The sequence below is a fragment of the Onychomys torridus genome, chromosome 2 (assembly GCF_903995425.1).
Source record: "Onychomys torridus chromosome 2, mOncTor1.1, whole genome shotgun sequence".
NCBI lineage: Eukaryota > Metazoa > Chordata > Mammalia > Rodentia > Cricetidae > Onychomys > Onychomys torridus.
This window is the reverse complement of record NC_050444.1, coordinates 163,609,870-163,749,485: the sequence shown is the minus strand read 5'-3', so window position 1 is coordinate 163,749,485 and position 139,616 is coordinate 163,609,870. Positions and strand designations below refer to the sequence as shown.

The 139,616-nt window shown below is 52.3% G+C and overlaps 5 protein-coding genes and 1 non-coding gene across 13 annotated transcripts in view; 2 read left to right on the top strand and 4 right to left on the bottom strand.

The window, feature by feature from the left end:
• The window catches only part of Acot7 (acyl-CoA thioesterase 7), an 84,408-nt gene extending 55,487 nt beyond the window's left edge, over positions 1-28,921 (bottom strand). Inside the window, exons 1-2 of the mRNA XM_036178643.1 lie at positions 28,457-28,921; positions 1-62 (exon numbers count right to left, since the gene is read on the bottom strand). The exon at positions 1-62 is cut by the window's left edge and continues 56 nt beyond it. Of these exons, the coding sequence (XP_036034536.1) occupies positions 1-62; positions 28,457-28,590 (196 nt within the window). The 5' untranslated portion in view covers positions 28,591-28,921. The remainder of the gene's footprint in view (positions 63-28,456) is intronic.
• Positions 14,497-14,626, top strand: LOC118578992. Its single transcript, XR_004944367.1, has one exon. It is a non-coding gene; the product is annotated as a small nucleolar RNA SNORA71 (small nucleolar RNA).
• Positions 28,922-49,982: 21,061 nt separating the features above from the next.
• Hes2 (hes family bHLH transcription factor 2) lies at positions 49,983-50,843 on the bottom strand. The gene is made up of 4 exons (XM_036177528.1): positions 50,799-50,843; positions 50,629-50,724; positions 50,303-50,402; positions 49,983-50,215 (listed from the first exon to the last, which is right to left on the bottom strand). Exons 1-4 carry the CDS (start codon positions 50,841-50,843, stop codon positions 49,983-49,985), a joined length of 474 nt encoding a protein of 157 aa, XP_036033421.1.
• Positions 50,844-56,656: 5,813 nt separating this feature from the next.
• Positions 56,657-87,941, top strand: Espn (espin). Its single transcript, XM_036178941.1, has 16 exons — positions 56,657-57,097; positions 59,888-60,081; positions 70,190-70,376; positions 70,470-70,652; positions 70,832-70,963; positions 73,732-73,933; positions 74,712-74,980; positions 76,105-76,152; positions 77,819-78,115; positions 78,206-78,398; positions 79,481-79,507; positions 80,547-80,692; positions 80,768-81,055; positions 85,409-85,488; positions 85,577-85,588; positions 87,549-87,941. The coding sequence occupies exons 1-16, from the start codon at positions 56,804-56,806 to the stop codon at positions 87,691-87,693; spliced, it is 2,697 nt and encodes an 898-aa protein (XP_036034834.1). The 5' UTR covers positions 56,657-56,803; the 3' UTR covers positions 87,694-87,941.
• Positions 87,942-88,694: 753 nt separating this feature from the next.
• Positions 88,695-93,405, bottom strand: Tnfrsf25 (TNF receptor superfamily member 25). 3 transcript variants are annotated; one of them, XM_036178344.1, is made up of 8 exons: positions 92,119-93,405; positions 91,788-91,922; positions 91,320-91,475; positions 90,478-90,540; positions 90,282-90,380; positions 90,055-90,092; positions 89,491-89,674; positions 88,695-89,301 (listed from the first exon to the last, which is right to left on the bottom strand). In XM_036178344.1, exons 1-8 carry the CDS (start codon positions 92,345-92,347, stop codon positions 88,970-88,972), a joined length of 1,236 nt encoding a protein of 411 aa, XP_036034237.1. In that variant the 5' UTR covers positions 92,348-93,405; the 3' UTR covers positions 88,695-88,969. The 3 variants fall into 3 exon arrangements, with proteins under 3 accessions (XP_036034237.1, XP_036034239.1, XP_036034238.1); XM_036178346.1 differs by having other exon boundaries at positions 88,695-89,259; XM_036178345.1 differs by having other exon boundaries at positions 90,055-90,089.
• Positions 93,406-93,470: 65 nt separating this feature from the next.
• Positions 93,471-121,214, bottom strand: Plekhg5 (pleckstrin homology and RhoGEF domain containing G5). Of its 6 annotated transcripts, none has more exons than XM_036178340.1 (22): positions 121,118-121,214; positions 120,333-120,409; positions 103,758-103,887; positions 102,679-102,781; positions 102,310-102,370; positions 101,877-101,968; positions 101,341-101,477; positions 100,912-101,060; positions 99,732-99,941; positions 99,467-99,658; positions 99,129-99,224; positions 98,510-98,560; positions 98,251-98,400; positions 97,854-97,964; positions 97,607-97,756; positions 97,384-97,521; positions 97,136-97,255; positions 96,059-96,191; positions 95,858-95,973; positions 95,592-95,773; positions 94,157-94,936; positions 93,471-93,886 (listed from the first exon to the last, which is right to left on the bottom strand). In XM_036178340.1, exons 1-22 carry the CDS (start codon positions 121,119-121,121, stop codon positions 93,877-93,879), a joined length of 3,192 nt encoding a protein of 1,063 aa, XP_036034233.1. In that variant the 5' UTR covers positions 121,122-121,214; the 3' UTR covers positions 93,471-93,876. The 6 variants fall into 6 exon arrangements, with proteins under 6 accessions (XP_036034233.1, XP_036034234.1, XP_036034231.1 ...); XM_036178341.1 differs by having other exon boundaries at positions 120,333-120,406; XM_036178338.1 differs by lacking the exons at positions 120,333-120,409; positions 121,118-121,214 and adding an exon at positions 109,916-110,058.
• Between the last annotated feature and the right edge of the window lie 18,402 nt (positions 121,215-139,616).

The window sequence follows — 139,616 nt, the reverse complement described above, 5'->3', positions numbered from 1 at the left end:
TCTTCAAAATGGTCCCTCCATGAACATTGCCAGCCACGTTGGCATCATCTGGCCGCATAATCCTACAGCAGGTAAGAGAAATGAGATAAGCCTCTTCAAGAGGACACTACGACAGTAACCCCTGGGGAGAGAAGCAAGTGCACCAGAGGGCTGGCTGGCTCCCACAGGAAGGACAAGAATTTCCCACACATCTTGGCTCTCTCTCAATATAGTGTGTCCATCAAGGCTAATCTGACAGGCATGGAAGGGCTTCACCGTCCTCTCTCTAGAAGACAGAAGACAAGCAGAGGACTTTTCCTTCCTGAGGCCACAGGTGCCTGTAGGGAGAGAAGCCCACCTGTCCTCAGAGGACTGAGGGCAGCAGTTTTCCCAGGACCACTAGGCAGGGAGGTGGCTGAGCTGCTGCAGTCCCTCAGAGCCTATGTGCCAGGCTCACCCCGGGGCAGAGCTCCGATTACAGCTGAGTGAGCCCCAGGAGCAAATCCCAGAACAGAACTTACCAGGAGGCCCAGAGCACAGAGCAGCTGCAGATGTTGTGAAAATGAGGCATAGGCCACATCTTCAAGATCTCTAGACTAAATACTCACAAGCCCACTGGTTTTCTCGCTTGCCCACAAGTGGGGAGATCCTCACGAGATGCAAGGTAGTACCAAAGACCCCAGGTTGGGATCTGGGAGCTGAGAGCTCTCAGGGCCAGAATAGAAACACTAGCTCATTCTTCCAGAAGAGCGACTTTGTACTTCCTGTGGGCAGCTAGCCACTCAGACTGTACAAAATCCCAGGGCTCTCAACAAGCCAGTTTGGTACTGTCACAAGCTGCCCTGGGAGCACTGGCAACATCCCAGATGTCCATGCAACTAATAACATGTACCTTCTCAGGTGACACGTAATGGGTGCTTGCCTATGTGTCTAACACTGTCTGTGGCTCACTCCTAGTGAGTAAGGTCCCAGACCAGCATGCTCAGGCCGAGAGCTGCAAAGCCTTTTACAGCAGCTGGCAGTCTGAACAAGTCAAGACTCTCAAAAGAGATCAGGCCTGGCCCCAGCTCTGAGCTCTGGGTATCTAGGACAAGTTGCCAATCAATGACTTAACTGGATTAATCATTCCTTCGACTCTTCACCTGTAAAATGGACAGATGTCACAGCAGTGATACCTCAGCTGACTACAGGGAGACAAAGAGCCTGGAAACATGCCAGGACTATGCTGCCCAGCCAGGTGACTGTGCACAGCTGGCACCCAGCAAATGCTAAGCAGTATGTCTCCCTACATTATACACTTAGCCAGCCTGGCTGGAAGCTTCAAGAAAGAGCCAGAAGCAAATGCAAACAACCTTGATGCCACCCGCCTTCAAAGTCACTCCTTCACCAGGTAAAAGGGTATAGAGCAGCCAATCCTGCCTGACACCAGGGTGAGAAGCTACCAGAGTGGCTACACACCGTAATGGTGATATGAGGTTTAGCTGTGCACAAAACATGCACACAGAGTCCTAGACTATGAAGGTAGCTTCTAGAACCTTCACTTGAGTGCTTTAAGAATTTGAGTTTTGGGTTGGGGATTTAGCTCAGTGGTAGAGCACTTGCCTAGCAAGTGCAAGGCCCCGGGTTCAATCCTCAGCTTAAAAAAAAAAAAAAAAAAAAGAATTTGAGTTTTTCTCAGAAGCTCCTAAATAACCAAAGTACGAAAAATTAGTGTCTGGCCAAAATTAACCAAAATTGGGACAGCTGCATCATAGCCCCTCTCCCAAATGCTCAGGGACGTCATAGAAGAGGCGATGGAAAGGCTGTGAGACCCAGAGGTTGAGGAAGACTGGACAAAGCAATGTCTTCCGGGCATGCTGGGACTCACAGCAGCTACAGGTGCCTGCCAGCCTCCATCACAAGATCAAGCCAGTCAGCACCGAAGCCCATGGGAGACCTGGGCAGGGGGTGATGATCCCCTAGCTGAAGGGGGTGGTGGCAGTTGATGGCTGCTAAGCAAGGGAGTCAGCCTTAGCAAGTTTCCCTACAAATGACTACATACACATATGATATACATAGCTATATTTATGCATGGATGTGTGTGCGCACACAATAATTTAAGGATTTATTTGTACTTATGTGTCTGGATGAGTGTATGCCACATGCGTATAGGTACCTCTGAAGGCCAGAAGTGAGTGTCAGATCCCCTAGAGCTATTACAGATGGTTGTGAGCCACCCAATGTGGGTGCTGTTACATCGTCTCTCCAGCCCTACAACAATAATTTTTAAAAAGAATGATGGGTACAAAGCCAGACACAGTGGCTCACATCTGTAATCCCAGCACTCAGGAAGCTGAGGCAGGAGAATTAACATTAGCTCAAGGCTAGCCTGGGCAACACAGCAAGGCCTTGTCTCAGAAAGAATGAATAACAACAATGGGACAATCTGAGTTGGAAGCATACTGGAGAGTGACCAACCAGGAGCTTGGTTGCCCCAAGGAGGGAATGTCAACTGGACCGGGATTTGGTTTCAGTTAGAAATCACATCAGCCTAACAAATAATCTCCTGGCATCCTTGGCCATTTCCTCCTCACTTGTGAACTGGCCAGGGCCCAGGCATTCCTGGAGCATTCTACAGATGTATTCTCAGGGTGCAGCCTACCTTCCCTGCAGTCCAGGGGCAGGAGAATGCTGTTCTAAAGCAAAAAGCAGGCATCAGAATAAGTAAGAGGGTCCAAGGTCGGGGGGAGCCATTCTTGTTTGTTTTTGTTTTTGTTTTTTCGAGACAGGGTTTCTCTGTGTAGCTTTGCGCCTTTCCTGGAACTCGCTTTGGAGACCAGGCTGGCCTCGAACTTAACGAGATCTGGCTGGCTCTGTCTCACGAGTGCTGGGATTAAAGGCGTGTGCCACCACCGCCGGGGGGGGGGGGGGGGGGCATTCTTTTTTGTTGTTTTTGTTTTTGTTTTTCTGTTTTCCAAGACAGGGTTTCTCTTGTAACCCTGGCTGTCCTGAAACTCACTCTGTAGACCAGGCTGGCCTTGAACTCAAGAGATCCATCTGCCTCTGCCTCCAGAGTGCTGGGATAAAGGAATGTGCTACCACCCCAGGGGAAGGGAGAGCCATTCTTTTTTTTAACTTTTTTTTAAAGATTATTTATTATGTACACAGTGTTCTGTCTGCATGTATGACTGCAGGCCAGAAGAGGGCGCCAGATCTCACTACAGACGGTTATGAGTCACCATGTGGTTGCTGGGAAATGAACTCAGGACCTCTGAAAGAGCAGCCAGTGCTCTTAACCTCTGAGCCATCTCTCCACCCACCCCCCTTTTAAGATTTTTAAAGAAATTACTTATTCTTATTTTATGTGCATTGGTGTTTTGCCTGTGTGTATGTCTGTGTGAGGGTGTCAGATCCCCCGGAACTGGAGTTATATACAGGTGTGAGCTGCCAAGTAGGTGCTAGGAATTGAACCCAGGTCCTCTGGAAGAACAGCCAGTGCTCCTAACTACTGAGCCATCTCTCCAGTCAAGGAGGAGCCATTCTTATCCATAGCCTCACAGCAGGCATTCTGGCCACACCTGTCCTGACCACACCTGGTCACAAACTCCTTGGAATCTTTCTAAGGTAGACCCCAGCCCAGAGCCCTGCATGGAACCTATAACCTGCAGTGAACCTAGTTTACTTCTATGCCCAAGCCCCACCTAGTAATTAGGAAAGTGGCTGTCTTTGAAATTAGACCTTCCAAGGTGTTAATTAACCCATACTGCTTGTGGCCAGACTTTGTGAGAAATACCTGAACCAATTTAAAAACAGGGTAGATGTATTTCAGCCTATAGTTCCAGAGGTTTGAGTCCAGGGGCAGCAGGAGCCATGGCTTAGAGGCCGAGTTGTGGCAGAGCACCATGTGGGTGAAGCAGCCAGCAGAGGTTGCTCACCGATCACAGTGGGGAGGAAATATCCTCAATAGGCCCATGCTTTGGACACCTGCTCCCTCCCCAGCTGAGAGCACTAGCTTGGGAGATTCCGAGCATGGGGTATGGAGCCTTGGCAGAAGCAGGGGTAGGCCTGGTTCCTGCCTCTCTGTGCTTCCTGGGCCACCACAACATGAACAACCTCCTTTGCATGCTCCCTCCCACCACTAAGAAGTGCTTTGCTCTCCCCCCAACATGGACTGAAGGAAACCAGGCTCCAGACCCAATCTTCCTTCCCGTGTGTCAAGAGCTGTGGCCTGCAAAGTGGAGAGAAGACAGGAAGGTGTGGGGGAAAGACAGACCCTTCAAAGTCACACAGCCAGTGACCTGCTGCTCTAGATGCTCCCCCTCATGCTCGCACGCACGCACGCACACACTTCTATTCCAGTTCTATATCCATCAATGAACTCACTCACTGATGAGGACAGAGCCCTCAGGGCCAGTCACTTCCCCAAATCCCCACCTCTTGCATCAGGGACCAGGCTTTCAATACATGAGGTTTTTGGAGCTCATATCCAAAATGGGCTCTAATGCCCTTACAGGAACAGAGAATTCTAAGACACAGAGAAAAGCCACTGCAGACAGAATAAGAGACTAGAGTGCCTCGACCACAACCAGGAAACACCAGAGGTCCCCGGAAGCCAGTAGAAACTACAGGCGGAAAAGCTCCTCCCACAGCCTGTGACTCCAGGATTGAGACCTGTCACCTCCGCCGTTCTAAGCAGCAGTGCCACACCCCCATCCATGCTGTCCGACCTTTAGACACCCTTCCTTCATCCACTGAGGCAACAGTGTGGCGCTAGCGAGCCATTCAGAATGGCAGTGGCCCCACCAGCCATTCTAGCAGCAGCTTGGGAAGGGGGATGACCACTGGCTCCTCCTCCTGCAGCCCACCAAGGCTGTGGCCAGTATCTATAAATCTACCTTGAAAATGTCAGCGCTAAAATTAAAACACTGCTTTGTGGAAACCATGGCAATTGGGGAGGGGTGTGCCTGACTCCCTCCACTTCACAGAGAAAACGGAAAGGACTAAAACAGAGGTGGACCCCACCAAGCTCCAAGAACAGCACAGATGGGCCAGAAGCCCCCTGGGTCTCAGCAGGTACCCGGAGAACAAGTAGAGGATGTGTGTGTTCCCAGCCACAGCCAGAGACAATACTACACACCCATAAGAGGGCAGGGATAGGAGAAACATCTAGACCAAGAAAAAGTTTTAGGGGCGTTCTAGACCCCAGAGCAGAGGGGAAAGGAACCAATAATCCCCTCCCAAACTCCCAACCTCACACATGCTTCGGGAAGAGAAATGACCAGACTCCATGGGTGGCCCAAGGACCAGCACCCACAACATCAGCAACAGAGTCCAACACAGGCAGGTGGGAAATGCAACAGCCTCCAGCAATCAAACCAGGAATAAGGGTTCCCACTCCAGTGGGTGTGAGAAAGAGAGGGAGCAGGGGTAAGGCTGGACTAAAGACCCATCTACATCCCCAAAGCTCCAAATGGGGAACATTCTGACCCCTGTCCAGAGCCAGGTCATTGGGGTTGGACTCCGGAAGTGCTCCAGTAGGCCAGAACAAGGCAAATGCAGGCCCAAACACTGCAAACATGTCCCTGACAGGTTTGCCCTTCTCCCCATTCCCTCTGCCTTGCTAAAGCCAGCCACCAAGGTCTAGTCCCTTATTTGGCCACGTCCTCCCCCTGAGGCTGGCTACCAAGGTCCAGCTATCAGAGTATTGAAGTCCAGCAATCAAGAGCCCCCTTGTGACTACCCTAATTAACATATCCAATCGAAATCAACCACCTCATCCTAACACAGGGTTTCCCTTTTTACCTTTATAAACTCACTTGCCTATGGGTCATGTCTGTCTCCTCTCTATCCAGAGGCAGGCCTTTGTCCCTTTGAGGCAAACACCCCTTGTCCCTTGTTTATTTCCCTTCTCCCTCATCCTCTATCTCCTGTCTTTGTCTCTATTCCCTGCTTTTGTCCCTCTGAAGCAAATAAATCTCCTTTGTGCTGAGAACTTGGTCTTGGAGTGTCTTGTGCTGACTTCTGGTCCTCTCGTTTCCTGTCTTAGCTTTGAGTCCCTGATGTCCAGGGTAAGTAGACACAGGACCAGGGTACTCCTGATAGCCTCCCTGGCTACACGAAGCTAGTCAGGCTGCCAGGCACAGGAGCCACATCCAAGTGTCTCTCAGATATTCAATCTGGCACTGGATAGAGAAATGTGCTGGGCAAGGAAGCCATGAAACCAGGACTCCCCAGACTGGGATTCAAGAAAGCCCCCATGGCAAAAGATACCTTTAGTCCCAGCATTCAGGAGGCAAAAACAGGCAGATCTCTGTGAGCTCAAGACCATCTACATAGTGAGTTCCAATCCAGCCAGAGCTATAAAGTGAGACTCTGTCTCAAAAAAAAAAAAAAAAAAAGGATATGAAGGCAATCTGGCTATGACATCTGTCCCCCACTCCATCACCAGGGTTGATGAGGCTGATCTGGTTGGCTAGGCAGGTATCCTCTTTCTCCTCTTCACTGCCTCATGTGCATCTGCCCCAATGCCGGGCACTCCGTGCTCTTGATGGAAGAGAACGACCTTCCCTGAATAGAGGAGGGCCTGTCTTCAGTCAAGGGTGTATGCGTAGCCACACCCCCGCTACAACCTCCAAACAAGCTCAGAGACGAAGAAAAATAACCAGGCTGCGGCGGCGGCGCACGCCTTTGACCCCACCCAGCACTCGGGAGGCAGAGGCAGGCGGATCTTTATGAGTTCAAGGCCAGCCTGGGCTACAGAGAAAGTTCCAGGACAGCCAAGGGTTACACGGAAAACCTTGTCTCAAAAAAAGGAGGAGGAAAGAAGAGAAAACAGGAAAAGAGGAAACAGGATAACGGTAGCCAGAATTTCCCAACCTGTCAAGCCCAGCCTGTCCCAGCCCCATCTCACCAAACCACTGACCAGACCAGGCTTCAGGGGACCACCTGCTGACTTCCTGAACTGCTTAATCTAAACAGGAAGAGGCTGTAGCAACCAAAGCCAGCTGTCATAGAAACTGTGTTACAGATCATTCCAACAGATGCAACTCTATGAGCCCTTTCTGGCAACTATACCAGGGGAGCGGGAAGCAAAGGTGTCACCACTGAGCAGTATTCAGGGCGACATCTGAAGGCTCTGCCCTTCCCCAGCCTTGCTCAGACAAAATGAGTCGCAGCCAGAACCTATTGCCAGTCATCGAGATCTCCTGAAAGGCTGAGGAAGGCTGAGGCAGAGCGGAGCCTTCTTGGGCAGAGCCTGCAACCCACTGAAACGAAGTTCTGTCACTAGCACCAGGGCCTAAGGGACAGCTGGAAGGGACAGATGTCTAGGGCCCCTCACCTGCCAGAGATCATGGTAACTGTCTGGGCCTCACAATCTCCTCCTGCCACTCCTCAGACATGAAGCTCTAGAGCTACCAGCTACCTCAAGTCCCCCAGTGCCCCCACCATGACCATACTTCTCCCACCTTACCTCTCCCGGGTGGTGAAGTCAAAAGCCACAACAGCCAGAGACAAGTGCAATGCTGGTCCCTGGGGAGGTGACCAGACCTCACATGACTTCCAAACCATCCTCAGCAGCACTGCTTCCCCACAAATCTGCAACCAGACCTGAAATGCAAACTCCAGCTACACCGCCACCAGGCCATGCAGGCGAGGCTGTGCCACGACTAACAGACACGGCAACTGTAGGCTACTCAGTGCCTCCCAGAATGAGCATCTTGACTTGGCCCTGGGCCTCGAGTCTGTTGTCACAGGAACTGAGGTCAGAGAGCAAAGAGCGGCAGCCAGTCCTGCACCGGCAGACAGCCCCTATCAAAGGACCTGCTTCCAACTTCCACTCCTGACAGACCCAGCCCTGGAGGACTTCCTAATTTAGGAGCTATCTGATAAAAGCAGCCAAGGTAAATTATTACAGGTGCCACTGTGAGGCAACCTCCCTGAAGGAGGACACAAAAGCATCCCAGGACCCCATGGCTGGATACCACAATTCTAACCACCCAGGTATCAAAGTAAGTCTCAACATACTTCTACCACTTGGGGACCCGCAGATCCTCCCAGTTCCTAACTCACTGTTTGACCTTCTCTCTGAGGTAGGCCTTGGTGACTCCCTTTCTGCAGACCTGGAGAGACAAGGCTCGCTGCAGGGGGAACATGTTCTGTGTCTCTGCTCCCTCCAGAAGCCGAAGCCAAAAGCAAGTGAGGGAACAGCCTGGCACCCAATGCTACGCCCTTTGGACTTGCCCCCTCACTCCAGGTAGGCATTGCTCCCTCCCTAAGCAACCCCAGCTTCTCCCATGCCTGGCCCCAGCACCAGCTATCTCAGACACACTACCCACCCCAAGAGGTAAGGCACCTCCACAGTAATGGTGGCTGAGCCGTGACAGAGGATGACTGGCCCATGGTTTAGCCACATGAGTGACTAATTCCAAAAATGAACAGTCAGAGCTGATGCTCTCCCTACTCAGTTAACCATAAGTCACCTAGTGACAAAACCAGATGTCTGGAAGCATTCACAGCAGCAGCACTCACAAACCAAAAAGTGGAAACCACCCTTATGTCCATCACTCTTGCTAAGTCCATAAATGAAACATCATTTGACCATGAAGAGGATTGGCGGGGAGATGGAGAGATGACTCGGAGGACTTGAGTTTGTATTCTTAGCACCCACATAAAAAGCCAGGCTCAGTGGTGTTGTAATCCCAGAGCTGGCAGGTACAGGCAGGAGGACCACAAGACATTTGCAGAGCAAGCCAGTCTAGCCAAGTCAGGAACTTCTGGTTGAGTGTGGACAATGTCCAATAAAACAACAACAAACCGGTCGAAAGTTGTTGTGGGATGTTCTGTATGCGTTGCTCTGATTGACAAGTGAGCTGTAAGGTACCAGTAAGCCACGAGCCATGTGGCAACTTATAGACTAATAGAAATGGGTTCATTTAAGATAGAACAACAGCTAGCAAGAAGCCAGCCACAGCCATACAGTTTGTAAGCAATATAAGTCTCTGTATGTTTGCTTGGGTCTGAGTGGCTGCAGGACTGGCGGGTAGAGAGGTTTGTCTCGACCGTGGGCCAGACAGAGCCAGGAAAACTCCAGCTACAGAGAGTTATGGAGGAAAACACCTAACAGGGACTCTGGGCTCCACACACAAACACAGGTACAAACACTTGCATATACATGTACACACACATGCATATACCACATATATGCACCAACAGTAATAAATAAACAAACAAATTTTTTAAAGGACTGAGGAAACTATGCACATGTGGATGAACATGCCAAAGGTATCAGAAGCAGCTGGGAGTGGTGAGCCAGCCTGTGCACTCATAAAACTGAGGCAGAAATAGTGTGACTCTAAGGCTAATGGCTACACTGTGAGAGTCTTTCTCAGAGAAACAAAGGGTATGAGATGGCTTAGCGGTTAAGAGCACTGGCTGCTCTTCCAGAGGTCCTGAGGTCAATTCCCAGCAACCATAGGGTGGCTCACAACCATCCATAATGAGATCTGGTGCCCTCTTCTGGCCTGCAGGCATACATGCAGGCAGAACATTGTACATAATAAATAAATAAATCTTAAAAAAAAAAAAGGAGGAGGAGGAGAAGAAGAATCAGAAGAAGAAGAAGGAGGAGGAGGAGGAGGAGGAGGAGGAGGAGGAGGAGGAGAAGCCGCCAAGGGCTGCATAACTCAGTACTAAGCACTCATCCTGCATCCATAGGCCCTGGGTTATATCACCCAAACCCACAAAAAAGAATAGAGTAAAAGAAACCAGATAGTGCTAGGTGGTGACGTATGCCCTTAGTTCCAGCACTTGGGAGACAGAGGTAGGTGGATCTCAGTGAGTTCAAGGCCAGCCTGGTCCACAATGTGAGTTCTAGAACAGCCAGGACTGTTACAGAGAAACACTATAGCACGAATCTTAAATGGTCTTATTAATAAAAACAAACCTGGAGCCAGATATTGGGGTGAATGCTGGAAGATCAGAGAAGCAGAACAAGCCACAGCTACCACACCTTGCCAGTTCCTCAGCTGATCCTGTTTCCTCAAACTGGAAGCCTCTGAGTCCTCATCCAAATAAATCTCAGCTGAACTGCTGCTCCAAAGCCTAAAAGCTTAAAACCAGCCAAATGCTTCTAGTTCCTGGTCTTCAGGCCTTATACATCTTTCTGCTTTCTGTCATCACTCCCTGGGATTAAAGGCTCACTTTTTGGGATTAAAGGCGAGTGTCACCATGCCTGACTGTTTCCAATGTGGCCTTGAACTCACAGAGATCCAGACAGATTTCTGCCTCTGGAATGCTAGGATTAAAGGTGTGAGTGCCACCATTTTCTAGCCTCTGTATCTAGTGGCTGTTCTGTCCTCTGACTCCAGATAAGTTTATTAGGGTGCACAATATTTTGGGGAACACAATACCACCACAAAACCCTGTCTCGAAAAACCAAAAAAAAAAAAAAAAAAAAAAAAAAAGAGGAGGAGGAGGAGGAAGCAGCAGCCAGACAGTAGATTGATGGCTACCAGGGCCTGGGCAGGGGGATGGAGGAAACTGTATGGAGCACAGGTACGTTTCTGTGGATGATAAAGTGCCCAGAGAATGGAGGTTGCACAATATTTGGGTTTACTAAATATCTAGGGACTGTACTTATACCCTGAAGGGCAAACTTTGTGGTTTATAAGTCTTCTCAAAGAAGTCATAAGCAGCTGGGTGGTGGTGGCACACACCTTTAACAGGTGGGATCTTTGTGAGTTCAAGGCCAGCCTGGTCCAGAGTGAGTTCCAGGACAGCCAGGGCTATTACACAGAGAAACCCTGTCTCAAAAAACTTTTAAAGTCATAAACAGCAAAATGGATATGTGAAGCCACATGGACATAAGTTGGCCTCCCCATTCCAGAGCTGGCTGTGTGAGCAGTGCTCTGAGAGAACCCCTAAAAAAAGCACCCTTGACTCAGAAAGGCACTCCCAAAACTTAGCAAAAATGAACAGCTGCCAGGCATGATGGCATATGACTGCTATCCTAGCACTCAGGAGGCAGAGGCAGGCAGATCTCTGTGAATTCAAGGCCAGCCTGGTCTACATAGCAAGTTTCAAGAGACCCTGTCTCAAAAGAGAGACAGACAGACCCACCCAGCTAGCTGGTGTTGCTGGCCCTACACTAACATACAAAAGAGAACCAGCTAGGGGCCCTAGGAACAGACCAAACCCACACCTCACTTTGTGTTTGGTGTTTTTCCAGGGAATATAGACCACTGCCTTCCGCAGCTTTCAACAGCACGGGAAAGCATTCTTCCCAAAAAGTCAGAGACTTCACCAAGCACCAAGGTCTAGAGTCACAGAGAAGTGGGTACTGAGCCAGCTAGGCACTGTAACTCAAAAAGAACAATAGGCTAGCTTACAGAGGGGCCTCCGCAGACTTTCAGGACATGACACATCCACATCCCCTAGACAGGCCATGTTCCCTCCCTCTACAGCTCATCCCCTCATGCCAGAGGAAGCTTGATCCAGACCCCATAAAGATACCTCAAAAAATGTGTGTGTGTGTGTGTGTGTGTGTGTGTGTGTGTGTGTGTGTGTGAAGGCCAAAAGAGGGCAGTGGCTCCCCTGGAGCTGGAGTTTCAGGTGGTTGCCAGGTGTCCCATGTGGGTTGTCGGAACCAAGCCTGGATCCTCTGCAAAAGCAGTGAGGGTCTTGTCTTAGCTGTTTTTTGAGACAGTTCTCACAGGGGGGTATGGGCTAGTTTTGGATTTGTGACCAAACTCATTTTTATAAAATTCTAGAAAATCAAAACCACAACACAGAAAACCAGCCAGCAGATGCCTGAGGGTGGAGGGCTAGAGGGTGGTGTCTTAGTCAGACGTCATGGCGTCTCTTCACAGCAACTCTTAGAAAAGAAAGGATTTAATTGGAGCTTGCTTCACAGTTTCAGAGACTCAGCCCACTATTGTCATGGCAGGAAGCATGGCAGCACTCAGGCAGAGTGCTGGAGAAGCCGAGGGTTCTACATCTGCATCTGAGGGCAGCAGGAAGAGAGAGGTGAGCCAACACTTCCGCCAACAAGGCCACACCTAATCACTCTCACCTAGCACGACTCCCTCAGGACCGTGCATTCAAATACATGAGCCTATGAGGGTTGCTCCTATTAAACCACCACAGGTGCTGAGGCATAAAATGCAACCGGAGGAAACTCCCAAGGGTGATGGCCTGTTCCTCATCTTGACAATGGCCTGGCCTTGCAGGCATGTACGTATATGGGTCAAAGTTGGACAAATACATTAAGTGGGTGCAACTATACAAATTACACACTTCAATAAAGTAATTTAAACAAGTGCCAACTCCACTCCCACTGTCCAATTACAGAATCCTATGTTCTTGGCAGGTACCTCTGGCCTTGGATTAACACGCTAACCCTGGGTGTGCTCCCAGAATCCAGCCTATTTCAGTAAGTGTAATTATGTCACAGGGACTGAGACTGGGTACCTGGGCTGGGGGCAGAGTGTTCCAAGCCCTCTGGGCCCATGACTGAGAACAATGCAGCTTTGCACTAACAGACACCTCGCTGGTACATGGCCCCCAGAAAACTGGACACAGTGGTACATACCTGCAATCCTAGCAGCTGAGAAGCAAAGGCAGGACCATCAAAGCCAAACTGGTCTACAAAGCAAATTGCAGGCAAGCAAAGGCTACTTAGGGAGATCTGTCCCAGGCCGGGGATATTTATACTTTATACCTACAACGATGTGGACAGGCAGGGATGGCCCATGGGCAAAGCAGCAGACTGGAGTGTATCCCCAGAACAATCTCAAGTATGAGGTCACCCCATCTCACTCTGAGTGTCAAGGGACACACAGAGAAGTGGCCTGTGGAGAGAGATTAACATGCACAAACAGGCACCTCCATGAGAGGCAAGGAGAAAATTCCAAGAGCAAAGGGGTCCAGCAGCCCCGCCAGTGCTCCAGTGGTGACGAGACCACACCCTACGTCATCACTAACCCCTAGGGCCAAAGTGTCTTCGCCTGTAAGAGGTGATGGCAGAGCTGATGGTCCCTGGAGGATGAACCCAACACTGTGCCAGGTTCCTCCCACCATGGAAGCACCAGCATGAGTTCCAAAGTCACCATCTGCTGAGGACAAGGTTGCAGAGTCAAGGTTCAAAAGGAGAAACTGAGTCTGGCTGTGGTGGTTTGAAAAAAAAATGGCCCCCAAAGGGAGTGGCACTATTAGGAGGTGTGGCCAGCACACACACACACACACACACACACACACACACACACACACACACACACATTCGCACACACCCCAACATACACACACACACACAATCTATCACAAAGGCACCAAAAACACTGTAGGGGCAAAGAACAGCCTTAAGCAGTAATGAGAGAGTATGCAAAGAATAAAGCTGTCCCTTACCTACAGAGCATACAAAAAGTAATTCAGAACAGACCTCAGGCCAAAATCTAAGAGCCCTGAGGAGAAAATGTAAGGCCACTTCCTGACACAGGGCTTGTATATGAGAAAGTAGGTAAATTAGACTCACAAAATATAAATATTTTCTACATTAATAGTATCAACAGAATCTAAAGCCAGGACACGAAAAGGGGAAGCTATCTGTAAATCATGTGCCCAGTAAAGAGCTAGAGAGCAGCTTTTTTTTTTTTTTTTTTTGGTTTTTAGAGACAGGGTTACAGGGTTACAGGGTTTCTCTGTGTAGCTTTGGTGCCTGTCCTGGAACTCACTCTGTAGCCCAGGCTGGCCTCGAACTCACAGAGATCCACCTGCCTCTGCCCCCCAAGTGCTGGGATTACAGGCGTGCGCCACCACCACCCGGCTTGGAGCCCTGGCTGTCCTGGAGCTCACTATGTAGACCAGACTGGTCTTGAACACAGATCTAACTGTGACCAACAAGCACACTATGGAAGGGCTAAGTGTGCAGCACAGCAGTACAAAGTGCATCGGGTGTGCACAAGGCCCTGGTGCTACAGCTGCTGAATAATGTGTCATTTTTTTTAATACAATAGAACACACACTAATGGAAAGACAAATCAAAAGTACAAGAGCCCAGGACAATAGTGCACACCTATAATCCCAGCTCTCTGGAGGCTGAGGCAAGAGAATAAAGAATTCCAAGCTACACAATAAATGGGAGGCCAGCTAGATTTAAGGAAGGAAGGAAGGGAAGGGAAGGGAAGGGAAGGGAAGGGAAGGGAAGGGAAGGGAAGGGAAGGGAAGGGAAGGAGGAAGAGAGAGAGGAAGGGAAGGAAGGAAGGAAGGAAGGAAGGAAGGAAGGAAGGAAGGAAGGAAGGAAGGGAGAGAAAGGAAAGGAAAGGAAAGGAAAGGAAAGGAAAGGAAAGGAAAGGAAAGGAAAGGAAAGGAGGGAGAGAGAGGAAGGGAAGGAAGGAAGGAAAAAAGGAAGGGAAGGGAAGGGAACAAAAGGGAAAGGAAAGGAGGGAGAGAGAGAGGAAGGGAAGGAAGGAAGAAAAAAATATAGGGGGGGGACAAAACATGAGATATTATTGCACAACCCCATTTGGATGTGAAATAAGCCATGCCTGCATTCAAAAGTGGTTGCAGGCTGCCTGTGCCCCATCACTCATGCTGCAGGGAGAGGATGCCAAAAGCCTTTCCCCATGTTTTGAAGGTCCACCCTGTACTGGCCAGCTCCTGGTGCTTTCTAACATCTTCCTTCTCACGGCTGCTATCAGCAGGCTCCCTGAGTGCCCTCCACCAGCACTGGGCAGTGTCCTCAGAGGTTTATGGAAGGGAGGCAGAAACAAAGCTCTGCCTTGAGGGGTTTATTCTGGCCTAGCTTTTCAAGCATCCCATGAGCCTCAGTCATGTCTTGTGGCACATCCTTTCCTGCCTTCCGTGGCTGCTGGAGAAGAGAGAACCCAGAAGCCTGTGTGGTGATAGGCTACCTGACCCCTCTTCCTTGCCTCCCAGGTGTTCGTGGACACCGGAGGGCCAGAGAGTGAACAGCAGGACCACTACACCAAGTGAAACTGAAGACACTGTCCACTCAGAACATCACTGAACAGCTATTTCGCTCTGCTTAGTCACTGGCTCAGGCATGGGAGACTCCAGCATATAAAGTCTTGACACCAGCACCACGGAAGGCCATCATGCCCTGTCCATCCACTACTGCCTGGAATGTTGACAGTGACAAGGAATTTGTTGTTAACTTTGCTACCTCCCCAAAAAGCGGTGCAATAAACCTTACAGATAAAAAAAATAAATAAAAATAGTGAGTAAGCAACTCAGGCATGGGGCACTTTTTGTTGCTGTTGTTTTTCGTTTTTCGAGACAGGGTTTCTCTGTGTAGCTTTGCACCTTTCCTGGATCTTGCTTGGTAGACCAGGCTGGCCTCGAACTCACAAAGATCCCGTCTGCCTCTGCCTCCTGAGTGCTGGGATTACAGGCATGTGCCACCACCACCCGGCTGCATGGGGCACTTTTAAAGCCAACATTCACAGAGCAGGAGCCTGTGCAGTGTATGGTCTGAAGACACAATGAGACGATGCCTCAAGAGGAAAGAAAGAGGGGGATCTGTGGGTGGTATGAGAAGTGAGTAGAAATTCTCTTTTTTTAAAAGATTTATTTATTTATTATGTATACAGGAGAGGGTGCCAGATCTCATTACAAATGGTTGTCAGCCACCATGTGGTTGCTGGGAATTGAACTCAGGACCTCTGGAAGAGCAGTCAGTGCTCTTAACCTCTGAGCCATCTCTCCAGCCCTGAAAATTTCTTAATAAAGAAAAAAATGAAAAAAAAAAAAAATACAAACCAGCCCCCAAAAAATTTGTCTTTGATATTTTTTTATGTATAGACTGTCCACATGAAACTATGGTTTGTTGTTCACATCATGTCTTTAATAACAAAATGATCATAAAAAAAAGAGGAAAGAAAGAAACAGGAGCTAGAGGACCAGCTCGGTGACACAGCATGACCAAAGTATGCCCCCCTAAAAACAACAGAAAATGAGTATGCTGTTGTGGGGGCTGGGACTTTCGCACTGCTCAGAGGCTTGATAAATGGTGTGCTCCTTAAAATATCAGAAATATAACTAATGACTTTATTATCTGGTGAACCATGTCTGGGTGTACATCCAGCTGGAACAGTCACACAAGACTATTCCAATGGGGCATGCTCATGGCAGCATTATGTCACAGTCAGCCCATCACCAGGCAAGTAGAAAGAAAGTATCCTAGCCTCATGAGGAACATTACCCTGCCTTTAAAAGAGGAAGAAAGAAGCCCGGCAGTGGTGGAGCACACCTTTAATCCCAGCACTTGGAAGGAAGAACCAGGAGGATCTCTGTGAGTTCCAGGCCAGCCTGGTCTACAGAGTGAGTTCTAGGACAGGCTCCAAAGCTACACAGAGAAACCCTGTCTCAAAAGAGGAAAGAAAGAGGCTGAGGACACAGTGCAATGGCAGAGTGCTTGCCTGTTTGAACACGGTCCAGGAATGAAGGAACAAGGCCCTGTACTGATGAACACACTATCACAAGACACTGTACAACCGCCTGAGGCCTCAGAGCAGTCAGATTCACAGTTCAGCCTTCTACCATAGAAGGGGCTGCCAGAGACTGAGGAAGGTGGATGGGGACAGTCTGATAGGCCAGACTAGCGTTTCCTTCTGGAGACAACGTGGTATGTGATGTTACCTGTATTTTAACACATTTTTGGAAGCTGGAAAAAAATGTCTAAGAAGGAAAATTGTATCTAGAATGTATAAAAAACTTTCATGACTCAACTAATAAAAAACAAGCCTACCAGAAAGCAGGCTAAGATCAAGCAAGTGTGGTGGTGTACATCTACAGCCCCAGCACTCAGGAAGTGGAGGCAGAAAGATCGGGAGTTCAAGGCCAGCTTCCACAACATAGTGAGTTTGAGGCTAGACTGTGATATCAGACCCTATCTCAAGAAAGCCAAAAGAGCCAGGCGGTGGTGGCACATGTCTTTAGTCCCAGCACAGGCAGAGCAGAGGGAGCTCTGTGATTTCAAGACCAGCCTGGTCTACACAGCTAGCTAATTCCAGGACAACCCAGGCTATATAGTGAGATATCTCAAAAGGTAAGAAGTCAGGGGAAGTGTGATAAAGAGCTGGCTCATTGGTTAAAAATGCTTGCTGCTCTACCAGAGGACCCAAGTTCAGTTCCCAGCAACCACATGGCAGTCTCAACCTCATATAACGCCAGCTCCGAGAGACCCAACAGCTCTTCTGGCCTCTGTGGTCACCTACACACATGACCTACTCACATGACCCCACACACACACACATATATACATAAATTAAAAACAATAAATCTTTAAAAAGAAAAAGAAGCCAAGTGTGGCAGCACACACCTTTAATCCCAGCACTCGAGAGGCAGAGACAGCCAGATCTCTGGGAATTCAAAGCCAGCCTGGTCTACAGAGCTAGTTCCAGGACTGCCAAGGCTACACAGAGAAACCTGTCATGAAAAACAAAGTCAAAGAAACAAACAAACAAACAAAGCAAGTTTTAGGCCAGGACTGTCACACAGAGGGAACCCTGTCTCAGAAAAAGAAAGAAGGGAAGTCTGAGTCCTCAAGGGAGTGCCAATCACACCCACCAACAAGCAAGTGCTGGCCAGGGTGTGGGACACTGAACCCTCCTACACGCTGGGAGGGCTTATTACAAACGGGTCCTGTGGAAGCCAACCTGCATGCTCCCAAGGTTGACTGGGAGTTACCAGGGGATTCTAAGTCTGCTCCCAAATAAGCTGTTTCCATGCACACCACCTCTGTTGACAAACATCAGGTGATGTTTCCACTTCTTCAGCTCAGGTCCTACAACTCAGTGCCTGTCTGCCACCAATCCCAAAGGCCAAAAGGGCTTGGTCGGTCCCCAAAGACCACCCGCTTCAGACACCAGATACAAGTCCCATTCGACACAGTCATCCAAATCAGTGTTCCCACAAGCCCCTCCTCCAATCTACTAACTGGGGTAGGGGGTGGGGGGTAGGGGAGACATGTCGACTTACTACAGGCTCATTACCAAGGCCAGGACTGCAGGCACTGGGCACTCTGCTGGGATCCTGGAGACAGGTGCAGAAAATAGAGAGTTTGGAGACAGCCTGGGGTACACAGAAAGGCTCTATCTCAAAAAAAAAAAAAAGCTTCTTTTTTAAATGAAGGGCACAACCAGGATCAGCCAAACTGATGTAGTGAATGAGAAGCTCGAAAATAAATGCTACCTCATCATCAAGAGCTTTTAGGGGGATTTCATGATTGATCAAGTCATTGGTCACGGGTGATTAACTCAAACCAAGAACCTCTCCCACCCCCCACCCCCGGAAGTAACATGTAATGGGATGAAGCCAAAAGTCCAGGCAGTCTTTCAAGAGGCCAGCCCCCATCACCTCATCAGCTTACAAAGACATTCCTGTCACCACCACCTCTATTCCAAGAGTTTTAAGAGCCAGGAGAACAAACACCCTTTACTGTTGCTTGCAAAACTGGGCAATTTAGCTGGGTGGCCTTGGCGCACGCCTTTAATCCAGCACTCAGGAGGCAGAGCCAGAAAGATCTCTGAGTTCGAGGCCAGCCTGGTCTACAGAGTGAGATCGAGGACAGGCACCAAAACTACAGAGAGAAACCCTGTGTGTGTGTGTGGGGGGGGGGGGGGGGGACACGGGACATGAGGAAACTCATGGTGACACAGCTCAGGGAAGATACTAACGCCACCAGGTTGTGAACTTGAATGGATAAAATGTATGCATGCGAATTACATCCCAACTAAGTTTCTGCAAAGCTCAGGGAAAATAAAAGCCCATTCATTCGGAAGCAGACAGAAGCTGCAGGTCTCTCAGCCAACTGGAAGAGCAGCTTGGGAGACAGCCTGGGCCCACACAGCTGCTAGTTCATAGCAGTGGTGACCTCCAACCACACTCAAACGCATTTATGACTAGGAAGGGCTCAGCTTCCAAGTCTGGAACCCGGGAGCCTCCATGGTCCCCAAAAGAACAGCATGACAAACCTCAACTGAAACTACCTATTGACAAGAGGCAGCACACCCAACCCCCATTCCTAAGGATTTACAGCACATCCTCTGTTTCCTTGAGGCAAAGTCCCGGGGGAACAGATATCATTGCCAGTCGTCCTACCTTCCTGTGGCGATGATGCAATGTCCAGACTTTTGGCGATCTGCTCTGGTTCTGAGAGCCCTCATGGAAGGCCAGCATCTCCCTTCCCTGAGCCCTAAACACCCCTGGCCTGTCACCAGGCTCCAGGAGGCTACTTGCCTCCCCACCTCCCAGAGGCGCAGGGTGCTAGCAGCAAGCAGTTTCATCCTGTGGAGTAGGACAAACCCGTTTATCCTCCCTCTCAGCAAGAGGCTTAGAGCTGCTGTGTCTACCAGCCAGTACCCAGCTTAGCAAAGGGGCCTCCTCAAGGGGACCCAGCTAGCTCCTCTTCCCACCACCAGTGAGTAGGCAAATGATTGATGAGCAAGCAGGCAAGCTGCTGGGTCTGTTCCTGCAGCCCAGTGATGCAAGCAGCTCAGGAGGACCTGTGAAGTCACTCAGCCTTGCCTTACTTCTCTGAGGGAGGAAACGGGGAGGAGAGAGAAAGGCACCGCCTATCTTCAGGGTTGACAGCTCCCTCTAGGACCCCCTTCTCCGAGAACTTGAAGCCAAGCTTCACCCTGCTTGGCTTATGCCAAGCTGAAGCACAGGTCCCCGTTTCGGCGCCTGGGCCAAAAGATCCTCAGCAAGGCTGGGCTGCCGAGTAGGGCAGAGGTCCCGGCTCGGCATGAAGGCAGCGGAAGTTCTTCCGGAGGACAACAAAGTGTTCGCAGTGGAGCAGCACCACAGAGGCAAACACGCGGCTGGACTCCGCCCTCCCATTCTGAAGGGGGAGGAGACTCCAGAGCTGGTGTTCTCTACCCTCCATTGTGGAAAGAACCAAAGGCTCAGATTAGTCATCTGTCTCCACCCTTTGGCTCCAAAACAAAAAGTCAATTCACCTGCCTCCTAGCCACCTCTGGTGTTCTCTTTGCTCCAAGCATTCTCCAATGCCAGGTTATCTTGCAGCAAATACCAGACAACATGGCTTGGCATCCATAAACATTTCAGCATCCTCTCTAAAACCCAGGCTCCTTCTCAAATCCACCACAGGCTAGGTGGCGTTTGCCCTCTCATTTGCTAGGGAGCTTAGGAAGCAGAGCAGAGACCCTCCTGAGCACAGAATTTCAGGATAGCCTGGGCCACACAGTGAAGTCTCACACATGGTTTGGTTTGGTTTTTAAAGACAGGGTCTTACTATGTCACCCTAGCTCACCTGGAACTCACCGATGTAAGCCAGGCTGGCCCCACATTCACAGAGATCCCCCAGGCTTCTTCTGCCTTCCCAAGTGCTGGGATTACAGCCATGCACTACTAGGCCTGGCTTCCATTTTTAAATAAGTAAATAAGTAAGTAAGTAAATAAATAAATAAATAAATAAATCTAGAACATATAATAAAAATCCCTCCACCTCATCAAACATCAAGTGGCTGTTCCCATGCCCTAGATTACATCCCAATGCCTGTGAAATCACATTTGTACAGTACATTCACTACTGTTAAAATCCCAAATACTCACTGACTGCAGAGATGAGCCAGCTGGGATGTGCAGGGAAAGTCCAGCACCTACCCAGGTGAGGCTCACAGGCACTACGTAAGTATGATGTCCTCCCCAGGCAATCGGAGAACAAAACACCATGAAAGAAAGCCGCTGATCAGCTTCTGGGTGTCAATAGTTAAGGAAGGAAGTAACTGCCCTGTGGTGATGTTGTGTGGCCTAATAAACTTGCCTGAGGATCAGAGGAAGAGCCAGCCACTAGATTAGACACAAAGGACAGGCAGTTGTGGCACACACCTTTAATCCCAGCACTTGAGATCTCATGTCTTTGCTTGGGAAGCACACATACCTTTAATCCCAGGAAGTGATGTCTGGGCAGAGGAAGGTATATAAATTGTGAGGAAAGAAGAACTCACTCTCTTTAGGCTGAGGGTTTCATAGAAGTAAGGACTAGTGCCTGGCTGCTCTGCTTCTCTGATCTTTCAGCTTTCACCCTGATATCTGGCTCCGGGGTTTTTTTTTATTAAAAGACCATCTAAGATTCGAATAACAGCCCCTCCCTATCAGATGTGATGAAGATATTCTGTTTCATAGTCAGATGGTCAAACACAGGCACCCACACAACTGTCAAAACACAATGAAATAAACGTGCACATCTGTAATCCCAAAACTTGGGAGATGGAAGCAGGAGGATCAGGAGTTCAAGGCTATCTATCCTCCACACATGGCAAATTTGAAACTAGCCTGGGCTACATGAGACTGCCTCAAAACAAAACAAAACAAACTTCAGTGAAATGTACATTTAACACAGACACATTTTATACAGAATGGTTTTATGGAGTGTGTGCCTTTTTAATTGTATCTATATACAAACAAGGTTTTTACAAAAGCAAAGCTCAAGCTAGAACTGAAGCTTGTGGGAAAGCACTCAGCTGCCATGCACAGGCCCTGAGTGCTTGATTCCCTGCAGAAAGACAACTATTTTATAAATATTTAAAATAAATATTTTTTACTTTTTTTTTTTTTTTGAGCTGAAGATCGAACCCAGGGCCTAGCAAGCGCTCTACCACTGAGCTAAATCCCCAACCCAAAATAAATATTTTTTAACAGCAAAGAACAATATAATGACAACTGAGAAGGCTAGAGAGATGGCTCAGTGGTTAAGAGCACTTGCTCTTGCAGAAGATCTGGGTCCAGTTACTAGAACCCAAATAGCAGCTGACAACCATCTGTAACTCCTGTCCCAGAGGATCTGACGCCCTCTTCTGATCTCCACAGGCACTGCATTGCACATGGTACAAAAGCATACATGCAGGCAAAAACACCTAATACACATTAAATAAAAATAAACTTTTGTGTGTGTGAAAAATCAGTAAATAGAGACAACCAGCAAGCTGTGATTCAGTGGCAGTGTTAACCTATATACATAAGGCCCTGGGTTTAACCTCTGGGCGGAGCATGGGGTGGGAGAGCAATTTTCTTCCACGCATTTATTTACAGAAGAGGTAGGCTCACCACCGCCTGGACATCACAGGAGAGTGGAAGTAAGAGGACAATTGACCAGAGTGGGCTCTTTCCTCGTTCCAAGGACCAAACTAAAATCACTCGGGTTTAGCAGGCAAGCACCTTCTTCAGCTGAACCACCTCACTGGTCTTACCTAGCATTTAAAATATTAATTATACTTTAAAAGAAAAGGGAAAGAAAGAAAGTCTCATCACACAGTCCAATGGCCTGCCACATACTGGAATGACAGGTGTGCACCACCTCACACTAAGATTTTTTTCTTTTTTTCTTTTTTTTTTTTTTGGTTTTTCGAGACAGGGTTTCTCTGTGTAGCTTTTCACCTTTCCTGGAACTCACTTGGTAGCCCAGGCTGGCCTCCAACTCACAGAGATCTGCCTGGCTCTGCCTCCCGAGTGCTGGAATTAAAGGCATGCGACACCACCGCCCAGCTTAAGATTTTTTTCTAATTTACTTTAATATTTTTTATGTGTATATGTGGGGGTTGCATGTGAGTGTAGGTGCCTGAGGAGGCCAGAGGCATTGGCTTTTCTCAAGGTTAGGGTTGGGGTTAGAGATGGTTGTGAACTGACATGGCTGCTGGAAAATGAACTAGCGATGGGTAGAAAAACAGCAAGCTTTTTTATTTTTTATTTTTTGGGTTTTTTTCTTTCTCTGTATAGTTTTGGTGCCTGTCCTGGCACTCACTCTGTAGACCAGGCTGGCCTTGAACTCACAGAGATCTGCCTGGCTCTGCTTCCCAAGTGCTGGGATTAAAGGCGTGTGTCACCACCGCCCGGCTCAGCAAGCATTCTTAACCACTAAGCTCTCTCCCCAAGAAATTTTTTTCTTTCTTTCTTTTCTAAGATGCTCTCCGGAGGCACCCAGGCAGGGGGATCAGGATCTGTCTCTGGTCTATGGGCAGGCTTTTGGGAATCCAGTGCCTATGGTATGACGCCTTGCGCAGCCTTGGTGCAGTGGAAAGGGGCTTGGACCTGCCTAGGCTCAGTGTGCCAGGCTCCCCATGGGAGACCTGAATTTGGGGGGGGATGCCTCGGGAGAGAGGGCTGGGGGGGGGGGGGGGGGGGATCTGTGGATGGTATGTAGAATGAGTAAAAAAATTTCTTAATAAAGAAAAATGAAAAAAAAAAAAAAAAAAAGGATTCTCTCCAGTCTAAGAGGGTGTTTGAGCCAGGCGGTGGTGGCGCACGCCTATAATCCTAGCACTCCGGAGGTAGAGTCAGGCGGATCTCTGTGAGTTCAAGGCCATCCTGGTCTCCACAGCAAGTTCCAGGAAAGGCGCAAAGCTACACTACACAGAGAAACCCTGTCTCAAAAAACCAAAAAAAAAAAAAAAAAAAAAAAAGAGAGAGAGAGAGAGTGTGTGTGTTTGTTTGTTTTGGGGACAGTCTGCCTATTGTCTAGATGAACCTGGAATTACTATGTACTGGCCATGAATTCAATCCTCCTACCTCATCTTCAATTGAGGGAATGGCTATGTCTATGGGATTAAAGGCTACACTGCCCAGATTTCAATGAACTATCCCTAAATATTTAAAATCTGTATTCTGTGGACTCTACTGAGATGTTATTTTCAAGTGCTGCTGTCTGCCTAGCGATTTTCGAACAGGTAGCTGGTGAGGAGGGCCACATAATAACCCCTTCCCAGGAGGCCTCCAAGAGTGAAAAAGAACATCAAGGCACCTGCGTCGTCAGCCCTCACAAGAACCCACTTGAACAGGGCCAACCCTTCACATGGGCACAGGGTCCTCTTCAGAAGAAGGCACCTGGGCTGGAGAAATTGCTCACTGGTTAAGAGCACTGGCTGCTCTTCCAGAAGACCTGAATTTGGATCCCAGAACCACATGGAAATTCACAACTGTCTGTAACTCCAGTCCCAGGGGATCCGATGCCTTCTTCTGGCACTAGGCACACACAGTATAAAGACATATATGTGCAGGCAAACATCCATATTCATAATAAGAAGTAAATAAAATGTAAATAAATAAGAGAAGGCACCTTCTGGCCTGAATGATACCAGGGTGCTGGCTACAGAGACAGCAGGCCACCTTGAACACTTAACAGACAATGGTAGACTTAAGCACCCTCCATCACAGGCTACTGAACTACAAAGAGGCCTCTTCATCAGGGTCCACACACATCCTCCCAGAACAGAACCAGCACTGTGTTTTATGGAATGTGCCAGAATAGATTCTATGTTTTCATCAATTCCACCTTCAAGCCAAAGACCAAGCTACAAGGGGAGAAAATTCCCATCCACTGAACTAATATTGGCTGGAGCCTTGCAGACTCCAGAGAACACTGCAGGTGTTCACTGTCCTCATGGTACAAAGCATCCCAGCTCCCAGGAAAATGCTTGGTAGATCAGTATCTGAAAGCAGGACAAGCAAAGTGAGACAGACCTGCAGACGTCACATTCTTAACCCCAAACAGATTCCAAAGCCATGAAATCCCAACACTCATGAGGCTGGGGCAGAATGCCAAGGACAAGCCTAGCATGGGTTACAAAGTAAAACTCTGCCTCAAAAAAGGAAATAAATAAATAAATGAAATAAGGGTGCCAGGCAGTGGTGGTGCACGTCTTTAATCCCAGCAAAGATAGGTGGATCTCTGAGTTTGAGGTCATCCTGGTCTACAGTGAGTTCCAGGAGAGGAAGAGCTACACAGAGAAACCCTGCCTTGAAAAAACAAAAACAAAACAAAACCAAAAAGACCACTGAAAGATAGACTTCATGTCAGGCAGTGGTGGTGCACACCTGTAATCCCAGCACTCAGGAGGCAGAGGCAGGTGGATCTCTGTGAGTTTGAGGCCAGCCTGGTCTCCAAAGCAAGTTCCAGGTAAGGCACAAAGCTACACAGAGAAACCCTGTCTCAAAAAACCAAAAGACCAAAAAAAAAAAAAAAAAAAAACCATAGATTTCATAAATACAAAAATGTAAGAAATAAGCCAGGTGGTGGTGGCACATGCCTTTAATCCCAGCACTCGGGAAGCAGAAGCAGGCAGGCAGGCAGGCGGATCTTTGTGAGTTCAAGGCCAGCTTAGTCTATAGAGCAAGATCCAGGAAAGGCGCAAAGCTACACAGAGAAACCCTTTCTCAAAAAAAAAAAAAAGTAAGAAATAAATAGGATGGAGGGTAATTCAGAAAGACACCCAATATGGATGTCTTTGCTTCCACATACATAAGCATGTGTACCCACATGAACATACGCAGAAGGTTCCAAGCTTATGGGTCTGCTAAGCCATCTTGCACCAAGATCCCCTCCACCAGTACACTGCTTGAAAGTTGACTATATTTGCAGCAGATCAAAGGACACGGGATGACAGTGACCCTCTGTGGCCTGAGTAAGCACCCAAAGAGCTGGTTCTCAAAGGGTTCCCTTTGTAAGATCATGTTTATACTATCAGGAAATGGGACAAAGGTATCAGTCCTCACAGTGACCCGAAGATAGGCATTGTACTATCTCCAATTTACAGATAAAGAAAATCAAGGTGCTGTGATTAGGGAAATGATGTAAACTGCACAAGCAACCTGCAAGAGACAGACATGGGAGTGGAGCCGGGGCTGGCAGCCTCCTGAGCTGGTGTCCCACTTTCCACATAAAGAACACACACTGACTGAGGTGCTAGCCATCCAGGTCTGGCTATACTTTTCCTTTCTCTTCTTTCTTCCTTTCTTTCTTTGATTTTCTGAGACAGGGTTTCTCTGTGTAGCTCTGGCTGTACTGGAACTCTGTAGACCAGGCTGGCCTTGAACTCAGGATCTTTCTGTCTGTCTCTACTTCCAAATGATGGGATTAAAGGTATGCAGCACCATGCCTGGCTTGACTCTAATCCAATACTCAGACCCATAAGAGAACAGGGACACAGGAAAGTTAAGCAGTGGCTTCCAGGTCACTCAAGAGCAGAGGCCACATTCATCCCAGACCTATAGCCACATCCCACACTTACTTTCATCTTTTCAGAGTATGAAAAGCCATAGCATTAGTACAGAGGTCAGAGAATCACCTCAGGCATCAGTCCTCACACATCACCTGGACTGAGACAGGGTCTCCCTGCAGTATCGGCGTCTCTACAATATCTATTGAGTTAGCTGGCACCTGAGCTTGCAGGAATTTTCTTGTCCCCACTTCCCATCTTGCTGTAGGAGCACTGGAGTTACAGGCACACACTATCTTGTCTGGTTTTACATGGGTTCTGAACTCGGGTCCCATCTCCCCAGCCCCTGTCTTTAAAGCTTCTTTCCTTCAACAGCTTCGGAACTGAAAGCAGACGGTCACTCTACTAGCCTAGGATGATGGGTGCCCATCTATACGACACTGTGTCTCTCCTAAGACAAAAGGACAAAACTTTCCACTGCTCAGTGCCCTTCCCAGTGTGAGCTCCTTGTAGGTTTCTGGTGAAGTCTTGTTAAATTCATGGCTTGGATGTGCCAGGCCAGAAGTCTCCTCTTTCAATGTGTTAGCTCACATGTCCTTAAAGGGCTCTCCGCTCTGCTAGGTCCACTCTCCAAACCCAAATGACCACAGTCTACTTCACAGCCCCACCTCCACATCTCAGCCAGGCGTCCTGGCCACAAACCCCTTTTGTCACTTAGGAAAAATATGCAATTGTGACTCTGACAGCTAGAGATGGCCCTGTGGGTACTATCAGAAAAGCGACACACAAGACATTTATAAACATATGAATGTATGTATCCAAGCTACATAAAAATCCATTAGATGTTAGAAGCTAGTGGAAAAAAAAAAGAGCCTAGTCACCAACCACGCTGATGATGTTAAGAGCCATGCTGGTTTAAGCAGACCTAAGGTGGAGCTGACTCTGAAGATCCTGGGGCTGGACGGCTTTATTGAGTTACTCAGAGCCCGGCTGTGGTGGCGCACCCAGCACTCGGGAGGCAGAGGCAGACAGATCTCTGTGAGTTCGAGGCCAGCCTGGGCTACCAAGTGAGTCCCAGGAAAGGCGCAAAGCTACACAGAGAAACCCTGTCTCGAAAAACAAAAACAAAAACAAACAAACAAACAAAGAGTTACTCAGTTCTCTCCTCCACACAGCAGGATGAAGGATACTACCATCCAGCCTTCCAGGAAAGGTAAGATAGGACAGGAACAGGTTCTTTTCTGTTCAACCAGGCCCAAGAGCCCCAACAGCCAGCATGTCTCAAAGACTCCTATTATCTCCAGATATCAGTAACATGCACTCATGGTCCCCAGAGAGTTCAAGTGGAAGGCCCAGTGCAGCAGCCACATAGCCAATAAGGAAGCAAGAGAAGCAGGGCTCCCCTAAACACACGCTCTCTAGGAGGTCAAAACTGACCTTGGGGTCAGAAAACGGCCTCTGTCAGGCCAGAACTTGAGGTTGAGAGCAAAGAGCTCCAGTTATCCAGCAGCAACATCCTCAAGAAAGGAGCCTGCCTCTGTTCACTATGGCTGGGGCACAAGGTCAGTGTGATACCCAACGTCCAAGCTCTCACTCTTGGCAGCCTGTCAGACAGAGCAGATGCCCAGCGGGCACAGTGCCCCCCATCCCCGCCCCTTACTGAGCCGGTGTATAAAAGCCAGCTTGCCTCTACTTCCTCTTCTGTGAACGAACCCGCAGGGTAACCTTGAGGCTGCCCTCTCTGCCTTCTCGGGAAACGAGCTTGCTCATCAGCTCCAGCTTCCCCGGGGACCCGCTTCTAAGCAGCACCCTAGTGGAGCAAGCCTGGGGAGGGTGCGTGGATTAGAACAACCCTTTGCCCCTATTGTGTGAGCTGGCCCACTCACCCCCTTTCCTGGACAATAAAGCGTTTAAAGGGATGAGTTTTCCTTCTAACACCTGCTCTCTCCTCACAGTTGAGGCAGGGCTCTGAGGGAACAGCGGGTCTGGGCCTGCTCTCCCCGAGGCACCCACCCGCATATGCTCCCACTGCTCTGGGCATCTTCCCCAGCGCCTGAGTTAGCCTTGCCGAACCCCGCAGGGGGCTGGCTCAGACCAAAGGCGCCGAGCCCGGGGTGGGGCAGGCCCTGTAGCTCGCACACGAGGCCGGCGATAGACCCTTGGCCAGTCTGACGTCCCAGGTCCCCGCCCGGCTTCCTAAACCGAGCCTCCTCAGGACTGCGGCCGCCGCCCTTGGGACGCAGCCAGAGGCCGGTGGGAGGAGCCGGCGAGGCGGCCGGATTCTGCAGCATGGCGGGGAGCATCCCTGAAGAGGGTACGCGGGTGTCCGGGGGAAGGGATCCAGGGCGGGGTCCGGGGAGAGAGTTCTGGGCCTTGGTCCAGAGCCAGGGCGGGTTCCAGGGCCCAAGTCCCGGGAGCGTGGAGCCGGGCAGGGCCGCCCAGGAGGAGGGCGGCATCCTGGCGAGCCTAAGCACTAGCTAGCATCGCCTCAGCCGGCTCCGGTAAGAGCGAGCAGGGAAGAGTCTTACCGGCAGATCTGGATGGCGGACGGTGTGTCCGTGGCGGAGCCTGACATCTTATCTGCGACGGTGGACGGCAGCGGGAGCTGAGAACAGGTGTCTAGCAGGCCCGGCGCTGAATGAATGAGCCTGGGAGGCGCCATGGAGGGGGAGGAAGGGGGCGGGGCCAGGGCGCCGGAGAGGCGGGGCCTGCGCGGAGGCGGCGAATCACACCGGGCCGCCCCCCGGAGGCCCCGCCCACGCTCGGGCCCCTCCCCCCTCCCGTGCCCAGAGGCCTCCAGGGCCGTAGGCGCTGGCGGGGGCCGCGAGCTCGATCGGCAGCGGGGGCGGCTGTGGGACTCCGGTTCCAGAAAGTTCGGTGGCGGTTGGGGGGCGCGCGGGCGCGCGCGCGCGTACACCGCACGCGCCGGCGCGGAGCAGGCCGGCGGCCCGCGGCCCACACCACGCAGGACGGAGGCCGAGTAGCGGAGCGTCCCCGAAGCGCGTGCGTGGCCTTGGCGGCGGCCCGGTGTCTGCGGGGCGTTCCTGGGCGCCCGCGCGGCGATTCGCTGCCCGCCGGGCCGGCCACCCGATGAGGTCACCGGGGGAGGCCCGACCTCACGGGAACGGCGCCCGCGAGCCGCCCGCCGACCCCTGCCGGCCGCGGACCGTGCCCCACCCCGGGAACCGCAAGCGCAGGCTCGGGTGCACCTGCCGCCCCAAGCTGCCCACGATGCCTGGAAATGGAATCCATCCAGGTTGCAGGCCACAGGAGCCACCGAAGAAGGCAGGTTCGGACACCCTCCGTACTGTCGGTGCAGACAGCTCCTGCCACCGTCGGTTCCTTGACATTAACCCCGACCATCAGCGGAACTGCGACCCATTGACCTACAGCCCCGGCCCGGAAAGGGCTGTCATCCCGGAGCTTAGTGATACAGGCTTGCCTGGCAGCCATGTTTACACACCCCAGCCTTCCCTGGGATTTCACAGTTATCATTCGAAGAATTCCGTTTTTAGGGCTGGAGGTGGAGGGTTAGTGTGGAGGCTTCCCCCGTGTGCTCTCCTCCCAGCATTCCATTAAAACTGAGCAAGCTCTCCAGGGTTTATGTACTGTGACCTGAGAGGAAGCTGTAGCTAGACATAGAACTTGCTTTTTTTACCAACTGGGTCTGACAACACCTTCCCTCAAACCTCGGGGTCTGGCTGGATAGTACAGTGAGTGGGGTTTTCTGGGCTAGATAGAGGCCTTAGAACTTCACTGCTGTTCTTGTAACGGACCTAGATTCAGTTCCCAGTGCCCACGTAATGGTTCATCTGCAACGCCAGATCCAGGGGACCCAATGCCTCTTTTGAGCTTTTCTGGCTCCTGCACATACATATGCTAACATATACAAACATTTTATAAAATGTAAATACATTAGGGTTTTGCAATTACACAGTACAAAATAGCGTAGTGCCATTTATTAAGGTTCTAAAAGTTGTAAGCTATGGTGGAAACAGAACCATGTTTGCCAGGGGAGAAGAAAAGACTGGAAAGAGGTGTGAGGGCATCCCTGGACTGATGATAATAGTCCATGACTTTCTGGGGTGTATTAGTCAGGGTTCTCTAGAGTAATAGAACTTATACAATGAAGCCCTCTCTGTATATAGAAAGGGAATTTGGGGCTGGAGAGATGGCTCAACAGTTAAGAGCACTGGCTCTTCTTCCAGAGGACCCAAGTTCAATTCCCAGCACCCACATGGCAGCTCACAACTGCCTGTAGTTCTACCTCCAGGGTGTCCAACAGACATACGTGTAGGCAATACACCAATGTACATAAAATAAGAATAAATAAAATGTTTTAAGGGCTGGAGAGATGGCTCAGAGGTTAAGCGCACCGACTGCTCTTCCAGAGGTCCTGAGTTCAATTCCCAGCAACCATATGATGGCTCACAACCATCTGTAATGAGATCTGGTGCTCTCTTCTGGCCTGCAGGCAAAACATGCTGTATACAGAATAAATAAACCTTAAAAAAAAATAGAAAGGGGATTTACTAGAATTATTTACAGGCTGTAGTCCAACTAATCCAACAATGGCTGCCCACGAACTGAAATTCAAGAATTCAGTAGTTGTTCGCTCTATGAGGCTGAATGTCTCAACTGGCCTTCAGTGTATACCCGAATCCCAAAGAAGTAGGTGTAATGCCAGTGAAGGAATGGACTTGATAGCGAGGCAAGAGCAAGCAGGCAAAGCAAAAGTTGCCTCCTTCAATGTCCATATTTATAAGCTACCAGCAGAAGGCATGGTCTGGATCAGAGGTAGGTCTTCCCATCTCAAAAGATCTGAACTGAAGGCATGTCTTTCTACCTCAGAGATCCAGATTAGAAGTGGATCTTCCCACTGCAAATGAGGCAAAATCCCTCACAGATGTGCCTTCCATTTTTGAGTTTTAGTAAATTCCAGATGTAGTTGACAACCAAGAGTAGCCATCACATAGGGTTTTAAGTTTTTCAAAGCTCACAGAATATAGATCCAAGGAATATACATACATCCATATACACACACACACACACACACACACATATATATAATTAGAACTGTGTATAAACTTTTCAAAAAGATTGTCACATTGCCGGCACACAAAAGTATTGTGAGCAGATATGAATTCTAGCACAGCTACACCCTGGAATACTGTTCTTGCAGCTTAAACCCACTTTGAGTGCACCAAAGAAATAAGAAAGGATTCCAGGGTGGGTATAGAGATGGCATGCTAGTTAAATTTTGTCAACTTGACAAACTAGAGTCACCTGGGAAGAGGGGGCTCAGCTGAGGCATGGTCTCCATCACAGTGGTCTGTGGACATGTCTGTGGGGGTGAGGACAGCTGGAGGGGATCCATCCTTGGGCCAAAACGCCCTCTGCTGGTGCTACAGTGCTGGTGGGTGTGCTCTGGTCTTTGTGGCCTCACTTTCCCCTTGAGATGGTTTTCCGTTTTCTTCTCAAACTCCTACACCCTTTCTCTCCTCAGTGTCAGCAGAACGTCTCAGAAATGCTGCTTGCAGTCCCTGCCCTCCTCTCCTCCCAGTCTCCACTGGGATTACTCTAGATTTGCTCTTTACCAGAACGCTTCCTCAATTCCTTCCCATTCGATAACCCTGAAATTCCTTGTAAAAAGCCAGCTTCCTGACTCAGCAGAACTGAGCCCTGATCTCTGCTCTGGGAGCGCTTCTGTCTCTTCCAGGTTCTCCCTCCACACCCCCACACCTGTATTCATCCCCCACCATGGCCAAATTCTTCCTTCTGCTCTGTTATTCCTGCTCCCTCTCCACCCTCCCACCCCCAAAACAGCCTTCTGCTTCCTCCCTGGCTCATGATTTAGCTCTCCTCTACATGGCACATAGCTCCATCCAGCCCACCTGTCCCCACCAAATTCCAGATCCATGCGACTAGATTAGGAAAGGTGTTTCATTCCATTTTTGTTGTGGGATATTTGTACACTATGTGTAGATGTACTGCTGTGATTGGTGTAATAAAAAGCTGAATGGCCAAAGCTAGGAGGAGAGAATAGGCAGGAATTCTGGGAAGAAGAAAGAAGGAGTCACCAGCCAGACTCTGAGGAAGCAGGATGAGCAGTACAGAGATGAGGTAACATGCCTTGTGGAAAAATGTAGACTAAAAAAAAAAAAAAAAAAGGGTTAATTTAAGTTATAAGAACTAGTTAGTGGCCAGGCGGTGGTGGTGCACGCCTGTAATCCCAGCACTCGGGAGGCAGAGGCAGGTGGATCTCTGTGGGTTCGAGGCCAGCCTGGGCTACAGAGCTAGTCCAGGACAGGCTCCAAAGCTACTGTCTCGAAGAAAGAAAAAAAAAAGAAAGAAAAAAAGAAAGAAAACTAGTTAGGAACCAGCCTAAGCTAAGGCCAAGCTTTTATAATTAATAATAAGTCTACATGTCATTATTTGTGGGCTGTTGGTGCCAAGAAAAAAAGTACTACTATACATTTTTATGCCTTTTTAAGCATTGAAACAGTATCAATATGTAATCCAGGCCAGCATCAAACTCTCCGTCCCCTGTATCAGTTTTCCAAATGCTGAGACCCAGGCCCACACCACGTTATTAGGCCTGGAGAAAGAGCTCAGCTGCAATCAGCATTTACTGCTCTTTCCAAAGTTCCCAGCCCCCATGGCGTGGCTCACAACCATCTCTAATTCCAGTGCCAGGGGATCCAGTTCCCTCTCCTGGGCTCCTTATGTATCGCACTCACTTAGTGGGCTTACTGACATGCCCAAAAGACACCCATACACTCAATAATGTGTAAAGAGATTTGTTGGGTTTGATCTCGTGATGGGAGTTGCCTGGATGGTCCATCAATGGCTGTCTGCATGCTAGAGGAGCAGAGAGCCCGGGAGCTGCTCAGTCCGTGAAACTGCGTGCCTCAGCAGTCCCAATTCAAAGCTGCCAGCCTTTGGTCCACTTTGGAAGGTTAAGAAAGCTGGAGCCCGATGGCACTGGAGCCCGATGGCACTGGAGCCCGATGTCGTCACTGGAGCCCAATGGCACTGGAGGGTGGCAGCAGCAGAAACATACCCTCCTCTCCCAGGAAAAAGTGTAAATAGTCAAGCAACATCAATTTTTCCCTTGGACCGTCTGGGCTGCCCTGCTGTAGTGCCCTCAAAGACACAACTCAGAGGTGTGTGTCTCGGGTCGATTCTGAATCTCATCAAGTTGACAGCTAACACATACTTAACTACATTAGGCAGAATGTGCGTGTGCATGCTCTGGAATGTGTTCAAACCCACTGTGTCAAGAGTGTGTAAGATAGCCTACTACCACCAAACTATACTTGTAACCAGTAAATACTATAGGCCAAAGATTTAGTCCTTGTAGAAGGTTGAACTCATAATGTTTCTGTCACAGAAACACCAACCGAGCATGTGTCCTGGGAACAGTCAGTGTGACGATGTGGCCTGTCCATCTGATCCACTCTTGACCTGAATGGCAGCCAAGCTCCAGGACCCAAGAAGGGATTCCAGGGATGTGTGCAGATCCTCCCATTCAGCTTGTTTCCATCTTTGCCTGGAGTGCAGGACCTCTGAGAGCCTAAAGGAGCATCCAGTCAGCCCCTGTGTGAGAGTCTCATTAAGGCCCCCTGGGGAGCCAAACAGTTGGAGAGCCCAAAGACCTTCTGGGACCAAGATCACACCAGGGACAGGGTAACACAGTACAGAACTAAGAGAAAATGAGCCCCACATATGTACATGTAGCCTTAAGAGAGCTCTCAGCCATTTGCCCCTCAGTTCCCTTAGTGTGTGGAGAGCCCAGAGGACCTGTCCATTGGGTTGTGCTAAGGAGTAATTGGATAGACATTTTTAGGTGCTTGGAAAGGACCTGGTACAGAGAAACCACGGGGCTATGTGAGCCTGCTGGTAAGCCTGGCTGTGCTAAAGTCTGGAGCCACAGGGATATGTTGATAAAGGATGTGATTCAAAGAGCCTATGGCAGGAAGAAGACCCTGATGCTGCCTGATTCAAGCTGAGATTCAGAAGGGAGAAGGATGCTGCAGGCTCCCAGGACTGCCATGTCCTGCGTGTCAGAGGAGGCAGCCAGGAGAGGGCCCTGGCCTTCCTGCCCACCCGCTTATCTGTCTTATTCAGTGTAAGTTGTATTCTTCAGTTATAGGTTTGTTTTTTCTCTCATATCAGCAGTTATGTGTTGGGATGAGGTGGAGAACGAGGAGGAAATGGAGACACTCAGGAAGAAACATTTATTGAAACACTATTTCCCACACTTGTTTGAAGCCCCCTTGCTCAAGCTCTGGTGTTCGAATTTGAGATAAGAGTTCCGGCACTGAGGAACTTCAGAAAGCAATCCTCCCACTTGCACACTCTCAGATGTTCAGCTGCTTGTGTAAACACCGCAAAGAGCTTCCTGGGCATGCCAGATTAGGATCTGTGCAGCTTCTATGATGTCTGTTTATTCTCGTCCTCGGATCATTCTCCTGAGAACCTGCTGAGTGTCTTGAGGCTGAGACAATGAGCTGGCCAGCACCACTTTCACCTTCCAGAGCACCAGGTCTTCAACCTAGCTGTGCAGCTCAACAGCTCACCCTCAGGCAGCGGCCTGACTGCAGAACACAGCCCCGCTGTTGGCTTCACAACCAAATTAGCCTGAACTCTGGGAGTATGAGTGACTCAAAGGGAGCTGGACCCCAGAAAGACCCCTGCTGTGCCTTTTCTATTTGGAGGAAATGACACTTCCAGATTGTGCCTCCTGTTCATAGTACTTAATGGGCAAGCAAGCCCCTGAGTATGCTGCCAGCAGGAAATCTATGTAACCATTGGAGGACTTCCACACACACACTGCTGGGAGGGAGGACCCCGACCTCATGTCATCCAGCTCCTAATTTAATCTTTAGAGTCACATCCTGTGCCCCAAGCACAAACCACCCTGAGAAACTTAAGATTAATAAAGGACTCTTCAAAATAAGACTTGTTGCCAAGAGGAGAAGAATAAAGAGGAAAAACAGCCATGAATCTGGAATAGGAGCATATTCATTTCCCGAAGGAAGTCTTTAAACATCACTTCTTAGGACTGGAAATTTGAGTCAGCAGTTAAGAGCACTGGCTGCCCTTCCAGAGAACCTGAGTTCAGTGCCCAGAACCCACATGGCTGCTTGGCTCGCAACCATCTGTAACTCCATTTCCAGGAGACCTGGCGCCCTCTTCTAGCCTCTGTAGGTTTGCATGCATTTGTTATACCTACATTAATGTAAACAAAACATCCATACGCATAAAGTAAAATAAAATAGAAACAAGACTTTAAATCTGGAGTTATTGCCATTTCTGGTGCCTGAAAATTGACAGAGGAGACAGCTTCAAGGTCCATTTCCCTTGACATCCTTGGTTTAGATTCTCAAAGCAGCAGGGCTCTGGGTTTGTGGCCTTGTGGCGCCACCTAGAGGCAGAGTAAATTTCCACACCATCTGGCAGCAGGCAGAGGCCAGATCCCACCTGTGGATGGCGTAGCAAGCAGAAGAAACATTTCATCAGTAAATAAATAAATAAAACTTTTGTAGGGCAGCGGGGATGGCTCCGCGGTTAAAAGCAGTTGTTGCTCCTGCAGAGGACCCAGGTTCAATTCTCAGCACCCCATCTCTAACGCCCTCTGAGGGCACTGCGCCCAAGTGGAGGACATTCCTGTATGCAGGCAAAACACTGCTATACGTTTTTAAAAAGTGAACAGAGGCGGGCTGGAGAGATAGCTCAGAGGTTAAGAGTGCCGACTGTTCTTCCAAAGGTCCTGAGTTCAGTTCCCAGCAACCACATGGTGGCTCACAACCGTCTGTAGTGAGATCTGGCGCCCTCTTCTGTGAACATAATAAGTAAATAAATAAAAAAAATATTTTTTTAAAAAGTGAACAGTGACTGAGGAATGAGGCTGACTTCTGGCCTGCACCCACAAAAAGAGAGGCCTAGGAAGGGAGGGTAATAGGCTTGGGGAGATGGAGTGGGTGAAGCACTTGCTGTATGAGCATGAGTGTAGATCATCAGCACCATGTCAGATGTGCGTCTGTGGACAGTGTGGAGGATGGAGGTGGGTGGGTAGATTACTGACCAGCCACTCTAGTTGGCATAGTGAGCCCCAGGCTCAAGAGAGACCTTATCTCAAAATATGAGATGGAGTGACTACAGGTTTGGAAAGATGGCTCATTTGTTCTTGCAGAGGATATAATTGTGTCCACCCAGCTCCTGTAGCCGCTCAGGCCCAATTAAACACACAGAGAGTTATATTACTTATAAACTGTATGGCCATGGCAGGCTTCTTGCTATCTGTTCTTATATCTTAAATTAACCCATTTCTATTAATCTATACATTGCCACGTGGCTTGTGGCTTACTGGTATCTTACATCATGCTTCTCCTCGTGCTGGCTGGCAGTGTCTCCCTACCTCAGCCTTCCACTTCCCAGAATTCTCCTCTCAACTTGTTCTGCCTATACTTCCTGCCTGGCTACTGGCCAATCAGCATTTTATTTATTGATCAATCATCCACAGCACTTCCCCTTTTCTTTTTTTTCAAAAGGAAGGTTTTAACTTTAACATAATAAAATTGCATATAACAAAACAATTATCAAGCAAGAATTACAGTTATAATATCTAGTCTATAATATCTAGGCTATTTGTATGTGGCAAAATTAAAGATGTCCAATCTATCATATATTTGTGAGTCTAAGGTTTCATATCTAACTTATCTTTTATCATTTTATCATATCTAAGGAAATTATAACTATCTAGTCTTCAACCACATCAAAGACCTCAGAAGGATATACTATTACCTGAGAACCGGGAGAAGGATGTAAGCAACTTTCGGGAGTCTTGCAAGAGTAGACAGAAACAGCTGGCAGCCTGGACAGTCACCTAATGTTCCTCTGTAAAGTTGGGGCATCTGTCTTCAGCCCACAGGTCTAGAGTCTCTCAGTTACTTTTCTCTGTGTCCTGTAGAATGTCTGGCAGTTTCCTCTGCAAAGCAGGAACCTGAAGGACCATTTTGCCAAGCAAAGTTCAGTGGTCACCTTTCTATGGGTCCTGCATGTCTAGTCGATCAAGCAGTCCAGGCAAGAACAGTTTCTTCCCAAAATGGCTATTTTTGCCAAGAAGATAAACTCCATATAGAGTGTCTTGGATGCCCATCCTCCTCTCTGAGGTAAATCAGTGTTGCCAGGAGCATACATGTCTCACTGTCCAGAAAGTCTTAATTTTTAAAGCATTTTAAATGCCATATTCTGTAGGTCTTTGAAGTGTTTAAAGATTACTTATCTAATTGAATTATATCTATGTATACCTAGAAAACATAACTAACATGACTACAAGCGTGAGTATCATAAATTACTAATTATAATCTACTTCTTAATTATCCATTACAATTTCAAATGAGTTACATAAACATAATACCTCAAACGAGAGTAGAAATATATATACAGTATAATAAAATTAATTTTAGGCTTGTATCAATAAATTAAAATCTATAGCAATGTAAAACATTTTAAACAAGTTGTTCTTTAAAAGTAGATTCAATAACCTACCCTTTCATCCTATCATATCTATATTATATATTTCCATATCAGAGGACCGGGGGTTTTGGGGGGGATGGTGTTGCTTGAAATCTAAATAGTCTTATAATAAAAACCTGGAGCCAGATACTGGGGTAAATGCTGAAAGATCAGAGAGACAAAGGAACAAGCCACTAGAGAAGTTTCTTACCACTGCCAAATCCTCAGGCTTTCTCCACAAATCCTCTGACTGAAAGCCTCTGAGTCCTTGGCCAAAAAGGCCTCTAGTTCCTGTCTCCTGGTGCCTTGTGTGTCTTTCTCTGCCCAGCCCTTTCACTTTCTTCCCAGTGCTGGGATTAAAGGCATCTGACTTCCCAAATACTGGTAGCAAAGGCATGAGATCTCAAGGGCCAGGAGTAAAAGCGTGTGACTCCCAAGGACTAGGATTAAAGGTGTGTGCCACCATTGCCTGGCCTCTAGGTTTAATCTAGTGGTTGGCTCTGTCCCCTGATCCTCAGGCAAGCTTTATTTGATCCACAGTATATCACCACAGGTGGGGTGGGATGTTTTTTATTTGTTTGGTTTTTTTGTTTATTTTTGAGATGGGGTCTCTCTATATAGCTGTGGCTATCCTGAAACTCACTATGTAGACCAGGCTGACCTTGAACTCACAAAGATCCCCCAGCCTCTGCCTCTCAAGTGCTGGGATTAAAGGGATGCACCACCACACACCCAGCTAAAGTAAATTTGTTTTTTAAAAATGCTTGTGCCCAAGGCAGGCGGTGGTGGCACATGCCTTTAATCCCAGCACTTGGGAGGCAGAGGCAGGGAGATCTTTGTGAGTTCAAGGCCAGCCTTGACTACAGAGTGAGTTCCAAGAAAAGGCTCAAAGCTACACAGAGAAACCCTGTCTTGAAAAAGCAAACCAAAGCAAAACAAAAATGCTTATGCCCCATAATTTTGTTCAGTTTGGGGCTAATGTTGGGGGTTTTCTTTGTTTATTTGTTTGTTTGTTTGTTTATAGCACATTTAACATGGTCTGGACTAAGTTCAAATGCTTAGTATGAATATTCAGTACATTTTTGACTTGCTGGTTTCTCAAATTATTATGGATCTACCAGGTTATAACCTCCCCCCCCCCAAGCTGAGTGATATCTGGGTCAGATAAAAGTATTAGAAGACGTCTCTGAAGGGTCCCAGGACAGTCAGACAACTAACTATAGCTGGAAGACAGGAGAAAGGAGGGACCCGAGCTGTGGCTGAGCAGGGATCTGCATCCTACCTCTCCTTTCTGTAAGAGGCTGGCAGGGATGCGCTGGGCTGTCAGGCTCCCAATAGGGTGAAGCTGGAGGTCAGCCAGGAAGTGAAGCTAAGTTCAGTTACTCTGGGATTAAGCAGAGCCTGCCACCAGGCTGTGAAGATGTCACTCCAACACTGTTGACCAAATAGAGCTAAACAAGGAAGCTCACTTCTGTGTCTGAGTCCAACACCTTCCTCCCTGCACACTGTCGTAATTCCTTTGCTCCGCGCTGCTGGTCCCTCCAGGGTAAGAACGGATCATTATGAGGACTGAGATGTCCCTTCTGTCATTACTCAAGTCCCCCGGGCCTGTGTACACAGTGTACACAGGGATAATTTAATTTGTGGAGACCTTGGAGATTTGCTCACTTTAGCTGATGCATTTCTCTTTTTTAAAGACAGTCTTGTGGAACCCAGGCTGGGCCTTACACTATTTAGCCAAGGAAGACCGAGAGCTTTGGACCCTCCTGCCTCCACTTTTGAGTGCTGGAATAACAGGTCTGCACTGCCACTGTTTATTCGGTGCTAGAGATGAAACCAGGGCTTCATGCATCTTGGCAAGTACTCCCAACTGAGCTACAACCCTAGGCTGCCTGGATTCAATTTATGATTGACTGTGGCCATTGTAGAGAACTGTTGCATGTCAGCCAACTAGCCGGGCTGCTTACCTGGGGGGACCAGCCCCCACACTTATTTACCCCAGGAACTCTTGAGGAATGAGGGATAAGAGACTTAGAAATAGAGAGGAGAGGGAAAACAGAGAGACACAGGGTAGACTGAGGGGGGGGGGGCGCTGGATCCTTAGCCACCGGCCCAGAACTTTATTCCAAAGGTCTATTTATAACAGTGTCAAGGGGTGGGACAAAAGACCTCCCCCTTGCTAGGTACAGTCACCTGGTACCCAGGCCCATGGTTCAGTCAACCTCTTATGCAGTCCTGCTGGGACTAGGAAACCTTACACTTACCACCACCACCCTCTCTTTTTGATGTATTTATTTATCATGTACAGTGTTCTGCCTGCATGTATGCCTGCAGGCCAGAAGAGGGCACCAGATCTTATTTCGGATGGTTGTGAGCTACCACATGGTTGCTGGGAATTGAACTCAGGACCTCTGGAAGAGCCAGTGCTCATAACTGCTGAGCCATCTCTCCAGCCCAGCTGCTTACCTCTTAATGGTCCTTAAGAGCCTTCCTGTTGAGTCTGATGGGTTTTCTTTTCTCCCTCCCTCCCTCCCTCCCTCCCCCCTCTTCCCTCCCTCTCTCCTTTCCTTCTCTCCTAAATCAGGATCTGGCTGTGTAACCCTGGTTGACCTGAGACTCAATATATAGATCTGAGCTGACCCTAAGCTCAGAGAGATCTGCCTGTCCTGCATCCCAAGCTCTGGGACCAAGAGCGTGCACCACCATACTCTGCCCTTCTGTTGGCTTTTCTGGTGGGTCACTAGCTACAGATAGCTAGGATCACTTCTACATGCTCTCCATAATCTTCGTTTCCTTGGAACAGCACTGGAGTAAGTGGTACCTGTGCCCCACCAGCCTTTCTGTCCGTGATCAGACAGGGAACATGTGTGTCTTTGGTGAAGTCTCTTTCCCAGAGGACTCAGATACGTAACTTTCCAAAGGGACTGCTAAATGCCTTTCACCCAGATATGTTGACTTATCTATCACTATCTGGTGATCATTTTTTCCAACCTTTGGCTTTATAATAATGCTGTCGTGACCACTCACATCAAGACTTTGTGTAAATACATTTCTTTTCCCTTGAGTGTATATCTTGGAGTAGAATTGTTAGGTCATAGCTGGATCTGGTGATGTCTGTAATCCTTGACTCAGGATGCTGGGGCAGGAATATCTTAAGGCCAACCAGATTATATATCAACATCCATACACCAACTCCATCCCATCTGATAATCTCAAGATTACTTCTCAGGCTTCAGGGTTTTTTGTTTGTTTGCTTGTTTGTTGTTTTTTTGTGGGAGTTGGGAGAGCAGGGATTGAAACAGGGTTCCTCTGTGTTGCCCTGGCTGTCCTAGAACTCACTTGATAGACCAGGCTGGCCTCGAACTCAAAGACCCACTTTCCTCTGCTTCCCGAGTACTGGGATTAAAGGCATGTGCCACCATATCTGGCTCAGGATTCAGATTTTTTAAAGATTTATTTTGCTTTATGTGTATGAGTGTTTTGCCTGTGTGCATGTACATAAAATATGTGTATGCCGGAAGAGGTCAAAAGAGGATGTTGAAAGGCTGGAGATATGGCTCAGCAGTTAAGAGCACTGAGTGTTCTTCTAGAGGTCTTGAGTTCAATTCCCAGCAACCACACAGTGGCTCATAACCATCTATAATGAGATCTGGCGCCCTCTTTTGGCCTGCAGGCATACATGCAGACAGAATGCTGTATACAAATAAATAAAATGTTTAAAAAAAAAAAAAAAAAAAAAAAAAGGACGCTGAAACCCCTGGAACCTGAGTTGCAGATGGTTGTGAGCCACCATGTGGGTGCCGAGAACAGGACTGGTGCCTCTTCACCAGATGACTGGAGGACCGCCTCTCCAGCTCCCAGATCTACTCCTTTTGCCTGCTTAACCCATCTACATAAAAGTCTGCGAGGAAAATCCTGCTTGTCTCCACAGCCCAGCACCTGCAGCACCAGCTTATTGCCCTTCTCACCTGAGACACGCAGCCCTCAAGTACCTCAGCCCTGCTCAGCCTCAGGTCTCAAGTACCTCAGCCCTGCTCAGCCTCAGGTCTCAAGTACCTCAGCCCTGCTCAGCCTCAGGTCTCAAGTACCTCAGCCCTGCTCAGCCTTAGGTCTCAAGTACCTCACCCCTGCTCAGTCTCAGGTCTCAAGTACCTCACCCCTGCTCAGCCTCAGGTCTCAAGTACCTCAGCCCTGCTCAGCCTTAGGTCTCAAAAGTCTTTAATGCCCCAGCATCCATGTCCTCTCTGGCTGCCCGCATCCCTCTGTTGTTGATTTTTAATTGAATTCTGTTGTGGTTGAAGGACTCTGTGTAATTTCATTTCCTTTAGATTTACAGAGCCTTATCTCACACCCCAGCAGATGGTCTCCTTGACAACAATTCTATGGCCTCTTGAGATGGTGTCTATTTTGCTGATGGCTGCAAAGGACCAATTGGTTTAAGTTTATTGATAACCTTCCAGTCTTCTACACCCTTACTGATTTTCTGTGGGTGTTTATCAATCACTTAGAGAGAAAGGTTTACATCTTCAACTATAATTATGCATTTAACTGTTTTTTTTTTCAATTAAATATTTTCTGTACTGGATAAAAGGAGTACTGAAGATTTATGCTAGGGCATAAAGACTTTTGAGACCTGAGGCTGAGCAAGGGTGAGGTACTTGAGGCCTGAGGCTGAGTACATGCTAGGCACATGCTCTACCCCAGAGCTACAGCCTCAGTCCGCAGTTGTGTTTTTGCACCTTGCATTTTGAAGCCCAGGTACTAAGCACCTACTGAGTACTTACTCAATACCTACTGAGTACCTACTGAGCACCTGCTAAGTACCTACACGTTTGTAATTTTTATTTGTCCTCTGGTAATGTTATCACTCCTAGTGCCCTATTCACCACTAAGAGTCTATAGCATCTGCAGTTTGTTCTTTCATTGCCTGGCTGGCTGGCTGGCTGGTTTTTGTTTAATCTGATAAATGTGGTTACTCTAGGGGATGGGGACACATCTCAGCAGCTAACAACAGCTCCTTTTTGGAGAACTTGTATTAGTTCCCAGCTCACCTAGGGCAACTCACACCGACCTGCACTGACATGCCCATTCTCTCTCTCCCTCTCTCTCTCTCTCTCTCTCTCTCTCTCTCTCTCTCACACACACACGCACACGCACACGCACACGCACACGCACATGCGCACGTACACACACAAATAAAATCTTAAAAAGAAAAAATTTGGAGGGGGGGGCTGGAGAGATAGCTCAGAGGTTAAGAGCACTGACTGCTCTTCCAGAGGTCCTGAGTTCAATTCCCAGCATCCACATGGTGGCTCACAACCATCTATAATGAGACCTGGTGCCCTCTTCTGGTGTGCAGACATACATACAAACAGAATACTGTATACATAATAAATAAATAAATCTTTAAAAGAAAAAAATTGGGGACAGGAACCCCAAAAGAAAAGAAAGAAAGAGAGAGAGAGAGAGAGAGAAAGAAAGAAAGAAAGAAAGAAAGAAAGAAAGAAAGAAAAGGGGCACATTTCTAGTGGGTCGACATACAGTAATAGTGTCTTGCCACACCGTTTAACATGTGCCTTGTAACTGCCGCAGACGGGCCATGTATACCTGACGAAACTCCAATATGCTTGGGTTTAAATATCATTGCTGTTCAGTCTGTTTTCCTGTTTGTTCTCTCTGCTCTCTTCTCCTTTTCCTTGTCTGCTGTCTTTTGGCTTATGAGTGTGGTGTTTATATTTGTTTTGTTTTTGAGTCAGGGTCTTGTCCTGTAACCCAAGCTGGCCCATAACTCTATATATAATCCAGACTGGCCTTGAACTCACAACAATCTTCCTGCCCTGGCTTCCCAAGTGCTAGGCTTATAGAAGTAAGTCAGAATGCCTGGGTTTAGATTGTGTATTTCTAAATATCTATTTACTTATTTTGGTTTTTTGAGACAGGGTTTCTCTGTGCAGCAGCTCTGGCTGTCATAGAACTCTTTTTGTAGACCAGGCTGGCCCCGAACTCACAGAGGTCTGCTTGCATCTCTGCCTCCTGTAGCTGTTTTCTCCAGTCCTGCCTGGCCCACGGTCAGGACAAATCTCTCTCACCCGCCAGTCCTGCAGCTGCTCAGACCCAACCAAGTAAACGCACAGAGACTTATATTACTTACAAACTGTATGGCCACAGCAGGCTTCTTGTTATCTAGTTCTTACATCTTAAATTAACCCATTTCTATTAGTCTATAAGTTGCCACATGGCTCGTGGCTTACCGGTACCTCACACCTCGCTTTTCATGGTAGCAGCTGGCAGTGTCTCTCTGACTCAGCCTTCCACTTCCTAGAATTCTCCTCTCAACTTGTCCTGCCTATACTTCCTGTCTGGCTACTGGCCAATCAGTGTTTTATTTATTAACCAATCAGAGCAACAAATTTAACATACAGAACATCCCACAGCAGCCTCCCAAGTGCTGGGATTAAAGGTGTGCCTACCACTCTACTAACTACTTATTTTTAAATTACTTTTGTAAGTGTGTGTGTGTGTGTGTGTGTGTGTGTGTGTGCAAGCGTGCGTGGGGATGCACATGTGCATGCAGGCCACAATAAGGCATCAGAGCCCATGGAGCTGGAGTTACAGGCTGTTGTGAGCCAAGTAATGGGGGTGCTGGGAACCAAACTGGGGACCTCTGGAAAGGCAACAGGTGCTCTTAACTGCTGAGCCATGTCTCAGCTGATGGATTCTGTATTTATTTTGGCTTTGTATTGTTCACATTTAAGCAGTTCCAAGTTTTCTCTATGGATCTTAGAAGTACCAAGACTCTTTCTCAGTCTGTGAGAAATGGTTTCACCATGATATTAAACATGGTTTGCAGTTTCCATTCTCTCATGAGTGCACAGTGGTTGCAGCAGCCTCCTGTCCGGTGGTGGAACTGTATAGAGGCACAACAGCAGTGGGGAGGGTCATCGTCATCAGGTTTTATGAGCTAGTCTTTTCCAGACAGTCAATAAGGGATTATGCACAGATAAAATATCCACTCAAAATGCAAGGAGTGGGGCTGGAGAGATGCTCACCAGTTAAGAACAGTTCCCAGCATCCATGTTGGGCAGCTCATAACCCACCACCACCACCTGTAACTCCAGCATCCTCTCGACTCTGAGGGCACACACACACACACACACACACACACACACACACACACACACTTTAACTAATGTAAAAACTATCTTAAGACCCCAAGAAGGGGGCTGGAGAGATGGCTCAGTGGTTAAGAGCATTGGCTGTTCTTCCAGGGGACCCAGGTTCAATTCCCAGCAACCATGTGGCAGCTCACAACTGCCTGTAACTCTAGTTCCAGAGGATCTGACACCTGCACACAGACATACATGCAGGCAAAACACCAGTGCACATAAAATAGAAATAAATAATTTTTTATAAAAAGAACTCAAGGAGATAGGGTTCTGGGCAATCCACCTACAGCAGAAGCATCAGCAGGCACCCACTCAGCTTGTCGTCTTCTGCCTTCACCTGCTCACTCCTAGGCCGCAAAACCTGCTGCAAAACTAGGCCCTAGGCCTCTGCTCCTTGCTGCCCCCTAGTGGATGTTCCACAACAAGCTGCCCTTAGCGTGGGGTGTGTCCCCCCCAGCACCTTTCTCACGCTCCTAAAATTATTATTCATGCTTTATTGGACCTGCTTTCAATGCTGGAGGCTTTGCCTGGGCTCTGAAAACTCCAAGTGAAACTAGTTACTCACTGGGAAGCCTCGGTAGGTGGCTGCCTTCTCCCAGATATCACGTGCCCAGACAGCTCTCAAAGAGGTAGGCGCAGCTCAGAGATGTGCAGGCAGAGAATGCCACACGTGTTGGCTGCCCACATCAGAATTGAGGCTTGGAGGAAAAAGGCCATAGGCTGGGCCAGCTGTTTTCTGCAACAATTCAAACCATCTGACATGCTCTGAAAAGTAAATATGAAAAAGGTTAAAAAAATCGGAATCGGGATAGTCTAGAAGTTTAAGTGTGTGCTTGGGCAAAATTGCCCTGGAGAGGAGAGTAAGGCCACCCCAACCAGCCTGCCTGAGACTTTACCTCCCAGGGCAGAAATTGTCAACAGACACCCCTTGGCTCTCCAGCTATTGAACAATAGACCCAGTGAGTTAGAATTTCCCCAGGCATCTCATGCTGAGCCTGGAAAGCAGAAAGGTGCCAGCCAGATGATTCCACACAGTTCTGACAACACCAGACCACCTTACTGGAGAGACAGGAGCTGAGACTATGATGGGGTGGGCCCACTCCTAGGTCCCTGTCCTGGATCTCACAGAGATCCACCTGGCTCTTCCTCCTGAGTGCTGGGATTAAAGGCGTGTGCCACCACTGCCTGGCATTTCACACACTTGTCTTCCCTCATGTTATGACCTGGAAGATGGACTGTTGGAAGTCACTGGTTTGCTTTGCTTCTCCCAGTGTGTCCACACTGTTCCTCTCTCTCCCTCCCTCCCTCCCTCCCTCCTTCCTTCTCCTCTCTCTCTCTCTCTCTCTCTCTCTCTCTCTCTCTCTCTCTCTCTGAGATAGGATCTCTCTGTGTAGTCCTAGCTGTCCTGAAATTCACTTTGTAGACCAGGCTGGCCTCGAACTCACAGAGATCCGCCTGCCTCTGCCTCCCAAGTGCTGAGATTAAAGATGTGCACTATTTGTCTATTTTAATGTTATTACCATTGTTGTGGTGGTTATTATTAATTATTATGTGGAGGGTGCAGGTATCCATGGACTGCAGAGGACAACTTTGTGGAGTTGGTTCTCTCTGTTCACCTTTACATGGGATCTGAGGATCGAACTCAGGTTACCAATCTTGAATGCAAAAGCCTTTACTTAGTGAGCTGGTTGTCTCTTTATTCGGCTTGAGGACAAGCGGTCAACCTGGCTCTTTAGGGTTGCCTGGGTACTGGGTCGGACCTCAATAGCCTCCATTGCAAGCACATTTACCCCACAGCACAGAGAGGGCTTAGCGGGATTCTACAGAGCCACAGATTCTTCCAGTTTTTCTGCAAATTCTGTTCATTCTGCTCATCCCAAGCAGACCAGTGGTGTCTCCCTGGAGAGGCATCAATTCACTGCAGAGCAGTTCAAATGCTGCAGGAGAAGCTTCACCCACAGCAAACAGCCCTTTCCCTCATGCTTGCAGAAGGCAGATACCACCTCTTCTCTCCACCTGGTGCCAGAGGGGCAAGTGAGGCTCTGTGCAAAGCCTGGGTCTCCTCAAAAGTGTGCACCTCAGCAAAAGTGGGTTCCCAGGCAGCTCAGTACCCTGGCACCCTGGAGTCATACTCTTCTCTGCCACTGGACTTACGAGAGACATTAGGGACCTTTTCTCCTGCTGGCAAGATGTCCAGTCAGATTCAACATGCAGCCACCTCAGAACAGGCAACTGAAAAGCTCTTGGTCAGTTATGGACTTGTTTAGGATCAGAAATGTCTGCTTGGCTGTGATCCATAGCAGGCACTTATAACCACAGCCAGATGGAAGAGAGTGTGGATTCCTGGCAGCTGGCTAGTCTAACCCATTTGGAAACCTTCCAATAAGAGACCTTATCTCAGCAAAAGGTAAAGGCACCTGAGGAATGACCCTCGACCTCACACGTGCACATTCACACAAGTAAAGGTTGTTCTGAAGCAACCTTTTTACACTGAAAGAGCCACTGCCCTGTTCATCTTGGACCACCACAGACAGGTCTCTGGGTACAGTGAAGGAGCTGCCAGGAAGAGGAGTCACAGCACCTTCTGGAGGAGGAGGAGGAGGAGGAGGAGGAGGAGGAGGAGGAGGAGGAGAGTATCCGGTTTCCCCAGCCCAGCTGAGAACACCAGCCTAAACCTTCCAGGTCTTCCAGCACATTCCACTAAGAAACTGACTTCTTGCCTCAGGCTGAGGACCTCACCCACCTGGGCATGCCAGGGCCCGGGTTCTCCAGAGCACCTGACCCTATGAGTCACCAGTTATCTGTACACACACTACTCCATAGCTGCTTGCCTAATAACTTGAGGCCAGGTCAATACATGTCATAGAAAGCAAGATGGACACTCAGACGCAGGAAGTAGAGGTTAAAAGGTTATGGTTAAAAGGATGCCTCTGGGCCGGCTGGTAGTGGCGGCAGCGGTGGTGATCTCTGTGAGGTCGAGGCCAGCCTGGTCTCCAAAGTGAGTTCCAGGGAAGGTGCAAAGCTACACAGAGAAACCCTGTCTTGAAAAACAAAAACAAAAACAAAAAAAAAAAAAAAAAAGGAGGCCTCTGGTCCGTCAGTTCCTGTAGAGTTTAAACCCATGTGGAGGACCAGGAGGGGTGGCACACACCTTTAATCCCAGCACTCTAGAGAGGCAGAGGCAGGGGGGTCTCTATGAGTTACAGGCCAGGACTATATAGTGAGATCATCTTTCAAAAAATAAAAATGGGGGTCTGTAAAGATGGCCCAGCAGTTAGGAGCACCTGTTGCTCTTACAGGGGCTGGAATTTGATTCACAACCACTTGTATCGAGTCCCAGGGAATCTGAAGCCTTCTTCTGACTTCCTCAGATACCAGGCACCCATGTGGGGCAAGCAAAACACCCATACACATAAAATGAATAAATCAACAAAAATAAATTTAAACTGGGGTGGTGGCGCACACCTTTAATCCCAGCACTCAGGAAGTAGAGGCAGGCAGATAACTGTGAATCTCAATAAAATAAAGCATCAGTGTTGAGAGCGTTTTGTTTTCTTTTTCAAGGTGGGTCATGCTGTGATAGCCCTGGCTAGCCTTGAACTAGATACTGAATTTCCTCCCAGTGTTGGATTATGGGTGTGTACCATTGTGCCTGCTGATTTTGAGGTTTTTAGGGACTTTTTTTTGTTTTGTTTCCTGCTGCTGCCCTTGGTTTTGGATTTTTGAGACAGAGCCTCACTCCACGGGGAAAGATGGAGTGGGACTCTGTATAAACCAGTATTGAGAGTTCTTAAGATGGAGGCAGAAGGCTGTTCCTTTAGATCAAGGAGAAGCCTGGAGCCTATCCGATGAGCTTGGGCCAGGGTTGCCTTCTCCTCTGCCTCTACCTGCTACACTAAGAACAAGAAAACAGACTGCGCATGAGCCCTGGTGGGACAAACATCTGGGTGCACCTAGGACAGCAGTTCTCAACCTGTGGGTCACGACCCCTTTATGAGTTGAATGACCCTTTCACAGGGGTCACCTAAGACCACCAGAAAACACAGATCTTTACATTACAGTTCATAGTAGTAGCCAAATTACACTTATGAAGTAGACAAAAATAATGTTACAGTTGGGGGGTCACCACAACATGGGGAACTGTATTAAAGGATGGCTGAGAACCCCTGTGGTAGGAACGTGGAGTGGTGATCAGAGCAAAAGCCAGCTGTCCAAAGTTTGTCGCAGTGTAGGCCGGTCACATCAAACCCTTTATTGAGCACCATCGAGTGCCCAGTGTCTCACAGACACACAGGTGTCCTCTGTCCAGCCTGCTTCCCTGAATTACAGGCAGATCCGTGACTGCCCCTTCCCTGGTCAGCGGTCTTCTTGGCTCTAGTGTCCTTGTCCCCAGCACAGGCAGAGGGAGAAGCAAGCTCGCTGCAGCACTCAGCAAATCCCCATGGACTTGAATGACCATGGCTCACAATTCTCCTGCTTTCTCTGGAGCACTCACTCCTGAGATCTGCAGCCTCTTCCCTGAGTCTTCATAGGCTTCCCGCTTCCATTTGGGAGAAATGCACAAGTTGCTTCTAGTAGCCCAACTGCCTGGGCTTAGGGAGTGATTTAACAAACAAAGCCGGCAAGGTGCTTCATGTCCCTTCACCTGCTGCTGCCGCCTCCCGGGTCCCTGCTTGAGCTCTGCAGTCTGGGCTGAGTTCGGTTCCTCCAAAGCCACAGGGAAGCCTCACTTCTGAAGACCGCCGGGCCTGCTGTGTGAGAGAAATAATGCTTGGGGGGTTCAATTAGAAAGTCCTCACCACCTGCAGTAGGGATCACTGGGAGGAGAAGCCTAGGATGGAGGAGGTGACTGCCAAGCCCTAGGTGTCCCTTTTCCCTGCTCAGTGCTCTGCAGAGCCTCCAGAGTGCTCAAAGTCCCCCAGGTCATTGTTTTGCTTATGGAGAGGTTCACAAGCCCAGCTGAGCTGGAAGTGTATCCAGGCGTGGCTGGGACTGCAGGGACCCATCAGAGCAGGTGGCCCAGGTGAGCTCTAAGGCCAGAGCTTGGTCTACTGCCCACACTAGGGCAGGTGTGTCCCTGCTGAGGCAGCTTTGCCTGGCCCAGTGCCAGAACCATTGAGTCCAAGCCTGGGCTTCTTCCTCACCCTGCAGACATTTATTTGTTCTTTCTCTCCCTGCCCAGAAACTCTCTTTTCCCTCCGGCTGAGCTCTTGAGGTCTTCATCACGCAGATAGGTCACAAGCATCGGATTCTTGCTAGGGTGCTGACGCTAGACTGTTCTCAAAGTGAAGGAGATGCCGTCACCACCGAAAACTTCCTTAGTCAGCTAGCCCATCCAGGCCCCTGACCTGGAACACCCAGGAGCCTACCAGGGCCGCCATAGGCCAGGACTACCGGGAGGAGGCACCTGCGGAGAGGGAGCTGGAGCCGAGGCGGGTGTTGGCGTCTGTGAGGGCGGGCCACCACTGACAGGCCTCTGCCGCAGGTGCTCCAGCAGACGCGCGCTCACTGCCGGCTCCAGGATGCTGCAGGCGGGCAGCACCCGGGCCAGGCGCGCCAGACAGGCTAGGTAACCCTCGAGGTAGCTATCCAAGGGCCCTATGGACAGAGATGAACGTGAGGTTCAGGGGCTGAGCACTGTGCAAGCTGCCAGGCACAGGAGGAGCGGGGAGCTTGGTCACTCACCCGACACTGAAGTGGAGTAAGGGGACGTAGGCTGCTCCTGCAGGAAGCGCACGGTCATTTCCAGGATGTCCGCCTTCTCCAGCTTGGAATAGCGGGAAGTCTGCGCCAGACCAGACAAGGGAGACACCCCATAACAAACCGTGCAGCTGGGCACCTCGCCCTTCCTTGCACCCAGATGCTCGCCAGTCGCGCGGTCCACTCCACCTCTCAGATCCCACCAGGAGGTCTTCGGATCCCCACGGAGCCCCGGAACCATGCTGGCCCACCCGCCTCACTGGGTGCTCCAGGTCTCTCCACCTCGGTTTTCCCAGCTCCCAGACACACACCTCCGCACCCAGCAACGGCAATACCAGCCCCTTTAGCTGGCTCAGGCTCTCGTTGATCCGTGCGCGCCGGCGCTTCTCCAGCAGCGGCTTCAGGCTCTGTCGGAGAGGCCGCAGTTAGAAGGATCGCGATCGCCCACCCCAACACACGAGTCCCCATGCCCTGCTCCTACCTTGCGTAGCTCCGCCGCGTCCCCTACTCTTCTAGGCAGTCTCATGCTCCGAGGGAAAGGGAAGAGCTCACGGGGTTCCGTACCTCGGGGTGGAGGATCCTTGCCCCTGTAGCAAGGCAGAGCAAAGAACGAAGCCAGGAACCAAGTTCAAAGCCTAGCCCAAGCTCGCGCCAGACAAGTGCGCGCCCAGCCAGCGGCAGGGCTTTAAGGAGGCTGTGTCCCTGCTCCGCCCCGCCCCACCGAGTCCCGCCAGCCGCCACTCTCACCTCCCGCCTTTGTCCCTGCACAGGGTGGGGCTGGAGAGGACGAGTCAGCGTTGTCCCCCAGAGATGCCATTCTGGCCTTAGAGTCCCATCTGTGGTGGGGTCGCGCGACGTGTGGGCGCTGACCCCTGGACAGGAAGGGTGGGTGGGGCCAGGCCTTGACTCCTCTCCAGCACTCTGCGGCTTCATTCACGCCCACCGGGCTACATGCCCCTCCCTGGCCCGCAAGGGCGCTAGCGGCTGCAGAGCTACGGACCCCGAACCTCAGGGAGGTCCAACAAGGGTTAAAAGGAGAGATTCGCTCCAGCAACGGCTTCGAGCTGGACGTGCAAACCAGTCCTAGCAAGGTCCAATCTTTCTCTGGCCTGGCTGCCAGAACCAGACTGAGGTCACTGGACACCTAGCGCTAAACACTCCGTAGAATTTAGAACACACCCCACTGACTTAAAAAAAAAAAAATTACCTGGTTCCCTGGCCCTAGGTTGTGAAAAGGAAACCTGAGCTCCACTCCCCAAGAAGAGGCAACCCAGAATCTTCGGAGTTCATTTTCAATTCAACCGGCTCTGGGCTCCGGATTCCACCTGTGGGACAGCGGAGGTCACATGGCAGGCGAGTGGGGCGGTCCCGGTGTGTGCCCGGGCTGCTCCCCTCGGCCCCAGCGGGCCCAGACACGCCTCCACAACGCGTGGCCGTTGCTGCAGCAAACTGGCAGGCGTCCCCCGCCCATCTGCTGCGGGCTCCCCTCCCTGGGTCCGCTGGCGGGGCGGCGGCCGGCTCCTCGGACCCTGTAGCAGCTTTGGGGAAGTCTCAGGCACGGAAAGCGAGGCAAGCACGAGAGCCAGTAGGAGGCGCTCGTGGGGGCGGAGCCAGGGCAGGCTCTGTCCAGGGTACTGGAAGGACCCCTCCTTCCCGCCTTTGAGCCCCATTCCTTTCGCTAGGCCCAAATCCCTGGAAGCGCTCCCACAGCAGGCATTCGAAAACGATGGAGGCCAGTGCACCAGGAAGGGGACCCAGGGCAGCCTGGGCAGGAAAGCTCAGCCCCCCATTTCTATCTATGGCATACAAGGATCCACGACCACCACCAAGGGGTTACTTTGTGCAAGCTCAGACCATTATTTCTTCACGTCCATCAACCAACAGTCCTAATTACAAGGATTTGTCCCAGCAGGCCTTGGGATGTTTGATTCTCTGGTTCTCTCCCACAGAACTAGTGTAGTCTAGCATGCCTATGAGCTAGCCCCTCACTATGTAGATTTGGACTGGCTTCGAACTCACAAAGATCAGCCTGCTTCTACCTTCCGAGTACTGGGACTAAAGGCGTGTGCCACCATACTCAGTCATTAATTATTCTTTAAGAGCTTAACACGGGCTGGGGGTGGTGGTGGTGGCCGGTGGATCTCTGTGAGTTCAAGAACAGCCTGGCATACAGAGCGAGTTCCAGGACAGCCAAGGCTACACAAAAACCCTGTCTCCCTTTAGGACTTTGTAGGGCTCAGTGGTTAAGAGTAAGCAGTGCTCTCGAAGAGGACCCAAGTTTGGTTCCCAGCACCCACGACAGATGGTTCACAACTATCTGTAACTCCAATTCTGGGGAGATCCAATGCCCTCTTCTGGACTTCTCAGGCATAGCAGTCATATGCACAAACCAACACATGGACACATACACACACACACATAGTTGAAAAAAATTAAAAACTCGGTTTAAAAAAGGACTTTGTGGGGTTGGGGATTTAGCTCAGCAGTAGAGAGCTTGCCTAGCAAGCATAAGGCCCTGGGTTCGGCCATCAGCTCTGGTTTAAAAAAAAAAAAAAAAAAAAAAAAAGGACTTTGTGGCAGGGCAGTGGTGGCATACGCCTTTAGTCCCAGCACTTGAAGGCAGAGGTAGGCAGATCTATATACGACTGGAGAGATGGCTCAGAGGTTAAGAGCACTGGCTGCTCTTCCAGAGATCCTGAGTTCAATTCCCAGAAACCACATGGTGGCTCACAATTATGAAGAGATCTGATGCTCTCTTCTGGCAGGCAGGCATACAGACAGACAGAACACTGTGTACATAATAAATAAAATAAACCTCAAAAAAACAAAATATGAAAAAGAAAAAAGGACAGTGTGGAGTCCCTCCCCCTGCTGGTTCGTTCAGTTCAGTGTCCCCAAGCTCACCCTACACTGACCAAATTCCTGGAGTGAGACCCACACTCGCCCCTAGGGTGAAGGGTGGGAACATCCCTTTCCAGGGCTGGAGACCACTATCAGAAGGCCCCAATGGCAGAGAAGCAAATTCCCTTTGCTATGCTACTTACCTCAACTTTAAGTGTCTTTCCCCAACCCCCACTGTAAAGGAGTTTAACCAGGTGATGCACCCCTCCCTTCAACCAAAAGACTCTGAGAAGAAAAAGATTTGGAAGATGGGGTCCTTTAGAAGCAGAACTTGGGGTGTTCAGAGAATGATGTTCAGGTTCTCTAGGACAATCTACGGTACCATGGAGACACACTCTATCCCTGATCCTGTGTACGGTATTGAGACATGTGCTAGTCTTTGGCTGGGAGAGAAGCCTGAGGGTTGGTTTTCACCCAGCTTGGGAGCAAGGGCTATGGTGAGCCCAGCAGAGGGATGAGAGGATGCCTTCAGAGGAGGGAGCCAGCCAGAGGGGAACTGTGGGGAGAGGGACTCCATCCTGAGATGCAGAGAGAGAAAGACAGCTGGACAGTCTGAGTTGCCGCTTCCCATCTGTGTCACTTCAGGCTTTAGAAAACAAAGACTGTGAAATGCCTCAATTTGTAAGGGCACTGGGAGATTGATCCCAGGATGCACATGGTGGGAGGAGAGAACCACTTCCTGCGGGTTGTCCTTTGGCCTCCCACATACATTCCACACACATTGGGACCAATACACACACACACACACACACACACACACACACACACACACTCCTCATGCCTCTATAGATGTGTTTCCACATCTATAAAATGAGAGTTGAATCCCTTTCTGAACCACTTGTGGTGGCTCATACCTGTAATCCTAGCACCATAAAGAGGAAATGAGATTCAGGAGTTCAAGGCCAGCCTGGGATGAACAACAAGTTCAAAACCAGCCTCCAAAACAAAACAACAACAACAAAAACCCTCCTGCAAGGATTAACAATTTTAAACTGGGCAGTGGTGGTGCACACCCTTAATCCCAGTACTCAGAAGGCAGAGTCAGGAGGATCGCTGTGAGTTCAAGGCCAGCCTGGTCTACAGTGCAAGATCCAGGACAGGCACCAAAACTACACAGAGAAACCCTGTCTTGGCGGGGGGTGGGGGGGTGGGGGGGGGGGGAAGGAGTAACAATTTTAATGAAGAGGGTTGCACCATGCCTGGTTAGTGGTAAGGGTTCTATACTTGGGACATCACTGACGGAGCTCTTTAAAACTGGTGGGGAAGGGCTGGAGAGATGGCTCAGAGGTTAAGAGCATTGGCTGCTCTTCCAGAGGTCCTGAGTTCAGTTCCTGGCAACCACGTGGTAGCTCATAACCATCTATGAGTATGCCTGCATCTATGAATGCAGGCATACATGCAGGCAGAACACTGTATACATAATGAATAAATAAATAAATCTTAAAAAAGAAAGAAACAAACAAACAAGAGGACAGACAGACAGACAGGCACAGCTGAAAAGCCCTGGCTCCCAGTCTGAGTGTTGGTCAGCAAGGGTGTGTACTAACACGTGGCTTTGTGTCGGAGTCACTGGCTGAGTTCTGGTGAGTTTCGGAATGACTCAGAAGCAATGGTGTCCAGGGTCAAGGCACTGGCCTCACAGGGTGAAAGGACTGCAGGAGCTTTGTCACAAAGGAGGCACAGCGGAGTGAAAGCCAGCAGTCTTAGTTTGGATACTCCTGCCCTTTGGGGGCCCCTGCCTGTCTGGATATAGCTTCAGGAAGTATATCTGTGTCAAGCAGGCATAGCTATGACACAGGAAAGAATCTGGAAAGTAACAGCAGGTCCTATGGCGGAATGAGGCCTCACCAGCTAGCTGGTTGTAGATGTGGTTGGAAACTCACTTGAGCGCACCCCGAAGTTTGAGGGCACTGTGCATGGCGCCACCGTGTGGTGAAAACGGAAATGGTATCTGAGACTACCCAAAAGATTAACTCCGCGATTCCGCGTTCTAGAAACAACTTCTACATTTCCAGCACCTCCCTGGCTGGTAGGAGTTAGGCACTGATTGAAACATCGGCCGGGAATGGGGCTGGGTTCCGCTGCGCGTGGGGGAAGAAGAGGAAGAACGTAAACTATTTCAAGGTTGCCCGATATGCTAGCTGCTCTCCCACAGCTTGCATATCCCCTCCTGGAGCCTTTGCTCCGGTCCAGCAGACCTTGCCTCCTTCCGTTCCTGTGACCTGTTACCAGCCAGGCCTGTAGGGTGGTTTGTGCTTACCTGCCTGGACCCTCGCGCACTTCCCAGTGTCCTTGTTCACGTGGTGATACCGTCTCTTTGGACCAAGGCACTGGATCATCTGTCCACCAGCCCTTACATCCTTCATTTCTGGTCTTTTGGTTTGGTAGCCCCAGGCCTTCAAGTCCATGGTCCACTCGCCCACCCCCCACCCAGTCAGTCTGGGTAATCAGAATCGTCAGCATCCTGTTCTAAAACACCTCGACACTCTTTTTTTTTTTTCCTTTTGGTTTTTCGTGACAGGTTTCTCTGTGTAGTTTTGGTGCCTGTCCTGGATCTCGCTCTGTAGACTCGAACTCACAGAGCTCCATCTGGCCTAGCTTCGACATTTGTCCTTCTTTCCTTTCACTTAAGAAATAGATCCTATGGGTTTGGGAGTTGCTTTGTTTTTTCAATCATTGTATTTATTTATTTATTGGGGGGCCATTGCTACAGTGTGCATGCTAAGGGGGTCAAAAGACAGCTTGTGGGAGATGGTTCTGTCCTTCCACCATGTGTGTCCCTGGGATCGAACTTGGGTTGTCAGCTTTGGCAGCAAGCCCCTTTACCCTTTCATTTTGCTGGCTCCCTCCTTTCTTTCCCTTTCTGCCTTCTCCTGTCTCCCTTCTTGTTCTTGGGTCTAAACTCAAGAGGGACCTTGGCATCCTGAGCACTGGGCACTCGGCATTCTGCACTTGATGGGACTTTTTAAGTTTCTGGGCAGTAGCGTCCAGTTCCCTGGCTTTGAACGTCCCTTCTTACCAACCAGATCCAGCACCAGGCACCTTCTTGATGCCCATGACAAACTATTTCCTTTCTCCCACTTGCCAGGTTCTAGTGACATTTGTAGCTCCTTGTAACGGCCATCAGTTGCTGGCTCTGTCCCCAGCACCGGAAACAACACATAATGGTCACTGGGCACCTGAGTCAACGGGTCTGTGTCTGGGTGGCACTAGAATCCTACTCAATTTCCATGTGCAGCAAATCAGGAGAGGAAATCCTGTGTGCGCACCAACCCTTGTCACGGGCCGGGGCTGGGGCACGGCTCAGAGCCCGGGAGGCGGGGCAGGCGGGGCAGGGAGGAGGCGTGGCGGGGGCGGGTCCCAGGCTTAAGCGGGGCACTCTCGGGGTCCCCGCCCCAGAGCGCCGCAGAGACCGAGTTGAGTCCCAGGGATCGCAGAGCCGGAGCCGGTGGGCAGCGGCTCTGCCTCTGGGGTTCACACTCCTCCACCGGCTGGGCCACAGGGCTACCCCTGAAGCCTGAAGCCACCTGCATGAGGCCCCGGGGGACCCACTGAGCGCCGGGTCGCCGCGCCGGGGGCGGCACCATGGCTCTGGAGCAGGCGCTGCAAGCGGCGCGGCAGGGCGACCTGGACGTGCTGAAGAACCTGCGCGCCGCCGGGCTTCTGGGGCCTTCTCTGCGCGACCCGCTAGATGCCCTGCCAGTGCACCATGCGGCCCGATCTGGCAAACTTCACTGTCTCCGCTACCTGGTGGAGGAGGCTGGCCTCCCGGCCGTGGCCCGAGCGCACAACGGCGCCACACCAGCCCACGACGCCGCCGCCACCGGCTACCTCTCCTGCCTGAAGTGGCTGATCACACAGGGTGGCTGCAGAGTGCAGGTGAGTACACTCCAAGAGAGTGTTTGGGCCCAAAGAGGACTCCAGACCTCCTGTGGCTCTGTCTTGGCTAGGCTGAGTCCTGCAGGCCTCTCCTTCCAGATGCCTCTAGATAAGGTGGGTTCCTGAGATTGAAGACTTGGGTAGATTCCTGGCTGCTTGATATCAGGGAGACCCGAGGGGAACTGGACTCAGTTGGGGCTGGTATCTCCTAGGGCAAGCAGAGCACGGATCCTAGAGGAGTGTTCTGGAGGAAGCTTGGAGGAAGGCAGGAGTGGGGGTGGGGGTGGGAGCCTTGGCTGTCAAATTAGAAGCCGGTGTCCTCCAGGCTCAGGTCTGGAGGGAGAGTGCACAAGGTTTCACAACTCACCCCAGGCCAAGATGCAGATACCACTAAGTCAGGGACAAAGGTAGTGGGACAAAGGTAGTGGGATGTGTGGTGAGGGAGGTCTCCCAAGGACATCAGCAACTTTGGGCCTTCCGACTCTAAGTCACTTCTGAGCCCAATCTGAGTCTGCGTGCCCCGGGGTGAGTGGATCAGAGAGTCCTCAGTACAGAGAACAAGAAGTGAAATGCCCCAGGTGTCCACATTCTTGTGCTGGAGGAAGGCTAAGGGAAGCAGAGTGATGGAGAAGGGCAGGGATTGGAGGCCGCCAGGCTGGGCCTACAGGGTCTCCTAGGCTGAGGGAAGCAACCAGGATGATATATTCTGGTTGCCTGAGCAGCCAGCTGAGGTGGGAGCACATCTGATCTACAGCTGAGAGAGACCACTGAGTGGCTCACATCTATAATCATGCCACTTGGGAAACTGAGGCAGGGGGATTGCTGTGAGTTGAAGTCAGCCTGGGCTACAGAGTAAGACCCTGTCTCAAAAACCAAAACCAGTCAACCAAACAACAAAACACCCACAGACCACTGGGTTAACTGAGCGTCAAATGAGTGAGAGCCAACTCCAATCTGGTCTGCAGGGGCCTCGCAAAATCATACAGCTCCCGCCTCCTGTCCTCGGAGGGCAAGCCCCACCTTCCCATCTTTCTGGAAGATTCTTTCCTTCTCTTATCTCCTGGCTTTGTTATCAGGAGTTCCTGGCCATATGGCCCACAGCCACATGGTCCATGCCTCCCTCTCTCGGGAGGTGCTTGCCTCCCTGATTCCATGTCCAGCACTGGCCGGAAGCCTCCCTTATCACTGCAGAGGAGGTGGAAGGAACGAGCAACCTTGTGCCAGCTTATCACATCTCTTATCCTATACCCCCAGGAAGCTGGGGGCAGAAGTGGGGGGATGACCTCGATCTCTGGTCCTGTCCAGCTCAGAAATAAACAACTTAGGATGTGGCCCCAGTACACAAGGCTCCCAGGGTCTACCCAGCTGGTGGTACCTTGAACACAGGCCATTGACTTCATATTGCCATCATTACCCAGAAGCCCTGAGCTATGGAGATGTCCTAGAGCCTCGGGCCCAAATCCCCAAGACCAGTGGAGAGGAAAGGCCTTTCTCAAGAGCTGAGGTTCCAGACTTTCATCCTTGTGGTCCTACTTAGGTCACCTCAGCCCATGCCTGACCTCAGGGGGACAGACTAAATAAGCCTGTACACACGTACAATATGCACAAGGGAACTCTGGTATCATCCTTAGTCCCTTATGGGCCATTTGCTTTCTGTCCCATGATCCTCCCCACCTCCACAGCCTGACTGATGACATGCCGGTCTCTTGTGTCCTTTTCTTCTTTCAGGAGGCTCTGAGACCTCCCTCCTGAGATTCGCCTACCTCAGGGTCTCTGTGTCTTGGCCACATGTGTCTCTGTGGTACCGTCTCCCTGCAGGAGAGGAGAGAGCTCACCTCCCAGTTACCTCTCACAGCTGCTCTGCTCTTTCTCTGGTGTCTGTGTGCTTGATGTTGACATGTTGTCAGCTTCCAGAATAGCACCTACTCTCAAATGCAGCAGCCCCAATCGGGACATCTGGAGTCTCAGTGGCTCTCTCCTTCCCCATGAACAACCCCTCAGCCCCTCCTCCAAAGAGAGACACAATAGGTATATATGAGGAGCAGTTCTGGGCCCAGAGGGTATCTGCAGGGGTTTTACCTAGCCTCTCAAAGAGCCTGCCACTAGTACACACCTACACCATTGACTGGCTGTCCCAGGCCCTGCCCACCAGTGCCCAGTAACCTCCTCCTCCACAGGGCAAGGACACAGCTTGTTCCTGAAGCTGTGTGCAGGAGAGTCCACAGGAAGGCAGTTTCTTGTGTGGGGGTTGGGTTATTGGAGGTGTACCAAGATGGAAGGATCTGTCCCTCCCAAGGGACACTTGGGAATGAGGAAGAGGAGGAACAAGGGTTGGAGGCAGGGGGAATCCTAATGCCAGCCTGGGAGAGACTCAGCTACCGACCCTCCCCGCCTCACTCAGCCCAGCAATGTAGTCATTCGCTCATGTGTTTCCCAGGTGTCAGTGCTGTGCATAACTCCTGCTATGACATAGGGTGCCATGTTTTTGGAGTCTCTTGTGTGCTGGCAACTCTCCATCATGCCCTGAAGGCCTCCAAGAGTCCTACATGGTGCTGCTGCCTATGACCCGAGAGTCAAAGCCAGCCAGGAGTTGCCTAAGGATAGAAGCAGATTCAAATTCCTAGGATCTATTTCACCTCCAAAGCATGCTAAACTAGGCACAGCCATCCCCTCAAGAAGGGTAAGCACATGGACTGTTGCCCCTCCTCCTGGAGGAGGTGGGCAGTGAACGGAGCGTCTGGCAAGGACAGGTTCAGACTACAGCGTTTTAACTAGCTCTCTTGCCCACAGGAAAAAGATAATTCTGGTGCCACAGTCCTGCATCTGGCTGCCCGCTTTGGCCACCCAGAGGTGGTGGATTGGCTTCTGCATCACGGTGGTGCGGACTCTGCCATCAGCACAGACACAGGTGCCCTGCCTATTCACTACGCCGCCGCCAAAGGAGACCTTGCCTCGATGAAGCTTCTGGTTGAGCATTACCCTGAGTAAGAACCTTCCTTTGCATTATTGCTTTGTTTTTGTGCTGGGAATTGAATCTGGGACCTTGCACATGCAAGAAGTCCACCACGGCCCAAGTCAGGACCTCCCTCTTTGTTTATTTTTGAAACAGGCTCCTGTGTAGCTCAGGCTGGCCTCGAACTTGCTAAGTAAAAGATTTGGGACTTGGATTCATGATCTATATTTTTTTTATTCCTTTTCTTTCTTTTATTTATTTGTTTTTCTTGAGACAGGTCCTTTTTGTTTGCTTGTTTGTTTGTTTTTTCCGAGACAGGGTTTCTTTGTGTAGTTTTGGAGCCTATCCTGGAACTCACTCTGTAGACCAGGCTGGCCTCAAACTCACAGAGATCTGCCTGCTGGCCTCTGCCTCCTGAATGACTACCATGCCCAGCCTAAGGATTCCTGGTCTTTCTGCTGACCACCTCCCAAGGGCTGGGATTACAGGCCTGTACTAACTACCATATGGGACTCTAGGGCTTTTCTTAGGAGGTCTCTGGGCACAGAGGCAAGGCTATGGGAAATACCTGGAGGCTGCCATCAGTGACTGCTTTAGTGACCATCTGAGTTCAGGTGCCCAGGAGGCCTGAGACAGGTCCGGCCAAAGTGAAACTTCTCCCTTCTACGCATCCCACTGGGGCCACAGCCTCTGTTTCAGGCTCTACGAGCAGGTGCTTCCCACCCTAGCTCCCTGGCAGCCTAGAGTTGGATTTGGTACACTGGGCATTCAGGCCAAGGTCACTCACCTTCCTCCTGGGTGCTTGTCTGGCTGCAGCAAGTGGCCTTCTCAAGCCCTGATCTACACTCCTTTCTAAGACTGCTCTAAATGGATTGATGGATGAGTCAGGAGTACCTCCTAGACCTGAGTTAGGCAGGGAGAGGAAGGGTCATGTCAGGTAAGAGGAGAGCTGCCCTTGAGTCCCATGATCCTTCCTGGCCCCAGAGCAATGAGCAGGCTACCTCTAGAGAATTTTCCAGTTTTGCAGCCTCTCAGCCCATTCTTGTCACTGGCGGGACTTCTAAACCTTCCCAGGACCCCAGTCTAAGTGACTGGGAGATCCTGGGATACAGTGGGGGCATGTGGGAAAAAGACTCGCAGCAGAGCAGAGTGACCCATGAGAGTCTGGGGTGAGGAGAGGGGCCTCGGGAAAAGGACATGGATTCTTCCTAAAGATGTAGGATGTGAGCAGCCACCATCAGGACCTGAGGGTGAGGGTTCTGATCAGTTTCTGTCAGTATGTGTGCCTCACCTCAGGAGGAAGACACCTGCAAGGTGACAGGGTTGGACCCATCACTGATCCATTTCTGAAGCTGGCCACATGGCATAGGGCAGACACTGGTGTGGACACAGGATGGCTCTCAGACCAAGAAGGCCAGGAACCAGTTAACTCCTTGGCTCTGGACAGGCAGGCTGAGCCTGTTTGGCTTCTGGCAAGGGTTTCCCTGTCTGTCACTGGGTGGGTGAGCCAGCAGGAACTTTGCTGGGGTGGCTTCTCCGCATAGCCATTTGGTGGCCACTGAGGTGTGAAGGCTTTGCATTCAGCAAGCAGGGCTGAGGTCATATCCAAGTCAGTGGCCTCAGAGATCTTTGAGTGTGGGGTCTGACCCGCCACCATCAGCAGCCCTAGGAAGCTATGGCCCAGACTCCTGTTAGACCCTTCAGACTAGGGCCTGGCCACACCTGTGGCATGTCCTCAGCCCCAAGACTGTGGTTCTGATGTGTCCCACTCCCTCACTCTGAGCACAGGATATGTTCCTAAGATGACAGGTTATGCAGTATGGATGCTTGCTTGCTCTCACCAGCCTCTCCTTCAGACACAGCGTACCTAGAGGTCCAGGCTGCTGGCAGCACTGTAGATAGACAGGCTTCCAAGCCTGCTCTGCAGGTTCCAATGAGAACTGCTAGCCCCTTAACCCACCTTAGTGAAAAGCCCCACTTATGACAAGCCTGAGATTCCCATGGAGGAAGACTCCAGCTCTGCCATGTAACATGCTTGCGAGTTCCAGCCCTTGGAGACCCTGACCCTCCCAGGTGCTGAGTAAGATCGAAACCTGGTGCTGACTATGTGCTAAATGACCTCATTGAGGAGCTGACAGACCACCAGGATTCACCATGAATCTCAGGGAGTTAGACAGAAGGCCTGGGCTCTGATCCCTGCCATGGTTTGTGTCCAGGTTGATAAGAAGTCACTTTTGAATGGGTGCCAAGCTGAGCTCAGGCAGGAGGGAAGACTAGCAATTGGGACTCGGGGCTGGTGTGCCCATGTAACCTCTGGCCTCGAGAGCGGGATTCTCTGGGGCCACAGAGTGCAATCAGAGGACCCCAGAGCCTAGCTCTGAAGCTGTGGCTCCATGCTCTCCTGAGCCTCCCAGGCCCGCCGTGAAGCACTGTGAATTATTCACAAGGGCTCAGCTCTCTCTGGTGCGTTGGTGAGGGAGGAAGAGTGCCATTCGTGGGAAACTCGATCCTGCCCAGGGAGGCTGTGGGTAACCATGGGCCATGGTGCTGACAGGGTGCAGGGGGGCTGGAGGGCTGGGCAGCTTTGGGGAGGGCCCTGCTAATGCAGGTCTCTGCCTCGGGGCACTGCAAAGGGCCTGAGGTCACAGGAACACACAGTGCTCCTTCCTCTTCTCTATCTACCCCAGCTCATTGGACTGAATCTTTCCAAAAACAGAACCTGCTGCAGAACACCTCCCTCGCACTCTGGGCAGGGAGAGGGGGGCTTCCCTCTAAGTGCCCTGCAAAAAAGGGACCCCTAATCTGGGAGTCCTGGAGACAGGGGAGCTGACAGTCCTAGACAGAAACAAACAACTCACAGTAACTATGGCGTCTGCGTCCCCATTTGGGGCAACTGAAAAGGAACAATGAACTAGTAGGCCTCTTTACTTCTATGCTTTTTGTTTGTGTTTTGAGACAGGGTTTCTCTGTGTAACAGCTCTGGCTGTCCTGGAACTCACCTTGTAGACCAGTCTGGCCTTGAACTCACAGATATCTGCCTCTCAAGTGCTGGGATCAAAGGTGTGCGCCACCACCACTGGGGGTGTGTGTGTCTTAACTGGGTTCTTGAGTCCGAGTCCCTATCCCAAATGCCTTTGCCATGTCTGCTTTAGGTTGTTCTGGGACTGCTGCAGGGGAGCTCTGGGCTCAACCCTGACCTTGAGCTTTGAGACTGGAGAAGGGCTCTGGGGTCTTCCTCTCAGACTCCTGGGCCCTTATCATCTGTGGACATAGCCTTCTACATGTCTCTGTGTGTTTTCTTACTGTTGGACCCCATGACTAATGAAGCTCCAGGCTTTATCTTCCTTGCTCTGTGCCTGGCCGGTGTCTGCCAGGCAGTGGACCTTTGTTTGGTGATTGATAAGGGGTCTGAAATCCTGGGTCTATGCCTGATGGCAGGTCTGTGACCTTAGATAGAACTCCCTTTTTGCATCTTCCTGTGCCCATTTGGCAACTGGACCCACTGTACCGAGAGGCCTAGGTCGTGGTGGGCACAGAGCTCCTGGCCCGTCTGCCTCTTTTCACTTATACACTTAGTCACTCAACAAAGAGGTCTGAACTCTGCCCAGCACCGGGGGGGGGGGGGGGGGGGGTGGGGGGGGGGTGGGGGGGGGTGGGGTACGGTTCTCCAGCTTGGGAGAAACAGCGGACAGAGAAGGGGGTAGGTTGAGAGCACCCCTCCCTGCAAGAGAGCACTCTTCTACTGCCAGGTGTATTAGTTTGCAGGCTGTCTGTCCCAGGGGGACAGCAGGTAGCTGCTCTGCCATACACATGTGTGTGCACACAATGAACTAAACAACAACAAAAAAAAAACGAGAGAACGCAAGTGATAAATGCTATGTAGTAAAACGGGGCTGTCTGGTAGGAAGTCTTGGGGGGTCCTTTAAGTTGAGGGGGCCAGGAAAGGCCTCTCTGACGGAGTAGTCATCTTCACAAAGCTCGCTGTGAGGGCGTGGCCATAGCTGGGGCACAGCAAATGAGTTGAGAGTCGAGCAGAGGTAGGGAGAGATGGAAGTGCGTGCTGGAGATGTCACGGGTGTGCGCACTGATTCTGCTGCTGTGACAAAAGACTGGACAAAAGTCACTTCCAGAAGGACCTGCTCTGACTCATAGTGTAAGAGGACATACGGCTCACTATCGGGCGGGGCGGGGGCAGTCAACATGAACCTGAGGTGACATTACGTCCACAGTCAGGAAGCAGAAAGAGTCAAGTGGGTGTGCAGCTAGCTCCTTCTTCTCCCCATTTCAAATAGTCCAGGACCCCAACCCGTGGGGTCACTTCCCACATACCGGGCGGGTCTTCCTCTCAGGACCTGTTCTTACAAACTCACCCTGAGGCGTGTCCTAGGTGGTTCTAAACACAGTCACCCCGACAATGAGGATAAGTCAGGCTTGCTACTGGACTGGGAGGCCAGTGAACTGGCCCAGAATCTTCCTTAAAACAATGCTGTGATCTCCCCTACCCCCCAGGCCAAGCATAAACAGGAAATGTGATTGACAGGTATCTTGTGTATGCGGCCCCTTCCCAAACTCCCTTAGGGCAGACATTATTGGCAGCTGGACAGTAAGAATTGTTACCCTCTGACCATAGCCTGATGCCATAAACACAGATCACTCCTTGTTCTTTGTGGCAGGGTTAGCTGTAAACTGGTATAGACGTGAGCGGATTCTAAGAACCCCTCAGAACTAGACCGCATTCCTTTTTCTAACAGAGCGTCTTCTGTACAATCACTGTTCATAGCACATTTCCCCCAGGACGAAGACTACAAACGATTTATGATCTATATCATTGCTAGGGCACTCCACACCAGCAAGGGATCTTGGAACTCAAATCCAGAGTTCAGGGTCCAGAAGAAGGGTATCAGTGGTTAGGAGTACAAGCTGGCTTTGCAAAGGACCTATGTTCAGTTCCCAGCACCCACATGGTGGCTCACAACCACCTGTAATTTGAGTTTCAGGGTATCTGATGCCCTCTTTTGTCCTCTGTGGGTACCTGCATGCACGTGGTGCACAAACCAATGTTCAGGGCCTCCCACACACACATACAATAAAAATAATAAATCTTTAAACAAAAAACAAAAAAACAAGGCTATGGGTCGTTGAGGCTCAGTGGTAGAGTCCATGCTTAGCATGCATGAAGCCCTGGGTTCCAACCCCAGCATCTTATAAACTGAGTGGTGTTGCAGGCCTGTGACCCTAGAACTCAGAAGGTAGAGGCAGGAGAATCAAAGGTTCAAGAGCCATCCTTGGCTAGATAGTGAGTCTCAGGAGAGACAGAAAGGAGAGGTTGTCCTCTGACACGGCTCCCCACGACTGCCATGGGGGTGGGATGGGAACATGTAGAGTTCTGAAAGCCCGCCTTATGCCCAAACGAACAGGCGGCAAAGGAGCAGGTGCTGGGAAGGGGCCCCTGGTGAGCAGCTCAGCCAGTCAGGTGTGGATGAAGAAGACCACTGGGTATTAACTGAATTTGAGACTGTGGCTGGACCGGGGGATACTGGGAAGCCCAGCACCGCCCCCCTGCACTGCCGCCCCCCTCCGCCCCAGGGGACACTTCCCACTTAGCAGTTGCTTTAATGTTGACTCACAGAAGCCTGTGGAGGGCTGGAGTTTCCTACCACAGAGGAAACTGAGGCTGGGGAGGGCAGAGGGCCCTGTGTTGGGACCTCCCACATGACTGCAGTGAAGTGCTGAGTGGAGACTGGGGAAACTGTAGGCTGGAGAAGAGCCAGGCAAGAGTCGTCTGGAGGTCTCCTGAGATCCTTTTGTCTCCTTTGGTCAGGGTCCCCGACACACACACAGCAGACATGGCGTCTAGCCTGACACATGCTTGGCAGGACCCTGGTCCTGGCTCATCCTCCCAAGACAGAAGAGACATCCCAACCCCAGGTTTGAGAATTCAGACATGAAGGGACACTGGGACCTGGCTTGAGGGAGGTAGGATTTACACCTGGTCCTCCTCAGCCCTTGTCATGTCTCCAGCCTCCTGCATGCCTGAGCCCACTGGCAAAGGGTTCCTGAGAGAAGGATAGAGGTCTGTGTTCAGAGGGAGGGGGGCAGACAGACAGACAAGAAAGGTGTGGACACAGTGCTCTCTCCCACTCTGTGTCGGACTCAGGTTCACCTTACAGCTTTGTCTATTTTGTATCAAATTATCTTAGCCCTCTCTGCCTCAGTTCCCTCATTTGAGAAAGGAGAACAGTGCTAACATTCACCACTGGGACCACAGCAAGGACTGGATGCGAGAGGGGTGTGAAACTAGCCACTCAATGCACAAAGCTACACAGAGAAACCCTGTCTCGAAAAACAAAAACAAAAAACAAAACAAAAGAAAAGACAGGATCTCTGTAGCTCTGGCTGTCCTGGAACTCACTCTGTAGACCAGGCTGACCTCAAACTCACAGAGACCCGCCTGCCTCTGCCTCCCGAGTGCTGGGGTTAAAGGCGTGCGCCACGATACCTACCCCATTCTTCTTGTTACTGTTATTGTCCATTCGTCCAGCCAGCCCCAAGAGTTTTATTTTGTTCCTTATGCTTATTCAGTGAGTTTGAGGGAGCCTGGACTTCCTCTTACTACCATGCCAAGCAAGAAGACAGCTGGCTGCCCCCCTTCTCATGGCCCATCAGCAGACTTACCCCATGCCCTGGGCCTCTCACTCCTCAATAGGAGTCCTGAGAGCAGAGGTTGACATGCTATAATAGTGGGGCCCTTTATTCACATCCCACAGGCACTGCATCCCACAGATAGATTTGTGATCCCATCACATTTACAAGACTCTCTGGGAGTGACAGCTGGTGGTAATGGGGGGTGGGCACCGCTGCCCTCTGCTGCCCAGTTTCTTCTAGGTGGCTGGATACCCCTGGATGGTGGCTCCCACCAACTGGGAGATGCTGGAAAGACTATATGGTTCTGGCTTTCTTTGTTGGGTAAACTGCCTTGCCCCACCCTGAGAACTCAGCAAGCCCTGGGGGTCGCCCCCTCCAGCCTCTAATCCCCAGGACCCCAGAACTCACTGTGCCTTGGTTACTGGGTGAATAATTCAAGCTGCTGAGTGTCAGTCATGAAATATTTAGCAGGCTGTTCCTAACACACCAGTGTGTGGGGGCGACGTTGGCACTGGGATTGCAGGCTGGGGCCGAGGGCCAGCAGGGTTCTAAGAAGAGGTGTGGGGTGGATGGCTGGGGCTTTTGCCTGCCTGTTCTGTGTAGGTAGGACATACTTTATAATTTTTTCCCATTTCATTTTATTTTAGGTTTTTAGATATAGGGTTTTACTATATAGTCCAGATTCTCAGTGATCCACCTGTCTCAGCCTTCCAAGTGTTGGATGTTAGGAGTGTGCCAGGATACTTGTGTGTGCACACGTGTGTGCATGCATGTGCATGTGTGCTGCTGAGGCTCTAATCCAAAGCATTACACAGGCATTGTAATAGTGAGCTACACCCCAGCCCTTGCTTTGCTCTTGACATGAGTGCCATTCTGAAGGACAACCAGGTGTGCCACCATTTCCCCACAAGACATCTAAAGGGCCAGATTCAACAAGTGTCAGCTTTGTGTCGGATCGGGGAAAGAGGTCCACACAAGGAGAGACGGCGGATGGGAAGTAAGTGAGGGATTTGTACAATTTGAGCAGAGAGGCTCCAGGGTCAGGGCTGCTGAGAGGGCTATGCTTAAGGAGGGGAAGACATGTTTGTCTGGGTAGGAGTAGGGACCTAAATTTTGTTGCAGTGACAGAGATGGCTGGTGCATGGACAGATCTATCTGGAGGAGGGACATGCAGGCCATTGGACAAATGAGTGAGGGGCTTGACGGGTCTGACTGACATTGTGGATGTTTAGCTAGGAAGAATAATTTGAGTGGGAATATGAAAGACTGGAGAGTAACAGGATGGCCCCCTCGCCCTCACCCCCCCACATCCCCTACCCTACCCCCCACCCCCACCCGGCTTGAGTTTGTAGACTTGAATGGACAGGTGATGGTTCTGGAGTAGCTTGTGGCCCCTCCCAGTGTCCATTCCTGGTAACTGCACCCTGGGCAGCCCACACTCATTATCAGCCTAGTGGCCAAGCCCTTTAATTGCATCGCTCGCACCTGTGAGGCTGGATCCCTGTTACCCAGTTAGGAAACTGCCTGGCTGGGGAAGCAAGGACAAGGGGTGGTAATAATCAAAAGCTAGACCACAAGGGAAACCACTGGGACACGGGTCCTACCTGTTCTTTCCACTTGCACCACTACCTGAGTGTCTCCTGTGGGTCACAGCCCACAGGCACTGCATCCCACAGATAGATTTGTGATCCCATCACATTTACCAACTGCATGACGTGTGGCAAGAACGTCCTAGCCTCGTTAACCTTCTGCAAAGTAGGGATAACAACAGGACTTAAACACTTGCGCCGAGCGGTGGTGGTGCATGCCTTTAATCCCAGCACTCGGGAGGCAGAGGCAGGAGGATCTCTGTGAGTTCCAGGACAGCCTGGTCTCCAAAGCAAGTTCCAGGAAAGGTGCAAAGCTACACAGAGAAACTCTGTCTTGGAAAGAAAGAAAGAAAGAAAGAAAGAAAGAAAGAAAGAAGAAACACTTGCCTGGGCTCGAGAGACGGCTCAGTGGTTAAGAGCACTGGCTGACCTTGCAGAGGACCCAAATTTTATTATATGCACCCATATGGAGGCTCACAACCATCTGTAACTCCAGTGTCAGAGAATCTGGTGCCCTGTTTTGTATACACATAAATATAGGTAAACCATTCATACACATAAAATAAAATAAATCTTTTAAAACGTTAAAAAGATCTTGACATGCTGCTACACACCTTTAATCCCAACATTCAGAAGGCAGAGGCAGGTGGGCCTCTGAGTCTGAAGCCAATCTGGTCTACAAAGCAAGTTCCAGGACAGCCAGGTATACACAGAGAAACCCTGCTTTAAAAAAAAAAAAAACAACAAAAAAAAAAAACCTAAAAATTATTTAGTTAATTAGTTAATTAATTAAAAAGAAAGACTTATCTGCTAGTATCATACTCCCAGGTAAGTGCCCAGTATATAGTGAATGTAAGGCTGCCAGATTAATTCCAAAACTCATGGAGCTGGAGAGATAGCTTTTCACTTGGACACCTCCAGTCCTGCCTTCTAGAAGGTCAGTTTCCTGGGGGAGGCCATGGCCAGTAGCAGCTACAGCTAACCAAATAAGCCAGGCCACCAAAGGAACTGGCCCAAGGTAGGAAGGGGCCTCCAGAGGGTACAGCGAGAAAGGACAGGCAGGCTTCAGGAAGGAAGGATGTGTTCTGAGTTGCAAGGAGGAAAGAGTGGGCATTCCAAATGGGGAGGCACCTAAGAAAGGTACAGAATTCAGACAGCAAGTGTGGGCACACAGTGACAGCTGCTGCAGCTGAAAAGGTAGGAGAAATCAGGCAATCGTGTCCTTATAGACACTGCCTAAAAGGTGGGTGTGAGGCTTGTGAGATGGATCAAGGTGTGTTTGTGACTAAGCCCGATGACCTAAGTGCCATCCCCAGGCGTCATGGTTGAAAGAAAGCCAACTGACTCCCAAAAGCTGTCCTCTGACTGCCTTGTGGTCATGCCTGCCACATACACACATACATAAGTAAATATAACGTATGAGAAAAGAGTCATTTTCACAAAAGGAGAAAAAGAAAATCAATAAATATTTGATAAATAATATATATAAATATAAGATAAATAATAAATATAACTTAAAATCATCTTAGCTGGGCATGGTGGTGCACGCCTTTAATCCCAACACTCAAAAGTCAGAGGCAAGTAGATCTCTGAGTTAGAGGCCAGCCTGGGCCACATAGTGATGGACAGCCAAGGCTATGTAGAGAGACCTTGTCCAAAAGAAAAAAAAAAAGCAGTAGGCTTAGGCACGATATAGGAAAGTTGTGTAGGCAAGAGGAGGCGGAAAGTGGAGAGGGGCTCTGAAGGACGTCAGTGTAGGGCTGTGCCAGAGAACTCAGGGACAACGTGCGACACAGCCTCTCCAGGCCACTTGTTCAGCGTTCAGGAGAGCCAGCCTAGGGAAGGCGGCTTTGAAGACAGTGCAGTGGGCATCCAGAGCACACGGTGGGTGTCGCCTATTCGCAGGGGATTGAATGCTCAAACCAACAACGGTGCCACACCCCTATACCTGGCGTGCCAGGAGGGCCACCTGGAGATGACGAAGTACCTTGTGCAGGAGTGCAACGCAGATCCGCACGTGCGCGCACAAGACGGCATGACCCCTCTGCACGCCGCTGCGCAGATGGGTCACAGCTCAGTCCTGGTGTGGCTGGTAAGCTGGGGACAGAGCGGAACAGCGCTGGGAGTGGGCGGGGTCGGGAGGGGCCTAGCACAAGCCCCGCCCTCTGTCCCCCGCCCCCACCAGGTGAGCTTTGCAGACCTGAGCTTGTCAGAGCAGGACCACGACGGCGCCACGGCCATGCACTTTGCTGCCAGTCGCGGCCACACCAAAGTGCTCAGCTGGCTTCTGCTGCACGGTGCAGAGATCTCGCAGGACCTGTGGGGCGGGACCCCGCTACATGACGCTGCTGAGAACGGGGAACTTGAGGTCAGGGCGGCCCGAGAGGGGTGGGGTCGACAGTGGATGGGGGCGTGGCCAGGGAGGGTGCTGGGGCGCGGGCGCCCTCTGGCGGCGGCGCGCTCTCTTCGCAACCCCTCTGGAGTGCGGGAGGTGGAGGGACCCAGCTCTCAACCGGGTCCCCTTCCCTGCTCTCTCTCCCCTTGCAGTGCTGCCAGATCCTCGTGGTGAATGGCGCCGGGCTGGATGTCCGGGACCATGATGGGTACACAGCGGCCGACCTGTCTGATTTCAATGGCCACACCCACTGCTCCCGCTACCTGCGTACGGTGCACACCCTGGTATGACTCAGGAGTAGTGGTGTGGAGTTACTCCATCTCACCACCTAACCCCAAGTGTCTTACCCCTTTTACCAAGAAAGAAGCTGAGGTTCAAGGATATGAAGTTTCTGGCTTGAGGTGGTACAAGGAGTAACTGTCCTTGCCCACTGCTTGGCACGAGTTGAAATTCAAAACCACTGTCGTGGGGTAAGAGGGCAGACAGAGACAGACCACTGGGCCCAGCCAAGTTCATTTTTCATCCACCTACATGTATTAGTTGATTTAAATCTTACAGACCCTCTCTTGTAGGGTGTGGTAGTGGTCCTATTTCACAAATGGGTAAACTGAGTCTCTAGAAACCCAAAGGTCACATGCCCATGATAGAGTCCAGTGGCCTGGCTTGGCTATAAGATGTTAAGCAAATTTATGAGAGTCTGTTAAAGGGTATCAAGGATTTATTAAGATATAAAATGGGGAGAAAATGTACTCTCGGATACAGAACAACGTGAACAGCTGCCATGGTCCTCCATTCTGCCCTGGGGGGTCAATGGAACCAGCCGTCTGGTCTCTGACCACCCCAAGAGAGAGCAAGCATATGCCCCTCTTCAGTTTTAAGCAGTCACGTACCCAGAAAAAAAAAACAAAAACACACCTCTATCGGGCCAGATTCCCCAAGGTACATTGGTGGAGCAAATTCCCAAAACAATGAGCTGCCTCTTTTCTTCCCTCCTTTGGTGATGAGGGCTGAACCGAAGGCCTTGGGGTGCTAGGTAAGTGGTCTAGCATTAGCTACACTTCGGGTCTCTTTCCATTTGCCTTTTGGTGACCCTCCTGCTGCAGCCTCCAAATAGTTAGGCTTACAGCCATATACCAATAGCACCTGGTAGAAGCCACACCTCTTGACTAATACACACTTACTCACTTTGTAGTTAATTCATAACAAAAAACCAATGTGACTCTTGTCAATTATTTTATTATATGCTTACAAAGCCATGAGATGACCCAGTGGGATTCAGGCTCAGGTGTGGGTGTCTCTAAGTCCAGGGCCCTGCCCCAGCTGCTACAATGCCTACTTTGGGGCAGTAGAGGAGGAAGACTATAGGTCTCACAACCCCCCACAGTGGGATGCTGTCTCCAGGGCCTAGCTCAGACATGAGGAAGGCTTCCAGATAGAGCCTGGAGGAGAGAAGGCAGATGGCCCTGCTCTATCTGCTAGCATGTAGGGTGACCCTGGGTGAGGTTTGAATAGTACAGCAGGGCCTAAGTGTCAATCATGGCTGAAAGGTTGTGGGATGAACTTCCAGAAAGGGCCTCCCAGAGTAAGCAAGAGGTTGTGGGTATCCCGTCACTGGGATACAGAAACAGGAGTGGACACTGAGTTCTCTATACCAGGAGTGAGTTCCTTCCTGCTCAGTGCCTGTTATCAAGCTGCAAGTGTGTGGCACCCTGTAACATCTGTGAGCTTGCCAGGCTGCAGCTACAGCTGCCCATAAGCACCAGTGCTGAGGTCTGACTCTGGTAGATTCTCAGCCCTGTGCTTTACAGGTGTGACCCCAACTCACCTTTACCATGTTGTTGGTACTTTACACTTAAGGCATGTACTGTGCACCATGCCTGTCACCAACTTTCAACACCTTTGCCCCTCCCCCCATGGAGCACTGGCTCACAAGCTTAATTCCCTGGCCCAAAGCACTAGCTATGGGGTTATGACTGTATTATAGACCGATAGCTTCTGCACCTGAACTTCGTCTGTGAAGTGGGAAGAATGGTATTTGCTCCATGCGGTCACAGAGGTCAGGGCTGGGTCGCTACGCTGCCCACTAGTATTAGTCAAGAAAAGAGTACCTTTAGGTTGTTTGCCCCAAGTCCTCTTCTGGGGCTCTCCTTTCCTTCACAGGGTAGGGAACAGGGCCTGCACCCTTGGAGTGAATGAGGCAGGCAGCAGGATTTGGTTCCCTCACCCAGCCAGGCCTGGCAGCAGCAATGACAGATCCAAGCCACCAAGGTAGCTGGCCCAGAAAAGGCAAACACTAATTACAGGGCCAATGAGGCTCCGGATGAGCCGTTACCTGGTGCCAGCCTGCTTCCCTCTCCCAGGGGGCCTGTGACACTTCTCAGGCAGGGAGGGGCGAGGGGCAGGGAGGAGTAGCTTTGGGCAGGAGGCAGCAGAGGAGCAGGCTTGCCGGTAGCAGGGACAGAATATGGGCAATGTAAGTCGGCCCCTCACCCTAACTGCCCCCAGCAGAGAGGGGCAGACCAGCACCCAAGGGCCCAGGTGGTGGTGGGGAGAATGAGAGGGTCGGCAGCCTCAGCTGGGCCCTCCCATCTAGGGCCCAGCCCCTCCCCCCATCAGGAGGTAGACTGACCTAGGGAACTGGCACGTCAACAAGTTAAGATGGGGTTGCAGCCAGGCAGTGGAGGCTGAGTCTCCTTCTTCCTGCAGTAGCAGCCCCTAGGGCCCTCTGCCCACAGATGCATAGGAGCCCAAGCCTGCCCACTGATGAGAGCAGAGAGGCTGGTGCAGGGCTGCATCCCACGGGGTTGCAGCCTAGGCCCTCCTTCCCAGGTCCCGCCTTCCTGAGCAGGGGGAGAGCCTGGTGGGAGTTTCTCTGCGGCCTGAGGTGCTGTTGAGAGGGTGTGCTCTTGATGCTTATTCGGAGAAGTTGCAGACCCTCTCATGCACAGAGAAGGAAGTGGCTTGGCAGGTTGCTCAGGGGGGACTTGGGGTGGGACCCCTGTTCTGGAGACTGTGGAGGTTATCCCCCACAGCTGCCCTCCTTTCTCCTCAGAGCGTGGAACACCGAGTTCTGTCCCGAGATCCATCCACTGACCTGGAGGCAAAGCAGCCTGACTCAGGCATGTCCTCGCCTAACACCACCATGTCGGTCCAGCCACTGAACTTTGACCTGGGCTCTCCCACCAGCACCCTCTCCAACTATGACTCCTGCTCTTCCAGCCATTCCAGCATCAAGGGTCAGCACTCTACTCGAGGTGAGCAGGCTGGGAGGAAGAGGAGACAAGTCCAAACACAGGGCCACTCTGTTCTTATCACTCACCGCCTTACCACAGGGAGGGGACAGTTGAACATGTACAACCCAATATATTCCCTGCCACAAAGTCCGCATGTGCCCCACACAAGATTCATTGCTTTCCCTTCTAGGCTACAACCTCAAAGGTGCACATATGGACAGATGTGCTAGTATACAGATAAGCATGCACAAGCCCACATACAAACTTATCCAGATAATAAACATCCATACACCTATGTTACACAAACAGAAACCCTCCATTTCCCTACTACAGATATGGACACCCACACACAAGCTCTCCCAGCCCAACACAGATACATGGAATACAGAGGGACAGGGTTAAATACACACATAACAAAAGCCCTCAGAAACAGGCATGTGTGTACACACTGACCACACCCTGAACAGAAGTCCATCTACCTGCAGTGTCTGCTTCCCACCACCAGGTGGTGATCTGCAGAGCTGGCTTGAGTGTAGCCCATGCAGATTCCTGTCCTGCCTGGCCTCTGCCAAGTGGTCCTACTCCACAGGACGGGGAACCCAAAACTCCCTAAAGTGACCTCTTGAAACCTGAGAATATTACCTTCCTGCCCACTGTGGTGGCCACAGCAAGCCATACCAAGCAGTGACCCCTGTTGGCCTTGCCACTGGATAAGCTGTTTGCAGTGTTGGGATACATTGGATCTGGGGTACATTTTGCAAACTTATACATCCTGCTTGCCCTCCCGCCCCAACCCCAGGGCTTCCCAGTGCAAGAGCTGCAGACCTACAGAGCTACATGGACATGCTGAACCCAGAGAAGAGCTTGCCTCGGGGCAAGACAGGGAAGCCCACAGCACTACCCCCGCCACCTAGCTTCCCTCCGCCACCACCCCCAGGCACCCAGGTGCCCCCACCTCCACCAGGCTACCCAGCTCCCAAGCCTCCTGTGGGGTCACAAGCAGCTAATATCTACATGCAGACCAAGAACAAGCTTCGCCATGTGGAAGTGGAATCATTGAAGAAGGAGGTAGGTAGAGGATGGGCTTGTCGGCTAGCAGGAGTAGGCTGATGGGCCAAATGGAGAACTGGCCTGGTTGACTTGTGGTCACAAATGAGACTTCTTTTTGGGCCCAGGGCAAGTTCAAGAATTGAAAGTTCTAGCAAGGTCCATGAGAGCTCAGGGCTGAACATTGTGGATGGGGTTGGGGGGGGGTCAACCAAGCCACCATTCCTATTGAGGAGTTGAGGCTAGAGGAACATAGACCTAGTGAGGAGCTACACCACATCCTGCACCGAGTGGCAGGGCTGTCGTGGAGTTAGCAGAGAAAGCATTGTGCACACTTATAGTGTGGGGCTCAGGTAGAGAATGACACTTGATCCGGGTGGTGGTGGTGAACGCCTTTAATTCCAGCACTGTGGAGGCAGAGGCAGGCAGATGGATGTCTGAGCTTTAGGACAGCTATGACAGCCACAGCTAGGGCTACAAGAGAACCCCTGTCTCAAAAGACAAAAAAAACCAAACAAACAAAAAACCCAACACTTGAGGTGTCTTCAAGTTGGGTCATTCTGGGAGTTTGACTTGAAGGTGAGGGCCAGAAGGTGGGTGAGGAAGTTGACAAACACTAGAAAGTTCTGCTACCTCCTGGCTGCCTAGCTAGGGGAGAAGAGGCTGAAGCTGGTGCCTCCTGCCACCGGGGTAAAAAGGCTTGCTCCAAGCCGGGCGGTGGAGGCACACGCCTTTAATCCCAGCACTAGGGAGGCAGAGGCAGGCGGATCTCTGTGAGTTCGAGGCCAGCCTGGGCTACCAAGTGAGTTCCAGGAAAGGTGCAAAGCTACACAGGGAAACCCTGTCTCGGAAAAAAAAAAAAAAAAAAAAAAAAGGCTTGCTCCATAACCTCTAGGTGGGTGGAGGAGGGGCATGTACCTGAGAAGAAGGAACCCTCCAGAAGGGTGTGAATGTGAGGGACTAGAACCTCGAGGGCATTTGGACTTTTGGCTAAAGCTGGGGAGCAGGGGAGGGGCAGAGATAGGGGCAGGGAGGCTGGTCAGAGGGAGAGGTGAGGGGACAATCTGAGACCACAGGTGGCCAGGTGTAGGGTGGCAAACCCATAAAGTCTTGCCAGAGCCCAGACCTTGCAATTCTCTCCTCAGCACAAGGCACGCCACCCCAGGGTGGAGCAGAGCGATCAGTTTGTACAGGTGAGCCAGGTCGCAAGGCCATGGGGCGGAGGCGGCGTGAGGGGGACACAGCCTTCACAGGGACTCGCCACCACTCTTTCAACTGCCTTCCGGTGCACCGAGCTCTTCCCAGAAGGCCCGCTTTTCATCTGGAGATGAAATAAGGCTGGGCAGAGATTGTAGGGGGTTGAGGCCAGCCCACTTTCGCAGCCTAGTGCAACACATGTGCCTTGCCCCAAACCATGCCCGCTCCCCACCCCTGGGCCTGAGTGCCAGCATTATGCCATGCCCGAGCCCCTCTGCGATGTGTTCATGCAGAACTGCAGGCGCTAATAGGCTCCACAAAGGGCCTTTTGTGTGCTAGTTACGTCCCTTGCCCCCTCAGGCGTGGGTGCCTAAACTGTCGGATAAAACTGGGTTGAGGGATGTGCGCCTCCGTGGCTGCAGTGGGTGCCGAAGGGGCTGGCTGACCCAGAAAGCAAATCCGGCGTGTCGTGTTTCCTGTCACGTGAACCTGGTCCAGTGGGGTGCGAAGGGTCTGAGGACACTGCAGAGACTTACAAACTTCGGACTGGGTCAGGGGACAGCCCCGACCTGGTCATTTGGTCTTTGGCCACGCCACCTCTTCTCTCTCGCACAGTGCAGGCCTTAACAGGGAGCAACCGAGTGAGAAGTGGCTTTGTCACCCGAGCCCACCCGGCCACCCCTGAAACTTGAGTCCTGGGCGCGGGTGTGGTGTCGTTTACATGGATAGCGATGGGTTCCAGATGCGGGAGGGGAAGGTCCGGGGCGCGACCTGGGCTGGGGTGGGGGGTGGGGGCAAAACTGAGCAGTTTCAGTGCCCGAGGTCAGGCCCCCTTGCGGTCCTGGCTAATGATTGGGAGCGAGGAGGATGCACGTAGGGTAGGTACTCAGGACCGCTAATGGGGGAGAGAGGTGCAGGGGGCGGAGCCGCCCCAGGCCTGGTGTAAAGCAGTGGGGCTCCCTGACATCCCCGCCTGCTGGGGGGTTAAGCCTGGGATTGGCGGGCCCTGGGTGATGTCAGGCCGACTGAGCTCATAGGCCGGCTGAGTGCAGGCCGGGCTGTAACCTGAGAGGAAGGATCAGGTAACGCAGGTGTCGGGTCCGGGCCGCCCCCGCCGCCAGGTGCACAGCGGGGGCCACCGGAACAGTCGCAGGTAGGAGCATCCCTAGACTGTGGGTCCCCTGAGTAAGCAGAAGCGTTCCAGGGTACCAGCTCTAGACAGGGCCCCCTCCAGGCCGAGACCCCCGCCGGAGAGGGTTCGAGGAGCCTTGAGCGCTCACGTGCGGTTGGTGGAGCAGCTATTAGGGTGCAGCCGAGCCCTTGCGGCGGGCTAAGTGGGAGCTGTTCTAGCTCAGGCTCCCCCTGGCGTCCAGGCTGGGCCACCCCGCCCTTGGGTCCGCCCCTTCTGGCCTCAGTGTGAGCCCCTGTGCCCTTGGCCCTAACCCAGACCCCTCCCTGTGAGCCGGCCGAGCCTTCGCCCTTTCACCAAGGTCCCCACGCCCCTCGCCCCATCCGGCACGAAGAACTGAGGGGGAGGGGCAGGGACGCGGCCAGCTGCGCCTCTCGACGGCCGCAGGCCGCGAGCCCCCCAGGCAAAGGGTGGGAAGGGAGGCGCGAGGGGCACCCGGGCTAAGTGCATCATCCGCCACTGTCTTCCCGCAGCCGAGCTCCGGCGACGGCCACTCGGGGCTGCGAAGGCAGGAAAGGCAGGACTCGGGGCTACGCAGGCAGGATTCGGGGCTGCTCAGGCAGGACTCGGGGCTGCTCAGGCAGGACTCGGGGCTGCGCAGGCAGGACTCGGGGCTGCACAGGCACAACATCGGACTGCGCAGGCAGGACTCCGACCGCAAGCAGCGCTCGTACAGCAAACAGCCCAGCACGGGGGACTACTACCGCCAGCTGGGCCACTGCCCGGCGGAGCCGCTGGCCTCACGCCCGGGCATGGCCCACAGCGAGGAGGTGCGTGCTCATCAGCCCGCATCCGCGGGCCATCCGGGCCCGGGCCCTGTCGCCTGCTTCTCACTCGCTGGCCCCTCTGCACCCCCGCAGGCGGCGCTGCTCCCCGGGAACCACGTGCATAACGGCTGCTCAGCAGACCCCAAGACGTCCAGGGAGCTGCCGCCACCGCCGCCGCCGCCGCCACTGCCCGAGGCCCTGAGTTCGCCGCCACCTGCTCCACCTCTGCCCATCGAGGGCGCGGGCGCAGGCAGCGGGCAGCGTCGTTCATCCTCGTCTGCTGGCAGTGAGTAGGGGAGGGATGAGGGGTGGGGGCGGCGCCAGCTGTAAAGGGGAGGGAAACCTAAAGACCGCCCCCTCCCCAGCTGCCATTTGCCTGGTCCTTCTTCCTCCTTCCCAGTTCTTCTTTCCAGACCCTACCCTTTGATAAGGGGGAGAAGTTTTGAGTTGCTTCTGTCCCACGGCAGGGCTGGGCTGAGTGTGGCTTTTGGTGAGGCCGCTGCCCTCTCTGGGCCTTCCACTTTTTGGCTAGAGAGAGCCTCCGGCTCTGGTGGCTGGTGTTTCTGAGCAGCCTACTGGCTCTTTTCTTCCTGTACCCTGTATCTTCAGTCCCGGGACTCCCCCACCTCTAACTTTTGTTCCTTCAAGCTAAGCACAGCCCTGAGCCTTTCTCAGGACTATGACAGGACTCTCACTGATCAGCTGTGTCTGGTGAGGGGGACCAAGACAATGACCCAGCAACCCATCATTTTTCCTTTCCTTGGGGTTGGTGTGTGCGTGGTGATGGTGATCATGGAAGATGACCCAGTGTCCCCGTCAAGCGTGCTAGGCATGCACTCCATCACTGGGCTTTGCATCCTTGCTTAGAAGTTAAGCTGGAGACCAGGATTGCTGGACACTGTTCCAGGGTTCCTGGAAGGTTCTGGTTTTCCGGTCCTAGTGAGGCAGGGCTCAGTGCAGAAACTATACTCCATAGTTCCAACCCAAGCTTCATTTCTCTGACTAGAATAGGAGAGCAGCTCTTCTGGAGCCTGTGGTGGCATGCCCACACCTGGTTGAGCCCCTGGAAAGCCGTCCGTCCGTCCCCAGCTTTATAGTCGACTCTCCTTCCTCTGCAGCCTATACTAAGGACAAAGGGAAAACAATAGATTCTGGCTGCCAACCAGCTCCAATGCCAAGGTGGTCTCCCTTAGAGGACTGGATGGACCACCCTTGTGGGGCCCCCAGAGTGGCCTGAGCTAGGGTCACAAGGGCAGGAGAGCTCCTCCCCTCCCCTCTCCTGCCCTCCCTGGCCCTCTTGCTGTCCCCATTTCACCCCAGCCCCCCTTCCTCTAACTTCACTCTCAATTCTCTCCTCTTGGTTCCTAGAAGTGAGAGTCCTGAGACACAGGAAGAGTGAGTAGCTGCGGGGCTCATGGCTAAGGCTGAGGCGTGGGGTGGGGGATGTGGCTTGCCCAGAAGCCAGGCAGAAAGGGCCTGGGACTGAGGAAAGGGCTTGCTAGAGGCCAGCAGGTGAAAGGACCCATTGCTTCCAACACCTATGGCACCACAGCTTCCGGTGCCTGGCTTGCCGTTTTGCTTAAGTAAATGAGCCAGCGGCAGGCATGCTTTCCTTCTCTTTGGGATGTGTTCTGGATCACCAGCCCCGGCTCCCAAGGGCCTTTAGTGTCACATTGTTCTGCTCCCATCTGGGGCACCAAAGACAGCTCTCCCCAAGTACTCATTCACCTCTGCCAGCCCTGCTGGAAATGCAAACTCAGTGCAGGTATTTGCATGCTATTAGCCTGGCCCTTCTTCCTGCATGCCCTTTCCCTGTCCTCAGTAAGCTCCTCCTTCCAAGGTCCCCCCAGGGCCACACAGTGCTTTGCCATAAATGTATGCTCTGCTTGCAATCAGTGTGTCTGCTGTCTGTCTGTGGGTGTGGGGCCAGGGAGAGTCCAGCTGGGTGGCACTCCAGGGTCCTGAGTCTTATGGCCATGGAGGCTCCAGTCAGCTCAGTCCAAGGGTCACTGGACTTTGCTGATGAAGGGAGAGGGCCATAGAGAGACTCCGCCCTAGTGGGGCTGAGCCAGGAACCTGGGACAAAGGTTGGGTGGCTAGCCAGGTAGTGCTTTGGAGCTGGGCAGTTGATGGTGGGCAGAGATCCGCTCAAGTCCCCAGGGCTGGCCCAAGAGCCACCATGAACTCCCAGGGGCCTCCAGGTGGGGGCCGTATGCCCAGTGAGTAAGACCTGGTGGGGTCACTATGGACTGGGAGCTGATGGCCCACCTTTGGGTGTCCTGGAAGCTATCTGAGGTGTCCCAGGATCTGGAGAGCTGCCTCTGGGCCCAAAGGTGGGCCCTACCCATCTGGCTTGGAAAGGGGGTTGGGGAGGGCAGGAGGGAATTGGGAATGCTACCTACCCCCAACTAAGCACATCTTCTCCTGTGGGCAGGCACCAAGTCTTTCAACATGATGTCCCCAACGGGTGATAACTCAGAGCTGCTGGCTGAGATAAAGGCAGGCAAGAGCCTGAAGCCGACACCACAGAGCAAGGGGCTGACCACCGTGTTCTCAGGCAGTGGGCAGCCAGCCGCCCAGGTAGGCACTGGACGGGTGCCCCACCCGGGCTTCCAGTGCCTGCCCAGTGCTCAGCTCTACTGCTTCTCCCGGCAGCCTGAGTCACCATCACCGCCACCGCAGCCATCACCACAGCCCTCGGTGTCACCTGCGCCGTCTCGGCCCCGGAGCCCCACCCCACCAGCCTCTGGGCCTCAGCCATTGCTCAATGGCAGCATAGTGCCGGCACCACCTGCCACCCCGGCCCCAGGAGTGCAGCTGGATGTGGAGGCCCTCATCCCCACCCTTGATGAGCAGGGCCGGCCCATCCCAGAGTGGAAGCGCCAGGTGATGGTCCGAAAGCTGCAGCAGAAGATGCAGGAGGAGGAGGAGCAGAGGAGGAAGGTGGGTGGGGCAGGGCTTCCTAGAAAGTCCTGGGGTCTGCACTAAGCCTCCAGCCTGTTCCCGGTGCTGCCCTTCCACCTGTTTTTACCCTTGGCGAGAAGCAGGAATATAGGATACCCTACACATACCGGTCTCAATCTCCCCACGGTTAAGTGGGCCTTGAAGTGAGCTGTCAATGTTTACCAAACTCTAATGTACCTTCAAGTCACTTGGGACCTTATTAAAGAGCTTTGGGGACAAGGGTTGAGAATCTGCATTTCTAACAAGCTCCTGGGTGGACCATACTGAGTGGCCGAGAGAGGCTTGCTTTGCATCCAGACTGACCTGAACTCTATCCTCTCTCCAACTCTCCAACTGCTGCTACTGAGACTTGTTTTAGCCTCAATCCCCATATCTGTAAGATGATTTGGTCATCACTAACTGATGGTCACCATTTATTCATCCAACCAATGTTCCCTGAGTGCCATCCTGTATGGCACACACTATTGTATCTTCTGAGGGCTCACCACCAGTGAATATACCAAAGCGGGCTACCAAGGTGGCTGTGGAGGTGTGTGTGAGTGTCAACAAGCAACTTAGTGTCCCTAACAGATAATGATGTGAGTGTGAGAACCTGTGGTGCCGCTCAACCTGTTGCCAGCTATGGGCTGAGGGGTGATGTAGTAGCCCAAGGTGAGATGGGCCAGGGAGGCACACAAGAGCTGATTAAGAAGAGTGGGGTGTGGGGGAAAGCAGGCAGAGTGAGCTGGGCTGGAAGTCAGAGTGGGTGTGTTTTGGGTTTTTGGTGTGTGTGGCAGCTGGTGCAAGTCAGGATACAGAGTCTGCCAGGAAGCGACTAGGCCCCAGAGCATGGGAAGCCTGGGGGCAGGTAATTGGAGAAAGTGGGGCCATTGTACTTGTGTGGGAGGTGAGCTGTACTGGCTCTAGACGGACTTGGCCCTAGAGGTAGAACCTGGTCCCCTACATTTTATGGGGTAGAAGACTGTAACTTTAGCTTCTTTAAGACTAGAGTCTGGGGGAGGAAAAGAGAAGTGGCCTTTCATTTAGGCATGTGAAACATTGACCACTGAGACAAGAAGGACTTGGACCACAGGAAGCCTGAGAAAGGGTCTGTGATCTGAGAGGAACGCTGGGATCTGGCTTGGAAATAGCGGGCTGTGGATCGGGTAGGGGAGGGCCTCTGTGCTTCTCAGCTTGTTCAACGCCTTTCGCATGTTCTTTGGGTGGTGTAATGAGCGACCAAGTCAGGCATGGAGACCAGGTCTGCAAGCCTGCCTTCCCTGCCTCAGGCAGCGCCGCAACCCCAGCCAGTGCCCTCTGCCAGCAACCAAGTGAACACTGCTCTGAGTCGGGAGCCGAAGCCTTGCTGCAATGCAATGCCCCTTCAGCCAGACTGCCGGTCTCTGCAAACGCGGCCCAGCGGAGCCATTACACCACCCAGGACTTGCAAAAGGTCGCCGGCTCTGCTGCGGGAGCTGGGCTAGAGGGAGACGCGTCCCCTCCCCTCCCCTCTCTTGTCTTCCCCGCCTTAGCTGACTGCTGCTAGCACCTGCTGCTATCCCCCGGAAGGCTGGAGGTACTCCCGCGAGCACAACGCCATCCTGGGCCCCTTTGGCGAGCTCATGACCGAGGCCGACATCCTCCGTATCGAACAGCAAATTGAGAACCTGCAAGTGCTGCACAAGGCAAAGAAACTGGAGGCGCGCCTGGAGCAGCTAGAGCTGGAGTTGGAGCAGCTGCTGCCGATTTCGGCCGCTCTGTCGGCGCCGCGCTTCACAGTAGATCCACGCCGCATGCACGGCCGCGCAGCCAACCTGCCCGCCTGGTGCAGCAAGATCTCCACGCTGCTCAAGAGTATGGCCACGCTGCTGGCCACGCTGGGCGGCCGGCCCTCACACCTGGCAGAGCTGCTGGCTGCAGACACTGGCCAACCGCTGGCGCCGCTGCCAGATGCACCCTCGAGGCCTGGACCACTCTGTTTGGGCCGCTCGCATTCGCTCAGTTGGTGCCGGGAGGCCGTGGCACAGGAGATCCTCGAATGTGGCGTGTCGGTGCAGCACCTCCGTGCCGCTTACGAACTGCGCACTCAAGGTGCAGCACCCACTCATAGCCCGTGCCGCAAGCTCCCTCAGCCCACTAGCATCCTAGACCGGGAGCCCATCCTCGAGGAGGACTACGTGGCAATCGGTTCCAGTGAGCCGAGAGCCCCTGTCGCCAATGGCCTGTGGGCTGCAGAGGAACCCCTTAACACCCTGGACCCACCGGAGCCGTGGCACCGGAAGGAAGCTTTTCCGGACCCTGAACAGCTAGCTAGCAGGCCGCCACTTTCCACCGAGCTGCCTGGTGTCCAGGACTACATCGACATGCGCAAGGAACGCATTGTCTACCTCTTCCTGGAGCACTGGCGCAAGTGGACCCTCCGAGGACCTGGGCGTCATGCCCAGGCGCGCCTGCGCAGACTGCTGCCCCGGGTAGTGGCCTCGGGCGCCGGTCCCCTCCCAGAAGCAGACACCACTGCCCAGCATCAACCATCTAGTGAGGACTACGACCGTGGCCCTGAAGGGCGGCTGCTGCAGCTGCTCAAGCAGAGACAGGTGGTGGGCAAACTGCTGGGCCACTGGAGGAGTCTGCTAAGGCAGGTGCCAGCGTGCCAGGCACCCGGCTCGAAGCTGACACGTGGTCTGTACTGGCCCGAGCACTTCCTGCCACCACTGGACGGCGGTACTCCGAGGAGCTACGACAGTCTCACCCTGGATCTCTTCATGTTAGGCTACTTTCAGCTGCTAGAGATGGGCCTGAGCCGGGAGGAGAGGAAATTCCGCCACCTGCTGTGCTACGAGATGTTCGACCGTCTGGGCAGCCACCCGTGGGAGCTTATCCGCCAGTTCCACCGAGTAGTGCTGGAGGAGGTGGAGGCCGGAACGCGTGGCTGGGACGATGGCTTTGAGGATCTCAGGCGCCAGTTCTTCGGAGACAGTCCCGAGTCTGAGCCGACTCCAGAAGAGGCCCAAGAGAAGGAAGAAGGAGAGAAGGAACAAGACCAAGAGGAAGAGGAGGAGGAGGAGGAGGAAAAAGAGGAAGGGGAAGAGGAGGAAAAACTGGAAGAAGAGAAGAGAAAGGAGGAGAAGAAAGAGGAGAGGGAGGAGGAGGAAGACAAGGAGAAGAGAGAGGAGGAGGAGGAAGACAAGGAGAGGGAGGAGAGAGAGGAGGAGCCCTCTGAAGAATCTGCTCCTGCTCAAACACAGGACCTGCCACAGGGGCACTCAGAGGCCCCAGCCCCTGCACCGCAGCCTCCTCCCGCTGCGCCTCCCCCAACCTCAGACCTGCCTAGTTCAGAACCCCCGGCTGAAGAGCCCTTGGAGCTGGTGTCTGAGATGGGCGAATTCAGCAACGAGGACATTTGCCGATATATCGACCGGAGCTTCTCCTTTTGGAAGGAGAAGGAGGCAGAACTCTTTGACATCTGACAGCAAATTTAGAGTTTAGTTTTGTGCTTGGATGCCTGTCTGACATCTAGAGGCCAGAAACAGACAAAAAGAACCAGATTCTCAAAAAGCCTGCTTCTCTGGGGCTTTTGAGGTCCCCTAGGAGGGAGGAAATGAGGCATTTGTGAGATTGGTTAGTCGCAGGGCGTCAGGTGTTGCTCTCTATGAAGCCAGGCAGCAGAAGTTAAGGAACTCTGGGTCCCCTGAGGGCAGTGTAGGTCTGTCTGTCCATCTCTGGTTTTCCACTGGAGTTCACAGCTACCTGCTTGGCCACCCGTGCAGTGTTCTGTGTGGTGTGTGATGTGCACAGGCCCTTTCTCTTCTGTAACATCCAAGGAATAAAGCACTCTGTATGGGCTGTGTTGGTGCCCCTCTCCCCATGTCATTATAGCCCCAAAGTGGAACATTCCCTGTCCCACTAAGAAAAGTGCAAGCATGGGCCAGCTGGTCCTCCAGAGGAGACTGAGAGCAGCCTGGATCTTCCTGAGCTGACCCAGTGTGTGGTACAAGTCTGTATCTGCCTAGGGATTCTGGAAAGCAGGCATGGGCCATCTAGCCACCTGCTTCGTGGGAAATCAGGACCCAGCTACTCTCTTGCTTCTTCCCTTTCACCTCCTCTGATCTATCTGGCTCCGCCTTTAGGAAACTGGTCGGGTCACTGGGGAGCAGAGGGCCCCTTTTGAGCAGGCCTTCACCAAGCACCATTATCTGATTGCACCATAGGAGGCCACCAAAAAGGTCTTTTCTTATAAACACATCTATATTCTGCCGTCCCTCAACTCTCCATGTCCCCTGGGTTGGAAGTGCATGCCCTTGGCCTGTAAATCTCAAGTCAAGCTGGTCCTGAAGCTGTGTGGTTGTGTTTTAGGAGGAAGAGGAGGAGGCCTGGCTGGCCAGCCTGCCTGCCTGGAGACGAGACATTCTTCGGAAGAAGCGGGAAGAGGAGAAGTGAGTGTCTGGAGGAGGCTCCTTGGCATGCGTCTTGACTATCTCTGGGGTTGTGATATCATCTAATACTGTCCCTTTCTCATTCCAGGAAGCAGAAGCGGTAAGTACAGTGCTCCCTCCCCCAACCTACTGGCCACTTCTTCCTACACCCAGTCACAGAGGTTCGTTCGCTCCTTCATCCAGCCCATGACTCCATGACTTCACTCCTTGTATCGTAACCTTTCAGCTCCCAATAACGACACAAGACCCTTAATAATTTAGCACCTGCCCCTCCAAGTCTAGCTCACATGCTCTGATCACATTGTTACCCAGACCCCCATCTCCTATTATTAACCTAGCTTTTCACCAATACTTATCATCCCACTTGGTAGGTATAGGCAGGATTAGGAGTTCAAGATTATCCTTGGCTTCACAGCCAGTTCAAGGTCAACCTGACCTACAGGTGACCTTGTCTTAAAACACAAGACAAACAAAAGCCTACCCTTTCTATCCAGGTTTTTCTGTTTTGATTATGTGTATGTCTGCGTGTCTGTGTGTGGGTAGGGCATGGGCCTATGGAGACCAGAGGTGTTAGATCCTCTGGAGCTGGAGTTACAAGTGGATATGGGCCACCCAATGTGGGTGCTGGGAATCCAATTTGGGTCCTCTGGAAGAGTAGTACATGATCTTAATTGATAAGCCATCTCTCCAGCCCCAAGAACAGTTATTTTAACTCCAGGATTAATAAACTTGATCATTCATGCTTCCCCCAACTTCATTTCTGTACCCGGGAATCTATCCTGGTACTGCCAGATAGAAGTATAATGTGCACCACATGTGTGATTTTAAACTTTGTGGTAGCCACATTGAGACTTTTTTTAAAGATATAGGTAAACTTAATTTTAATATTTAATGCATGAAAAGCATTATTTCAGCATTTCAATGTGGGAGTTATTCATGAGAGCTAGGCATATATAGCTCGGCTGGTAGGTTCAACCGCCAGTATTACATAAATCTGGAGTCATGGAACTGGAGAGATGGCTCAGTAGTTAAAACACCTGTTGCTCTTCCAGAGGACCCAGGTTCAACTCCCAACAACCACAACGCAGCTCAAAACCATCTATCACTCCAGTTCTAAAGGATCCAATGGCCTCTTTTAGCCTCCTTGGGCACCAGGCATACATGTGGTACACAGACATAAATGCAGGCAAAATACTCATATATATTCAATTAATAAAATTGAAATCAAAACAAAACAACCAAACCCTGGAGTGATGGCATAGGCCTGTAATTCCAGCAGGCAGGAGGATCAGAAGTTCAAAGTAAACTTGTCAACATAGCAAGTTTGAGGCTAGCCTGCAATACATCAAGACCTTCCCCCCACCAAAAAAAAAATAAAAAATAAATAAATAAATAAATAACACACACACACAAACACTCACACAGGATGTTTTTCTTTCCCTTAAAAAAAAGTTAGTTTTCAAAAGAGCATGTCCATGCATGGCAACTTGAACATTTCAACTGCTCCACAGCAGACAGGGTTAGTGGTGAGACCCTGTCAGCAGAGCAAATCTACTCTTACGCTTTTTCAGAGTTGGGGATCAGAGCTCAGTGTTCTAGGCAAGCACTCCTTCTGGGGAGCTAGATAGACCCCCAGTCCCTAGCCTTGTGTTCTGAGAACCTGTCCCTAGCTAGCTTGCTGGCCTGTTCCCCAGTAATGAGATCCTCAACATCTCTACCCTAGTCCCTGGTAATTTAGATGGACAGCTCCCTAACAACTCAAGTCTTGTCTCCAGTGACAGGCCTCCTGTCATTGATCCCCTGAACTCGGTAACATTCAATCCTCACACAGGGCCACCTAATGACCCAGCACCTCTTTCCAGTAACACTCCTCCACAAAAATAATCCAGCTTTAGCCTCCGCTTACCCTCTCTTCTGAGTATCCCTGTAACTCTTCCATGAAAGCCCCGGGGCTTGGGCCGAGAAGGCCCATAGCTCCCTCTCTCCCACGGCCGTCCTGGTGTCTGGCCGGCCCCAGGGTCCGGCCCCGGGCATCACTGAGTTTTGCCACCCATAAACAGAAAAGAGGAGGAGAGACAAAAGCAGGAAGAAGTGCAGAGGGCGAAAGAACAGTCCGAGAAGCTGCGGACACTAGGCTACGACGAGGCCAAGCTCGCACCCTGGCAGCGACAGGTCATCTTGAAGAAGGGGGAGATCCCTAAGTAATAGGAGTCTCGGCCTCTTGCGTGTAGCCTCACAAGTTCCGAGAGATGGGGAGCGGTCCCCCAGCCCCCGCCCCATCCTGCCAGGTTGGTGCGGAAGGGCTGGGAGCCTTGCCGCCCTTCCCTTCGGTGCCGGAACCCTCCCTGTTCCCCTCCCTGGCCCCACATCCCCAGCCCCACATCCCCAGCCCCGCTGCTGGAGTGCTTGCGTACTGCCGCTGTCGCCTGGAAAAAGTGCCCAAGCCGCTGACGGAAAAAAAAAAAGAAAGAAAAAAGAAAAGAGAAAAAAAAAAAAAAAAGATGCTTATTTGCATGCTCACTTACATATAATTTGCATGTTCGTCTACCTTGTGCTAGCTCTCCCTAGCCCCGTGGGTGGTGACTTTTTCTGCAGGGCGCACACCCGGCTGCAGCCCTCTCCCCCCGCAGCCCGGAACCCACATCGCCAGCGCATGCTGGGTGGAGACAGACCCCGAGCTCGGGGAAGGGGTTTTCCTCCCTCCACGACCCAGATCTGCGCTAGCCAAGGCTAGGCTGCATTTCTCATCCCCCCACGAGGGTTTCCTCTCAGTCATTTGTTTACCAGAAACGATGAGACTTGCCTGTCGGGGCGGAGCTGCCGCTCCCGAGGGGCCCCACCTTAACTCCCACCCCAGCCCTCCCAGTCCCCAGCCAGGCCCTTCGTGCTCCCCTGACTCTTACATTGTCCCAGTGGTGTAAGAGGGGAGGGCCAGGGACCCTGCACCTGTACCTGCAGCTACTCCTGACCCCACCCCCACCTCCTTCCTTCCCCCATTAAACCTCTATCCGCCAACTGTGGCTCTCATTCACTCTCGCCGTCTGACTGACTTTCTCCTTCTGGGGCCACTGGGTCATAGCGGATGCGCGAGGGGTTGGCGCCGCAGTTCCTAAGGCCTCAGAACCCCCAACCCACTCAACTCCCAGGGAAACAAAGGGAACCAGAGCGCCACTTGACACCCCTAGCCCCTACTGAAACACCAAGAAGCTATTTAAAATATTTAATACCAAGTTCAAACTCAGGCTGATAAACAGCTGTGCAACCAATCACTGGGCCCCTTCTGGTATTTCTTCATGACGCTTCCCTTAGCTGGAGCTCCGTGGGGCAGGTAAGCTGGGGCGAAGCCACCCGGCGCTGCTACGCAGGACCAGGACCTGCTAGGGGGTTAGTAAGTGACATAAAATGTCTACACGCGTAAGTAACGATACTTAAGGCTCCTGCAAGGGTCACTAGAATGACAAAGTGGCTGGTGGGCCTCACATCACGGGCCGCCGTGCTGCAGGCGGCTGCGCAGGTCCTCAGCACAGCCTTCCAACCCCATGCGCTCCAGGGCCGCATAAATGGCACCCAGGCCTGCAGGCTGCTGCTGGCGCCAACGCTTGAGCATCTCATACTGCTGGTCTCGGAAGCGGCAGATCTCCACCTCCACGGCTTCAATTTCCGCCTCCCGTAGCCCCAGAGTGCGCACGAACTCCTTCCACCTTCTCGCTGGGACGGCATCCATCACATCATAGAGCTGCGGCCCAGGCTGGAGCATAGCAGCCGGCGAGCCTGCAGGGGGCGCCGGCGAGAGCGGAGGTGCCAGAGGAAGGCCTGAGGTGGGATCAGGGATGTGAGGATGCTTTCTGCCACGGGGTGTGTGTGGGGGGGGTGGGGGTAATTGGACTTCTTTGGGCAGGACAGAAATCACCCAGTGAGGACAGGAAGTCAGCTGTACAATAACAATGTCCCACCTTGGACTTGGGAAGATGGGGTCAGGCCTCAGCCACTTGGATCACTTACCAAGAGTTCTGTTTGGCAGCTGATTCCAGGGCTGTGGAGTCTGGCTGTAGGCCATCTCCTGAGTCTGGGATAAACCAGGGATCCAGCTGTTGCCTACCAACTGGACAGTGGTGCAGACTTTCCCAGTACTGCCTTGAGGTGCCAGGAGGCTGTGGGCACTGTCTGAGGCTGAAAGATGGGTAGTCTGGAGGGTGGGAAGGACCAAGTCAGCCATCTGTATCTAGAAAGGCCTCTTTGCTAGTTTCTGGCCAGAATGGGCATTTCCTAGCTCAGAAAGCAGAATCCTAGATTCTATACACGCACAGACACTCCTGTGGCCCAGCAGAAGGTCCACTGTGTTTGCCTGAGGTCTGTCCCAGTCCTTTGGAGGTGTTCAACCCTTTAATGTTTGGCCTGGATTGCTTGCATGACTCTCGTAGACAGAGTCACTGGAGAACAGGTGCTGTGGCTGGTCTTGTTCACTGATAACTCAGCTCTTAGCACATTTATCTGTTACAACCATGCCAAGCACTGGGGGCTGTCACTCTCCTAGTTCCAGAAGCTTCTCAGCACTGAGATAGTTACCTGTGGTGAGGTCAGGGTCTCCATCCCAGCTGTGTCTGCTGGAGAGAGAGAGAGGCCCAGTCAGCAGCAGGCAAGGCCCATGGGCTTGGGTGTTAGTCCAGGGCCTCTCGAGTCCTTTTGCACCTCATACTCCCCTCAGTTTCCCTTTCTGCACCAGGGGCTCTAGAGTACCTAGCTTTACCCCAGGCCTCTGGTAACGCATGTGTGCAATGCATGTATGGACTTACCGGGAACCACAGGCTTGCAAGGCTGGCATCGGCAATATGCACAGATCAGGGTCGCCCCGAGCAGGAATGAGGCCCCCAGTAGCACCTGGACCCAAAATACTGAAAGAACAGTAACTGGTGAGTGCCAACTAGCAGCCACCCCGCGCCCCACACTGGCCTTGCCCCAGCCTTCCCACCAGAACCCCAGCGTTATCACCTACTCCACTCCCAGCCACAGCAGGCTGCCGTGTAGACGTCAGGACAGGTTCTGCTGAAACCCCTGAAAAGGGAGTGGGGCGGCTGAAGGCTACCCAGGACTGCCTGACTACCTTCCCCATCTGGCAGAAGGTGAGGGCTCCCATCCTGGGAGCCTCATTCTGCCCAAAAACATTCCCTAAGTATTGCTGAAATGTCACTGGGTCACTAATGTCAACCATCACTACTGAGCTTCTAGCTAGACTCCACAAGAACAGGAGTTTTCATCTTTAGTTCCTGGATAGTCCTAATGCCTAGAGTTAGGGTCTGTGAGATAGCAGATACTCAAGTGGATGAGCAAATAAGGTGCCTTTCCCCTTTTTACAGCCCTTGGAAGAACATCACAGCACCCCCTTGTTCATAGGGAAAACCTGAGATCTCTCAGCTAGCCAAGGACTAGCAGCAAATCTAGTCTCAGCCTAAGTTTCAAAGCTCTGTCAGTTGATGTAGCCAAATAAATGAGAAATCCATCCTAAATATGGGGGTGGAAGGACTAAGGGACATTCTGGCAGGAAGTGAAAATATGTCCCTTTATGTAGCTGCATAATGCTTTACCATCCTGTTGTCTGAAATGCCCCTTCCATGACAGAGCCAAGCTGCCTCCAAAGTCCCCACCCTGCTCCCAGACTCCCTCCTGGCCCAGTACAGCCCCTTATGTGAGGCAGAATGTGCGGCCATTGCCATGTTCGTAGCAGGCAGGCTGCCTGGGCCCTGCAGAACAAGAGATGGTTTGTGTCAGGGCAGGAGAGGAGGGGGCTGAAAGAAAGGGGCTTAGGGGTAGACAGCCTAGGATGGGGTACTCACCAGGGGTTGTTGGAGCCGTACAATCTGAGCATGAGTGGCAAGAAAAAGGTGAACTTTCCCTACATGGCTCGGTGGAGCAGACAAGAAGCCAGCCTGACTGGCAGCCACACTGGGTGTCCGACACTGCTGAACAGTTCTTCAGGATCACTTGAAAAGCTGCCAGGGGTGCAGGAATATGGGAACATGGATATGTCAAGGCTACTGAGCTCCACAAAGAAGCAGGGGCAACCTCCCAGAGAAGGAGGTACTAGCTAGCCCACAGGTAGAAGTAGGCAGCTCATGTTTGACCAGAGGCCAAGGCATGTGGAAACAGGAACCCACAGGGGAAAGCAGAATACACGGTGGATCCTCCGTGGTGGACTGAACACAGGAGTCCACGCCCAAAGGCTGGGCCCAAGCCAGCTTTCTGAAAGGCCCTGACCATGGCCTGTCCACAAGAGTCCCCTGAGCCCTAGGCAGCCCCCTTACCCTCTTCATCACAGGCTTGGCAGCGGGTACAGTCAGTCTTAAAGTGGTTTCCCCTGGTTAAGAAAGTGCCCTGAGGGCAGGGAAGGCAGATGGAGTCGCCACAGGGCTCTGTGCAGGAGGCCTTCATGTAGTGTCCTGCAGAACCCAGGCAAGGGTCAGTCAAACCATCCTACCCGCTCCCCGCCTGTCCCTTCCTGTCTCTGGCTCTCTCCTCCCCTCCCAGCTGTGGTGGCCACCCCAGCCTCCCCAGACCCTGGCCTGTCTCACCCTCCGCCATCCTCGGACTGTTCTCCTTCCCTGCTTCCCCCTCCTCACCCTTCCAGCCACCTACCTTCTGGGCATCCCCTGCAACAAAACGTGCCATACCTCCTCTGTGAGTTACTGGCACAGTCACACCTGCCAGGAGTGCTGCCCTGGCCCTGGCTTCGGGGCAGTGGCGGCAGTGGCAGCAGCAGCAGCAGCAGGAGAGCCTGGGGAACACGTGCTGCTGACCCCTGGGTGGCTGCCCCAGGAGGCCACCTCTCCCTCCCAGGCTCCTCCTCCATTCCAGAGCCCAGCATAATTGCTTTCTGAGCAGCTCACTTCTCAGGTTCCTGGGCAGAATGGGGTGGGCCATGGAAGGGGGGCCAGTTTCCTTCTCTCTCTACAGACCCAGCTCTTGAACAGAAGGCCCCTTGACAGCCCTTTGCCCATTTCCCCAACACCCATCAAGACTGAACCACCCTGCCCCCACCCAGGCCTTCTGTGAGGTGGAGGCCCCCAGACCCCTCTTTCCCCAGAGTGTGTGCTTCCTCTCAGCGGAAGGGCGCGCCCGAACCTCTAACTAGGTCGCGGGTGGAGGCAACTCAGCTCTCAAGGAGGTCAGAGTTGAGACGCCACTCCCCGTGACCCTCCAGGAGAGGCTTAGCTCCCAGGCTGCAGGTCAGGTTCCAGGTTGTTTCCTGGCCTCCCTCGACCCCACTCACCTCCGTCATGCGTCCCCCTGGCAGTGGCTCCATGGCGGTCTGCACCGCCTGGGCCCTTTGAGTGCTACTCTGGTCGCGCAGCCCGGGGCTTCCCCACTAGCCCAGCCACAGTGTTCCTAGCCCAGAGCCTGCCCTCCCCCGGCCATCCAGAAAAGCCCGCCTCAGGGGATGGCGAGGGTGGGGTCTGCGCTCTTCCGCAGCTGAGGGGGCGTGACTCTCTACCAGCCGGAGACCTTCCCTGGTGTGAGGCACACTGGAAGCCCACACAGGCTTTGACTAAGCCCGTTTGGGACAAGGCTGCATCCTGAAGCCACCCTGGGTCTAGCTTCAGCCCTGAGAGCCAATGCTTAGAGGTGGGTCCAGGGCAAGTGTCCTTTCTCTGGGCCTCAGGTACTTGGGATGGGGTGGGGAGACCTAGGTAGGAGACCTCCATCTCCCGGAACAGTTGTGACAGGGGTTCTGGGATGGACAGAGCCCTGAGGTCTAAGGAATCTGAAGATTCAGAGAGGGCAGGGCCAAGAAGCATTTCTTGGAGGTTCCAATTCATTGTGGCCTCCGGGGTGTGACAGGAGGCAAGTTTGGTCTTGGGGTGTTGGCCCACAGTATCTTTCTTCCACAGGGACCCCACTACAGCTGGTGACACACACACACACCCAGCCAGCTCAATGCACGTGAGCAGGGAACAGATGGGGTCCCAGAAGCACAGGACTCTTTCCAGGACAGTATATACAAGTCTTTATAAAAGATCCAGAACTCAATAAATACGCAGCTTGCCAGAGCCCAGCCCAAGCCTCAGAGGCCAGCACGTCCAAATGAGGGTGGCAGGGGAGGACAATTTGGGAACCTAGCCCGGAGGATTAGGGCCAGCCATGTCAAGAGCAGAGGAAAAGGGGCTGCCTGGGGAGGGAGTGGAGCATGGCAGCCAGGGCCCGGAACTCAATGGAGCCCTTCTCCATTCCATCCAGTCCGGCAAAGTGCAAATTGACCTCGGGGTGACGGGTAGCCATCCTGCCTGGCACTCTGGCACACGCACACACTAGGCAACAGTGAAGCAGATGCCACGTCCCCCGGGCGGCATGCTCTGTTGTCCCTTAGTCAGTGGCACCCTTGGGGTCTCCTTCCGCTCAGACCTCCCTGCAAGGGGTGGGGAGAGAGTCCATCCTTGGTTGTCCAATCACAAAATGGCTTTAGCTAACCCTCCTCTCCCCCACGGTCCTTGGCCCCCATTCCCTGCTGCCTCTACAGATACCCCCACCTGGTACTGGGACAGGTCTAAAGTTCCTTTTCACACTCCATCCCCAAATGCTGATGCTTGCATGGTTCTTGTCACTACCCACTCAAGACTCAGTGCTACCCACACCATCACACTGAGTCATCTGTCCCTCCCCCAGCCGGGCCACTCACGAGGCAGTGAGCGTGGAGTTAAGCAGCAGGGTGGTCCTGATCCGATAGAGCTGGGCCAGGGTCAGCTTCCTATGCTGAGCAGAGATCCCTGGTGGAGGCTCAGGCTGCACCCTGAGAGCAGCCCCAGAGGAGATGTCTTTCCTTCTGGCAGAATCTGTAGGTCCCCTAGTGGAGTGGCTGGCTCTGTTCTCAGGTTCTAACAATGCAGAGCCACGGCCAGGGCCACAGGCCCCTGGGCAATTCCAGCCAGGCCCACCTGCCTGAAGGGAGCTCCGAGTCCTAACCCCAGGCGCCATAGTGATCAGGCACAGTTCTGACAGGCTGCGGCTAGGAGCTGTTGGCACTACCCGGGTGGCAGTTCCCGACAGCAGCTGTAGGAGGCTGGCCTCAGATTTGGACTTGAGCAGGTGGGGCAGACGGGGGAGCAGCTGGACAGGAGTACGACGCCGGAGGCGGGGTGACGAAGGGGGTGAGGGGGTCTGCGCTGACGCCAGGGGCTGGGGTACAAGCACTGGTTCTGCCACAGGGGGTGGTGCCACAAAGTCTTGCAGGGAAGTGGGGGACAGGGTGCCATAGGCAGAGTCCATGGAGCAGGAGCGGCCGTCCACGGGGCCCAGGGGCAGCAGCTCGCTAGTGGGAGTAACGGATGAAGCGGTGGTGCTAAGAGAGGTCTCGTCCGACTGGGAGCTGAAAGGACCGCCATCAAACTCCGGAGAAGACAGTGTCTCCCCAGGCTCTACCACAACCATGGCCAGGGTCTCAGTGGAGCCATCTGAGGCACTGTAGGGGCCAGAAGGAGAGTCAGCCAGCCAGAACATACCTAAAAACCCTAAAGCAGCCTAGAGAACTAGGGGCTCGAAGCTCAGATGTAGTCCCTGTAGCCACTGACATCAGCACCCTCTCCTGACCTGAGACGGTTGTACACAGGCTGCAGACAGCGACAGGTCATGTGGCAAACTGTCCTCCATGCCTGGCCTCTAGCAGGAGATGGAGCTGTTCCCTAACACTCCCACTGGGTTCATAACATGACACTATTCAGAGGAGAATCCCTATCAGTGTCCTGGGCTGGCTGGGGTAACTTGTCCTGATGGAATCCACTGAATGTTTTTATTGTGTGTGCGGCCTGCTCTGCTGTGCAGCCCCAGAGCCTGCTACAAAGACCAGGCTGGCTCCAAATGTTTGGCAATCCTCTGGCCTCACCTCTTCAGTGCTGGGATTATAGCTATGTGCCTTAGCTTAGTGGGTAGACCGTGTCTACCTGTCTGTCTGTCTTTCTTCTTCTTTTTCCCCTTTTTTCTTTCTTTCTTTCTTGAGACAAGGTCTCACTTTGCTGCCCAAGCTGGCATAACTTGAGGTAATCTCCTGCCTCAACACTCAAGTGCTGGGATTATAAGCACAAGGCCCCAGATTACCAGGTAGTCTTGGGTAAACATACCAGTGCTGAGAGCTGAGGCTGTTGCTGCTCTTTCGAAGGATGGTGGGGGAGCTGGCAGCTGAGGTACTGCTCTCCTCACCCTCCTCTTCATGCTCATCATCCTCCTCTTCCAGGCTCTGCAGGTGTTGGCTGCCTGGATGCTCCTGTGCACACAGCTGTGCACGCAACTGCTGCAGTTGGTTCTGCAGGTTGAGTGGGCACAGACACAGAATGAGCTGTGAGAACAGACCCCATTTCCCTGCACCCTTCGGTCACTCGGGTCTCACCTGGGCATTATAAATAGTGTCCACCCAGCTTCGGCATAAAGCCTGGCTGCTGGCCTGGAATGTGTAGGCCCCCACAGCACTGTGGAATTCATTCAGGTAGATGAGGACGAAGGAGCCTGGTCATGGAAGGGCCAGGTTAGTATCACAGCCCCTGCCCGTGGCAGCCCCTTGACCCAAGAACAGGGGGCCAGAATTCCTCACCAGGGTCCCGAAGCTCCCGGCACACAATCTTATCCACCAGCAGTGGTGGCCTGATGACCTTGGTTCTCTCTGCCTTCTTCACGGCCTTGGTCACCAAGAGTAGATCAGTGAACAGGAAGCAGTACACGTCCATCTGTGGAAGGGAAGCCAGAGTTGTAGGGTCATGAATAGGATCCTGAGTTACAGGAAACCTTTGTCCTTGTCTGTTGTTTTTTTGGGACAGGGTTTCTCTATGAAGCTCTGGCTGTCCTGGAACTCACTCTGTAGTCCATGCTGGCCTTGAACTCACAGAGATCCACCGGTCTCTGCCTCTGGAGTGCTGAGATTAAAGGCGTCCGCCACCACCCACCACCACCTTGGTTAGCTTGTCAACTTGACACAAGATAGGGTCATCTAGGAAGAGGGACCCTCAACTGAGAAAAATACTTCCACCAAATTAGCCAGTAGACAAATCTGTGGGGCATTTTCTTGATTAATGATTGGTGTGGGAGGGCCCAGCCCACTGTGGGTAGTGCAATCTCTGGGCAGGTGGTCCTGGGTTGTATAAGAAAAGCAAACAGGGGGCTGGAGAGATGGCTCAGCAGTTAAGAGCACTGGCTGTTCTTCCAGAGGTCCTGAGTTCAATTCCCAGCAACCACATGGTGGCTCACAACCATCTGTAATGAGATCTGGCGCCCTCTTCTGGCCTGCAGGCATACATGCAGGCAGAACACTGTGTACATAATAAATAAATCTTTTTTTAAAAAAAAGAAAAGCAAAGCAAACTGAGCATGCTAGAAAGCAGCATTCCACCATGGTCTACGCTTCATTTCTGGCCTCTGGGTTCCTGCACCAACTTCCCTCAATGATGGCCTGTGACATGGAAGTGTAAGCCAGAGATACTCTTTCCTACCCAAATTGCTTTTGACCATGGTATTTTATCACATCAATCAAAAGCAAACTACGACAGTTACCATATAATTAACTAGGCATCTCTGAACCACTGACTCAGGCCCAGCGGACAGCCCTGGGAAGGATGGTATCTACAGAGCGAGAGCCGGTGGGACAGGGCTCTGGTGTGGGGTGGTCCTAGGTCACCTTGCTGTCTCTCCCCTCCTTCATCCTCAGGCTCCCTTCCAGCAGCAGCTGCCGAGTCTCTTCAGGGGAGGCGCCAGGCATGGGTGCTGTCAGGTCCAGATGTAAAAATTCCTTCAAGAGCTTTAGGTGGGGTGCAGATGTCAGAGAGGTCAGGGCCAAATCTGAGAGGCCCCCCACGGGAGATCTGCAGCACACCCCACTCTTACAATCGGGAGCTTCCAGAAGGACACTAGAGACTCAGTGCCCACCTTATCCACCTCATCATTGCTGCCCTCCACAACTTCGTAGGCGTCGATCCGGCTCACCACCCCCGCCAGCCGCTGGCGCTCCTGGCGCTGCCGCATGCTTGTGTTCACGTGGTGAATGAAGCATTCCACAGAGCTGATCTGAAGACAGGCAATGATGGAGTTTAGGGCCAGGATCTGGGAGAGACAGAGCCTAGGAGGGCAGTATGCTCGCAATTCAGGTTACCATGGTGATCACTGCTTCCTTGGCGCGGGGCTCGTCAGTCTTCCTCAGCAGTGACTTGAGCAGCAGTGGATATTTGGTGAGGCGCTGATGTGGCTTGGCCAGCATGTCACTCAGCTTCAGCCGCTGACACTGCTGGTGCTTCTCAGCCCACTGCAGAGTGGGGGCGGAGCTCTGGTTTAACCTCGCTCCCTCAGGCCCCGCCTACCAGGTGTGCCCAAGGTCCCACACCCGAGCCCCAGGCCCTCACCGTGACATAGGTGCGGAATAGGTCATTGTCACGCAGCAGGCCACGCATGTACTCCATGCAGCCCTCCTCCTCCATACAGTACCGGATGTATGGCTTGAAGAGTGAGCCGAACTGGCCCGGAGCAGAACCACACACAGCACCTGTTACCTCAGGATTCCAGGGACCTCAGAGACTTCCCATACCACCCCAGCCGGAGAGCATTTCCAGGTGAGGATACTAAGCCTCAAAGTCACCACCCATAGCCAGGTGGCAAGGACTCAAACCCAGGTCACCAACACGAACTACTTCCTTTCTTGGCCATAGAAGTAACCTGGGATTAGGATTAGTGGGAACTAGAGGGGATGTTATGGGCAGACAGGATCTAGCCCTGAGGGGTTTTCAGTGTCTCCGCCCATACCATCTTGAAGCCTTTGAGAAAGTCCCCAGGCTGCAGCAGCGCCCGTGTGCGCCGCGCCTTCTCCAGCACCGGCACCATCACGCTGCCCCACAGTCGCCGGTGCAGCCGCGCGATCTCAGGGATGTTGCTGAACAAGCGGTCGGCCTCCACCTGGGCGCCCACAGGCGAGGGTCAGCTCTGCCCCGGCCCGCCCACTCCTCCCGGCTGGCCCCGCCCCTGCCCCAGTACCTCCCCGACACCGCCCCCGGCCAGGGCGCACCTCACACAGGAGCCCCGACTCTTGCAGGTTAAGAAGACAGCACAGGAACAGCTGTAGGGGGAGGGGACGCTGCAGCAGGGGTGTGGCGGGCTGTCCCGACCCTGAGGTCCTGCCCAGACTCTTAAGTCACCCCTTCCCCAAGAGGCCCTGAAACAGCCGGAGGGTGTTTGGACCTCCACGCCCCGAAGCACCAACCCACCCATGGTCCAACCGGGAGAGAGCTGGGGAGAATAGTCTCTCAGCATAACTGGAACACTCTGGGTCACCTGGTTCAACCTCCCTCCCGGAAGGCCAAGGCCAAGGCAGGTGCTACCCTCCCCAGTTGAAATCCCCTAAGTGCCTACCCACTGTGTCCCGGCCAGGGTGTCCTCTTGAGAACCTGACATACAGCTAGTGTTGAGAAACAGCTGTGAAACAGCTGGGGCCTTACCTACCTAAGTCAGCTTCACCTGGCCAACATGCCTGACACCCCTCCCAAGCACCTGCAGGGCTCCACTCCCCAGAGGCAGCTTGCACCCTGCTTTCAACTTCTGTCAGGCAAAGGCCCAGCTTAGCTGAGGGTACACTCAGTTGGCCTCTGCAGGTAGGAAAGCAGTAGGGACCCAGGTCCCACACTCACGTTGGTGATCACACGCAGCTTCCGGATGTAGGAGACTTCTGTGTGCAGGAGTTCCCACACTGCCTCCTGCTGGTGGCACTGCCGCCGGGTCAGCTTCTACAGGGAGAGGTAGGATGGGTTAGCCAGTAGCCTAGGGTGTGTGGGGACAGTCAGGGAGGGTGGGCAGCCCTGCACCCAACTTCCTCATTTTCTGGACAGGAACACAGCGATCTGGAGGGGGAGGCCACCCTCCCCATCATGTGGATTGTGACTGTCAAGATATCCAAGGTAACAACACTACAGTGGACCACCTCTACCACTAAACAGCCAAGCTACCCACTTTCTCTAGCTACACCCACCTCATGTCCATCAATGAGGTTCCTCCAGCTGTCCTCCAGCCTCAGGCTTGCATTGTCTTCATCCTCATCATCATCCTCTTCCTCCTCCTCCCAGGAGTCATGGTCAAAGCGCAGCCTCCGTGGCATCCGGGGTAGCCCGAAGAGGCTGTAAGCATGTAGCTTGCCCTCCAGCTGTTCCATCTTGTCCACTTCCTGGAAGACCCAGAGCCAGAGTCAAGGTCAGGGTCAGCTGGCTGCTCTGCCCTGAGCCCACGGTGCCACGTACCCGACCGAAGGCGCTGGTGCTGGTGCTCGAGCTGAAGAAGCCACTGAAGCGACTGGCAGCCCGGTTCTTCCAGCTCTCGTTGGTCCCGCTGCTGGTACCTCCACTGCTGCCGACAGGCAGAGAACAGCTGGAAGGTGTGGAGGGCTCCTGCCCGGGGATGCTCGTCTCCCCCAGGAACTCAGACATGTTCTTGCGACGGCGGCCAGGGGCCTGGCCAGGGAGGAATGGTCAAGGGCAGCTCCCACCAGGATTTCCAGGACACAGACCAACAGGCAGAAGTGTCTCTGCATCCTCCCCTGAGACCCAGATGTCCAGACCTCAACTACAGGCCACCCAGCCATAAGCAGGAAACAGATAGGAAGAAACTCAGAGTTACACACACACACTCAGAAACACCCACAAGCACAGCTTCAAAAAGTCCCATTGGGGCTGGAGAGGTAGCTCAGCAGAGCAAGAACAAAGCACTGGCTGCTCATGCAGAGGGCCTGGGTTTGGTTCCCATCACCCACATGGTATCTCACAATTGTCTGTAAGAACTCCAGTTCCAGGGGATCTGACGCTCTGTTAGAGCCTCCCAGGGCACTGAATGTATGTGGTACACATACATACATGCAAGCACAGCACTCACACATAAAATAAACATTTTTTAAAATTTAAATGCTAAAAAAAAAAAAAAAAGAGAAAGAAATTAAAAAGGAAAAAGAGCCAGGTGTGATGGTGCACGCCTTTAATCTCAGCTCTTGGGAGGCAGAGCCGGTGTGATCTCTGTGACTTTGAGGCCAGCCTCTTCTATATAATGAAGGACAGCCAAGGTTACACAGTCTCAAACAAACACACAAACCAAAACGACAGAAAAGAAAAGGGACAAGACCCACAAAGCACTCATACCCAGTAGGTAACATATTCTGACTCTCCAACACAAATGTGCTGTTGGAAAACATCATTCTTCCTGCCCAAAGATCAGCACACTCCATGTACTCTGACTCCCTGGACACGTGAACAGAGACAAAACCCACCGTCTAGACTAGTTGCATACAGAGAGAGACCCTGTCCTCACAGCCAACCACACCTTGCAGAAGCGGGAACTAAGCCCTAGGAGCAATGCAGTGGAGAATCCCGGATGACTCTTCCTCAGGAGGTGCCCTGCCCTACCTCCATCCCGACAGGCCCTCCTGCTCACCAAGATGTCCAGACTATGCTCTCGGCGGCTCTGAGGGTCCACACGCTCCGATACAGGGGGCCCAGCCCCAGTGGGCCTCAGGATTGGCAGACTGAGGGACTTGGAATCCTTTACTCCCTGTTCCACTTTGCCCTCGTCTCCCGGCTTGGCTATATGTGAGCACAAGAGGTCCTCAGTGCCCAGGTATGGGAGACAGAGAGGCCCTAGCTCTCTCTCCCGAGGATTCAAGTCTAGGCTTAACTACCCTCCCTGGGAGCCCCACCCTCCAGCATCAGCGCCCAGCAAAGACACCTGTATGTTAATGAGCTTGTTCAGGAGCATGGCCAATGGGAACCTGAGCCCAGGAAGGACTCCAGAGCCAGGAGGATCCAGCAAGCCCCAGCCACCCCGCCCAGCTAAGTGGCCTGTGGAGCCTGCTGCTCTGCTCACCTCTGACCCTCAGGTAGTGTCCTCCAAACCTGTAGGCCTCAAATGTGAGGGACAGCGGTGTGTTGGATTGGTCCAGGTAGATATCCACTTTACCCAGTGCAATGCCCTTCCTTTCAAACACAGGTAGCAACACCTCCCTGTCCCCCAGGAAGACATATGTGTTTTAGGGGAACACTCATGTGACTCCCCAGCCCATCCACAGACACAGTTCTGACCACCTCCCCAGTAAAAACAAAAAAAGCAGCATGCAGAACATCATCAGACACCCACTCCCAGGGTTTCACAGGTCCCTCTGGGGCATAGCTGTACAGTCAGGATCAGAGTACACAGGCTAGCCTCGTGAAGATGTTACATCCACACAGGCCTGCCCACAGGAAGGGTGCACAGATGCATGGGAGTGCACAGACACACATATACACAGACACAGGCAGGCAGGCAGGCAGGCAGACAGACACTCGTGCACGCAATGTAGAAACTGTGCACCCTGACAAAGGAACTATATCTATGTCCTACCCCACTTCCTCCTCAGGCCCTACCCCAGTGACTTCTTCTTCATGGCTGGCACGATTTCTGTTTCAATGTCCACGTTGAGGTCAAATTTCAAGGTGAAACACTCCTTGCTTGGGTCCTGAGAGTACACACATCTGTCACTGCCACCCCATTGCTTGCCCTACACACCCTGTGGTCCAGATGAAAATCCCAACAGGGAGGTGACAGCCAGGGACCTCCCAGCCCTACTCCTGGAGCGGCTCCCAGTGTTTCACCTGCCCAAGAAGTTCCTCCCCTCCAACACACTTGGGCCAGGCGGGCAGCTCTAAGCTGGAGGGGAGGGGAAGGAGGGCATGTTCATCTAGACCCTATCCGTGGCCTGGAGTTCACAGTAGGGAGACCAGACCCAGGGAAAGAAAAGGCCGGGAAGAGAAGGGGGATTTCTGGGAGCCTTGGCGGTCAGTCCTCCTGGCTCCTTACATCCGTGTGTCTCCTTCTTGCTTTCTTCTTGGAGATCTTTAAGCCAGTGCTCTTCCGGTCCCTGTAGGGAAGCAGATGCTGAGGTGCTGGTGGGTCCTTCCCAGTGAGGGAAGTCAGTGGGAGTCTTGGTAGGCTCCACCCTTCATCAATTGGAAGTAAAGTGGATGCATTGTACCCCGCTGCCTGTGTGAGATTGTCTGCCCTCTGGTGGCCAACAAGAGTCACACACAACAGGCAGTTTCCCCTACAAAGGAAGGCAAGGCAGGAATGCAGAGGGGTCAACCTTCAGTCCTCTGGAGGAGGACATTGAAGTGTGTGGTCCCTGGTCTTGCTCCTATGGTGGCTGCTTTGTCCAGGGGCCACACCTACCCTCTTCCATCCACACAGCTCTCCTCCTCTTCCTCCAAGTCTGCAGCAGGGCTGGTGCGTGGGGGACAGGACCGGGTGGAAACATTCCGGGCCAGAACAGAGCCTTTGAAGAAAGGGAGCAGAGGTTATGTATGACCCCACTCCCTCTCTGGTCCATCCTTAGCCCTTAAATATGGCCTCTTCCAAAGGTACAGAGCTTGGAGCTCCCAGGGCCTCAGACCTGCAGTTCTGTCAAGAATGGGATCTATCATTATTATTCATGCCCCAGACCCAAAAGGACCATAGGCCCTGGCACTATACACCGGTGATGCCCTACCCCAAATACAAATTCACCCATAACCTGAGTTACCTTTCTATAGCATGAGGGTAAGAAAGCCACGCCTCAGGGGCCGACTCAGACAGGGACCGAGGCCATAGCTCTTCCTTTTTTTTTTTTTTTTTTTGGTTTTTCGAGACAAGGTTTCTCTGTAGCTTTGGAGGCTGTCCTGGAACTCACTCTGTAGCCCAGGCTGGTCTCAAACTCACAGAGATCCACCTACCTCTGCCTCCCGAGTGCTGGGATTACAGGCGTGTGCCACCACCGCCCGGTGTCCTTTTAGGCTTCCCCTCCCCTCTACCATGACCACACCTGAAGTCCCAGGAGCCCTGGGGGCTGGGGGTGGAGAGTCCCTTTGTCTTTCTCACCAGCTGGGAAAGGTGACAGTTGGTCTGGGTGCCTTCCAGAGCCAGGCCCTATTCAGCAGGGTGGGTTTCTAATTCCCTCCCCCAAGTTCCTTCCAACCACAGTGGCCACCAACCTGCTCTCCCAGGCCAGAGGCCTGGTATGGAGAGTTCACCCAGAAGTTGCTGGCCCTAAGGATAGGCAGAATCGGGAAGAAAGGGCTCCAGTGCTGACCCCGCCAGAGGCAGGGGCAGCTGTGGGAGGTGAGAGGGTGTATCTGTAGATTGTACTTCATTCTCTCGTTCTTCACATGGCCCTACCAGGGTTCCCATAGCTACCCAAGCCCTGCTTCCAACAAGAAGGGAACTCTGAGCTGCCCAGAGAGTGCTAAGGGCCAGGCCTGGTTCTCAGGGCTTACCTTGTGGGGGCAGGTCAAAGCGAATGTGCCCATCATAATGCATAGTGCTGTGGAACTTGCTGTCACAGGCCTCACACAGGTTGAGGGGCCCCTGGCGGTACAACTGCTGGCAGTCGGCATGGTGGCATACCTGTGGGTGAAGGGTGCCGTCAGGATGGGCTCCAGACAGACAGACTGACACACCAGACACTCAGACCACTGTGGCCATCATCCACCACCTTCTCCACCAGGAGCCCTCTGCTTCCTTCCCTTAGTCGATTCATCTGGACAACCTTCCCCAAGGACCCACTGCCAGTTTCCACGGAACGAGAAAAAAGCAAGTCTTGCTCTTGAGAATTCCAACGATCAACAGTGGGGTGGGGCTACCAGGGCCTTTCTGGCAGGAAGAGGCCCCCAAAAGAAGAGCCCCCCAAGAGGAAGCCTGAGACTGTTCTTCAGTCGGTACTGGAACACCTTGAACTGTGATAAGCCTGGCTGCCTGGGCCCTCTGCTATCAGGTCTAAGGCCTGCCTGAGCCTTGACTAGTAGACCCTACCTGGATTGTTATAGACACACATGGAGCTACTGAAAAGTCCAAAGCAGATGTTGTGGCGCACGCACGCGTGTACACGTACACACACACACACACGTACACACACACACACACACACACACACACACTCACACACACACACACACACAGCCCCTGCCTGGAGACCATGTCTGCAATTATCATATTTATCTATGTTTATCTGTTCCTCCCCCTTCCTCGAGAGCTGTCAGCTTTATTCCCTTCTAACTGCCAAGGGCCTAGCCTCCAAAGGCCTGGCCCTAACACAGTCCCACTTCAATTCCTGCTTTTCCATAAAGAAATAAAAATAAAAATAAAAGCCAGAAGCTAGCAGAAGCCCACAGCCTCCCACCTGCATGTCTGCCACACACCCAGAGCAGCTGGGGCTTCCTATGATTGGCCCTGATCCAATCTGCAGCCAGCTCTTCCTCCAGATCTGCCCACACACTTTCACCCCAGACTCCCATTTCCTGCAGGGTCAAGTTTCCCTCCATCAGCACAGGGCACGCTACCCTCCACGTCATAAACAGAGTCCTGGGCTCGCTGGACCCTGAGGCAGCTGCTCCCTTTCCCTTTCAGGAAAAGCTGCACCAGTCTGTCTTTACATTCCATTCAACTCTCTGCTCTTCCTGCCTCGGCCTCACTCTATAATTCAGGCAGGCCTCAAACTCAAAGCAATCCTCCTGCCTCAGCCTCCCTAGTGCTAATATTACAGGCATGAGCCACCACACCTGGCTCTCTCCCAGTTTTCAACTTTAAATACTTCAAGCCTACAGAGAGTTATAAGAATAGTTCAACCTTCTGGATTCTGAGACGATACGACACATCACATCTGCCTCCTCTCACTCCCTGTCACTACGTCTGGTTGGTGCAGAAATCCCACACAGCCCTGAGCTAACAAGGACCCCGTAAGTGCGCAACTGCCAGTCACTCCTCTCTGCTGCCTTCGGATTCTCACTAAGGTGCCTTGGACCTGTGGTCCTCCTGACTCTGGCCCTCGAAGACCTAGGACAACAGGCCTGTACCACCAATCCTAGCTGCTGCCTTTTTTCCCCAAGACAGGGTTTCTCTGTGTAGCCCTGGCTGTTCTGGAACTCGCTCTGTAGACCAGACTGGCCTTAAACTCAGAGATCTACCTGTCTCTGCCTCCTGAGTGCTGGGATTAAAGACGTGTGCCAACACCATCCAGCTTTTTATTATTATTACTATTACTCTCTCTCTCTGTGTGTGTGTGTGTGTGTGTGTGTGTGTGTGTGATGCACATGGACCAGAAAAGAACCTTTAAGAATAAATTCTTGCTGGGTGGTGGTGTTACACAGAGAAACCCTGTCTCAAAAGACCTAAATAAATAAAAAGGAATAAATTCTCCATCCCCACTGTGGCTTTCGGGAAACCCTGTCTCAAAAGACCTAAATAAATAAAAAGGAATAAATTCTCCATCCCCACTGTGGCTTTCGGGAATTGCACAGGTCATCAGCCTTTCTCACTTTTACTTACTGAGCCTTCTGGTACACCAGCTCCCCTTATTTATTTGTTTGTTTGTTTATTTAGAGATGGGTTATCTCCTGCATTACCCACCTCCTGCCTCAGCCTTCCAAACAGCTAGGACTTATGCCAGCAAAATTTTCCTCAAAACCTCTAAACCTTGAGAGATTCAAACTCTTGTGTTCCACACTCACACTTCCTCTCCTGACTACTTCACGGCCTTCACAAACCCTCCAGCCCTGTACCCAATATAAAATCTAGGCTCACACAAGAGTTTACCTTTTCTTCTCTGTTTTTATTCACAACATTGACTTTTTGGAGGTGTCTGAATGTTTGACCAGGACAAGACATCACTGATTCAGTGCACTGGATAGAGAGCTCACTTGGGGAAACCCCTTTTCTCCTCCTAGTTGATGTGTGCGTGTGCGTGTGCCTGTGCGTGCGCACACATATGCCCATGGAGACTAGAAGAGTGGGAGTGTATGAGGTGTGTGGGGGGGTGTGTGTAGAAGAGTTTTGGGTTGGTGGTTTCAGGCTACCCAGCATGGGGGCTGGGACCTGAACTGGGTCCACCAGAGCAATGAGTGCTCTTAACCGCTGCTGAGCCTCTTCCCTCTAACTCCACTGGTAGTTAACACTTGATCTGTTACCATCTCCAGTCACCTCAAGGGCTTCCACAAACTCTGATGGGTTGTGCCTGAATCAGTCATTCCTGCCATGGCTGGAGTGGGTGTAGAAATTCCCCTTTTCTTTTTCCTGGGCAGGAAGGGAGGTTTAAGAGGGTCCTGAGTACCCCAAGCTGGCCTCCAACTTCCTATGTAGGTCAGGATAATCTTGAACTTGGTCTCTGGTTTTTTTTTTTTTTTTTTTTTTGGTTGTTTTTGTTTTTGTTTTTTTGACTTTTTGAGACAGGGTTTCTCTGTGTAGCCCTGGCTGTCCTGGATCTCGCTCTGTAGACCAGGCTGGGCCTCAAACTCACAGAGATCCACCTGCTTCTGCCTCCCAAGTGCTGAGATTAAAGGTATGAGCCACCACCACCCAGCCAAACTTCGTCTATTTTCCTTTTTTTTTTTTTGGTTTTTCAAGACAGGGTTTCTCTGTAGCTTTGGAGCCTGTCCTGGACTAGCTCTGTAGAACAGGCTGGCCTTGAACTCACAGAGATCCTCCTGCCTCCTCTGGGATTACAGGCATTCGTCACCACCGCCCGGCTTATTTTCTTTCTTTCTTTCTTTTTTTTTTTTTTAATGGATTTGTTTGTATCATACATGAGTGTTTTGCTTGCATGCATAAATATACATGTACCAAAAGCATGCAGTGACCACAGAGGCCAGAAGAGAGTGCCAGATTCCTTAGAAATGGAGTTACAGGTAGTTTTAAGGGGCTACATGAGTGCTGGAAATCCAACCTGTGTCCTTTAGAAAGATGGCCAATGCTTTTTTTTTTTTTTTTTTGGTTTGGTTTTTCGAGACAGGGTTTCTCTGTGTAGTTTTGTGCCTTTCCTGGAACTCGCTCTCTAGCCCAGGCTGGCCTTGAACTCAGAGATCCTCCTGCCTCTGCCTCCCGAGTGCTGGGATTACAGGCGTGCGCCACCACCGCCTGGCTTTGACTAGTGCTTTTAACAGCAGAGCCAATACCTGCAGCTTTAACTCTGCTGCCCTGAGGGCTTCTCACATAGATGACATCACTAGACTGCTAACCGCTCTCCCCTGATGGTCAGTCATCCATGGGGGGGGTCAGCGGGAGCCCTGTTCCAGGAAGACTTACACCATATCCACTGAGAACCCTCCAGGGATTCTACCTCACTCTGAGTAAGAATAGAAAGTTCCCACCCAATCCCTGACACCAGCTGGAGCCTGGTCTGCAACACTAAATGCCTACAGATCTTTCCTCCATGGTCTCCCTTGACCTTGTCGCCAGCCTCACAACCCTGCTCCCTTCCTCTCCCATATGTATCCCACCCTGGCGCTACACACAGAGAGCTCCACAAGGAGTGATACTTTATTCTACCTGACTCAAAGCCCTATCTCCAGGCCTAGACACACTCAGGTTGTCAGCTTTTGTGGCACTTTCTCCACTGAGCCATCTTGACAGCTCAGTCCTCGAACAGTTTATTAATTAGACACTGGAGAGCGTCTGGCTGAGAGTGCCTAAACAGAGGTGTCCAGGACGTCGACAGATGGGAGGAAGCTAGCCAGGACAGCGAAGGAGTGACTGAAGCAGGGAGTGTCAGCCAGGAAGAGGCAGGGGGAGTCGGAGCTCCTCTGCCAGTTTCTGTGTCGTTTCCTCCCATCCTCAGTTTACACTTGAGGAGTGGGAAGATCAAAAAGTGAAGTAAATGGCCAAAGGTTACACACCAGCAGAGCCAGGCTTGAGCCAGGGTATGTAACGCCAGACCTCAGATCACTCACATTCCTGCCGGGTACCAGACAATAGAGAGATGAATGGGTGAAGGTGGACCCCTGGCAGCCTTGAGGGAGGGTGGTTTCCAGGAGAAATCAATCTTAGTTTGATGCCTGCTGTTTGGGCTCTAGTGTCTCTCTGTTCCTCCAGACAGAAAAGGACGGACATATTAAACAGAAGTCGGCAGGTGGTCCACTTGCCCCAGGGGAGATGTCAGGAATTGGGTCCTGTGCTGAAGCAATGGACATTATGATGACCCAGATTCCTGGCAATGGGTGGTCAGGGCTTAAAAATATTTCCAGTTCCTGTTTTAATCCACTGCTAATGAAGGCAGGAAAACATGTACCTACCCAGAGCCCCGAATCCCAGGGAATGCAGAGAACAGCCTGGCTTTGCTGAGTCAGGGGCCTCCCAGCTTCAAGTGCCCTTCAATCCCTTTTCTAGGTGTCCCCCAGTCCACCAGCCTGGCCTGGGCTCCTGGCTTCAGCCCCCTGCTGACTAGGATAGCTTCAGAAGGTCAATGGCAGGTGTGGCTACATGCCAGCCAAGCCCGGTTCTGGCCTCAGCATGACAGTAGGAACTGAGCTTAAGTTGTGTGTTCAGGAGAAGGGTTCCCAATTCTGGGTCACAATTTTGTTTTAAAATTAAGTCAATATAAAGACAGCAGATTTGGATAGGGTGAGGTGGCTCATGCCTTTATGCCCAGTACTCCAGAGGCAGAGTCTGGGAGATCTCTCTGAGTTCAAAACCATCCTGATAAACATAGTGAGTTCCAGGACAACCAGAACTACACAGTGAGACGTCTCAAAAGAGAAGGGGGGATAGGTGAGGGGGCACAAGTGTTCATTCAATTCCTTCTCTGGACCATTGGACTGGCCTCCTCAAGGGATCCACATTCCAGTGTGAAACTTTCACCAGCCTGCTTACCATGCTTCCATCCTGCCCCTGGCCTAGATGGTATAGGCTCAGGGGGCCCACAAGGTCAGTTGCAGGAACTGAGCCAGAGTTCCCATATAAAGTAAGAACGCAGTTCTGCAGCCGCCAGAGAAAATCGTGAGCTCAGAGCAGAGGTTGAGGTTAGGCCTGGCAAGGCCCTCTTGGGTAGCCTTCCCCTCTCCTTCTATCCCTATCCCACGCAACAGGGTCTCCTCAGCACTAAGGCAGACTCCTTCCCAAGGCTCTGATCTTTCTTCACGGGTTCCCTCACTTCCTTACTGTCCACCGAACCCACCTCTACAGGCAGCGGTACTCCACTCCACGGGAGAAGGCCAGCACGTCGGTGGGGAAGTTCCTCTGGAGACAGTACCACACAGATACAGAGAAGCACACGAATACAGCCATCCCCGGCTGGCCAACCCACTCCTAGGCCAGGGCACAGAGCACTGGAAAACCGGCTCTCCACTCACACAAGGACTGAGACTAAAGGCCGGAGAAGCCGGCCTGAGCGGCAGAGGGTGTGGGACAGAGGAAGGAAGAGGGAGGGGCGGCTTGGGCCCCACAGGTGTGTCCGGAGGCAGCAAACACAAAAGGCCCAGGGGTTGAGGGGCACCTCTGCCCACCAGCTTCTTAACTCCAAGGTGAGGACCCCCCACCAAGCCTCACCTCCACTCCCAGCTGTGTGCAGTTCAGACAGGGGTCCAGCCACCCTGACCCTCTGGAGTGGAGACAGGGAGGACCCAGTTAAGCGTCTCCACGAGGCTTTGACCCACCCACGGCCCCCTACCTGGCTCTCGCCGCTGCGGGCGTGACCCCCGACCCAGGGGGACTGGGAGTCCGGGGAGGGCAGCTCGGAGCCGGGCCCGGCTGCCGCTCGGCGCCCGGAGACGCCGGGTCCTGTCCCCATGGTGGCTGGAGGAAGCGGCGGTCTGCACTGCGCTCAGGACAAAGCGCGGAGCCCCGCTTCCTGCCATTGTGCAGTCGCGCCCGGGGGGTGGGGTGGGGGCTGGACCGGTGACACCCCGCGGAACCCCTGCCACTCCCAGCACGAGCCACTCAGCCTCAAGTACAGCTTGGAGACCCTGCCCCGGGAACTTAGCCCAGATCTTCTCCACCCCAGGGGCTCTAGACACAGCACGAGAGGCGTGCAGCTGGTTTAAGGGAATCCTAGGACGCTGCTTGTCGTCCCGCCCTGGGACAACTCTCTTTGCTGGGACTCCAGCAGCCTGTTGCATCCTGTGTCGAGTCCCATGCCAGGCCCTAGGGACCCCTCCCCCAACACACACACCGAGCAAGAGCTTGGGGGAATCTCTGCTCCAGTGGCAGAGGTAGGGGCTCCAATGGAACACATGGCCTGGGAGAGAAGCGGGAGGTGCGGGGAGGGCTAGTGGTTAAGACTAGAGGGCCTGGGCAGTCCCCAGTTGTCCCCCGGAAGTTGAGCCAGGGAAACCCCTCAGCTAGGCAGGCTTTCCTTTCGCGGGAGGTCACCGGTATCGCTAGGCTGGGTCACTGACGCCAGAGGGCGCTCAACACATGACAAGCCGCCCGCCCCCTGTGGAGTGGAGTTGTCTCCACTCAGGTTATCCAGGGTTTCCACACTCATCCATCCCCAGGAACGGGGGCGGGCAGCATTTTTTTTTTTTTTTTTTTTTTGGTTGGTTGGTTAGTTGGTTTTGTTTTTTCGAGATAGGGTTTATCTGTGTAACAGTCCTGGATGTCCTGGAACTCGCTTTGTAGACCAGGCAGGCCTTAAACTCAGAGATTTGTCTGCCTCTCTGCCCGGGTGCTCCACACCTCCCAGCTGAGGGCGTGGGGCAGCCACTATTATCGCCCTCCATCACCTAGGGGATAAAGCAGACAGAAAGAGGCAAGTGCAGAGCCACGGCTAAACCCAGACTGGTTTGTGACAGAGCTCAATATGTAGCTGAGAATGACCTTGAACTTTCTGCACCTCCAGAAAGCTGCGATCACCACTGTGACGTCTATTCTTAGTTGTCAACTTGACATCTGGAATAAACTACAACTAGAAATGGAGGGCACACCCATGAGATTATTTTCCTTGGTGTGAAGCGGGTGCATCCACTTCCAGTGGAGACCTTTGAGGCAGGAAGACACACCTTTAATCTGGGCCACACCTTCTGCTGGAAGCCCTTCCAAGGACGTGGAAGAAGGAAGTTCTTGCTAGCCAGTCCATTCCTGTCCTGGCACTAGAGACTATGCTGGAGACCAGCTGAGGGTCCAGTCTTGCGGACTAAGCCATTTCTGGTTTCTCAGACTTTCCATTCATAGGCAACCATTGTTGGATTAGCTGGACTATAGCCTGTGAGTCTAATAAAGAGACTCATTCTCTAAGCTCTAAGTTTCACAGTTCTGGAGACTGAATGTCAGGCAAGCCTCTACCGATGCAGCTACATCCAAGCCCTGGTTTGTTAACAGAGTGCTGTTTGGAGACAGGGTCTCACTCTGTAGCCAAGGCTAGGCTTGAATTTGAGGCAATCCTCCTGCCTCAACCTCTTTTCTTTTTTTTTTAACTTTGTTTTATGTGTACTGGTGTAAAGGTGTCAGATCTCCTAGAACTGAATTTACAGGCAACTATATGCTGCCACATGGGTGCTGGGAATCGAACCCAGGTCCTATGGAAGAGCAGCCAGTGCTCTTAATTGCTGAACCATCTCTCCAGTCCCTTACCACAACCTCTTAAGTGTTGGAATTATAGGAGTGAGCGACTCAGGTTGTAGAGTGGCCTCCGTGGACATTCCTTGGTACCCTGTAAAGAGCACATACTGTCACTGGCAAACCTAACCCCCTGATAACGCCTGCATCTGGCGTCATGGGGAAAGAGGGAGCAGTGACTTCTGAGATGGTGATTTTTCTTCCTTCCTTCCTTTCTTTCTGTTTGTTTTGGAGACAGGGTTTCTCTGTGTAGCTTTTGCGCCTTTCCTGGATCTCGCTCTATAGACCAGGCTGGCCTTGAGCTCACAGAGATCCACCTGCCTCTACCTCCTGAGTGCTGAGATTAAAGGCGTGCACCACCACGCCCAGCGTCTGAGATGGTTTTTATAATTAAGCTTAGACTTTAAGGACAGCCTTTATCCCAAAGATTTCTCTGTGTAGCTTTTGCGCCTTTCCTGGATCTCGCTCTATAGACCAGGCTGGCCTTGAGCTCACAGAGATCCACCTGCCTCTACCTCCTGAGTGCTGAGATTAAAGGCGTGCACCACCACGCCCAGCGTCTGAGATGGTTTTTATAATTAAGCTTAGACTTTAAGGACAGCCTTTATCCCAAAGACGCTCACCATCTACAATACGAGTAACTCCCCTGAAAACAAAAACTTGTCATCTGGTGCCCTCTTCATCTCCTGGGTGGTCTCATGTAGTCCTTTGTCCTCTGGCCTTCTGGCTGATAGCCCTATGGCCCCCCAAGCTCAGAGCCTCACCCCTCATGCTCTGTCCAGAACTGTATGTGCTCAACCTTCAAATGGCTGGCACTGGGCCCCAACCCCACCTCTCCAAAGGGCTCTCAAATAACCTGTCAGTCTCCTTCTCTGAGTCCCTAATGTGGAATTAATTCTTCCTTGCTTTCTTATCCCTTGACTTTATTTTGCTTCCTTGTTCTCCATCATTCTCTCGTGCCAGAGGCCAGTGGCCTTGGTATCTGGCTCACTGTGTGTCCTCAGCCTTCAGGACAGTCCTGGTACAGCCACAGGCCAGAGCAATGAATAAAGGGTCTTCAGCTAACTTGAGACAGGGTTTTCAGGGAGATGATCCCGCCTATGGCCAAGGGTCAACGGAGCCTTCTTCTCTGCCTGACTAAAGGGTTTCTCCCTTTCCCTGGAGTCGTGTGTCACCTTGGGCCACTGACCTGAGAGGTGAGCTTCCATTCAAATTCTGGTGGTCTTGCCCCCAATCCCCTGCCTCTGTCCCATACTCAGACAGCTACTAACTTCTACCGAGTTCTCCCAACTTCCTGTCCCAGGAGTTTAAGCAACAAATCCCACTCAGAGAGGCTGAGAAGGAGACACTGATGGTCCCCAACTTAACAGGAAGAAGCTAAGGCCTGGAGAGGCTGCAGGTTGCCAGTACAGAAGTGGGCAAATGCACATCTGTGCTTGGAAACAATGCCCATGGTTCAGTCTCAGGGTGGGGCTTGGGCATGGGCACAGGCTAAGTGGTGATCTGGGCAACAAGGTGTCTTGAAGACTACCTTCTTGAGGAGAAAGGAGAGCTTAGAGACATCTTGCAGCCTGCAGGACGGGAAAGACCTTCGCCAACCCACATCTGACAGAGGGCTGACCTCCACAGTATATAAAGAACTCAAGAAACTAGACATCAAAATACTGAACAATCCAATCAAAAAATGGGCTAAAGAGCTAAACAGAGAATTCTCAAAAGAAGACTCTCAAATGGCTGAAAGACATTTAAGGAAATGCTCAACATCCTTAATCATCAGAGAAATGCAAATCAGAACGACTCTGAGATACCACCTTACACCTGTCAGAATGGCTATGATCAAAAACACCAATGACAGTCTATGTTGGAGAGGATGTGGAGCAAAGGAACACTCCTTCACTGTTGGTGAGAGTGCAAACTTGTATAACCACTGTGGAAATCAGTATGGCGGTTTCTCAGAAAATTGGGAATCGACCTACCTCAAGACCCAGCCCACTCTTGGGCATATACCCAAGGAATGCTCAATCATACCACAAAGATACATGCTCAACTATGTTCATATCAGCATTGTTTGTATAGCCAGAACCTGGAAACAACCTAGATGCCCATCAACTGAAGAATGGATTAAGAAAATGTGGTACATATACACAATGGAGTACTACGCAGCAGAGAAAGACAATGGCAGCATGAAATTTGCAAGCAAATGGATGGAGCTAGAAAATACCATCCTGAGTGAGGTAACCCAAACCCAGAAGGACAAACACGGTATGTACTCACTCATTAATGGATACTAGATTTAAAACAAAGAACAATCAGGGGGCTGGAGAGATGGCTCAGAGGTTAAGAGCACTGACTGCTCTTCCAGAGGTCCTGAGTTCAATTCCCAGCAACCACATGGTGGCTCATAACCATCTGTAATGAGATCTGGTGCCCTCTTCTGTGTACATAAAAAAAAAAAGAACAGATTGCAACCCACAGATCCAGGGAGGCTACCTACCTAGCAGGGGGGACACTAGGATGACTGTGGCTTATAATAAGTTTTGGTTTTACTCAATTACTGGGCAAGCCTCAGTGAAACATTTCACTATTAGGATAAGAATTTGTACTGTATCAAGCTGATAATAGAAAAAAATAAAATAAAATAAAAACAAAGACAGCTTGAAGGGAATCCCACTGGTCTGGGGTAACGAAGTCCCAGCAAGTACAGATCACTAGAGCCAGGACATTTCTTCACCTAAAAGGGCTCTGGTCATGCTATGTCTTGGCTACTCAAGCAGGGGTGAAGGCTGCTGCTTGGGGACCAGGACCTGCTGCCCTGGGGCCAGAATGTAGGGTCAAGTTAGCGACAGTGGGGATGAGGGAAGGAGTCCAAGGCGCTCCCACCTAACAAGGAGCTAAGGGGCAGACCTGAGGTCCTTGACCCCCTGGGGAGGGGGGCCCCTTTCTAACCTAGCCTGGCTCCAGGGTGTGGGCTGCTTTGTTGAAACTGATACCCAGAAACCAGATGCAGAGGCTGATGAATGACGGAGTCTCTGAGGCACCCCCAATCAGGCTCTTTCTTCCCTAGGACATTTTCCCCAATCCCAGAAAGTCAGAGGATTCTGTGCCCATCCACGGTCCACACAGGGTTGGCCTGGAGTAAGAGGAGTTCTGGGTCCAGTAGGAGCTACAGATCTGGGGCAGGATCCAGAGCCAGCTCAGGGCTCGGCACCCAGCAGACGGCCCTGAGATAGCAGCTGGAGCTTCTTGTCTGAAAGGCACACTTTCCCTAGGCTTCTCTAGCAGGGCTAGGCTCCCCAGGGCTCTACCCGCCACCTCAGATATCCAAGGGTGGAGCCTGCATGCGTGGGCAGGCCAGCCGGGGTGGGGGTGGGTGTCTGCCAGGCAGCTGATACTGCAGGCAGTTCACGGGTTCCTCCTTTCCCGGAGCCTGGGCCTCACCCTTTTGTCCTGTGGGTCTCCAGGCCCACTAGGAGGCAGAGCCTGACCTAAGACAGATGACACTGAAGCAGGCGCCTGTCTACGGGACCCTTAGCACAGGCCCCTTCCTCTTGAGGGTCCCAGCTGGGCTGCAGCCTGTGAATCTTACCCCCAAATGCAGCACCTGGATTCCAGGCTTCACCAGTGGCACTCAGAAGGATCATGGGGAAGGAATCTGAAGAGCTTTTGTGCCTCACCTACCCCTGCTCTCCCCCACTGGCAGCAATCTCCTCACCTGTGTGGAGGCAGCACTGGCCATCACTAGAATGTGCCATCTCAGGAGAGCTGGTGTATCCTAATGGGCACTGAACCTTGATGTGGGGCCCAGGAACAGCAAATACCCGCCCAAGAGAAAAGGTCACCCAAGAAGGTCACTGAGGCATGGGTAGGGCCCAGGGACCCTTTGGCTTCTATCTCCCTGTCTCCTGCCAAGATTGTCCAGGGCCTCTCACTGGGTCATCAGGCTCTCCCCTTCCCCAGGCAGCCTGAGGCACAGCCTCTTGCGCCCCCTGCTGGCCACCAGGGACCTCTCCATTTGAGACCAATCGGGACTCCCAGATTGGACAGGGTTGGAAGAGCCTCCTAAGTGCCCCACAGGCCTAGGCCCCTGCAGAGTCCTCCCCTGAATCTCTAGGCTCACTAGCCAACCACCTCCATACCACGACCACAGACTCCTCACGGCCACAGGAGTAGTTTGAGCACATTCCATCCCTAAGTAAGTCGAGGTGGCACCAATGGGGACCCAGGAACTGCAGGCCCCCTAACTTGGGACCACTTGGCAGTCCTAACTCTGATGAGTCTCACATAGGGGCACTATCGCCTCCTTACAGCCCAAGCTTGAGCTACACATGTCAAACCCAGAGGTGCACAGAGCAAGGGGAACAGCAGACACAGGCAGGGACTCCGGGGTAGGGTGCCACCATCTACTATCCAACCATTGGGCTGAGGCATAAGGTGTCTAGGGAAAGTCCTGCTCATGAATCAGAAGGTAGCAGGAGGCCAAGTGGTGGCTCTGGGGGATAAGATAGGATCTTGGCTACAGGGAGTGAATAGTGGGTCTCACTGTATGTGATGGGCTGGCACTCCACCAGTCTATAGAACAAAGTCCCTGGCCATTCACCTCGGCTTCAGGACAGGCCCAAGGGAGCACAGGTGCTGTGACAGGACCATCCTGCTGGAGGAGCAAGCAGGGGGACTGGGCTGAAGCCCCCGCAGCCTGAGCCTGTGGGGAAATCGCCTCAAACCAGGCTGGCTTCTGCTCTTCTGAACAGGGTGTCCCTTTTTCTGGGTCCCTTTAAAAAAAATAATAATAATAAGATGGCTGAGCAGGGGTGGCGCATACCTTTAATCCCAGCACTCAGGAGGCAGAGGCAGTCTGATCTCTGTGAGTTCGAGGCCAGCCTGGTCTACAGAACGAGATCCAGGACAGCCAGAGCTACACAGTGAAACCCTGTCTGGAAAAAAAAAAAAAGGATGTATCTACTTTTATTTGACATGTGTGAGTGTTTTGCCTGCATGTGTGTATATGTGCACCACCGGTGTGCTTGGTGCCTGCAGAGGGCAGAGGGTGTCAGATCCCTTGGAACAGGAGTTACAGACAGTTGTGAGCTACCATGTGAGTACTGGGAACTGAACCCAGGACCTCTGAAAGAGCAGCCAGTGCTTTTAACTGCTTAGCCATCTCTCCAGCCCTGCTTTTAAAAAATAAAATAAAATAAAAGGTCTTACTATGTATTCATCCTAGGCCAGCCTCAAACTCAATAATCCTCCTGCCTCAACCTCTTGAGTATTATAATTACAGGCATATACATATTATCATGCCTGGCTGGGCCCCTTTTCAATTGGCCTGTGCCTGTCACCCATGGGTGGTTTGTAACTCTTCTCTCTCAGTAGCCCAGCCAGCACTGCACTCAGGACTCGGGGGTAGGGAGCCACAGCGCATCAAACAATCTGACCTTTCTTCCCTTACCCCAGAAGGGTAGAGCTGGGGTTCTGACTCCCAGCACTGGCTCTGAGGAGCTGGGCCCCACCAGGCAGCTCCTCTCTTCTTACCTTACTTGCTGGGCAGGTGCCCCAAGTTTTCAATTGCTCCCCAAAAATTATTTAGCCACAGCCTAGGCGATCCACACTGCTTCTCTGATCCTGCCCCTCTTCAGCAGGACCACGGCCTGCTCATAGCCGACCAGCCTCTAACAGGACCATCGCCTCCAGAGACCCCCAAACCTGGCCACTCCCAAGGGCACCCAGAGTCCTGCCTCTTACTCCCAAAGCACTGCCCAGAAAACAGGCCAGTTCAGTCTCCTGGCTCAGAGTCATCAGAAGGTGCAGCGCCCCCTTGACCCCCAGCACACTGGCCTTCATCTGGACCCGACCCTAGACTCCTCCTCTCCCACTCCACAACACCGAGAGAACTCTGGGGTTACCACATCCATACCCACTCCACCACACCTACGGATCCCCATCTGTTCAAATACGCTCAACAATGGGGGCTCGTGACTGGACAGTGGAGGAACAGCTCCAGATGTTGAGAACTTCTCTATATGGAAGCAAATTTTGCCTCCCTATCCAAGGCAAAGCAGAGAGCATTACCTCTCTCCCTGGGAGCTGCTTGGGAATGGGACCCCGAGAACAGGAAGTCCCAACCGAGGCTCAGGCCCTGCCTTGGCACGTCATCGGCACAATGTGTCGGTCACTCCATGGAAATGGAGTTGCCTCTACCACCCAGGGTGGGTTGCTGGCAAGAGGCATGGACTGGGGATAGCACAATATTCTGGGCAAACACAGCTGCTAGGATTGGCTGCCTGGTTTGAGGTGAGTATTCCCAAATCCTCTGGTATGGTGGCCTGTGGTCCAGCATCAGCCCTCTGCCATGTCCCCTAATGACCCAAGGTGTGGAGCATGGACCAGAATGCTTGCCACAAGGACACCCAGCAAAGAGCAGGGGTCAGTCACTGCCCCATGGCTATTTTGTGGGAGGGCTAAGGACACCGATGACACTCACCTGCCTTGGTCACTCCCATCCTCTCCCTCCCAGTGTTGCAATATGTATTTGTTGGGCGGCAGAGTCTGGTATGGAGCCCTGTGAAGTCTCACTCTTAGGGAGAGACAGAAGGCACACCCAAAACCTGGGAAAGAGGCTTGATTATCCCCCACACACTATAGATGAAGTCCATGATTACATCCAGCATTCCCAAACACCGTGGCATGCTGGGCACTGTGCTAAGCAGTCTACACAAGGGGCTTCTTTTAATCCTCAGGGCAACTGAGCAAGGCGCAGTGACCTGCTCGGGGTCACACAACTGCAAAGAGATAGAAGGTAGTGGGGAGGCAGATCTCAGAAGTCCCAGCACCCAAGGGAGCCCCTGGCAGAATCAGGTGTGGCCCTGTCTGCAGATGGCCTATCCTGCTAGCAGCTCCTGAGGCAGCAGAAGATTAGGAGACAACTTGTCCTCAGAGAGTCTCACGCCGGGGCAAGCTCCACCAGGCACACTGTGATGTAGGCAGGTTCCTTTGCCTCTCTGAGCCTGCGTTCCCCTATGGCACCTGGCACAGCACCACAGTGGTAAGTCAAGGTATCCTTGTTACTCTCTCACCAAACTCACCACCCTCTCCTCTCTGCCTCCGCATTCCTGCCCAGCTCATCTCTGGTCTGCTCCTGCTTTCTTCCTGTTACCACCCATATCTCCACCTCCCTCAGGATATCCTCCCCCTTGCCGGAGATGATCCCACGGCTACAGAGGAGCTGAGCTGAGTTCCCAGCAGACCAGGGTAGGTCTGAAGGCTACAGAGGGCCAGCTGCCGAGACCAGCCCTCTTCTCGTGCCACTTGGGGCCCTGGGAGGAGTGGGACAGCGTGTCTTGTTCTTTGTCATCCCTTCAGGTTAGACAAATGCTTCAGGCTCCCAGCAGATGTATGGAGGGAGCAGAGGCCAGCTTGATCGCCAATCTGGGGGAGCGGCAGCCAGCCAACACCAAAGCCCAATGCCAGGCACCACATGTGCCAGCAGATTGTATCTGACATCACTGCCGCCCCCTTGCCTGGTGACCACGGCAACTGGAGGCCGCCCCCTCCTCTTCCCACCCCCAGAACAGTCCTCCTGTTCCTTCTGACCATGGGCCTCCTGTGCCGGATGAATGGTGGTGGTAGGGGGCGGCATTTTAAATCTCCCACAGCTGGCAGGGCCAAGCCTCGAGGCAGTTAGGAATGTGGACTCTGGCTTTACACACCTGACTCCTAGGTTCAGATCCCCAGTCTACCACTTGCCGGCCAAGTGTCCACAGGTCAACCCCTTCCTAGTTCCCTCCCTAACCTCTAGGTGGGAATGAGGCCAGGACCTAACCCAGAAGGGTGGAGCAAGCTGATACAGCACTCCACGGCTATTGTCACACAAATGTGTGTGTGCGTGCTTGCGTGCGTGCGTGCGTGCGTGCGTGCGTGCGTGCGGGGAGGGAGCTGCCTCTTATGAACTGTGGGGCCTTGTCCAAGTCACACGACCTCTCTGAACCTCAGTATCTTCATCTGGGAAGCCGGGTGACAATACCTTCCCTGCTGAGCTGCCACAGCCATGGGTAAGGCACAGAAAACGTGTGGCAGAGAGCCCAGTGCGTCACAGGCAGAAGTGCCCAAGAGATATTCTTGCTGTTAGCTCTCTCCCCGTCTCCCTTCACTTCAATTTATCCCAATTCCTCTCAAATCTCAGGCCAGCTGTCCCTTTCTCCTTCCAAGCTGTGCTCAAGCCCCCACAGTATTCCCCAACGATGCCCAGGTCTGGAGTGGCCAGGTGCCCACCAAACCACGGGGACCACTTCCCTTCCGAAGCCATTGCTTCCTCATCCGTGACATGGAGCTGTGGCTCCCATATTCTCAAGCAGTGGCAAGGACCCCACAGGGCTGTTCCTCGTTTTGATAGAAGTCCCCCCCACACTCCACTGTTCCTAAGGCATGAACACTCTCTTGCCTCATAAACCAGCCACCCTAAATCGCTATGCCCTGGCCAAGGACTCCATAATGTCCCGAGTGCTGAGAACTTGTCCTCTATGCTGCCCAGTCCCTACCTTGGCAGCGCGGCCCTTGTCCATGCAGGCTGGGTTCTGGCAGCGAAGTCCCTTCTCCTCTGCTGGGCTCTGGTCTTCTGTGGAGAAGCAGAGGGCATCAGTTCATGGGGGGGAGGGGGCACCCACACTCCCCTGGGCCCTTGTGGCCTCCAGGCCAGGAGACTGGTCGGACTGTTCAATCCTGCCTTCAAAGGAAGTCAGTGTCCTTTTCTCTTTTAAATGCCAACTTATCTGCAAGGGAATCTGTTTGCAGAGCCCTTCTCTGAGCAGTTCCCCGGGGAAATTGTCCAGATTCCAGGGGGTAGTCTTTGGAAATCAGCTACTCCCTCCTCAGTCCCACTACTGGGAGGGGGTAGCTTAGTAACCTCCTGGGGCCCCAGACTTTCTAAGCAATCCGAGGCAAGGACGCCTGGGAGGAGGGGGACCCCAAGGCTCCTGGATGCCCTTCCTAGCCCTGTTCTCCAACTCAGACCCTTCAAAGCTAGACATTCCCTTCCCGGGCCTGGGGCGACCTCTGTTCCCTGCTGTCCATCTCTGACCGTGAGTTTGGCCCCCTCCAAGCTGATGCCCTTTCTTCCCGGAGGCTTGGGCGCCGCAGCGAGGGGGCAGGGGCGAGGGCAGGGCAGCTGCAGCCAACCCCGGGCGCAGAGGCCGGCGTCCACCCGGCTCCAGCAAGGCCCTCCCCGGGGCAGGCCCGGCCCCCACCCCGTGCGGCGCCCCCCGAGTCACCCCGACGGCCAGCCGGCCTGCAGGGCGGGAGCAGCCGTCCGCCGGATCGCACTCACCCATGGCGCCGAGCCGCCAGGAGAGGAGCGCGGGAGCGGAGAACCGAGCGCGGGAGCGGAGAATCGGGCGCCGCGGCCGCCAGGCGCGCGAGGCGGGGCGGGGCAGGTGGGCGGTGGGCGGAGCGCGGGGCGGCCCGCGGGGGGCGGGGAGCCGGCGGCCCCCGACAGCGCCTCCCCGTGAGACGGGGTGTGTCCCAGGTGGGGTCCCACCCTGCCCAGCTCCCCGCCCCTCCGGCCCCTCCAGGGATAGCCACGCGCGGGTAACGTGCCTCGATTGCTCTCGGCCTCCTGCACCGTGGCCCGCACCGCGGCGGCTGCTGCTCAGGCCGGAAGTGCCTCCAAGGAGAAGGCGCCTCCTGCACCCAGACACCGGGCCGGCGACCCACACGCACCCCCTCTGCTCCATGCCGCGCCCCTACTCGTTCGGAATGCCTGCCACCCGCGGCGGTTCCAGGGTTTAAGGACGCGGTGGAGGTGGGCGGACCAGAGGCGGGTGACCTCTTGAATGGTTGCTGCTGTGGTTTTATCTTAGCAAATGCACAAAATTTAACTTTCGCAAAATTGCCAGCATCCAGGCCAGGCAGCCCAGCACTGGGAGACCTCCAGCCGGCAGGCCCCACGCGCTGGGTTTCCTCAGGAGTACCACTGCCCTGGCTAATACGCGTTGGAAAGTTTCCCCTAATCGTTTATGGAAGTGCGATTATTACTAGGTGGACAGCTTTTTATTGTTGTTGGTTTGTTTTGTTGTTTTTGGGTCAGGGACTCACTGTGTAGACCTTGCTAAGCTCAAACTCACAGAGATCCACCTGCCTCTACCTCGGGAGTGCTGGGATTTAAGTGTCAGGAGTGCCCCCACACTCCCACACCAGACAGCGGTTTAAACCCTTGTGTAAGAGGCCCATAAGATGGCTCAGGACAAAGGCTTTGGCTGCCCAAGTCGGACACCCTGACCCCAAACCCAAGGTGGAAGGAGAAATCCAACTCCAACTGTCCTCTGGCTTCTCTGCATGCATGTTTTGGTATGTCTAAGAGCCCATGCTGCACACACATACAGTAAATAAAATTAGTTTTGGGGGCTGGTGTGGTGGCTCAGTGGTTAAGATCACTGACTGCCCTTGCAGAAGACCCAGGTTCAGTTCCTAGCACCCAAGTGGCAGGGATCTCAACCATCTAGAACTCCAGTTCCAAGGAATGTGGTGGCCTCTTTTGACCTCTTAGGGCACAAGTCATACACATGCTGCATGTACATACAGACAGACACAAAATAAAAATATTTTTTAAAAAAGCCTCAGACTCCACTAAGGACTCAGTGTTCTGGCATCTGCCTGCAGACCTCATCCACTGATGCCTGCAGGCTGTGTGCCAAGACCTAGGAATAAAAGAATGAGCTTGGTGGGAGGCTGGAGAGATGGCTCAGAGACACTGGCTGCTCTTCCAGAGGTACTGAGTTCAATTCCCAGCAGCCACATGGTGGCTCACAACCATCTGTAATGAGACCTAGTGCCCTCCTCTGGTGTGCAGAGATACATGCAGACAGAACACTGTATAGAGAATAAATAAATCTTTTTTTTTTAAAGATTTATTTATTTATTTTGTATACAGAAGAAGGCGCCAGATCTCATTACAGATGGTTGTGAGCCACCATGTGGTTGCTGGGAATTGAACTCAGGACCTCTGGAAGAGCAGTCAGTGCTCTTAACCTCTGAGCCATCTCTCCAGCCCAAGAATAAATAAATCTTAAAAAAAAAGATGGAGAGCAGGATGGTTGATATGCACCCTGTCTCCGAGAATCCAGTCTCTATTAGCTGAATAGAAGGGTCTTGAGTTTCCTGCACTGTCCATTCCACAAATAGGCCCTGGGCTGGGTATCAGGACCCAGTGATGACCTTGATAAGCCTTGGGGAGCTCACAGTGGGCCTGGCAGGCGGGGGACTTCTGGAGAGCAACCAAACTCCAGTGTAGTAAGGAGAGGGCTCCAGGGCAAAGAGCTGTAGTGAAGGATATCTGAGCTGGTGTCCTGAGGCGTCTGGGCTGCAAGGAAAACTTACAGCATCCCTCAGTCTTCTCTGTTGGGCAGCTGGTCTCCAGTGAGACATTGAGACCATTCCTGCACATGAGGGAGGCCTCCTGTCTCACATTCTCTGGTCCAGCCACACTCACCGCAGCACTGACCTCAGAATCTCTGTAGTGGTCAGGCAGGCCAACCTTGACTAGGCTACCTGGGTCACCAGCCCTGCCTTCCAGGAGGTAGCTGACTCAAGTGAATGGATGTCAGGACTCTGGCCCACCACAACTACAGCAGCCTTGTGGAGGTTTCCCATGCACCCCACCCAAAGAGTTTGATCCTGGAAGATCTCAGTCTCTGGGAATATCAATCAGGTTCTAGCAGCCTTTGGTCCCAAGACCTCAGAGTTCTGATTCTATTCATTCTCTCCCCTTCCTCTCTCCCTGGTATTTTGTATAGCCCAGCCTTGAACTCATGAAATGGCTGAAGATAACCTTGAATTTCTAGTTATCCTGCCTCCCCATCTGGCTCCTTACTGCCTCCCCATATCCTATTTATCTGGCTCCTTACTCGGCATATTTGAGGTTATTCCTCTGCCACCAGAAACCATATGCCTTAGAGCCCTTGAGGTTCTGCTATACCGGTTCCAGTACAAGCCACCATGAGCCCAGATGGCCTACAGTGGCCACAGCCTGAGGAATTACTTGTAGATGCATCTCTGGAGTGCTTTTCCCCCTAAACTTCTGGGTGCTATGATCACCTGACCTTTGCCCCCTGGGCTCCAGTTCAAAGCATGAAGTCTCCTGAGAGAACTTTGGCATGTCTCAGGGCCCAAAATGGTGCTTGGCTGAGGGAGCAGGCAGAGCAGACAATCCCCCCCAACCTTGCCCCAGGGCAAGTATGACCTCCCTTCCAGGAGATCTCTTAACCCTGCAACCCAGGCAGAAAGGGGCACAGCCTTCTGGGCCGCTATCTCCTGGACATGCTGATTGGACAGAGATGCTACCTAGCCTAGCTCAGCTAGATTTGCTCTCCTGAGTGTCGGAATTGGGCCCTGAGGGCATGGAGAGTCAGTCTGAGAGACCAGAAGCCTCAAGATTGTTGGGAAGCAAGAAGGGGACTTTCAGAAGAAACTAGTCAGTGGAAAGACCCTGGGGCAGTGAAGACCAGAAGGAGTGGCTTGGGCCTGCCTCTACTACCGCCCTTGGCTTACCCTGGGTCCCTTCCCTCTCCTCCTTGTCTGCTCCTGTACCCAGACTGGCCCCAGGCAGACCTGGAGCTCTGAGTTTGCCCTTCCTCTCCCCCTCACCCCTTCCCCCATGCTAGAGATTGTCTGTCTCCCCAGTTTGCCTTCTGCTCCTCGGGCTCCTGCTAGCCTCCTCCTAGCCTCAGGAAAGCCAGGGTCCCTCAGCCAGGAAATAAGCCCACTTGCACCTCACCCCCTGCGTTAGTCACAGGACGCCCAGCTTTGGCTCCCCCACCCCACCCCCAGCATGTTCTCTACCAGAACCAGGCAGAAGCCGGCCGGCCGGCAGACGTGTTTTGTTTGGCTGAGCATGGTGTTTCAAAAGAATCTGAGTTGGTTGCCAACTTTGAAAAGTCAGTAGATTTTACATAAAAATCCAAATTGTTGGCTCCTCTTGACAAACCAGAGGAGCCTGGCAGCTCTAGATCCATATTCCAGAAGGTTCCAGTTCTCAAGTTGTGTCTGTCTCAGATCGGCTCAAACTGCCGCCATCCGGTGTCCTCGCTCTACCCTATGGTTCCTTCACTCCAGCCCCTGCCTGGGCTCTTTGGGCCCTTTCCAGGGTTCCCTCTCCTGCACTGGCCACCAACGTCCTGCGTTTCTTCTTGGCTCAGGAATGCTGTTTTCTGCCCTGTTGCAACACATCTAGATCCAGGTGCATCTCCCTGCTTGACACCCCCCTGTCCTGGGCTGCGCCTTTGAAGCAACCTATTATTTCCTCCCTATCCTCTCCAGAGAGCTTCCAGACAGCCTTCACATGTGGAGCACCTGTAGGGAAGTCGTCTGCTCCCTTGAAGACTTCATTTCACCAGTCAAACCTATGTGGCATCTGCTAGCCCCAGATAGCAGCCACCGGCCCCTGCAGTGAGGGAGACCTCAAAGGGAGGTAGTTCAACACTCAGGTGTGCTGTGTATATGAAACCAAACAGATCTCTTCAGAAATAGTTTATTTTGTATGTATGCTTATGTTCGTGTATGTTTATGCACACATGTACAGGTACCTGAAGAGGCCAGAAGAGGGTGTGAGCCTGCCAGCTTGGGTACTGGGAACTGAACTCAGATTCTCTGCAAGAGCAGCAAGTGCTCTTTACCATGATACACCTTTCCAGTCCCATAACCCAGATCTTGAAGACTTAGTGTGGGGTTGGAGGAAGAAGGTAAAATATTTCAATGATGCTTAGGTTTGGCTTGGGTTTTTTGAGACGGGTCTCTTTCTGTCTAGCTCCAGCTATTCTGAAAGTCCACTATGCCTAGCTAAAACAATATCTTTCTAGAAAAAAAAAAGTTAGCTGGGCAGTAGTAGCACATGCCTTTAATCATGGCACTCAGGAGGCAGAGACAGACTAACACAAATGCACCTCAGGCTGACACAATGCACCTCGGGCCGACACAATGCACCTGTTCTCAAATTCTCCAGTAGGACCCTCATCCAAGCACACAGATGAGCCTCCCTGCCCACTACCTCAGCCCCAGGCTGGACCACCAAAAGGTTACCCCTCCCAGGAAACAGCTGTGACCTTGAATGCCCCTCCCATGCTAGCCCAGCCTGTCTATGCTTGAGCAGTCTTTGATGGGATACAGTACTCCCAACCCACACACATACACACTGAGGTGGCTGGAGAAGCAAAATTTGTCTCACAATAGGCTGAAAGGGTTGGGGATTTAGCTCAGTGGTAGAATGCTTGCCTAGCAAGCACAAAGCCCTGGGGTCGGTCCACAGCTAAAAAAAAAAAAAAAAAAAAAAAAAGCTGGAAGCCAGAGGGCTATGCCCTGGGCCAGTGACTACTGGTCCTGATATCTGCCACTCCCTCTTGGAGACCCCAGTCAGAACACCCCATAAAGCCAAGGAAGAAATGGAGCAGGGCTGGGATGCAGCTCAGTTGACAGGGTACTTACCCAGCATGCAAGAAGTCCTGGGTTTGATCCCCAGCATCACATGAGAGGTATGATAGTGCATGCCTCTCCCAGAAGTCTAAAGGCAGAGGAAGGACGAGGACGTCAATGTCATCCTCAGCTACATAAGGAGTTTGGGCTGTGCTGGTTGGTTGGTTTGTTTTGTTTTTAGAGATTTATTTATTTATTATGTATACAGGACAAGGTGCCAGATCTCATTACAGATGGTTGTGAGCCACCATGTGGGTGCTGGGAATTGAACTCAGGACCTCTGGAAAAGCAGTCAGTGCTCCTCTTAACCTGAGTCTCTCCAGCCCCTCCCCTACACTTTTTTTTTTTTTTTTTTCGGTATTTCGAGACAGGGTTTCTCTGTGTAGCTTTGTGCCTTTCCTGGGTCTCACTCTGTAGACCAGGCTGGCCTCGAACTCACAGAGATCCGCCTCCTAACGGGATTAATGGGATTAAAGGCATGTGCCACCACCGCCTGGCTGCTGTTGGTTTTTTTATCAAGTTGACTTAGATGGAAAGAGAGAATCTTAGTTGAGGAACTGCTTCCATCAGATTGATCTGTAGTCAAATCTGTAGGCTGTTGCCTTACTTAGTGATTGATATGGGAGGGCCCAGCCCACTGTGGGCGGTGCCACCCCTGGACAGGTGGTCCTGGGGTATGTAAGAAAGTTAGGGAGCTATGGAGAGCAAGCCAGAAGCATTGCTCCATGGCCTCCACTTCAGTTCCTCCTCCAGGTTCTTGCCTTGGCTTCCCCTGATGATGCAGTGTAAGTCAAATAAACCCTTTCTTCCTCAAGTTGCTCTTGACCATGCTGTTTTATCACAGCAACAGAAACCCTAAACCCATCGCCCGACATGAAACCCTGTCAGAAAAAGAAAGAAAAGGTTTGAGCCCCCTTCCCAAAGTGCTATGACAGTGGTTCTTGACCTTCCTAATGCTGACCCTTTAATATAGTTCCTCATGTTGAGGTGACCCCCCAACCATAAAGTTATTTTGTTGCTATTTCATAACTATAACTTTGCTACTGTTATCATAATGTAAATATCTAATATGCAGGATATCTGATCTATGACCCTGATGAAAGGGTCACAACCCATAGGTTGAAAACCACTGTGCTATGGGAACCTGGGATGTGTGTTAGTTAAATAGGGATCCCGTGGAGGAATGAGCACAGGCCATGGGTCCTAATGCAGCTCCTGCCTACAGCCTAGAATCATAGCCGGCATTATCTATGGTGCTATAAAGTCACCCTGCCCCCCAACACACTCCTCAGACTTAGTCAAAGGTGGGAAGACACATCTGAATTCTTCCTGTGGCCAGAGAAACTGTCCACAGCATTCCAGCACATAAGCTCGTGGCAGTGGGCCACTTCCTCTGCCGGAAGGCTGCCATGGCTCTCTGCGCATCTGCTGGCTGCGGACTTCCCTAAGGTTCCATGGAGCAACCGAGAGAGGAACAGAAAGACAGACTGCAGAAAGGGTTCTGATTCTGGGCAGTCATGCTCCATGCAGGGGCCCCACCCTCCACCAGGCTGGGCTGGTTCTGGGGCCCAACGCCCACCCATATGGGTCCAGGCCAGGGGCTGGCTGGTGGCAAAGGGCTGAGCCCACACAGCCAGCTGTGTGCCCTGGCTCCCCCACCCAGCTGCCTCAGCTCCTCCTGGGATCTGCTCACGTGCTAGCAGTGCCTCACCAGGACTTCTTTCTGCCCACCCTGCAGAGAGCTGGACCTGGGAGCTAGTGGGTGGGAGGGCCTTAGCTCCAGGCTTGGGCTCAGGGTATGTCTGAGTGCTGCCGCGCATGACCTCACAGAGCCTCACCAGAATAAAAGCCACAAAAGAATAGCCCTGCCCCAGAGAGTAGGCATGAAGATTCAGGACTAGGGCTTAAAGCGCCCCCAGTGAATGTTAAACTGAGGGTCTGTGTAACCAAGGGACCCCAAAGCTGCAGGCAGCTGGTCATTATGGAACCACAGAGGCAATGCAACACCTTAGGTGAAGAACAGACAGGAGAACCCTGGAGAGAACAAGGCTCTGCACATTGCAATTGTCATCTTTGTGCCCTCGGAGCTCAGTCCTGCTGAGTCTCCCTGGCTTGTAGCTGAGGCTGGGGAACATGTAGAACCTTGAACAGCAGGAACCTGACAGGAAGTGGAGTGAGGTAGATGGGCCTCCTGCAGCTGGGTCCATCCCACCCTCTGCCCGCAGATTTCTCTGGCTGAGGGAAGGGGCCACACGTCTCTCCCCTCTCTCCACCAGCTCCCTTTCTCCTCTGCCACTTTTCCACACTCCTCACGGATCCCTGTTCAAGGCCTCCTCCTCCAACTCCTCCTCCTCCACACACTTGTACACACTTCTAATGGAGCCCAAAACTCTGGGGCCAAAGTGGGCAAGAAGTCCATCTCCCCCAGCAGCTACCCAAGTCTCAAGAGTACCAGAGCTGGGGGACTGTCCATCACACTTCTCAAGCTGCTTCTTCTCATCTCCCCATGTGCTCCAAGGGCTCCCCCAGCTTCTCATAGCAGACCCAAGGCCTAAACAGCACTCTCCAGCCCTCTAGCCATAGGACAGGCTCAGAAAAGGACTCTAGCCAAGCTGGGGAATTTCTGTCCCTGGTGAGACTCCCCATCTCTCTGTGTGAGGCCTGGAGAGGCCAGAGCATGAGGCTGGAAATAAGCAAACCAAAGCAGGGACCCAGCCATTCTGTGAGCTGGTCCTCAGCTTTTGGCTCAGCCACTGTGGACCAGGACTGTTTTCCAGTAATGTGCCAGAGCAGCTCATGGGTCAGACCCACAGAACCAGTGCAGAGCAGATCAACACTGCTGAACTAAGACCAGCAATTACAACAATCACAGCCTTCCCAAATTGGGCCCTATCTGCTTGTCACTGTGGGAGGTGTTCCACTGAGTCACTCCAGGCCTCTCATGATAACACCAGAGAGACCACTGTCCCCAACTATGCCAAGGCCTCAGAGCATCACACTCTGACACTTTGTCATGCCTCTTGAGGGCCATATTCTCACCATGGTTCTGTCAGCACATTTATAAAGTGAAGGATAATATGGGAAATAACCACACCCCAAGCTCAGCCCCATGTCTCATCTTGGAAGAGGGCAGAGGGCAGAGCCAGAAACTCGGCCTGAATAGGACAGGTAAGGGCTGCCGCCACTGGCCTTGAGCTCAGCTCTAAAATTAGTGAGGGGCAAGCATGCCCAGCTGCCACCTGAAGGATGGGAGCACCTTGACAGGCTCATCACCCTTTGACTACCATGTCTGAGCCCAGCCCAGCCCAGCCCCCTGCAGTACCTCTCCAGAGGGGCTAGGGACCCCACACCACCACAAGCAAGTGGTCTTCAGCAACATATGCATAGCAAATAGGCTGCAGGCTTTGGCCAGCAAGAGTGGCCAGACAGACCAGGTGCCCACACCGCCTCCAAATCCTCTGGGGAAATGGCTGCACCTACCCCCCAAGTCCTCGATGATGTCCAGAGCCGAGCTCCAGGAGAAGCGCTCCACAGCCCCCAGCTCCAGCTGGGTCAGGTCACCAGGCAGGGTCTCCAACTCATAGGTACCCCGCTTCCTCCAGTAGAGAAACATGTTGAGACCTGGAGTGCCCCCTGCCTGGCCCACACCTTCCGAGGCTGGGTGGCTCCAAGGACCTCAGTCCCTGAGGCCAGGACACAGTGGTGCCGGGGTGCAGAGGGGCTACAGAGACCAGTGGGGCAGGCTTTGGGCTGGCAATCATGGCCCTCCCCAGGGAGGGAAAGGAGCATTCTGGGAATGGCTGGGGACCTTACATCTGACCAATGGCCAGGGCCCCTGCCCCACACAAAGCGCCTTTCTTCCCCTCCTACAGACATTTTACACATTTTGCCTTCCCAGCCCCCTCAGAGCCCCAGCCAAGGAGATGGGCTGTCCGTCTGGGGATGCAGAGGCCTGGAAAGAAGTGCAATTGTTTCCTGTCTCTTTGCTAAGATAAGTTTTCAGAGGAGAAAAATGTGCTGCCCCAGGAGCAATTCCAGGTCTCCACCATGACCTATGACCCGGAACAGCCCCAGCTAGCTCACAGATTCTCAATGCCGGATGAAGGCACCCGTGCGAATGTCGGTGGTACCCTGAGAAGCTTCCGCTGGACGCTCAGATGAATCTTCCACCTCTGTTGAGCTAAAGGTTTCCAGGGAGTCAGAGGGCACAAGCCCTCATCTAGGCCAGCTATGCTGGCTGGGCTCTGAGTTTCTCTCCACTCTTCACCAGGCTGCCCAGTCATCATCTCCTTCCTCAGCCTGCGACTCACAGCAGTGGATGAGCCTGGACCAAGGACCCCCAAGCATCATCAGGGAGGCTCACTGTCCCTGTAGCATAGGCCACAGGACGAGACCTGAAAGGGACAAGGGGAGGGGGTTTAGGAGGACAGAGGGAGGAGGTGGCATGTGTGTGGCCTGGCTTCCATCTCACACGGGGGTAGGGGTGACAAGAACCATTGGAGGAATGAAGAACCAACAGCATAGGTTAGAAGACAGGGAGTTCCAGGCCAGGCCTTGTCTCAGCAACAACAAAGCTGGGCATGGAGACTCAAGTCTGAAATCACAGAAGTCAGGAGGCTGGGGCAGGAGAACCCGGAGCCCCAGGCCAGCTGGAGCTGTGGGCAAGACCCTTTTGAATACCAACAACAAAAATCTGAAGCTGGACAGATGGCTCAGCAGTTAAGAGCTCTTGCTGCTCTTCCAGAGGACCTGAGTTTGAATCCCAGCACCCATGTCAGGTAGTTCACAACTGTCTGTAATTCCAGCTCCAGGGGATCTCACACCTCTGCTCTTTGTAGGCACCTGCACTGAAATGCACGCATGAGCATGCAGACATGCACATGATTAAAACTGATAGAAATAAATATTTTCTTTTTCTTTTTCTTTCTTTCTTTTTTTTTTTTTTTTTTGTTTGTTTTTTGAGACAGGATTTCTCTGTGTTACCACCCTGACTGTCCTGGAACTTGCTTTGTAGACCAGGCTAGCCTGGAACTTACAGAGATTCACCTACCTCTGCCTCCCAAGTACTAGGATTAAAGGTGTGTATGACCATGCCCAACATAAAAATAATCTTAAAACAACAGCAAAAGCCTAACTAGCTCTTTCCCTCATTTGAGGTCTGCTGGAGTCACCCCCAAAAATTCAGACCTGGGATCTCTCCCTCACCATGTCTTCTGAAACTGCTAAGGCCTTATCTAAAAATATAGGCTGAAAATTCCCCAAAGTTGGGGTTGGGGATTTAGCTCAGTGGTAGAGCTCTTGCCTAACAAGCGCAAGGCCCTGGGTTCGGTCCTCAGCTCTGGAAAAAAAAAAAGGAAAGAAAATTCCCTGAAGTATTTGTCCATCAGCAGACAAGGACATAGGCTTCATTAAGTTGTATTAAGTCATCTTTCTTTCTTTCTTTCTTTCTTTTTTTTGTCGGGTGCGGTGGCTCAGGCCTTGGTAGGATCAGGATGATCAGGTCATTGTCAGCTACACAGCAAGTTCAAGGCTATGTGAGACACCCACACACTCATGCAAAACTAAAAAACAAACAAAAAAGGCTGAGGTTAGTGCTCAGTGGTCAGTGTGCTAGCCTGCATGAGGCTTTGGGTTTAATCCTGAGCACTACGAAAGGAGGAAGGGAAGGGAAGAAAGAAATTCAGACTCCAGTGTGGTAAAGGCACCCTGTACTGGGCTCCCAGCCATTCTCTGTCTGACCCTGCTGTACCTCCACAGCCTGCCAGGTCTGTGGGAGCTCTGGCCTGGGTGTGGCAGAGCCAGCCCAACCAGATCAGATGCCTGCAACAGAGGGGCACAGGCAGAGGGGACTAGCTGCTTCCCTAAGGGTGGTAGAAGGGTCACCCCAGGTTGTAGGGGCTGGGGAATGGTAGAAATGGCCATCCAGGCAGACTACACACCCACAACTGAGGCTAAGGTGCCAACAGGAATAATTTGAAGTACATGCCTGCCTGCCTTCCCGACTTCTAGCTTCACAGGGCTGTAGTGGACAAGCACAGGCCCCTGAGCCTTGATTGCAGGCATTGACATGGACTGGACATGAAGCTATGGGATGCTGGGTATGTCTTGGCTTGTGTTCAGTACAATGTGGGTCTAAGCGTCTAAGCATTCAGGAACGAGACTGTCCAGTGCTCACTCCAGTAGAGACCAGAGCTGCAGAACAGAGCTGGCCTGGGGAGGAGCCACACCTGCCTCTGATTTCAGAGTAGCCAGCCCTAGAGCAGGCCCAGCAAATAGGGAGAAGCTTTCTCCCTACCCCTCTACAGACTAAACACAGGGCCCTGATGCAGCTAGTGTGTACCCACCTGAGAGGTCATGGTCTCCTGGACTGCTGCTGGCACACAAGCTTGGGACAGCCTTCCATGCTGCAGGCTCCATGGGTTCTAACTCCCTATGCATGCAACCTCACTGCCCTCAAGGCCAGTGGCTCTCCTGAGTTTCTGTACTTGTACCTCTGGATGACCTTTTCTGCGTTCACACCCATTCCACTTCCTGCCTCACTTCTCCACGCAGGAGAGCAGGAGGCACCCGCAGTGGATCAGGACTGGCTCCCCACACCTAAAGAAACAGCCCCCAGTACACAGCCTTAGCCAATCTGACCGCAAAACAGCTATGTTCAGAAGCTGCTGACACCTGGGCCTTTTCCAGGGCAAAGGTAATGACAGACACTCCCAAGGCCTGGTGCCATGCGGAGCGCCATTCATCATTTCTCCTTTAATCCCACCTCACTGCCAGGACAGAGAAGGAGGCGCTGATGTCTCTGGTGCTAAGGAGAGGGAGAGCCCTGGCAGAGCCCCAGGACCATATTCTCAGTTGGGCCACACTATTCTGAGCTAGGGGTGGCTCTCACCATCCAACCTCACCCACCCACAGAGCTCTCTTGGTCATCACCGGGTGCGGAGCAAGTCAGGTGGCCCTGAAATGGAAACTCATTCTTTCAGCCCCAGGCTTACCTCAAATTCAGGGCTCTAGGTACCTTGGTTGCCATGTGGGGTGTAGACCAAGCAACTAGTACTGTCTTCTTGAGCCTCCTGGGGCTGGAAGCCTTGGACCCCAGAGGCTTGCCCTCTGTCCAGATTTCTGGATCTTTCTGGGTTCCAGTGAGAAACTGCTGGCCCAAGAGCCAGAGACAGGACAGACAAAAGTTCAGGGAGTTTGGAGACTCCGGTGCCGGGCAATGGCCTCAGACTGGGAGACAGATCGAGTCCTCTTCCAAGCACAGCTGCTTCCTTACAGGCAGAAGGGCCTTCTGAGGGCCTGGACAGCGGAGCACTGCAAGGTCTTGCTGAGTAAGGGTCAAAAGAGGAAGAGGTGCAGGTGGCCAGAGCTGGCCAATGCCCCCATGGAAGTGGCACAGCTGTCCCCTTGGCTCTGGACTGCCTTTTGTGAATAAGACCACAGGGGGCCTTGGCAGCAGATGGCATACCTCTTTCTTTCTGTCATTCTGGATGAACCCTGCCCCTAAGTGCTGAGCCACTGACGGCAGATCTCTCTGGGTGGGACTTGGCTCTGAGTCCTGCCCCATGTAGCTGGTGGGTCTCAGAGTCTCAGGTTGTACATCTACAGAATGGGTTCAAAGGAGCGAGGGGTTAAGAGTGATTATTGTTCTTGCAGAGGACTGGAGTTCATTTCCCGGCACCCATGTCCTATGTTTTACAACTGCTTGTAACTCCAGCTCCAGAGGATCCAATACCCTCTTTTGGCCTCCTCAGGCATGCATGCGCGCGCGCACACGCACACACACTTTTAAAAATGGTTTGAGAGAGCTCTTACCTGCCTTTGCCACTGTGTTGGTGGCAGAAGAGATACCTCACTCAGAAGGCCACAAGTGGCCTTTGGCAGAGGGACAGTGATGACCCCGAGGAGATGACAACATGGGGAATTTAAAAAAAAAAAAGATTAATGTATATTCTGAGTACTTTGCCTGCATGAATGTCTGGGCACCGTATGAGTGACTGATATCAATGGAAGACAGAAGAAGGCGTCAGATCCACCTGGAACTGGAGTTGCAGATGGTTGTGACTAACCATGTGAGTGCTGGTTGAACCCAGGTCCTCTGCAAGCCATCTTTCCAGCCCCAGGAGTGTGGTTTTTCCTCTCTCACTGGGTAAGGCTCACTATGACCCTCTGTGGTCCCCTGGGATGCCCAGGGTTAGGTGACCAACGTTTCTTTCCTCACCTCCCAGCGTCTGAGGCCCATCTACATGCCAGGACAGCTGAGTGGAGCCAGCTGTATGCTAGCTGCCCAGCTCGCGTGCAAGGTGGGCCCTCTTGGTCTGCCACAGAGCCTGCTCACAATTCAGTTGCATCAGGGTGCTGTTATATAACCTGGCAAGGATGGCTGCTGGCTGCTTCCCAGCCCTCTGGTGCTCCTGCTTGGGCTTGGTCCCCATAACCTCCAACCAGACTTCTGCTCCAGGTAAACAGGAGAACTGCCCCGCCTTCTGGAAGCACATGTCAAGGGACCAGTGTACTCTGATGACCCCTGGCAAGGGCCTGGGTGGGACAGAGGCCAATCCCCTGGCAGTAGGCAGCGTGCTCTGCATTGGTTCCTGCAGGAGGGGTAAATGGCAGAGCCAGTGTGGACGGCATGTATCCCTCCCCTCAGTATTAATTCTGAAGGTCAGATGCATGGCTGAGGCCTTGTGAGTAACCACTAGGTCTCAAGCTAGCCCATCTCTACAGCCTCAGTCAGGCCCCAGTCCCTCCCCAACCCCTTCAGCCTCTGACAGGCACCAGGCCCTGTTAGTTGGACCAGGGGAAGCAAGTGCCGAATGGTCACCAGTTCTTCAAGCCTCAGTTTCCCTCTCTCTGATCCTGAGAAGTCTAGATCAGGGCAATGAGATTTGTCTGTGCTGAAGGACTTGGCCTGAGGACAAATATGCCTGCTGACACTGGTAGACTCCAAGAGGGATGAGAGAGCACCCTCCACCTCCATCCTGTGCTGTCCACACAGCTCTTACCCTAGTCCTGGGACTACGGTAAGATGGCTGCTCCTGACCTGGGAGAAGGCACTGCAGGATGCCTGACCACAGCCCTCATGACTGCTTTTCCATGCATTCCTACAGGATCCCCCTCACTTGCTCCCTCTTTTGTCCCTGCTTATACCGGGGACTCTGTATGTCCTCTTCTCTGGCTCCCTGACTGGCACATGCCGGACACTAACATTTGCTAGGCCCCTCTTTGGGTCAGGCCCCTGACGGAGAGCCTGGGAATTTCATTCACTTTGCTCTAAGGTTGTGTAATTGTTATCACTGTTGCTCCCTTTTTATGGAAAGGAAAACTGAGGCTCAGAGGGTGCAAAGACTTGCCCAGGCCAGGTAGGAGGCTGGGATCATGTAGTGGATAATACAATCTTCTTCCTCCATGTGCTTTCAGGCATCTATCCTGGAATCAGCCCCTCACCTCTCAGTGCTCTGACCCCAGTCAGACTATTTCCTGGATATGCGACTCTGAGAACACTTCAGAAATCCTCTGTGACTTTACAACCACTTAACTATGGGTCTCAGAGTGGAGCCTTCCCTGGACCCTTCATAGTATGGGGACAGTGCAGATAACAGGCCTCTCAGCGCCAGGAGGTCCCAGAGCTTCCCACAGGAGTGGGAGGCCCAGTAATTGTCCCATATCTGGCTTGACCACTGTCATGCACCCCAGCCTTGGGACAAGTGCAGCCTGGGGCTGGCTGGCCATACACCAGCTGCCTACACCATTGTACACGTTGCTTCCAGAATGTCTCAGTGTTCAGTCCCTGCCCTGGCCCAGGCTCAAGCCACCACTGCGGGGCTACAGACCCCAGCCGCACCCTTGCCTTCCTCTTCCAGAACCAGCCAGGGTATCTGGACTGAAATTGCTGTTGGCTGTGTCATCTTAGGCTAGTGGCTCAACCTCTCTGGGCCTTAGCTTTCTCACCTGTATAGGGGATTTACAGTGTTGCCTCTCGGTGTAGTTCTGGTGATCAAGCTAATTCACAAGACTGACTTTCATATTCAAGTGTCTGGATGACATGGAGGGTTTATACACACAAGCCAACAAACACAGCACAGACAGAATGCAAACCTGAACTTGTCACTTCTGACTAAAATCTAGTTCTTTCCTACCTGGGGGCGTGGTCACATGTCCAGAGGTGGCCACTCAGATCTCAGGATCTGACCTTCAGGCTCCTCCCACCAGCTACTGTTGACCTGTGGGAGGGTCTTTCCTGCTTTAGGGGATATGGTCATTCTGGACTTGGAAGCCCACTCCCACCCAAGTCAGCTCCTGGTTTCTTTCTCCTCTGGATGCAGAGCCCATGCCCAGCTGGGCACAGAATAAGTAACAGGGACGTCCTCACTGACTCTAGGCCTGGTCCAGTGGGCTCTGCCTCACCTGTGAGGGTGAGGTAGCAGACTCCCTAACTTCCCAAGGGGACCCTGGATACTAGGTAGGATAGAGCTGACAGCTCCTCTTAGGGGAGCTGAGCCCAGCAGCTGCCCTCTGTCCCAGTTGTCCAGCCTGCTGACTGCCTGAAGCTTCTCAGCTGGGTGGGGAGAAGCCTAGGTTTCCAGAAGCCTATGGCAGCTACAGAATGGCCACATTCCAGTGAATTCCGGCTGCTGGCCACATAGACTTTCAAACCTGGCCAGACAGACTGAAAAGGCTGAGCCCTCTGGAGGCTCTGTCTGTCCAGGGAACAAAGGCTTCTAGGCCAGTCTCTGACCACAAAGAGAGGTCGGATTCTCAGGCCAGCTGGAATTTCAAAACATCTAACCCACTGTTGGAACACTGGCCCTGTTGGTTGGAAATAACGTCTCTGTCTGGTGGACGTGCCCAGCACAAATCAGGCTGTATCTTACCATGTCATGTCTTCCTGATGGCCGCGGAGGTGGCTTGTAGTTTGGTCTGCCTTGACACTGCAGCAGGTGTCTGTCCAGGAAAGCTTCCCAGGTAGGATGCTCTCCCATGCTTGTTTAGCTTTGAGAAAGGGGATAAGCCGGGTGGAGGTGGCGCATGCCTTTAATCCTAGCACTTGGGAGGCAGAGCCAGGCAGGGTGGTGGTGGCAGGCACACTCTTAATCCCAGCACTCCGGAGGCAGAGCTAGGCAGTTCTCTGTGAGTTTGAGGCCAGCCTGGTCTACAGAGTGAGATCCAGGACAGGTTCCAAATCTACACAGAAAAACCCTGTCTCAAAAAAAAAAAAAAAAAGGTGGTGGTGGTGGTGATGGTGGTGGTGAGGGCATACATGCATGTTGTTTCATCCTCTCTAGGAGACTGGAATGCTGCAGGGCCTCTCTGGCCATGCAGGCTGAGAGCAGAATGGCCAGAGGCCTTGAGACAGCAAAATACCTTGCAGCTGAGCTAAGATGATTGGCTCTTCCAGTCCTCCCTGAACGGAGTCTCACACACAGGACTTTCAGTTTCCAAGTGCAGGCAGGTTGGTCACTGTACTAGGAAAATCAAGGAGATCATGGAGGGGGAAGAGGGAGGCCAGGAAAGGGCCCCTTGATCCCCTAAGGGCCTTTACTCCTTCTTATCCTGAGTGGTCATGTGGCAATGTAGGCTACCAGAAGAGGGTGTGTGGGACTTTGATTTCATTTTTTTGTTGTTTTTTCCTTTCAAGACAGGATCTCTCTATTGCTCTGGCTGGCCTCGAACTTGAGCTCACTCACTCTGGCACCCCCACCCAAGTCTGGTCCCACTGTCCAGCTATTGTATTTATTTAGGTGGGGTCTCACTCCATAGCCTAAGTAGGCTCTTCTAAGCTTGTGGTCCTTGTGCCTCCGACTCCAAGTGCTGGGACTACAGACGTGAATGACTGTGGCCTACAAAGCTTTCCTTGTAGTGTGCTCATGGGGCTAACGGACAAAGCTCTGGGAACCACAAGCCTTACAAAGAGATGAAGGTCATCTTGCAAATAATTAAAACAGAAGTTTATTTTTTCTTTCTTTTTTTTTTTTTTTGTATGTGGAGCTGAGGACCGAACCCCGGGCCTTGCGCTTGCTAGGCAAGTGCTCTACCACTGAGCTAAATCCCCAACCCCTAGGGTCTCACTATGTAATAGCCCTGGCTGGCCTAGAACTCTACGTAGATCAGGTTGACCTCGAACTCAAGAGGCCACCTGCCTCTGTCTTCATGGGCTAGGATTAAAGGTGTGTGCTACCATGCCTGAAAACAATTCCTCTTTACATTTATTTATTTGTTTATCGTGCATATGTATGCGTGTACACGTACATCTGTTCCAGTCACCTGTGTACCAGGCCAGGAGATAACTTCCAAGAACCAGTTATCTTCTATCACAAAGGTCAGAGATGGAACTCAGGCCATCATGTCTGGTGGCAACCCCCCCTGCCTGCTGAGCCATCTAGCCAGCCCCTGCAGATTTAAAATACAGTAATATTTTTCTGAGTGTGGTGGCCAAAGCCTTTAATGCCAGCACACAGGAGGCAGAGGCGGGTGGATCTCCATGAGTTTGAGGGCAGCCTGGTCTACACACTGTCTCAAAAAAAGGGGGCGGTGGGGGAGAGGAGATTGAAGAGATGTCTTAGCAGTTAAGAGCACCTGCTGAGCACCAGAGGACCTAAGTTCTGTTCTCAGCACCCACATCAGATAGCTCACAACTTGGGAGATGTGACTGGAAGATCAGAGTTCAATGCAAGGCCAGTCTAGGCTACATGAGACCCTGTTTCAAAAACAGTAACAATAAAAACAAACAAACAAATGAAACCCTGGAGTTACTAAAATCCTCAGACAGGGACTAAACCTTTACCACAGACACTGGCTGACAGTCACTGTTACTCTCCTGGACAAGAAAAATGTTGCTCAGAAAGCCAGAGTCACTTGCTGATATCACAGCTTATAGGGGCTGTTCCTTTACACAGGATCTTTGCCTACACTGTCCAGGCTGTTAAAGCTGCCTCTGTAACTGAGGAAGCCAGGTCACACCTGTTAATCACAGCACGTTCTGAGTCTAGCATGGGCTACCTAGCAAGGCTGTCTGAAAGCTTCCAGTATAAAGGTCTTTGGACATGAAAAAACTAGGTTAGTTGGGCATGGTGTGCCCCTCTACCCTCAGTTTTAGAAGCACAAGGTCAGATTCTGTGGCAGCTCCACACGCCCCTCTGCCAAGAGCCACAGCATGTCAGTAACAAGAGTGGATGAAGAGAGAGGCCCAGGGATCATCTAAGGGAATGCCTGCCCAGCCTCCCACCACATATGCTCGTATGTTGGGAACACGCTCATGTGACCAGACCTAGAAAGTGGACAAAGGCCCAAATACTGAATACAGAGCGAGTAGCATCCAGGATCTTGCACTCATCCACCCAGCAAGTCCCCTTTTCTAGTCACATGCT

Bases quoted from the DNA above. Each gene is read 5' to 3' on its own strand.
- Espn (XM_036178941.1), top strand. From the start codon at position 56,804: ATGGCTCTGGAGCAGGCGCTGCAAGCGGCGCGGCAGGGCGACCTGGAC. The intron at 76,153-77,818 runs GTGAGCCAGGTC...GTCTTCCCGCAG, and splicing joins AGAGCGATCAGTTTGTACAG to CCGAGCTCCGGCGACGGCCA. The intron at 79,508-80,546 runs GTGAGTAGCTGC...TCCTGTGGGCAG, and splicing joins AGTCCTGAGACACAGGAAGA to GCACCAAGTCTTTCAACATG.
- Hes2 (XM_036177528.1), bottom strand. From the start codon at position 50,843: ATGAGACTGCCTAGAAGAGTAGGGGACGCGGCGGAGCTACGCAAG. The intron at 50,403-50,628 runs GTGTGTGTCTGG...GGTCTGGCGCAG, and splicing joins TGCCGTTGCTGGGTGCGGAG to ACTTCCCGCTATTCCAAGCT. The intron at 50,216-50,302 runs GTGAGTGACCAA...CTCTGTCCATAG, and splicing joins TTACTCCACTTCAGTGTCGG to GGCCCTTGGATAGCTACCTC.
- Tnfrsf25 (XM_036178344.1), bottom strand. From the start codon at position 92,347: ATGCTGGGCTCTGGAATGGAGGAGGAGCCTGGGAGGGAGAGGTGGCCT. The intron at 91,476-91,787 runs GTAAGGGGGCTG...CACCCCTGGCAG, and splicing joins CCAAGCCTGTGATGAAGAGG to CTTTTCAAGTGATCCTGAAG. The intron at 89,302-89,490 runs GTAAGTGATCCA...ATCCCACCTCAG, and splicing joins GCTGCCAAACAGAACTCTTG to GCCTTCCTCTGGCACCTCCG.
- Plekhg5 (XM_036178338.1), bottom strand. From the start codon at position 110,035: ATGGGGACAGGACCCGGCGTCTCCGGGCGCCGAGCGGCAGCCGGGCCC. The intron at 101,478-101,876 runs GTAGGGCCTGAG...CCTGGGGGACAG, and splicing joins ATGAAGAAGAAGTCACTGGG to GGAGGTGTTGCTACCTGTGT. The intron at 99,225-99,466 runs GTGGGTGTAGCT...CTCTCCCTGTAG, and splicing joins ACCTCATTGATGGACATGAG to AAGCTGACCCGGCGGCAGTG.